The sequence below is a fragment of the Saccopteryx bilineata genome, chromosome 3 (assembly GCF_036850765.1).
Source record: "Saccopteryx bilineata isolate mSacBil1 chromosome 3, mSacBil1_pri_phased_curated, whole genome shotgun sequence".
NCBI lineage: Eukaryota > Metazoa > Chordata > Mammalia > Chiroptera > Emballonuridae > Saccopteryx > Saccopteryx bilineata.
In genome coordinates, this window is record NC_089492.1 from 43,497,937 (window position 1) to 43,642,115 (window position 144,179).

Sequence of the window (144,179 nt, forward strand, 5' to 3'; positions counted from 1 at the left end):
CGCTCTGCCCACCAGGGGGCGATGCTCTGCCCCTCCGGGACGTCGCTCTGCTGCAAACAGAGCCACTCTAGCGCCTGGAGCAGAGGCCAAGGAGCCATCCCCAGCACCCGAGTCATCTTTGCTCCAATGGAGCCTTGGCTGCGGGAGGGGAAGAGAGAAACAGAGAGGAAGGGGGGGGGGTGGAGAAGCAAATGGGCACTTCTCCTATGTGCCCTGGCCAGGAATTGAACCCGGGTCCCCCGCACGTCAGGCCGATGCTCTACCACTGAGCCAATCGGCCAAGGCCACCACTGCTTTTTAATCCACTCGTCCACTGACTGACACTTGGGCTGTTTCCAGATCTTTGGAATTATGAACAATGCTGCCATAAACATGGGGGTGCATTTCTTCTTTTGAAACAGTGCTATGCTGTTCTTGGGGTATATTCCTAAAAGTGAAATAGCTGGGTCAAAGGGCAGTTCTATTTTTAATTTTTTGAGGAATCTCCATACTGTTTTCCACAGTGGCTGCACCAGTCTGCATTCCCACCAACAGTGCAGGAGGGTTCCCTTTTCTCTACATCCTTGCCAGTACTTACTCTGTGTTGTTTTGTTGATGAGCACAATTCAGACTGGTGTGAGGTGATATCTCATTGTGGTTTTAATTTGCATTTCTCTAATGATTAGTGATGTTGAGCATTTTTTCATATGCCTGTTGGCCATCTGTATGTCTTCTTTGGAGAAGTGTCTATTCATTTCTTTTGTCCATTTTTTCATTTGATTGTTTATCATTCTGGTGTTGAGTTTTACAAGTTCTTTATAAATTTTGGTTATTAACCCCTATCAGACATATTGTCACATATGTTCTCCCATTGTGTGGTTTGTCTTTTTATTCTGTTCTTATTGTCTTTAGCTGTGTAAAAGCTTTTTAGTTTGATATAATCTCATTTGTTTATCCTGTCTTTTATTTCCCTTGTCCGTGGAGATAAATCAGCAAATATATTGCTGCGAGAGATGTCTGAGAGCTTACTGCCTATGTTTTCTTCTAAGATGCTTATGGTTTCGTGGTTTACATTTAAGTCTTTTATCCATTTTGAGTTTATTTTTGTGAATGGTGTAAGTTGGTGGTCTAGTTTCATTTTTTTGCAGGTAGCTGTCCAATTTTTTCAACACCGTTTGTTGAAGAGGCTGTCTTTACTCCATTGTATGCTCTTACCTCTTTTGTCAAATATCAGTTGTCCATAAAGGTGTGGGTTTATTTCTGGGTTCTCTGTTCTGTTCCTTTGATCTATATGGCTATTCTTATGCCAGTACCAAGCTGTTTTGAGTACTATGGCCCTGTAGTATAACTTGATATCAGGAAGTGTGATGCCTAGCACTTTATTCTTCTTTTTCAAGATTGCTGAGGCTATTCGTGTTCCTTTTTGGTTCCATATAAATTTTTGGAATATGTGTTCTATATCTTTGAAGTATGTCATTGGTATTTTAATTGGTATTGCATTGAATTTATAAATTGCTTTGGATAATATAGACATTTTAATGATGTTTATTCTTCTTAACCATAAGCACAGTATATGCTTCCACTTGTTTGTATCTTTCTTGATTTCTTTTATCAATGTTTTATAATTTTCCAAATACAAGTCTTTAACTCCTTGGTTAAGTTTACTCCTAGGTACTTTATTTCTTGGTTGCAATAGTGAAGGGGATTGTTTCCTTAATTTCTCTTTCTGATAGTTCATTGTCGATGTTTAAAAATGCCTCTGATTTCTGAGTTTTAATTTTACATCCTGCCACCTTGCTGAATTCATTTATCAGGCCCAGTAGTTTTTTGACTGAGACTTTAGGGTTTTCTTTTTTTAATTTTTTTAAAAATTATTTATTCATTTTAGAGAAGAGAGACAGAGACACACACACATATGGACAAGGCCTTCTGGGGGTGAGGACGATTGAGACCCAAAGACCTGACTCTGGAGTCCAGGTTCAGTGATGCAGATCTGATTTATTCAGGAAGTAAGCTAACTTATATACACAGGTTCAGCCTATAGGGTATTACAGCATGTCCTTCATAGTCAATGGCTGAAAAGATCAGGGAGCTGCTTGGTTGGTGCTGAGTTACTTCCTTAGAGTGGGTGAGCTCCCTATTGGATGTGCCTTATAGGGTTTCAGGTGCTGGAGTGTTCTAACAGCATTGCATCAGCCACAGCTGCTAGGAATGCACTCTGCACTACACACACACACACACACACACACACACACACACACACACAGAGAGAGAGAGAGAGAGAGAGAATAAAGGAGGAGCAGGAAGCATTAACTCCCATATGTGCCCTGACCGGTCAAGCCCAGGGTTTTGAACCGGTGACCTCAGTGTTCCATGTCGATGTAGGGTTTTCTATATACAATATCATTTCATCTGCAAATAATGATAGTTTTACTTCTTCTTTTCCAATTTGGATGACTTTTATTTCTTCTTGTCTGATTGATGTGGCTAGGACTTCCAGAACTATGTTGAATAAGAGTGATGAAAGAGGGCAACCCTGCCTTATTCCTGATCTTATGGGGATTGCTTTTAATTTTTGCCCATTGAGTATGATGTTGGCTGTGGGTTTGTCATAGATGGCCTTTATCGTGTTGAGGTATGTTCCCTGTATTCCCACTTTGCTGAGAGTTTTGACCATGAATGGGTGCTGGATTTTATCAAATGTTTTTCTGCATCTATTGAAATTATCATGTGGTTTTTCTCCTTCCTTTTATTTATGTGGTGAATCAAATTGATTGATTTGCGAATATTGTACCAGCCTTGCCGCCCTGAAATAAATTCTACTTGATCATGGTGTATGACTTTTTTCATATATTGCAGGATCCAGTTTGCTAATATTTTGTTGAGGATTTTTTTTTTTTTGGTATTTTTCTGAAGCTGGAAAAATCTCTGGTTATCTCTGGCCTCTGGTTATCTCTCCAAAACATAAGCCAACATGTTGCTTCCTCATGAAAACCTCTTTTTAACTTTATACTGCTTTTATCAAGGCAGTGTATAATCTGCTCTTTCCATTGTCACATCCTGAACGGGAACAAGATATGCACTTTGCTGCAATAGCCTTGTGCTATCTCTGGAGTACATGAGTGTGATGGGAATGACTGGGTGGGTAAAGAAGACCCTAACATTGGGCTTGCTTAGAATAACTGTAACATTTTTAGGATTGTTAGTTTTCTCCTTCCTTTCTACTTCTCACCCTTTAAACATTTTGTTGTTGCCAACTCTTCCATCAAAGTACATATAAGAGGAGCAAAAGCAAGCCCTTGAGAATTTGTAGAAATACTGGGGAAGGCTCTGGAAATAATCTCTGGGAGATAGCATGCATATAAGCTTTGGTTTCCAAATACACAATTGTAAGCCCGAGATCTTTTAGGCTATAATTTGATGCACTTAAAAGGAATATATTAATAGGTATCATTGTGACTTCTAAAATGTAGAGATCATAATCTTCATCGTTTTGTCTACCATCAAAAAAGTATATTTAAAGCTAATTTCTTTTCCTCTCATTTGTAGAATCAAATCTTGTCATTCCATTCTACCTTCTTCCCATTACTTAGACAAAAGACCAAAATTGTATTTATTTGTTAAATTTAACATTTCCATAATACTAATTGTATATTAGGCCCTGTTCCAAGAACTTTACAAGTCTTAGCTCATTATAGTCTTTGGATTAGTTACTATTATTATCATCCCATTTTGCAGATGACAAAACTGAAGCCCAGAAAGGTTAAATAACTTTACTATAACACTGCTAGTAAGCCTTCATGATGTGGCTCCTGCTTCACTCACACACTTCATCTTATTGCTCCCTTTTGCTTTGTCTTTCTGGTCATCTTTATGTCTTCGTATAAGCATATTAAGCCTAGAATACATTATTCTCTGTTCTTCACTCAGTTAGTTCTTGGTGGTTGTAATATTATATTATGAATGTACTTGAATGTGGGAAAATTCAAATAGCCATTCCCTTGATGGTAGAAAATGATGAAAATTAATCAAAAGTCCTAACATAGTTTTCATTGACCTCTCTCACATCTGTGCTTTTCCAAGTCTTTCTCATCTCTGTTGGGAGGAAGACCCATCATCTTTGTGCTCAGGCTTTTCTACTTGTATAGAGAGGACCATTATTTATCTATAGTTCACTCTTCCCAGCCTTTGTTGGGAGGACCACCATATATCCTCGTGTTCAGGTCTATCTCCATGGAGTTTTCCTCTGCTCCCTTTTTGTTCCCATCCCTCAGTGGATCCTGGATCCTGTCTGTTGTACCTATATAATCCATTGTGAATCAAAACACTCCTCCTCAACCATTATCACATTAATCCTGGACTTTATTTATTTATTTATTGTGTTTACATAGATTCTAGTGTCTCCCTGAATGCATCCCCCCTCCCTTGTATTCCTCTCAACATCTCCCTTACCCCCCTCCCAACAGCTCCCACCTCCTTTCCCTTCAGGTTTAATTCCATTCCTCAATTCACATTGTTCCTTGGATTCTTCAAATGAGTGAGGTCATATGATATATTTTTTTTCTCTGCTTGGCCTATTTCACTCAACATAATAGTTTTCAGGATCATCCATGTTGTTGCAAAAGGTAATATATCCTTTTTTTTCATGGCCCCGTAGTATTCCATTGTATATATGTACCAAAGCTTTTTAATCCACTCGTCCACTGACGGACACTTGGGATGTTTCCAGTTCTTCACTATTGTGAACAATACTGCCATAAACATGAGGGTGCATTTCTTTTTTTGAGACAGTGATATGGTATCTTTAGGATATATTCCTATAAGTGGAAGGGCTGGGTCAAAAGGCAGTTTCATTTTTAATTTTTTGAGGCATCTCCATACTGTTTTTTACAGTGACTGAACCAGTCTGCATTCCCACCAGCAATGCAGGAGAGTTCCCCTTTCTCCACATCCTTGTCAGCACTTATCATGTGTTGTTTTGTTAATAAGCACCATTCTGGCTGGTGTGAGGTGTTATCTCATTGTGGTTTTAATTTGCATATCTCTAATGATTAGTGATGTTAAACATTTTTTCATCTGTCTATTGGCCATCTGTATGTCCTCTTTGGAGAAGTGTCTATTCATTTTCTTTGCCCATTTTTTGAAAGCATTGTTTGTCTTCCTGGTGTTGAGTTTTACAAGTTCTTTATAAATTTTTTAAAAAAATTTTATTTATTCATTTTTAGAGAGGAGAGAGAGAGGGAGAGAGAGAGACAGAGAGAGAGAAGGGGGAAGAGCTGGAAGCATCAACTCCTATATCTGCCTTGACAGGCAAGCCCAGGGTTTTGAACCGGTGACCTCAGCATTTCCAGGTCGACGCTTTATCCACTGTGCCACCACAGGTCAGGCCTGTTTTTTTTTTACAAAATTTTTTTTATTAATATTAATAAGGTGACATCAATAAATCAGGATACATATAGTCAAAGAAAACATGTCCAAGTTATCTTGTCATTCAGTTATGTTGCATACCCATCACCCAAAGTCAGATTGTCCTCCGTCACCTTCTATCTAGTTTTTTTGTGCCCCTGTCCCTGCCCCTCCCCCTGTCCCTCCTTCCCTCCCCCCCCCCCCCCCGTTACCACCACACTCTTGTCCAAGTCTCTTAGTCTTGTTTTTATGTACGGAATCATGCAGTTCTTGTTTTTTTTCTGATTTACTTATTTCACTTCGTATAATGTTATCAAGATCCCACCATTTTGTTGTAACTGATCTGATGTCATCATTTCTTATGGCTGAGTAGTATACCATAGTGTGTATGTGCCACATCTTCTTTATCGAGTCTTCTATTTTTCTTTTTTATAGTGATTAAGGCCTTTAAGCAAACTCTTGGCCAATACAGCAAGAATCCATAAAAAATTAGTGTCCTTAACATGTTCACTAAGTCCAAGTTGGCACCAACACCATTCCAAATGCCTGCAAATGCAACCCAACCCCAGTTCAGTCCATTGGGAGCTGTCACAAGGAGCAGGAGTCAAGGAAAAGTCCACATCCAGGAAAAGTCTGCATGGCACTGGAATTGTTGTCACAATTCTATACTTTGCAGCTCATGTCCAAGTCCCAATGACCACTACTTCTAACTGGTAATGATTCAGGTAGACAGAAGAGCCATCTGCAGCATGTGTGGAGATGGAGCTTCTGTTCTCTTCTGCCAGGAGAGATGAGACCAGGTTGTTTTTCTCTGGAACTCTGCAACTGTGTCATGGTAAAGAGAACCTTGGGATACACTAAACTGGGTGGCAAAGGTAAATTTATAATAGAAGTTGGCAAAAGGGGGAAAAAGAGCTCTAAATTAGGAGTAGGTCCCAGCCTGAAATATGAGTGGGGCATTGAGGTAGGAGGAATAAAGGAAACACTATATATTAAACAAAGCAGCAGAAAAAAAGGACTATCAACATCCACAACAGAGATCTTTTTTTTGTCTGGAAGGCTTTTTATTTCTCCTTCAATTTTAAAGGATAGCCTTGCTGGATAAAGTAGTCTTGGTTGTAGGCTCTTGTTCTGCCTATGGAAATAAATAGGCCCTGGCGCTAGAGTGGCTCTGGTCGCGACAGAGCGATGCCCTCAAGGGGCAGAGCATCGCCCCCTGGTGGGCAGAGTGTTGCCCCCTGGTGGGCGTGCTGGGTGGATCCCGGTCAGGTGCATGCGGGAGTCTGTTTGACTGTCTCTCCCCATTTCCAGCTCCGGAAAAATACAAAAAAAAAAAATTTAATAAATAGTCTTAGTTGTAGGCTCTTGTTCTGCATCACTTTGAATATTTCTTGCCATTCCCTTCTGGCCTCAAGTGTTTCTGTTGAGAAGTCGGAAGTCAACCTCATGGGGGCTCCTTTGTAGGTGATAGCCTTTTTTTCTCTAGCAGCTTTTAATATTTTCTCTTTATCACTTAGCTTTGGTATTTTAATTATTATGTGTCTTGGTGTTGATTTCTTTGGGTTTCTCTTTACTGGAGTTCTCTGTGCTTCTTCAATATGTGAGTTGTTGGCCCTGGCTGGTTGGCTCAGCGGTAGAGCGTTGGCCTGACGTGCGGGGGACCTGGGTTCGATTCCCCGCCAGGGCACATAGGAGAGGCGCCCATTTGCTTCTCCACTCCCCCCTCCTTCCTCTCTGTTTCTCTCTTCCCCTCCCGCAGCCAAGACTCCATTGGAGCAAAGATGGCCCGGGCGCCAGGGATGGCTCCTTGGCCTCTGCTCCAGGTGCTAGAGTGGGTCTGGTTGTGGCAGAGCGATGCCCCAGAGGGGCAGAGCATCACCCCCTGGTGGGCAAAGCATCGCCCCCTGGTGGGCAGAGCGTCGCCCCTGGTGGGCGTGCCAGTTGGATCCCTGTTGGGCGCATGCGGAGGTCTGTCTGACTGTCTCTCCCCGTTTCCAGCTTCAGAAAAATACAAACAAACAAACAAACAAACAACCCCCCCCCAAAAAAAAACCAAAAATAACATGTGAGATATTTTCCTGCCTTAATTAAGGGAAGTTTTCAGCTATGATATGCTTGAACAAAGTCTCTATCCCTTGTTCTTTCTCTTCTTCTTCAGGAACCCCTATGATGTGGATGTTATTTTTCTTCATGTTGTCACAGAGCTCTCTCAGAGTTTCCTCAGACTTTTCTTTTTTCTGCTCTGCTTCTGTGCCTTTATTTATCGTGTCCTCTAACTCGCTGATTCGATTCTCAGTTTCATCCATCCTGCTTTTAATTCCTTCCATTGTGTTCTTCATTTTTGATATTGTATTTGTGATTTCTGACTGATTCTTTTTTATTATTTCAATATCCTTTTTTATATTTGCTATCTCTTTTTTTAAATTTATTTATTAAATTTAATGCAGTGACATTGATAAATCAGGGTACATATGTTGAGAGAAAACATCTCTAGATTATTTTGACATTTGATTGTGCTGTATACCCCTCCCCCAAAGTTAAATTGTCTTCTGTCACCGTCTATCTGGTTTTCTTTGTGCCCCTCCCCTCCCCCAACCCCTCTCTCCTTCACCCCATCCCCCCATCCCCCCACCCCCACCACTGTTGTATTTGCTATCTCTTTATTTATGTATTCGTAATGACCACCTATTGTTGTTCTAATATCTTTGAGCATCCTAACAATCGTTATTTTAAACTCTGCATCTGGTAATTTGGTTATATCTGATTCATTCAGGTCCTTTTCTAGGGATTTCTCTTGATTTATTTGTGTTGCATTTCTCTGCCTTCTCAGTTTCTCTGTGTAAAGGAAGGTTTTGGCCACTGAAGTCCACTGGGTGTGGCCTCTGTTCCCTAGGTATGGTCTGTCTGCAGGCCCGCCACCCCCTCTGCTATTGCTGCCTAGGGATTTGGGTATGGCTGTTGCCGGTGCCTGCCCACTGAGACTGTTGCTGTGGTTTCTGCCTCTCCTTCACTGGAGTGGCTGTGATCACGTGCTCGGGTGTACAAGCCTTGGTGGCCTTTGCCCCGCCCCTGTGGGTGGCGTTATGCTCAGACCTGAGGGCAGTGGTGAACACCTTTGCTCAGCTGCAGGTCTCCGCTTGTTTCCAGGCTTTCACCCCACCCTTGCAGGAGGAGCTTGTTTGTGGTATGGCTGCTGTTTTTGGCTCCACAGGCCAGGTGGTATGGCGTGTCCACACTCAGTAGCGGGACTCTGCCTGTTCTGGGTTTTTGGCTCCACCACCACAGAAGGAGCTGGCTCCTAAGTCAAGCCACAAGCCTTGGTTCCGTGGGCGGAGTAAAGCTGTGCTCCTGCGCCCTTGCTCAAGGGCTGATCTCCACCCCTTCCAGGGTTCCCGCCCATCTCCCACAGGCTGGATTACAGGCTGCCTGCAGCTGGGCTTGACAGCTTTTGCATGCCCCCTCCTCCTCAGCCGGGCAAGACTGAGCTCGCACCTGGGCCCAGTGGTGGCCAGCCAGCTTCCGCCCTTGCCGACTGAACTGCGCTTCTGCGTCCCACTGCCATCTGCCCACTGGCAAGCCCTCAGCCGTGTGGGGTGAGGGCGCTACAGCTCAGACCCTAACACTAACTACTGTAATTTTGAAAACTCCCTCCTTCTAAGCAACTCTGCTCTGAGTGCCGCAGGAGAGCTTGTTTGGCTGGTATCCTGCTTCCCTTTGCTGGTTTTGCTGTTTTCAGGGGAAATATTCACTTCAGATTTGGGGAGTGACTCGTCCCAGGGGTTAGGGTGGCTGTCTCCCAAAATGTTTCTCCCTGTGTCTCCTAGATTACACTCTCTTCCTGATACTTTGGTCCTCTCCTCTCTCCCTGACCCCTGGAGCCCCAGGTGAGTGGTTGTGAGAGAGGTGTTCTGTGTGGTCCCTTTAAGAAGAATCCTGGGTCTGAGAAATCAGTCTCTTTCTCACAAACAGTATCCTGACTTGTTGCCAGCTAAATACTGTCCATACACCTCTTCTAGGCTCTGAGGATGCAGGCTGGGGCTTTGTTCCTGGGGCTCAGGACCCTCTGCTCTCTGCTAAGCTCACTTCCCGCCTTCGAGTCTCTCCTGGCTGCCGTTCACTCGGGGGAGCTGGGCAGCCCTCTCTGTGTTTCTGCTTTTCCTACCAGTCTCGGTGTGGCTTCTTCAGTGTTCCTTGATTAGAGTCCTCTTAATTTAGTCCAAAGTTGGTTTTTCCAGATGATAGTTCTTAAAATTAGTTTGTAATCCACTTTGGTTCTGGGAGGTAGATGTTGGTACATCTGCCTACTCCAGCGCCATCTTGTCTTCCCTTAGTTTGAATTTCCAGACAAATCTTTAATAAAAATAATAATAACATTAAAAATATAAAATATTCTCATGTATTACAATCCATTCATCTAAATTTTGGTTATTAAACCCTTATCAGATGTATTGTTGAATATGTTCTCCCATCGTGTGGTTTGTCTTTTTATTCTGTTCTTATTGTTTTAGCTGTGCAAAAGCTTTTTATTTTGATATAGTCCCATTTGTTTACCCTGTCTTTTATTTCCCTTGCCTGTGGACATAAATCAGCAAATACAGTATGTTCGTAAAGTCATGGTGCACTTTTGCCCAGTCACAGGAAAGCAACAAAAGATGATAGAGATGTGAAATCTGCACCAAATTAAAGGAAAACTCTCCCAGTTTTATACCTATTCAGTGCAGTTTGATGTGGGCTCATGCACAGATTTTTTAGGGCTCTTTAGGTAGCTATCTTGCATAGCCTCTATAGACTCGTCACTGACTGATGGCCTACCAGAACGGGTTTCTCCACCAAACTGCAGGTTTCCTTCAACTGTTTATCCCACCGAGTAATGTTATTCCTATATGGTGGCGCTTTGTTATAAATGCACCAATATTCACGTTGCACTTTGGTCAGGATTAGAATTTAGGGAGCCACAGAACACACTGAACTTTCCTCTGTACTGTCCACATCTCGACTGGCATGGCCGTAGACTGCTCCACTGTATACATGGTATTACATCATCATCTGCGCATGTGCACATGCTGCCACATCATCCTACAGAAACTGGGAGGGTTTTCCTTTTATTTGGTGCAGATTTCACATTTCTATTGTCTTTTGTTGCTTTCCTGTGACTGGTCAAAAGTGCACCATGACTTCATGGACACACTGTATATTGCTGTGATAGATGTCGGCGAGCTTACTGCCTATATTTTCTTCTAAGATGCTTATGGTTTTACGACTTACATTTAAGTCCTTTATCCATTTTGAGTTCATTTTTGTGAATGGTGTAAATTGGTGGTCTAGTTTCATTTTTTTGCAAGTAGCTGTTCAGTTTTCCCAACACCATTTGTTAAAGAGACTGTCTTTACTCCATTGTATACTCTTACCTCCTTTGTCAAATATCAGTTGTCCATAAAGCTGTGAGTTTATTTCTGGGTTATCTGATCTATATGCTTTTTCTTATGCCAGTACCAAGCTGTTTTGAGTACAATGGCCTTGTAGTATAACTTGATATCAGGAAGTGTGATACCTCCCACTTTATTCTCTTTTTCAAGATTGCTGAGGCTATTCGTGTTCTTTTTTGGTTCCATATAAATTTTTGGAATATGTGTTCTATATCTTTGAAGGATGTCATTGGTATTTTAATTGGTATTGCATTGAATTTATAAATTGCTTTGGGTAATATAGACATTTTAATGATGTTTATTCTTCTTAACCATGAGCATGGTATGTGCTTCCATGTGTTTGTATCTTCCTTGATTTATCTTATCAATGTTTTATAATTTTTCGAGTACAAGTCTTTAACCTTTTTGGTTATATTTACTCCTAGGTACCTTGTTTGTTTCTGTTGCCATAGCAAAGGGAATTGTTTCCTTAATTTCTCTTTCTGACTGTTCATTACTGGTGTATAAAAATGCCTCTGATTTCTGTGTATTAATTTTATATCTTGCCACCTTCCTGAATTCATTTATCAGGTCCAGTAGTTTTTTGACTAAGACTTTAGGGCAGGGGTCTCAAACTCAACTCAGCATGTGGGCCGCAGAGCAAGATCACAGCCGTTCGGCGGGCCGCACTAGGTCTACAAAAGGCAACTGTTACGCAACACTTTTCAGTGTCACAAAACGACCAGAAACTGTAGTTCGTGGATTAGTCTGCGGGCCGCAAAAAATTGTTTGGCAGGCCGCATGCGGCCCGCAGGTCGAGAGTTTGAGACCTCTGCTTTAGGGTTTTCTATATACAGTATCATATCATCTGCAAATAATGATAGGTTTACATCTTCTTTTCCAATTTGGATGCCTTTTACTTCTTCTTTTTGTCTGATTGCTATAGCTGGGACTTTCAGTATTATGTTGAATAAGAGTGGTTAAAGGGGGCACCCCTGACTTGTTCCTGATATTAAGGGAATTACTTTTAATTTTTGCCCATTGAGTATGATGTTAGCTGTGGGTTTGTCATAGATGGTCTTTATCATGTTGAAGTATGGTTCCTGTATTCCCACTTTGCTGAGAATTTTTTTTTTTCTTTTCATTTTTCTGAAGCTGGAAACAGGGAGAGACAGTCTGACAGACTCCCGCATGTGCCCGACCGGGATCCAGCCGGCACGCCCACCATGGGGCGATGCTCTGCCCACCAGGGGGCGATGCTCTGCCCATCCTGGGTGTCACCATGTTGCGACCAGAGCCACTCTAGCGCCTGAGGCAGAGGCCACAGAGCCATCCCCAGTGCCCGGGCCATTTTTGCTCCAATGGAGCCTTGGCTGCGGGAGGGGAAGAGAGAGACAGAGAGGAAAGCGCGGTGGAGGGGTGGAGAAGCAAATGGGCGCTTCTCCTCTGTGCCCTGGCCGGGAATCGAACCCGGGTCCTCCGCACGCTAGGCTGACACTCTACCGCTGAGCCAACTGGCCAGGGCCTGCTGAGAGTTTTGATCATGAATGGGTGCTGGATTTTATCAAATGTTTTTTCTGCATCTATTAAAATTATCATGCAGTTTTTCTCCTTCCTTTTGTTTATGTGGTGAATCACATTGATTGATTTACAAATGTTGTACTATCCTTGCCTCCCCAGAATAAATCCCAGTTGATCATGATGTATGATTTTTTTCATGTATTGCTGGACCCGGTTTCCTAATATTTTGTTGAGGATTTTAGCATGTAAATTCATCAAAAATATTGGCCTATAATTTTCTTTCTTTGTGTTGTTTTTACCTGGTTTTGGAATCAGAATTATGCTCGTCTCATAAAAGGAACTTGGAAGTGTTCCTTTCTCTTGAATTTTTTTAAATAGCTTGAGTTATTTTAAATAGAAGTTAGTTCTTCTTTGAATATTTGGTAGAATTGACCAGTGAAGCGATCAGACCCCGGGCTTTTGTTTTTTTTTGGGGGGGGAGTTTTTTGATAACTGTTTCGGTCTCATTTGTTGTAATTGGTCTGTTTAGGATTTCTATTCCTCCAGATTGATTTTCGGAAGATTATATGTTTCAAGAAATTTGTCCATTTCACATAGGTTGTTTAGTTTTATGGCATACAGTTCTTCATAGTATTTTCTTACAATCCTTTGTATTTCTGTTGTGTCAGTTGTTATTTCTCCACTCTCATTTCTAATTTTATTTCTTTGAGTCTTCTGTCTTTTTTTTGGTGAGTCTCATTAAATATTCATCATTCTTGTTTACCCTTTCAAAGAACCAGCTCTTGGTTTATTGTTTCTCTGTATTGTTTCTTTACTCTCTGTGTCATTTATTTCTACTCTGATTTTTATTATTTCCTTTCTTCTACTCCCTCTGGGCTTTACTTGCTGTTCTTTTTCTAGTTCTTTTAGATGCAGGGTTAAGTTTTTTATTTGTGCTTTTTCTAGCTTCTTAAGGAATGCTTGTATAGCTATGAACTTCCCTCTCAGTACTACTTTTGCTGTGTCCCATAAATTTTGAGTTGTTATATGATCATTATCATTTGTTTCTAGGAATTTTTTTCTTCGTTGATTTCATTGTTAACCCTTTTGTTATTTAATAACATGCTATTTAGTTTTCATGTATTTGAGTATTTTTCAGTTTTTCTGTTGTGGTTGATTTCTAGTTTCATGCCATTGTGTTCAGAAAAAATGCTTGATATGATTTCAATCTTCTTAAATTTGCTGAGACCGCTTTTGTGCCCTAAAATGTGGTCTATCCTAGAGAATGTACCAGGAGCACTTGAAAAGAATGTATATCCTGCTGCTTTAGGGTGAAAAGTTCTGAAGGTATCTATTAAATTGAGTTGATCTAGTGTGTACTTTAAGTCTGCTGTTTCTTTGTTAATTTTCTTTCTTAAGGGTCTATCTAGTGATGTTAGTGGTGTACTGAAATCCCCTACTATTATAGCATTGCTATTGATCTCGCCCTTTAAATCCATCAAAGTCTGCTTTATATATTTAAATGCTCCTATATTAGGTGCGTAGATATTTATAATGGTTATATTTTCCTGTTGGATTGCTCCCTTTATTATTATTTAGTTACATTTCTTATCTCTTTGTTTTAAAGTCCATTTTGTCTGATATAAGTATTGCTACCCCAGCTTGTTTTTTCATTTCCATTTGCATGAAATATTTTTTTCTATCCTTTTACCTTTAGTCTATGTGTATCTTTTGTTTTGTGGTGTGTCTCTTGTAGACAGCATATGTATGGGTCCTGTTTTCTTATCTACACAGCTACTCTATGTCTTTTGGTTGGATTATATAATTCATGTACATTTAGGTTTATTATTGATATGTAGTTGTTTATTGCCATTTTATTCTTTAAAGCTATATTCTTTTTTTTTCTATATTCTTTTCCCCTTTTGTTCTGTTTATAACAGGCCCCTTTACATTTCTTGCAGCATTGGTTTGGTTGTAATGAATTCCTTGAGGTTTTTTTTTTTTTTTTTTTTGTCTAGGAAGCTTTTTATTTCTCCTTCAATTTTAAACGATAGTCTAACTGGACAAAGTAGTCTTGGTTGTAGGCTCTTATTCTGTATTACTTTAAATATTTCTTGCCATTTTCTTCTGGCCTCAAGTTTTTCTGTTGAGGAGTCAGATGTCATTCTTATTGGTCTCTTTTGTAGGTGATAACCTTTTTTTCTTTAGTAGTTTTAAATATTTTCTCTTTATCTCTTAGCTTGCTATTTTAATTATGATGTGTCTTTGTGTGGATTTCTTTGTGTTTCTCTTTACTGGAGTTCTCTGTGCTTCTTGAACTTGTGTGATTTTTTCCCTGCATCTATTTAGGGAATTTTTCAGCTATGATTTGATTGAACAAGGTCTCTATTTCTTGTTCTTTCTCTTCTTCAGGAACTTTTGAGATGTGGATATTGTTTCTCTGTAGGTTTTCACAGAACTCTCTTAGTGTTTCCTCAGATTTTTAAATTCTCTTTTCTTTTTGCTGCTCTGCTTTCTTGTTTTTGTTTATCTTGGCTTCTAAATCACTGATTCAATTCTCTGCTTCATCGAGCCTGCTTTTAATTGCTTCTAGTGTAGTATTCATTTCATATATTGTGTTTGTCATTTCTGACTGGTTCTTCTTTATTATTTCAATGTCCTTTTTAATACTTGTTCTTTCTTTATTTATGTCCTCACAGTGACCATCCACTGTTGTTCTAAGATCTTTCAGCATTCTAATAATCATTATTTTTAACTCTGCATCTGGTAGTTTGCTTAAATTCATCTAACTTATCTCATTTTCTTGGTGTTTCTCTTGTTGGTTCATTTGGATTGCACTTCTCTGTCTTCCCATTTTGTCTGTGTTGCCTTGGATTTCCCTGGCTGGGGCCTGGGGCAGATGAGTGTGTGGGGGGGTCACTGCCTGTGACTGGTTTTTATGCACCTTTTTGGGGCTACAGGTTATCCAGATCTTGTGGCTGCCTCTGCTGGGTCCAGGTGCCATTATAAATATCAGCTGCACTGCTAAGCTTGCTTTTATCTACTCTTGGCCTGGGAGAGGTTACTTTAAAAGTTCCAAGTTTTCCTAAAATTCACGTTCTATTGTCTTTTATTGTTGGCTACTTGTTGGGTTTAGTACTGTAATTCAGTGATTAGATACGGTATTAGATGTGGCCTACTCCTTAGCCTCAGGTGTAATTCTAACCAGACATTTTAGTTCCCATTGTGTGGTCTGTCTACCAGGCCACTGCTGGTGTTGCTGCCCAGGGTTTTTGGGCTCAGGTGCTGCTGGCTCCAGCCGACCTCCATACCTGCTGCTGCCCTGGTCGAGCTTGCATGTGCCCATGCGTCCATTTTGACTGCTTCCGGGGCTGCCTCAGTCCTCTCAGATCTCAGCGGCCACCTCGGGGGTCATGTGCGCCCTCTCAGATTACCGCCGAGGTCCCCTGTGCTCATTACCTCTGAGGGTGTGTCCGCAATCCAAGCAGGTTTGTGTGCTGCCTGGATTCCTTCAGTAGCTGGTGTATCTTCTGCCGTTGCTGGTGGGCTCCCCTAGGCACAATTGCTTCTTGCCTGGACCATTGCAAGAACCTTCTCCTGGCCTCATTTTCTCTCTTGTTCCTTCTAGTATACTCTCCACCGTCAGTCAAAATCATCATGCTGGTCCTCTGTACTCACTTCCAGCAGCTTTCTGTCACATTCAAAACACAATTCAATGTCTAACCATGCCCCTCACAGTGCCTTTTGTAGCTGTCTCTTTGTCTTTTGTTTCCATTATATTTTTCCATTGTTTGCTGCTCCCAGGTCCACTGGCATTCTTCATTCTGCTCTAAGAGCACTCCAAGTAGCCCCTATATTCACTTTGTGTTCTCTTTTGGGACATTCTTTTCCCAGTTCTGCCCATGGCTGTTTCTTATTCTCTATGTCTCTTTTCAAACTTTATTTCCTCAGAGATGTCTTTTCTCTATTGCTTGCTCTTTCCTAATCTTGTCTATTTTCCTTCATGGTACTTAACTTCGTGTTTCTTTTTATAAATTTATTGGAGTGACATTAGTGAATAAAATTATATAAGTTTCATGTGTACAATTCTATGACACCTGGTCTGTATACTGCATTTTTTTTTACCACCCAAAGTCAAATCTCTTTCTGTCACCATGTATTTAAAACCCTTTACCTTTTATTACCCCCACCTCCACTCCTTTCTCTTTGGTAATCTCCATACTGACTTTTTTATTATATATTTATTTGCTTTTCTGTTTTCTCTTTAGGATATATAGGGATTTAGCCCCTGGAAAAATATCTGGCACATATTAAAAATTTATTAAAAATTTGGAATTAATGAATAAGTGAGTTATTGAATAACTAAAAATAAATATGGGAGAAAAGATAGTTGGGTTTTCCAAAAGGATTTCTGCTTCACAAGGATCCAGAGGACAATCTACCTAAGGGTGAGTCTCCCCACTCACCCTTAGGTGAGTGACAAAGGAAATTTAACTACTGAGGGAGCAAAGTGAGCCTGAGCTGAGGGAGCCCTCCCTGTCACTCTCTGTTTTATATTCCTGTTGACTGTCCATGGGGCTACTCATCTTGCCTGTTGGAGGCCTAGGAAAAAGCACCTGCTTTTCCCTCACCGGCAGAGCAGCTGTGCTTTTCCCTTTTCCTCTGTGGTGGGGGTCGTGCTAGAACTGGGCCTACAGAATGTGATGCACAAGACACTAAACCCTTCCTGTATGGTTAGTGAGGTACCAAGAGCCTATTTGTCCACTGGGAGTAAGTTCCTTAGGAGAAGCTTAGTGCTTGGCTGAATAGCAGAGCCTTTCTCTCAGAAAATCTCTAAGGAATTTCTGCTCAGGCTTCCCAGGGTAAAGCAGTGATTTGTAGCCATTTTAAGCCTCTTTATATTCCATTTTCATCTCCGGTCATTGATTTTGCCATTTGCGGCTTATACTGAAAATGAAGATAGCTGGTACAGAGGCAGCAGTTACTAGACACTTTTCTCTGTCTTGTAGCTGGGGTACTCCTGAGGAATCTGCCAAATCGGTACTTGCTTCCTTAACTCTTACCAGCTCTATCATATTGGGGTCACTAGGAAGGTGATCATCAGTTCTGTGGATTGGTTCATATTGTACAGTGTGAAAACAGATGGAAGAAAAAGAAAACCTAAGTATATAAGTTGTGACAATTTATACTGATTCTAGGAATATACTTTGCTAAAATGGGATAAAAAGTACTTTTTGTTCAAGCAACTTTCCTCTAACTATTTCTTAGTAAGCATTAAAATGTTTCTTTTACTGTAGCTTGATTATGATGCTGGAATAAAAAAAAGACTGGTATTTATTTTGCTTTAAGAAAACTTAAGATATATTTGATGGTACATTATGTATATAGATGTCAGTCTGCAACACAGCTTTTATTTGAAAGAGTTAGTGGAAAAGGCCTGTGAAAATATGAAGCAGCAGAGTCATGTCCCTGCATGAAAGTCAGACTCCTTAGCACTTCTATTCTTGATTCCAATTTAGTATTCTAGTCTCAGCAGCTAAGAAGTAGTAACCTGGAAGATGGCAGAGGAGGTTGTAGGTAAAAGTCATACTAGTGAGAGTGAAATGACAGCTGACAGCAAGAAAGGTGACAGCAAAGCTTAACCAGCAATGCAGGACTGCTGTAGACTTGCACAGAATTGTCAGGTTTTGTCTGCAAGTCCAGGACAGACACAGAACTGCCCTTAGGCTGAACACACAGGAAAGGAACATTGAAGGAAATGGCTTCAACTAGGAGGATGTGAATAGCTAAAAGTTATTCATGAATTTGCCAAGTCAAAGAGCTCTGCCTGGGGAGGAAGCTGGGATAGGAAACTGGGCAAACATTGCTTAGCTGAAGCTCAATGCTGAAAGACCGAAAGTTGGTTTCCAAGGTAGGTGGGCATGAATGTTAACAAATGGAGATACTCTGAGGTCCGTGAGGGGGGTCAGGTTGCTTGAGAAACTAAATTGGAAGAATTTAGGTGTTTGGTGGCAGAGTTTTTTTTTTTTTTTTATAATTTTATTTTTTTAATGGGGTGACATCAATAAATCAGGATACATATATTCAAAGATAACAAGTCCAGGTTATCTTGTCGTTCAATTATGTTGCATACCCACCACCCAAAGTCAGATTGTCCTCCGTCACCCTCTATCTTGTTCTCTCTGTGCCCCTCCCCCTCCCCCTTTCCCTCCCCCATTCCCCCCTCCCCCCCGTAACCACCACACTCTTATCAATGTCTCTTAGTTTCACTATTATGTCCCACCTACGTATGGAATAATACAGTTCCTGTTTTTTTCTGATTTACTTATTTCGCTTCGTATCATGTTATCAAGATCCCACCATTTTGCTGTAAATGTTCCGATGTCATCATTTCTTATGGCTGAGTAGTATTCCATAGTGTATATGTGCCACATCTTCTTTATCCAGTCATCTATTGATGGGCTTTTTGGTTGTTTCCATGTCCTGGCCACTGTGAACAATGCTGCAATAAACATGGGGCTGCATGTGTCTTTACGTATCAATGTTTCTGAGTTTTGGGGATATATACCCAGTAGAGGAATTGCTGGGTCATAAGGTAGTTCTATTTGCAGTTTTTTGAGGAACCACCATACTTTCTTCCATAATGGTTGTACTACTTTACATTCCCACCAACAGTGGATGAGGGTTCCTTTTTCTCCACAGCTTCTCCAACATTTGCTATTACCTGACTTGCTAATAACAGCTAATCGAACAGGTGTGAGGTGGTATCTCATTGCCGTTTTGATTTGCATTTCTCTAATAGCTAAAGAAGATGAGCATCTTTTCATATATCTGTTGGCCATTTGTATTTCTTCCTGGGAGAAGTGTCTATTCATATCCTCTTCCATTTTTTTATTGGATTGTTTGTTTGTTTGTTGTTGAGTTTTATGAGTTCTTTGTATATTTTGGATATTAAGCCCTTATCTGAGCTGTTGTTTGAAAATATCATTTCCCATTTAGTTGGCTTTCTGTTTATTTTGTTATCAGTTTCTCTTGCTGAGCAAAAACTTCTTAGTCTGATGTAGTCCCATTCATTAATTTTTGCCTTCACTTCTCTTGCCATTGGAGTCAAATTCATAAAATGCTCTTTAAAACCCAGGTCCATGAGTTGAGTACCTATGTCTTCTTCTATGTACTTAATTGTTTCAGGTCTTATGTTTAGATCTTTGATCCATTTTGAGTTAACTTTTGTACAGGGAGAGAGACTGTAGTCCAGTTTCATTCTTTTGCATGTGGCTTTCCAGTTTTCCCAGAACCATTTATTGAAGAGGCTTTCTTTTCTCCATTGTGTGTTGTTGGCCCCTTTATCAAAAATTATTTGACTATATATATGTGGTTTTATTTCTGGACTTTCTATTCTGTTCCATTGGTCTGAGTGTCTATTTTTCTGCCAATACCATGCTGTTTTGATTGTCGTGGCCCTATAATAGAGTTTGAAGTCAGGTATTGTTATGCCCCCAGCTTCATTCTTTTTCTTTAGGATTGCTTTGGCTATTCGGGGTTTTTTATAGTTCCATATAAATCTGATGATTTTTTGCTCTATTTCTTTAAAAAATTTCATTGGAAGTTTGATGGGAATTGCATTAAATTTGTATATTGCTTTGGGTAATATAGCCATCTTGATTATATTTATTCTTCCTAGCCAAGAACAAGGTATATTCTTCCATCTCATTATATCTTTTTCAATTTCCCTTAACAATGGTTTATAGTTTTCATTATATAAGTCCTTTACATTCTTTGTTATGTTTATTCCTAAGTATTTTATTTTTTTTGTTGCAATCGTGAAGGGGATTATTCTTTTGAGTTCCTTCTCAGTTGTTTCATTGTTGGCATATAGAAAGGCTATTGACTTCTGTATGTTAATTTTGTATCCTGCGACCTTACTGTATTGGCTTATTGTTTCTAGTAGTCTTTTTGTGGATTCTTTGGGGTTTTCGATGTATAGGATCATATCATCTGCAAAAAGTGATACCTTTACTTCTTCTATTCCAATATGGATGCCTTTTATTTCTTTGTCTTGTCTGATTGCTCTGGCTAGAACCTCTAGTACCACATTAAATAAGAGTGGAGAGAGTGGACAACCCTGTCTTGTTCCTGACTTAAGGGGGAAAGCCTTCAGTTTAGTGCCATTTAATATGATGTTAGCTGATGGTTTATCATATATGGCCTTTATCATGTTGAGATATTTTCCTTCTATACCCATTTTGTTGAGAGTCTTAAACATAAAATTGTGTTGTATTTTATTGAAAGCCTTTTCTGCATCTATTGATAAGATCATGTGGTTTTTGTTCTTTGTTTTGTTGATATGGTGTATTACATTAACCGTTTTACGTATGTTGAACCATCCTTGAGATTCTGGGATGAATCCCACTTGATCATGATGTATTATTATTTTAATATGTTGTTGTATTCAATTTGCTAGTATTTTGTTTAGTATTTTAGCATCAGTATTCATTAGAGATATTGGTCTGTAGTTTTCTTTTTTTGTGCCATCCTTGCCTGGTTTTGGTATGAGGGTTATGTTGGCCTCATAAAATGTGTTTGGAAGTATTGCTTCTTCTTCAATTTTTTGGAAGACTTTGAGTAGAATAGGAACCAAGTCTTCTTTGAATGTTTGATAAAATTTGCTGGTATAGCCGTCAGGGCCTGGACTTTTATTTTGGGGGAGGTTTTTAATGGTTTTTTCTATTTCTTCTCTACTGATAGGTCTGTTTAGGCTTTCTGCTTCTTCTTGACTCAGTCTAGGAAGGTTGTATTTTTCTAGGAATTTAACCATTTCTTCTAGGTTGTTGAATTTAGTGGCATAAAGTTTTTCATAGTATTCTACAATAATTCTTTGTATATCTACGGTGTCCGTGGTGATTTCTCCTCTTTCATTTTGGATTTTGTTTATATGAGTTCTTTCTCTTTTTTCCTTGGTAAGTCTTGCCAAGGGTTTGTCAATTTTGTTGATCTTTTCAAAGAACCAGCTCCTTGTTCTATTAATTTTTTCTATAGTTTTTCTGTTCTCTAATTCATTTATTTCTACTCTGATTTTTATTATCTCCTTTCTTCGGCTGGTTTTGGGTTGTCTTTGTTCTTCTTTTTCTAGTTCCTTAAGGTGAGAAGTTAAGTGGTTCACTTGGGCTCTCTCTTGTTTGTTCATATATGCCTGAAGCGATATGAACTTCCCTCTTATCACTGCTTTTGCTGCATCCCATAGATTCTGATATGTCGTATTGTCATTTTCATTAGTCTGTATATATCTTTTGATCTCTACACTTATTTCTTCTTTGACCCATTCATTTTTTAGAAGTATGTTGTTTAGTTTCCACATTTTTGTGGGATTTTTTTCCTCTTTTTTGCAGTTGAATTCTAGTTTCAAGGCTTTATGATCAGAAAATATGCTTGGTACAACTTCAATTTTTCTGAATTTGCTGATGTTGTTTTTGTGGCCCAACATATGGTCAATTCTTGAGAATGATCCATGTACACTGGAGAAAAATGTATACTCAGTCACTTTGGGATGAAATGTCCTGTAGATGTCTATCATATCCAGGTGCTCTAGTGTTTTGTTTAAGGCCACTATGTCTTTGTTGATTCTCTGTTTGGATGACCGATCTAGAGCCGTCAGCAGTGTATTGAGGTCTCCAAGTATGATTGTATTTTTGTCAGTTTTTGTTTTAAGATCAATAAGTAGCTGTCTTATATATTTTGGTGCTCCTTGGTTTGGTGCATATATATTAAGAATTGTTATGTCTTCTTGATTCAGTGTCCCCTTAGCCATTATGAAATGGCCATTTTTGTCTCTGAGTACTTTTCCTGTCTTGTAGTCAGCATTATCCGATATGAGTATTGCTACACCTGCTTTTTTTTGGATGTTATTTGCTTGGAGTATTGTTTTCCAGCCTTTCACTTTGAATTTGTTTTTATCCTTGTTACTTAGATGAGTTTCCTGTAGGCAGCATACAGTTGGATTTTCTTTTTTAATCCATTCTGCTACTCTGTGCCTTTTTATTGGTGAGTTTAATCCATTTACATTTAGTGTAATTATTGATACTTGTGAGTTCCCTATTGCCATTTTATATCTTGCTTTCTGTTAGTTTTGTGTCTTGTTTGATCCTTCTCTTTTGTTTTTCTATCTTTTGTTTTTATTTTGTTGTATTCCATACATCTTTCCTCTGTTGCTATCTTTTTTATCTCATGTGCTTCTGTGGTGGTTTTTTCAATGGTGGTTACCTTTGAGTAATGAAAAGGGTCCCTACCCTGTTCATTGTAGCGAACTATTTTGTGAGTACTTTTGCACTCCATCGTCCTTTGCTACTGTTAATCTCCATCTTCTCCCCCTCTTTCTTTTTGTTGTTGTCACAGTTTAAATTTGGTTTTATTGTGTTCTTCTTGGAGCTTTTACTTGTGGCTCTGTTTTTTTTTGTTCTTTGTATCTGATTGGAGAACCCCCTTTAGTAATTCCTGGAGTGGGGGTTTTCTGATGATAAATTCCCTCATCTTTTCTGTATCTGTGAATGTTTTTATTTCTCCTTCGTATTTGAAGGATAGCTTTGATGGGTATAGTATTCGTGGCTGAAAGTTCCTGTCTTTCAGGACTTTAAATATTGGGGTCCACTCTCTTCTAGCTTGTAGAGTTTCTGCTGAGAAATCTGATGATAATCTAATGGGCCTTCCTTTATATGTTGTATTCTTCTTTTCCCTGGCTGCCTTGAGAATTTTTTCTTTGCTGTTTGTTTGTGTCAATTTCATTATGATATGCCTTGGAGTAGGTTTGTTGGGGTTAAGAAAACTCGGAGTTCTGTTTGCTTCTTGAACTTGAGGCTTTAGTTCTTTCCACAGGCTTGGGAAGTTCTCATCTATTATTTGTTTGAGTATGTTCTCCATTCCATTTTCTCTCTCTTCTCCCTCTGATATACCTATTATTCTTATGTTATTCTTTTTGATGGAGTCAGATAATTCTTGTAGGGCTATCTCATTTTTTTTAATTTTTGAGTCTCTTTCTTCTTCTCTCTGTTGTGCCTCAAGTTGCTTGTCTTCTATTTCACTAATCCTCTCTTCTATCTGACCTGTTCTATTAGCTAAGCTTGTTATTTCGTTTTTCAGCTCGTGATTTGAGTTTTTCATCTCTGTTTGATTTGTTTTTATAGTTTCAATTTCCTTGGACGTATATTCTTTGTGTTCATTGAGTTGTTTTCTGAGCTCCCTAAATTGCCTTTCTGTGTTTTCTTGTATATCTCGGAGGATTTTTAGGATTTCTATCTTGAATTCTCTGTCATTTAGCTCCAAGGTTTCCAATATATTAAATTTTTTCTCCATAGATTTTTCCTCATCTAGCTGTGTTACCTCTCTTTCTTTTGTATCCATGATATTCGATTTTCTCTTCCTTAATGGCATCTGAGGGTGGTTTTGTTGATAGTATTAATGAGATTTAATAAAGAATAAAAAGTTAAAAAAATAACAATAAAAAAAATAAAAAATCGAAAAGAGTTGTTTTTTTTTAAAAAAAATTAATAATGAAATAAAGAAAAATAAAATAAAAATTAAAAAAAAGGAAATTATTCCCCCCCTCCTTTTTTCCTCTCCTCTCCTCTCCCCTCTTTTTTGAGAAAATCTTGTGGTGGACTGTGAATTATAACAAACAATGCCTGTGATGGAGGGCCTGAATTGGGGAAAATAATAAAGGGGCAAGAAAAAAAAAAAAAAGATAAAAAAAAAAAAAGGAAAGAAAAAAGAAAAAAAAGAGCATATGGACCCCCATAAAGCAAATAAGGAAAAAATTTGGGTCAAGAATGAAATGATTTGCTTTTAGGTGTTGGTTGTCTAAGAATTATGATGAGAGGAATAAGAGGAAAACGGAAAAATGGGGGGACAAATTAAAAAATTGCTATTGTATTTAGTGGAACAAGAACTAGATAATATGGAGAGCCAGGGATGAGAGCACTGCTAGTGAGTTAAAAAGGTGAAGTAAAAACTCCCCCAAATGCCACAAACATAGGTTTGAGTCCCAGATAAGATAATTTGTTTGTTATTGAGGTTTGAATGAGAGATGTAAAGGAGAAAGGAAGAAACTAATATAGAGGGAGAAAAGAAAGAGAGAGAAAGAAAGAGGTAACCACTAAAGGAAGAAAAAAGAAAGGAGAGAGAGAAAGAGAGAGTTAAGGGTTTTGGAGTGCAACCCTCATAGAGAGAAAGGAAGAGAAGAGAAAAGATAATGGGAGATGTAACACTTATGGGTAGTGTAGTTCAAGGAGAAGAGAGAGTAAGACCGGTAGAGAGTTAATCGGCCAAATTGGAGGAGGAAAAAAAAGTATCAAGAATGAAGATAAGAGAAACAAACGAACAAATATAATAAAATGTGATAGGTTATAAAGTCTGCAGATTATTCTTGATTTTGAGAGGTTATCTTCTTGCTTTTTCTTTTCTCTCCCTCTTCCTGGTCGGTGACTCTGTACCCCGGGTTCTGCCCCTTTGGCACGCTCAGGTAGAGGTTTGCAGTTGATAAGTCTCTATGGCAATGTCATGTATTGTGCTTTAGTCTCGTTGGCAGTCGAAGCTCAATAGCATTTATAGGCTCCGACAGTGAGAGAGTCCGTGTTCCTGAATCCTTTCTCCTAGTCTTTCCTTCCTTAATTAGTAGCCTGATAATCCATTTATGGGGTTGCTGCTGCCTCTGCCTGGATAGTAAGAGGCTCAAAGAGCTGGCAACTCCCCACTCTATTTCCACTCAGCACAGGGCTCTGGGTAAGGCTCAGTCAGTCAGAGCTGCTAGCATAATCAGGCGGGCTTTCCGCCCACTCAAAGACCTCTGGCTCTGCCACTCTGTCCGGTAACACAAGCGGGCGCCCACTTCCGGTGCGCTTGGAGGAAACTCTCACTCACTGTCTGCGACCAGGATATCTGGCCAGCAGTATCACGCTCTGAGTGAAACCCCCAACCGCAGGGAAAAGTTGCAGCGTTGGAATTGAGTCTCACTCCATCCCCGTGCGCGGCTTTTGCAAGGCGCTGGGGCGGCTTGATATTCCGCCTTGGCCCACACAAAGGCCCCTGACTCTGCCCCTCTGTGCGATAACATGGGCGCGCACTGCCGAGGCACTCGGAGGAATCGCTCACTCCTTATCTGTGCGCGCAAACCAGGATATGAGGCCGGCCGCAGTTCCCTCTGAGTGAAACACCCTCCAGCACGGAAAATCTCCACCGTTGAAATTGAGTCTTGCTCCGTCCCCATGCGCGGCTTTTGCAAGGCGCTGGGGCGGCTCGAGATTCCGCTTTGGCCCACACAAAGGCCCCTGACTCTGCCCCTCTGTGCGATTACACGGGCACGCACTGCCGAGGCACTTGGAGGAATCGCTCACTCCTTATCTGCGTGCGCAAACCAGGATATGAGGCCGGCCGCGTTTCCCTCTGAGTGAAACACCCTCCAGCACGGAAAATCTCCACCGTTGGAATTCGTTCTCACTCCCTCCCGTGCGTGGCTTTCCCAGGAAGAAATTCTCGCCCACTAACTGCGCACCGACCAGGAGACCGGGTAAAATGGCTGCTCTGCTTTTCTTTCTTTGTTTGGGTTTGGCACGAGTGTTAGCTTGTATTGCCCGGGTTGCCACAGGATCAGATTTTCCTCAGCTTGGATCTCTGTGCCACAGCCTGGTTTAGCCGTTTGTGCTGCGGCGGCCTGGATCTATTCACCCCCTTTGCCCGCCTCAGTTTCTATATTCACAGTTACCAGAGAAAGCCGCCCTGTTTAGGTTAGTGAGGAAGGAGGAGCATTTCTTACTCCCTATTTCCTTCAGGGTTTAGTTATATATTTAGCCAATTTTTCACTCAATCATACCTTTGGGTGTATTGCGAAGCATCTGGAAGCTCCAAGTATAGGTTTTTCTGTTTCTGGTTGAAGATCTTGTTGAGTTTTGGGGGAGATTTATCGGTATCGCTTCCTACCCCGCCATTACTCTGACGTCATCCTAGAGTTCTTTTTTTATACAATTAGAAATATCTGCCACAGAACTAGACCTTAAAAACAAAAAATACTCTAAGGAGGGAGCATGACGATCTTAGAGTAGGTGATATATGTAGTATATAATGCCTTTTTATCTAAGTATAGAAAAAAAGATAAAGCTTTAGTTAAATAAAAGTTAACAGCAGCATTTGTGTGACACATAAATAAATACATATATATTTAGGCATGTGCTCCAATCAATTATGAAATAAGAAATGTTTGGAAATGACCAGTCTATAGAATAATACAGCTCCATCAAGCATTCTCTATGAATTCTTTCAATTTCTGTCTTCAATGTCATTTGCACACTTGTTTGTATCCATAGCTTCATTTCCCCTTTCACTTCTTTTGCCATGTAAGAGATATCTTTCAATGGAAGGAATGGCCTTCTTTTTGAAGGTGGTTCCTACTCCTTCATTCTGAGTCCCATTCTGCCAGTTTATTTTGAATCTTTACTTTATAAATCTGTTCTCTGCCCCTTATTCACATATTTAACCTTTTTCTGCTCAATTTAAGAATAGTTTCATATCTTTTCCATCTTAAGAAGTACTCTCGGGAGAGAGAAGATGGCTGCGGAGTAGGCGGATGCACAGACACCCAGCTCTCAACACCAAACTGGAACACAAATCAATTTAGAAAAAATCAGCATGAAAAACCAACACTGAACTGCAAGAACAGCTCTCAAAAACCAAGGAGCAAAGAGGAAGCCACAATAATCCTGGTAAGGAGTGCCTGAATCTCCTCTGCTTACAGGAAGGGAAGGAGGGGGGTGAGGCTGAGAGCCCAGAGAGGATTTCACAGAGGAAAAAGAGCAGAAACTACTGCTCACAGCCACTTACCTGGCGACCAGGGAGCAAGGTGGGTTGAAAAGACCAGCTTATCTCCCAAGTGGAAAAGACAGGGAGAGGGACAGACTGTGAGGGGCTAAGGTATGCAAGAAACAAAATAAAAAAGCTGACTCATTCGTGCTGGAGGCGGCCATAGCTGGGGGAGGGACTGAACCTTTCACAAAACAGAGCTGAAGTGCTTCCAGATCAGAGATCTCCGGACATCTATCCAGCTCCAATCAGCACAACAAGACACAGCTGAAAACAAGAAGTGGGGAGGAGGGGCAGTAACTCAGGTCTCCATGGAGATCTGAGATACACCTCCCCCTACTGAAGCTGAGAGAAAAAACCCTGCCCCCAGTGAGATTAGTTGGAGGAAGAGACCTTCAGCGTCTCAGGTTACACCCACAGCATTCCTGGATACAGTTTCAAGGAAGCCCCCTGCTGAGATCAGTTAACAAGACTATCACCTGTTAAGAAAACAAACAAATCAAGACTTCAAAGCTGCCCAAATCCAAAAGTGGATTACAAATAATAGCTGATACCAACCCACGAAGACCTAAAAATAACACAACTGAAAACTGGAGGCAGACAACACCAAGCCTAGACTCAATCAACTCTACAAATAAAAAAAAAAAAAGAAGAAGATGAGAAAACAAAGGAGTGCAATCCAAATGAAACCACAAGAGACACTTTCTAGAGATGAACTGAGTGATATGGAAATAATCAAACTTCCAGATGCGGAGTTCAAAATAATGATTGTAAGGATGCTTAGGGATCTTAGAACAACAATGGAGGGGGAGTTTGAAAACCTAAATAAAGAAATAGCAAGTATAAAAAAGAATCAGTTGGAGACGACAAATACAATATCAGAAATAAAGACCACAATGGAAGGAATTAAAAACAGGATAGATAGAGCAGAGGATCGAATCAGCGAGTTAGAAGACAACTGGAATGAAGGCATGAAAGCAGAGAAGAAAAGAGAAAAAAGACTCAAAAAGTCAGAGGAAACTCTTAGAGAGCTCTGTGACAACATGAAGAGAAATAACATCCGCATCATAGGGGTTCCTGAAGAAGAAGAAAAAGAACAAGGGATAGAGACTTTGTTCAATCATATCATAGCTGAAAACTTCCCTAAATTAATGCAAGAGAAACTCTCACAAATCCTAGAAGCACAGAGGACTCCATTAAAGAGAAACCCAAAGAAACTTACACCAAGACACATCATAATTAAAATACCAAAGCTAAGCGATAAAGAGAAAATATTAAAAGCTGCAAGAGAAAAAAAAGTTATCACCTACAAAGGAGTCCCCATAAGGATGACATCTGACTTCTCAACAGAAACACTTGAGGCCAGAAGGGAATGGCAAGAAATATTCAAAGTAATGCAGAACAAGAACCTACAACCAAGACTACTTTATCCAGCAAGGCTATCGTTTAAAATTGAAGGAGAAATAAAAAGCTTCCCAGACAAAAAACAACGCAAGGAATTCATTACAACCAAACCAATGCTGCAGGAAATATTAAGGGGCCTGGTGTAAACAGATAAAGTGGGAAAAGAATACAGAAAAAAAAAAAAGAAAAAGGAATACACCTTTAAAGAAGAAAATGGCAATAAACAACTACATATCAATAATAACCTTAAATGTAAATGGATTAAATGATCCAATCAAAAGACATAGGGTAGCTGCATGGATAAGAAAACAGGACCCATACATATGTTGTCTACAAGAGACACACCTTAGAACAAAAGACACACACAGATTGAAGGTAAAAGGGTGGAAAAAAATGTTTCATGCAAACGGAAATGAAAAAAAAGCTGGGGTAGCAATACTTATATCAGACAAATTGGACTTTAAAACAAAGGATATAGTAAGAGATAAAGAAGGCCACTACATAATGATAAAGGGAGTAATCCAACAGGAAGATATAACTATTATAAATATCTATGCACCTAATATAGGAGCACCCAAATATATAAAACAGATTTTGATGGATTTAAAGGGCGAGATCAACAGCAATACTATAATAGTAGGGGATTTCAATACCCCACTAACATCACTAGATAGATCCTCAAGAAAGAAAATTAACAAAGAAACAGCAGACTTATTGGAAACACTAGATCAATTCGATTTAATAGATATCTTCAGAACCTTTCACCCTAAAGCAGCAGAATATACATTCTTTTCAAGTGCTCATGGTACATTCTCTAGGATAGACCACATGTTAGGGCACAAAAGTGCTCTCAACAAATTTAAGAAGACTGAAATCATATCAAGCACTTTCTCCGATCACAATGGCATGAAACTAGAAATGAATCACAGCAGAAAAGCTCAAAAATTCTCAAACACATGGAAACTAAATAGCAGGGTGTTAAATAATGAATGGATTAAGAATGAGATCAAAGAAGAAATAAAGAAATTCCTAGAAACGAATGACAATGAGCATACAACAACTCAAAATTTATGGGACACAGCAAAAGCAGTGCTGAGAGGGAAGTTCATAGCACTACAGGCACACTTTCAGAAGCTAGAAAAAGCTCAAATAAACAACTTAACCCTGCATCTAAAAGAATTAGAAAAAGAACAGCAAGTAAAGCCCAAATGTAGTAGAAGGAAGGAAATAATAAAGATCAGAGCAGAAATAAATGACATAGAGGCTAAAGAAACAATACAGAGGATCAATGAAACTAGGAGCTGGTTCTTTGAAAAGGTAAACAAGATTGATGCACCTTTAAGTAGACTCACCAAGAAAAAGAGAGAGAGGACTCAAATAAATAAAATTAGAAATGAGAGAGGAGAAATAACAACTGACACAACAGAAATACAAAATATTGTAAGAAAATACTATGAAGAACTGTATGCCAAAAAACTAGACAACCTAGATGAAATGGACAAATTCCTTGAAACGTACAATCTTCCAAAAATCAATCTGGAAGAATCAGAAAACTTAAACAGACCAATTACACCAAAGGAGATCGAAACAGTTATCAAAAAACTCCCAACAAAGAAAAGTCCGGGGCCCGATGGCTTCACAAGTGAATTCTACCAAATATTCAAAGAAGAACTAACTCCTCTCCTTCTCAAACTATTTCAAAAAATTCAAGAGGAAGGAAGACTTCCAAACTCCTTTTATGAGGCGAGCATAATTCTAATTCCAAAACCAGGCAAAGACCACACAAAGAAAGAAAATTATAGGCCAATATCTCTGATGAATATAGATGCTAAAATCCTCAACAAAATATTAGCAAACCGGATCCAACAATATATGGAAAAAATCATACACCATGATCAAGTGGGATTTATTCTGGGGAGGCAAGGCTGGTACAATATTCGTAAATCAATCAATGTGATACATCACATAAACAAAAAGAAGGAGAAAAACCATATGATAATTTCAATAGATGCAGAAAAAGCATTTGATAAAATCCAGCACCCATTCATGATCAAAACTCTCAGCAAAGTGGGAATACAGGGAACATACGTCAACATGATAAAAGCCATCTATGAGAAACCCACAGCCAACATCATACTCAATGGGCAAAAATTAAAAGCAATACCCTTAAGATCAGGAACAAGGCAGGGGTGCCCCCTTTCACCACTCTTATTTAACATAGTCCTGGAAGTCCTAGCCACAGCAATCAGACAAGAAGAAGAAATAAAAGGCATTCAAGTTGGAAAAGAAGAAGTAAAACTATCATTATTTGCAGATGATATGATATTGTATATAGAAAACCCTAAAGTCTCAGTCAAAAAACTACTGGACCTGATAAATAAATTCAGCAAAGTGGCAGGATATAAAATCAATACTCAGAAATCAGAAGCATTTTTATACACCAACAATGAACAGTCAGAAAGAGAAATTAAGGAAACAATCCCCTTCACAATTACAACCAAAAAAATAAAGTACCTAGGAGTAAACTTAACCAAGGAGACTAAAGACTTGTACTCGGAAAATTACAAAGCATTGATAAAAGAAATCAAGGAAGATACAAACAAGTGGAAGCATATACCGTGCTCATGGTTAGGAAGAATAAACATCATTAAAATGTCTATATTACCCAAAGCAATCTATAAATTCAATGCAATACCAATTAAAATACCAATGACATACTTCAAAGATATAGAACACATATTCCAAAAATTTATATGGAACCAAAAGAGGACATGAATAGCCTCAGCAATCTTAAAAAAGAAGAATAAAGTGGGAGGTATCACACTTCCTGATATCAAGTTATACTACAAGGCCGTTGTACTCAAAACAGCCTGGTACTGGCATAAGAACAGGCATATGGATCAATGGAATAGAACAGAGAACCCAGAAATAAACCCACAGTTCTATGGACAACTGATATTTGACAAAGGAGGTAAGGAAATACAATGGAGTAAAGACAGCCTCTTTAATAAATGGTGTTGGGAAAATTGGACAGCTACCTGCAAAAAAATGAAACTAGATCACCAGCTTACACCACTCACAAAAATAAACTCAAAATGGATAAAAGACTTGAATGTAGGCCGTGAAACCATAAGCATCTTAGAAGAAAACATAGGCAGTAAGCTCTCCGACATCTCTCAGAGCAATATATTTGCTGATTTATATCCACGGGGAAGTGAAATAAAAGACAGGATAAACAAATGGGACTATATCAAACTAAAAAGCTTTTGCACAGCTAAAGACAACAAGAACAGAATAAAAAGACAAACTACACAATGGGAGAACATATTTGACAATACGTCTGATAAGGGGTTAATAACCAAAATTTATAAAGAACTTGTAAAACTCAACACCAGGAAGACAAACAACCCAATCCAAAAATGGGCAAAAGAAATGAATAGACACTTCTCCAAAGAGGACATACAGATGGCCAATAGGCATATGAAAAAATGCTCAACATCACTAATCATTAGAGAAATGCAAATTAAAACCACAATGAGATATCACCTTACACCAGTCAGAATGGCGCTTATCAACAAAACAACACAGAATAAGTGCTGGCGAGGATGTGGAGAAAAGGGGACCCTCCTGCACTGCTGGTGGGAATGCAGACTGGTGCAGCCACTGTGGAAAACAGTATGGAGATTCCTCAAAAAACTGAAAATCGAACCGCCTTTTGACCCAGCTATCCCACTTTTAGAAATATACCCCAAGGACACCATAGAACGGCTCGAAAAGGAGAAATGCACTCGCATGTTTGTGGCAGCATTGTTCACAATAGCGAAGATCTGGAAACAGCCCAAGTGTCCGTCAGAGGACGAGTGGATTAAAAAACTTTGGTACATATATACTATGGAATACTACTCAGCCATAAGAAATGATGACATCGGATCATTTACAATAACATGGATGGACCTTGATAACATTATACGGAGTGAAATAAGTAAATCAGAAAAAAAACTGAGATGAATCCATACATAGAAGGGACATAAAAATGAGACTCAGAGACATGAACAAGAATGTGATGGCAACAGGGGCGGGGGGTTTGGGGGAGGGGGGAGGGGGTGAAGAAGGAACGAGGGGTTAGGGGAGGGGAGGGGCACAAAGAAAACCAGATAGAAGGTGACAGAAGACAATTTAACTTTGCGGGAGGGGTATACAGCACAATCAAATGTCAAAATAATCTAGAGATATTTTCTCTCAACATATGTACTCTGATTTATCAATGTCACTGCATTAAATTTAATAAAAAAATATTAATATTAAAAAAAAAAAAAGGCAGTGCCAATAAAAAAAAAAAAAAAAAAAAGAAGTACTCTCTATCCTGAACCTGTTGAGGTGGGCTAATGTTTTATGATCTGTTTCAGTCTCAGTCATGGGCCTATAAGGAGCCTATGTCTCAAGGCTGTGGCCTTCACAAGGGTTTCTACTCCTCCTCCAGTGGGATAGCCCTTCCTCCATTTGCCCCATACAGGGGTCCTTGGCTCATTCCCAGAAAAATTTTAAAAAATTGAGACATGTTTTGGCTTACGCCTTTAGCATTGTACTTATGAACTATGTGGGCATACTAGTTTGGTTGTGCGTGGAGGAAGAATACACAGTAATGGGGCATGTTTGTGTCTTTATGTTCTAGATTATGATTTTACAACTGTGTTAGGATAGGGAAGTGACTTAGGCTAGGGAGTGTTTCAACTTACCCCAAAATTTGGGTTATGTCACTATAAGGAAGGGCGCCTTCGCTGTAGCCATGCAGGTTCTCATTGGATTCAGGCAGAAGGTAAAGTAACTGTGGAGCCAGAAAATGGTGGGCCATTCCATTTATTAAAGTCTCTTAACCATGGACGAACAAAGAAATAGGTAGGGAAAACTGCTTTCTTTCCTCAGGGCTCCCAAAGACTTGAACAGTTCTCTGGTTCTACAATCCGGACTCATAAGCTCCCACCAGTCTCATATGCTTCAGCAAAACAGGCTGGGGGAGAAAACCCCTTCTCCAGCAAACAATAGCAAATAATTACCCCTCCCTACAGCAGCAAGCCATCTGCAATTTGCAATCTGCTGCCTTGAGGGAAGCACCTGCAGCCTATCATAGACTATACAAACATACCTGGTGCTGTCCCAATACAAGTGAGAAACCTAAAAACCACTTGTTTACCCAATAGTCACTGTAGTAGGAATGGAACTGTGCTGGAACCTGAGGACCCCCTGCACCCCATTCCTATGCTGCAGTTTTCCAAATCTATTTTTTTGAATCCCAGTCCCTTGATGACTGTGAATTATTTTCCCTTTTAGGTGTGACAAGAAGGCAGGAGGAGGCTGGAAAGGGGAGGAATTCTTCTCCTCTAGTTGAGATAGGTTTCAAAATGGTGCTCAAGTGTCTTTTCCCCTGGAGAATAGGCCTTTGTTATGGAGACTGCTCTGGGTGTGTTTCACAATGGATACTCTTCCCTTCCCCCTGCCAGACTCGGAAGGGGAGTGGATCTTTCTTGGATCTTCAGTGTGAGAACCTAGTGGGGCCCCTGAAGGGAAAGCTCAGGAATGGACCCTCCTCTCCAGATTGTTGTCCCCAGGAATTTCTCAATTAAGCCTCCAGAAATATGTGAAAATTGCCAGTTAAGTTTTCCTACCAGTTTATGGCTCATGCAGCTTCTGCTCCAGGGAAATAGATCATGGTTGTTGTATTCCTTGGGATGTACCTGTCTCTAAATTTCAGGGAGATGGTTTTCCCTGAGACAACAGTTCTATGTTAGGTCCAAGCAAAAAAACTGATTTTCTGTTTTCAATCCAGCTTTTTGGTTTTTTTGTTATAAAGAAGGCAATGATGACTTAAGTCCTATTACTTCTATTTCCAAAATATCGCTTGAAACATCCTCAGCTTTAATCATAACATTATGATTTCTTGACTGGATCATTGTGGTAGTCACTTGACCATTCTCATCTCCAGTAATGTACTTCTTTAGTAAATCCTTTAGTGTCATCTTTGGGCTGTCCTTACTCATGTCTTTTAATGGTTCCTCCACTTCCTTGTAGAATACAATGTTCTCCTGTGGCCCCTGCCTTCTAGTCCTTTACAATCTAGTAGAATGGACCAAAGGGTCAGGCTCTGGAGACAGAAGATGGATGTATTTTATAAGGACTTTGAAAATATTAATTTAATTTCTCCTATTTTAAATTAATTATCTCTTTAAATTGGGATATGTTCACAGAAGAAAACAGATCAAAGAGAAATAAAATTTGAATAGAAAAAAATTCAATATATAGTTTATTTATTGATGCAAAATACATTTTTCTTTGTGATCATGCTAACACATACATATTTAGTGCTTATGTAGAGAAAAGGGCTGGATCAGAAGTCATTTATTTTGGCCACAACTGAATAAAGTTCTAATGGCGATGATGTGACATAAAGTTTGTCAGAACATACATGAGACTGGACATGGCTAAGATGAGGCCCCAGGCATAAGCATTTGACTCATTTTCAACTTTAGGCACTCTTAATTCACTTACAAAGACCAAATGAAGTGATAACTATAATGTGTCAACAGTATAAAATTTAGCTGGCTCTGGAGACCGCATTACTCTCCTATGGGTAAGGTCTAAATTGGATGGCAGTCAGGTATGTACACAGGAGTGGTCATTACTGTGGACAGATGTGCACAGCTAATGGCTGGCAGTGGAGATTGCTACAAGGGGAATTCCTTGATTAAAGTGAGTTAAGATGAGACAATGGATTATCCAGAGGGTGCTTTTCTACAGACTACACTTTTATTAGTTAAGGCAATCTAAGGAAAAATATCAAGCCCTTAAAAATGAAAGCTGCTGTAATGTATTTATTTAATATCATCCATGTAGTATATAACTATGCATATATATGAACTTTTTTCTTTTAGGTTGAATAATCTAAAGGAAACACTGCTTTTATTTGTTTCCCAAATAAATGTAGATGAGAGGCTGGTACATTAAGGCAATATAGGAACCTAATGTTCAGGGGCAGAGGGACTACTTGCAAAAGAGTAAAATCTTTATTCACGTAAGCCAAACTGCCCATGATCTCATTACATTGCACAGAGCTTGCGAGCATTGCTCCCCAATCACAAAGAAAAATCAGCACACAAGTGACCTCTGTATTAGCATCTCTGCAAATCTTAGGCAGAAGCTGAAATTTATATACACTTTACATACCCCTGAGGAAATACCCATTTCATGCCATTGATAAGCCAGATGTATTTTCCTCTGTAAAATGTGATCAGAATATAATTAGAAGAAAATACATTGTGTATTCAAAAACAACAGACAATATTCTTTAAAATTCAATAGTAATTTAGAACAGGCGGCAATATCAAATTAGAGGAGTTGTATGGAATGATTATTATTGTGTGATTGGGCCTATGTGGTTATGATTGCAACAGTGCACTGATTTAGTTCTATAGCTACTGAGCTGAATTGAAATTTCACATGTCCAAAAGAACTTTGTCTCTGAATATGATCACTAACGTGATAAGATAGCTCACATTAGTGTGATTTCTTGAAAATGCCAATATGGATTTGAATCTTTTTTTCTCTCTCCAGAATCAATTTTACATGGAAGGAAAAAGAATAAAGGTAGCTTTGGGGAAAAAATGCACTCATTGCTAGAGTAATCACAGACTGCTGTTATTCTCCTGCATCTGTGCATTTTACTATAACAAAGTGATTAATATGCTTACATTTTGAAATTATGGACTCAACTATCTTAGTGTTATATCATCAAAATACACAAAAACCCAATACATCTAATATGTATGTAATTCCAAGTAGTATAAAATTTTATGTGTATTTATAATGTTTAGGTATTTAAGTGAATTGTGTGACATGTGGACAATTATATATAAGAACATTAATAAAACATGTTCAAATACATAAATAAGGCAGGTACCAGCCAAAAGGACTGTATATGTGACTCATGAATTAGAATGAAAATTTGTCTTTAATCTCTTCTAACTTTGTATCACAATATTTTATATAAGACTGAATACTTTATAGGAAATACCTAGAGAAAAAAAGCATAATTATAATTTGTGTACTACAAGGATTTTAATCCTTAGTTTTATGTGAACCAAAAAATGAGTAAAACATCATAAGAGTTTTTTAAACCTCTTTGAAAAGAGGATGGATTAGTGGTGATAAATTTAATGACAGGATTAATTAGGATTTCTTCTGAATTGAAGATTTTAGGAACAAATTTTACAAAGCAGAATATTCTCTAAGCAGTTGCAGGCATCATTGAGGACTGTTGATGAGTTTCAAGGCATAAGTAAACTATAGCCTTTCGTGCTCTGGTATTTGTCAAAACCTTACAAATGTGAGGAATGTCTAGAGAAAAAGAAAGTTTGTGGGTACACATAAAGGATTGAAACAAGACATAGGCCAGTTGACCATATGTTCACTTCTTTGATACTCTTTCCATTGAGAGGCAGGCTCATGTCCGTTCCTTTTGAATCTAGATGGGCTGTGATTTCTTCAAATCATAGAATGCAGTGAGTGATACCATGTGATTTTGACACTCATCCAGAAAAGGCCATGCAGTGTTCACTCTATTCTCCTGGATGCTTACTCTGGGAGAAGCCAGCCAACATGTAAAGAAATCCTACTACCCGAGAGTGCCGTGCTGGAGAAGCTACATGTGGGTACTCTGGTTGACAGGAATATTGAGCCTTTAGATGGCAGCACCTCAAGTCCTCACAGGCACTGAGGAGCAGGGAGAAGCTGTGCTTCTTTTTCCTTCTCCAAATCTTTGACTTACATCATCCATGGGATTAATAAATTTGTATTTTACAACACTTAGTTTTGGGGTGTTCAGTTACTGAGACAAGCTAGTATTTCCCAAGCTTATCTTTCATAATAGGTGTCACTTGGGCAGCATGTTTAAACTGGATTCCCATGTTTCACCTATGGACATTCTGACTTAATAGGTCTGGCCAGGGTAGGGATGGAAAAATCTGTTTGTAACAAATAGTAGCATAAGTTAACTATCGTTAAATGACTCCAAGACACCACATGATTTGTTGGCCAATTTTGATATATGAATTTTTCATGATAAGCATACTTTTTTGAGTACTTGGACTGGGATCACAGGCCCATTATTCTTCCTTATTTTAATATTGTAGAGGCCCTGGCTGGTTAGCTCAGTTGGTTTAGAGTCTTCCCAAAACAATAAGTTTGCAGTTTGATTCCCTGGTCAGGACACACATCGGAAGCAACCAATGAATGATTGACCCAAGTGAAGCAACAAATGAATGCTTTTCACCCCCCTCTCCTCTTTCTCCCTTCTTTTCTCTGTCTCTAAAATAAATAAATAAATAAATAAATAAATAAATAAATAAATAAATAACTGAAGCCCTGGCTGGGTAGCTTGATTTGTTGGAACATCATCCAGGAGTAGAGAGGTTGCTAGTTTGATTCCCTGGTCAGGGCACATACAGGAGCAGATTGATATTCCTGTCTCTCTTTCCTGCCTCTCTCAAAAAAAGAAAAAAAAAAGATTGCAGAACACACCATTTAAGGACCTATCTATTTTTCTAGTCCCACTTTTTTTTTTTTTTTTCTGAAGCTGGAAACGAGGAGAGACAGTCAGACAGACTCCTGCATGTGCTCGACCGGGATCCACCCGGCACGCCCACCAGAGGTGATGCTCTGCCCACCAGGGGGGCGATGCTCTGCCCCTCAGGGGCGTTGCTCTGCCACGACCAGAGCCACTCTAACGCCTGGGGCAGAGGCCAAGGAGCCATCCCCAGCGCCCGGGCCATCTTTGCTCCAATGGAGCCTTGGCTGCGGGAGGGGAAGAGAGAGAGAGACAGAGAGGAAGGGGGGGGGTGGAGAAGCAAATGGGCGCTTCTCCTGTGTACCCTGGCCGGGAATCGAACCTGGATCCCCCGCACGCCAGGCTGACGCTCTACTGCTGAGCCAACTGGCCAGGGCTCTAGTCCCACTTTTGAAAAAGCAGTAAACAAGACAAGATATTTTCATTAAGTAATAAATCAGAGCAGGAGAAGAAAGACAGTAAATTTGGCATTTATTGACAAATGAATTTGTTGAATAATAATAACAAAAAATAATGAGGTAACATTTACAGAGCACTTACTATGTGCCAGACTATGTACTAGGCACATTAAATAGATGATCTTATTTAGTCCTAATAGCAAATATATTATAAGTAAGATTATTATCCCCATTTTACAGAAGTGAGAATGAGGCAAATTTGTGACTTGCCCCAAATCATGGGGATTTGCAATGGTGGCATCTGCATGCTGACCTAGGTAGCTGTACTTCAGAACTTGAGTCTGAATGCTTTACTACAGCTATAAAAGAAAATGAACAGAGGCTGTACTCTTGACTCCTTTACATGGTATCTTTACTTGGGGAATTCTTCTTGCCCTTCCTTGCCCAGCTAATATCTACTCATCCCTAACTGTGACTTCCTCATGGGGGCCCAGTCATGGCAGAACCCCTAGCTGTTCTCTCCCATAGCCCTTCTTCTGTACCTCTTTTTCTTTTTTTTTAGAAAGAGAGAGAGAGATAGAGAGAGACAGAGAGGACAGGAAGGGAGAGAGATGAAAAGCGTCAACTCATAGTTGTGTCATTTTAGTTGTTCATTGATTGCTTTTTAATACATGCCTTTACCAGGAGGGGAAGGGCTCAAGCTGAGCCAGTGATTCTGTGCTTAAGCCAGTGTGACCTTAGACTCAAGCCAGCGACCTTTGGGCTCACGTCAACAACCATAGGATCATTTTGATGATCTCACACTCAAGCTGGTAAGCCTATGGGATGAGCCCATGCTCAAGCTGGTGACCTCAATGTCAAGATCAGGCACTGTACCTTTTTTTTCTAATTCACTCACACCATAGTTGAAATTACTTGTTTAATGTCTGTCCTTTTCTCTAGACATGAGGGAAGAGCCTATATCTATTTTATTCCCTCACCATGGCATCCCCAGAGCTCAGCACAGTGGCAGCACATGGCAGGCTCCCAGCACATTGTTCTTGATTGATAGCCTTTATGTGGCACCATGTATACTATATACTCTAGTGCATATAATCTTAGGTACTGAGAAATCAGAAATTAAGAGGCCAAATTTTCTATTTTCAGAAAGCCCAATGGTTAATGGAAAGAGATTAACAACAAAACAAACAAATGTAAAATCTCTGAGTAGTGGCTGTGGCAGAGAAATTATCAAGATATGGAACCAAGACAAGGAATTCCTTGAGCTGTCCTTGCAGGATTAGTGCTGGTCAGGTGGATGTGGAAGGCAGGGGTTGGAAGGACATTCTAGGCATGGAAGAACAAGGTACATTTATGCAATGCAGGTAGATTGGTGATGCTGACGGCAAGGGTATGTGGGGCTATCACAGGTAATAAAACTGCCAATGGCAACATGATAAATCATGTAGGACTTAATCAGGTTTGATTTCAAGTTTGAACTTTGTCCTTAGGAAAATGAGGAAGTCTTAAATATAATTCACATCCAATAAAAATTTAGAGTAGGTTCTTTCTTATAAAAGGAATCGAGTAGTATATGGGGATGTTTTGGGAGGTCACACTGACTGCACAGCACCTGTAAACTTTAGTGGGAGATAGGAGTGATGCTAAAGCGTCCTGCAATGCATTCAACTATATCATACAGAATGCCATTAACACCTCTACTGAGAAACTTCATAATAACACTAACTGAAAGCTCGAAAGAAAGCTCCTAAATATTTACAGGGTTCAGGTGGTGAATAATTTTATTTTATTCGTAAGGGAAGGAAATGTTTTCTCTTGATCTTTTTGAAATGCCAAATGTACAAGAAATGATTTTTTTAAAGGGCTAATTGCACAGAAAACTAAAATGGCAACAAATAAAATTTTGGATCTGAATCCAAGGATATTTTAATCTTCTAGCTCTTAATAAAGTTTATTCACTAATTCACATGATCATTTGTTTAGTCTCTCTCTCATAAATATACATATTTATTTTAAGTGAGAAGGAGGGAGATAGAGAGACAGACTCCTGCATGTACCCTGACCAGGATCCACCTGGCAATCCCCGTCTGGGGCTGATGATCAAATCAATCAAATTATTTTTAGCACCTGAGGCCACGCTCGGACCAACCAAGCTATTCTCAGCTCCCAGAGACAACACTTGAACCAAATGAGCCACTGGCTGTGAGAGGGGGAGATAAAAAAGGGGAAGAAGGAGGTGAAGAGAAGCAAATGGTTGTTTCTCATTTGTGCCCTGATTGGGGATCGAACCTGGGACTTCTGCATGCCAGGCCAATGATCTATCCACTGAGAGAACTTGCCCAGGCCTAGTCAATAAATATTTACTGAACATTATTTTTATAGGCTGTTCTAGGTTTAGGAAATACAGCATGAACAAAATAGGCAAAGGTGGAGTTTACAACTCCAAAATCCCAAGGGTGGATAAAACATGAGAGGGGATTCAACTGTTTCGTCTGCAGCCAAGAATTATTTATGTGGGATCTCGGAAAATGTAGCCAGGGCAACTTTTCTTCATAACTAGACAAACTTGTAACTCCAAGGGTGTATGTACTGACCATGCCTGGCAAGTGAGATAGATGTAGATTGTGTCATTAAAGTCAAGTGCTAACACATACCCAAGGCTGTTTGCAGACTAAGAGAGTAGAGAATTTTTTTTTTTAAATTGGGAGAACAGATGAGGTGGCACCTATAGGAGATCTTGCCAATGCAGTTATGTTAACTAGTAAATAATTCAGTAAAATCAGCGGGTAAAGGATATCAATGTTGATCTAATTGCATGTAAATAAGGCAAAACCCAAAAGCTGCCAAGAAATTTTAAAATTGCATTTCAAAAATGCAATTGGTTTTTCTTTCAGCTCATTTTCCCACACCTCTTTGCTAGGGTCAACCAGGCAAGAGGACATATGGGTAGGCTAAGAAGGAAGGTGTTAATTAACATTATCATCATGTGTGTGTGTGTGTGTGTGTGTATATATATATTGTGTGTGTGTGTGTGTGTGTCTGTGGTGATAATTCAGATAATATTCTTTTTAATTTGATGGGCTGGAAGAAAGAAAGCTAAGATAGTTTCCTTTCTATTAGCTCAATGTAATTGAAGGAGAGACCAATAAAAATATTTTCTACCTATGTCTAAAGCCAAAGATGAAAAAGAGATAAAGAGATGCTACTGATAGAAAAATTAGCAAAAGCACAATTAACCACATTGAGTGGTTACTGTTGCATAAGATCATCTATTTTTTTATTACTTAAAAATTTTTATTTTTAATTTATTGTGTTGACATGGTTTCAAGTGTTCCATTCAATACAACACCCTCTACACAAGGTGCCACCACATGCCCCATGAAAATTCTTTTCCCACCCTTGTTTTATCCCCTTACCTCCCCTCCTCCTGCCTCCATTTCCTCTTTCCCTCTAGGGATTGCTACCCTGGTGTCTGTGCCTATGTGTTATGTATATATAATATGTATATATAATTTGGCTAATCCCTTTACCTTCTTTGATCCGGTGTTCTCTTCCCCCTTCCCTCTGACAGCTGTTCATCTGTTCCCTGTGTCCCTGCCTCTGTTTCTGTTTTGTTCCTCAGTCTATTGTGTTCATTAGATTGCACATATAAGTGAGGCCATATGATATTTGTCTTTCTCTGCCTGGTTTATTTCACCTAGCATAATAATCTCCAGGTGAATCCATGTTGTCACAAAAGGTAAGATTTTCTTCTTTTTCACAGCCATGTAGTATTACATTGTGTATATATGTACCACAGCTTTTTATCCACTCTTCCACTGATGGATACTTGGCTATTTCCAGATCTTGGCTATTGTAAACAATGTTGCAATAAATATGAGGGTACATACTTTCTTTAGAATTATGGCCAAGGCTGCTTATTTCTCAGCAGGACCTGATCTGCATAGGGTAGGGCAAGAGAGATTTCTGAGGGTGGGGAGTTGCTTTTTTCTAGGCTGATGCCACATGGAGAGGACTGTTCCCCCCAGGAAGATGGTGACCACAGTATTGGAGAATGATTCAACATAAGGTTTCTGGTGGCTGTCCCTCACCATGTTTTTCTCTGGTTCCTCCAATTTCATACCTTCCTCATGTGATGATAGTCCTCTCAAACTTTTCTCCACTGGAGCCCATGGTAAGTGGCTGTGAATGAGATTTTCTGTGTTGGATCTTTAAGAGGGTGACTGAGTTTCTGAAATGTCCTATCCCTTTCTTGCAGACAAAAACCTCACCTCTTTTCACTGCCAAATGCTATGTGGGAACTTCTAACCTCTGGTGCTCTAGGCTAAGGTGGTGAGCCTGGGGCTTAGGACCCACACCTCCCAGGGAAAATCTCTTAAAATAAGAACCTCCTCACAGTTGAGAGTCCCTTCAAACCCTCAGCTGCTGCTTTCTGCTTGGAGCAGAGCAGAATTTTTTGCTTCTCTGCCCTTCCTACCAGTCTTGCTGTGGCTTCTTCCCAGATTGCTTGGTTATAGACTCCTCTTCATTTAGTTCTAAGTTGTTTTTCAGGATGATTGTTCTTAAATTTAGTTATAACTTAGCCCTGACTGGTTGGCTCAGTGGTAGAGTGGTGGCCTGATGTGTGCATGTTCCAGGTTTGATTCCCAGTCAGGGCACACAGGAGAAGCAATCATTTTAGCATTTTTATTTTAATAGAGTGGGTTAAGTAATAAGTTCATATAATCATGCTCAGCCTTTGTAGTAACATTTCAGTCATTTATTAATGCAGGAACATTAATCTGCTCTATTATAAATACAAGATAATTACCCAGATGATGTGTGAAGCTCTTTGTAAATTTATTTTCTTTATTTAGTCCAACATTAGAACTAACATATAGTGCCTTTACTATGGGTACATGGGTCAGTTATAAAGGAAGGCTGTTATAGGAGTTAATTAGGGTGACTGAGAGCATGCAGTCTTTGGGAGTGGGATCCTCCAATATGGAGTTGCTTAGACATGTCAACCACACACTGGAGGAAGGCACATATAAAGGTAATAATTCATATCTCTGATTTGCACCTTCATTTTAGGGTTGAAGTTTTTTTTTATTATTATTAAAGGGTTTCATCCAATGTAAGGTAGGTGGTTGTAGAGGCAATCTTTTGGAAAAACAACAACAAAAGCAGTAATTAGAAGAAAGCAAATCTTTGAGCTTTTTTTTTTAAGAGTGTGTCCGTGCATGAGAGAGAGAGCAAGGAAGAGAGATGAGAAGCATCAATTTGTAGTTGAAGCACTTTAGTTGTTCATTGATTGCTTCTCATATGTGCCTTGATGGGGGGAAGGTTCTAACTGAGCCCTTGACCTTTGCTCAAGCCAGCAAACTTAGGCTCAAGTCAGAGAATTTGGGCTTCTAACCAGTGACCACACACAAGCTGTCAACCCCACACTCAAGCTGGGGAACTGACAATTAAGTTGGCAACCTGAGGTTCTGAACCCAGACCTCAAAGTTCTTGGTCAATGCTCTATCACTTTTTATAAAAACTGCCCACTTTTGTAGTGCTGGTCAACCTGGTCCCTACCGCCCACTAGTGGGCATTCCAGCTTTCATGGTGGGCCAATCACGGCACTGTTTGGTTGCTCTGCTACTGCCCACCATGAAAGCTGAAACGCCCACTAGTGGGTGGTAGGGACTAGGTTGACCAGCACTGCAAAAGTGGGCGGTTTTTTATAAAAAGTTTGACAACCCCTTCCCCTGCTCTATCCACTCTGCCACTACCAATCAGGCTGATTAACTAAGCTTTTAGCCAATTGAGAAAAAGAGTAGAATGATAGGTCTAAGCCCTGGCCAAGTAGATCTGTTGGTTAGAATATTGTCCTGATATGCCAATGTTGTGGGTTCGATTTCTAATCAGCGCACATACAAGAATCAACCAATGAATGCACAGATAAGTAGAACAACAAATCCATCTTTCTCTCACTCTCTTTTTTTCTCTCTCTGCCTTCTTCTCTCTTTCTCAAATCAATAAATAAAATTTTAAAAAGAGCTTTAAAAAAGAATGGTAAGTCTAAGATTCATGCTAAGAAATTTGGAATGTTTCTTACCCTTTAAACTTGACTGTGTTCTATTTTCTTTTTAATGCTTTTTCCTCCATGCTGATTATCTGGTGTTTTGAGGAGGGAAAACTCATTTTTAGGAGATTGGAGCTGGTGGACTGTGAGTAAAAGGAATTGCAATGATAAGTGTTCAGCTGTTTACTGTGTTGGTTGTAGTGAAATTCCTGTTATTCTCAAAGCTCTGCCTTATACCTTTTTACTGTGGTAATCATTTGTGAGAGAGTGAAAAAGAAAAAGCAGAAACATCTGACCTTGGTCTGGATGTGGGCTGGAGGGAAGAAAGAGACTGAAAGAGGAAAGACACAAAACGGAATTAGAACTCACTGAAAGCAGACAACCAAAGCAAGGGGAGACTTGGGAAATAGAATTCTTTTGAGAGGCTTGAGATACTGGGGTGATGACAATTCATGCTTTAGGATTTTGTAAATTGATTTTTCCCAACATCTTTGTTCCCTCAGTGACAGAAAATTTTATGGATACATCTGAACAACTAACATTTGAGTTATAAAGGCCTCTGTGTTTTCCTTTGTGGCAACAAGAAAGGGGTAAGTACTGTAGAGAACATGTTGACTCCACAACCAACCTTGATGGGGAGAAAAAGCTCAAGAAGATACACAAGAGCAGGAAGATGAGCAGAACTTTCATCTTTGTGACCTGCAGTAAAGAAGAAAAGGAGGCCTGCCCATGCAGCTTAAGAAATTGTCTTGGATACTCTTGTAGTTTTCAGAGAGCAATAGCCCTCATCTGACATTTTCCTCAAGAAAGGTATCAATTAATAATGCAGGTAATATAATTTTAATGATGAGGGTAAATGGAGCCTTGAAACTTCTTGGGAGAGATCTGGTTTCAATTTGATTCTAAAGAGAGAGAGAGAGAGAGAGAGAGAGAGAGAGAGAGAGAGAGATATTTGGCTAGGCAGAGGAGAGAAATACTTTAATGATAGTTCCCATCTCTATTTCCTATGTGCCAGGTCTGTGCTATTTTACATATGTTGTTTCATCTTTGGATGCCTGTTTAACAAATGAGCAAGGTAAGATTTAGACACATAAAGTTTGTTATCTGATATGTGGTGAGGCTGTTTCATATCTAAAAACCTTTGATACCAAAGAGTGATTTTACTCACTACAGTCTGTGACCTCCAGACTGTGTGGTTTAAAATTGGGGGCAATATTGTCTTCCTGGAGGTTATTTTGAAAAGTGTGTATATTGGGGGAAGTTTGAGTCTGCCACATGTACTTGAGGCTCTCCAAAAATTTAGTGGGAGGCGTCAGGGGTAAAAAACATTCTGCAGTATGTGAGCAGTCCTGTATTACAAAGTACAGGCTCTAATGCTGACAATTCCTCTATTGAGAAACATTAGTGGGAAAGAGAATGAATATAGTAGAGGAAGCAATGGGAAATAGAAATTATCAGCAGTAGGATATGAGAAACAGAATGGAGATTTGTTAATCAATACACAGACTCAGGCTGGGGTGAAAAGTTTGTTTGCTTTTCAAACTTTTCAAGACCTTTTTACATCGGCTGGTTAGTTCCCTTAACCTGACTTTCTTTGCTCATTCTGTCCTTCAGGTCTGAGAGCAAATGTAATCTCCTCAAGTAAGTCTTTTTAAACCATTGTCCAGTTTATTTTACTCCCTTGTATTAGTTATCTATGACTGCATAACAAATTACCCCCAAACTCAGCAGCTTAAAACAACAAGACTGTTGTTTGTCTCACTTTTTTTCTCTGTGTCAGAAATTTAGGAGTTAGTGGTCTGGTTCAAGATCAATCATGAGGTTGTAATTGAGCTGTAGGCTAGGGCTATGGTCATCTGAAGAGCTAGAGGATCCACTTCTAAGGCAATTTATACCATTGTTGACAGACCTCACCACTTTGCTGGCTGATTGCCACATGGGACTCTGCATAGACTCTCTGAATGTTCTCAATATGTGACAGTTGGTTTCTCCTCCAGAAAGAGACAGAACATGAGGTGGTAATCAAAAGAGAAGCCACAAACATTCACCTCCTCCCAGGACCAAACTAATTACACCTAATATGTAGAAAAATCATCCTGAATAACCAGCTGGGGACTAGCTGAAGATAAATCATAACCAAGGATATATAGAAAAAACACATCAAGACTGGTAGGAAGAGCAGAGATGTGGGAAGATCTGGTCCCACTCCTATAGGCAGTGGCTGAGCTTCTTGGTGGATATCTCAGCTGCAGGGGAGTTCTCCCTGAGAAGTGTGGGGCCTAAACCCCAAGTGGGCTCCAGGCCTTGTGCGCCAGAGCTAGAGAAGCCACCCACATAACATCTGGCTGTGAAAAGCAGTGAGGTTTATGTCCCCCAGGGAGAGATGGAGAGAGACACAGAAACTCTCTTAAAGGTCCAAACACAAAATATTGTTCCAAGCCACTCAGCTTAGGTTCTGGTGGAGAGAGGGCAGAGTAGACTGGAGTCACGTGAGAAGAGTCTGAGGTTTGTGGCTCAGGGGAAAGACATGGGGTAAGAGCTACCAGGATCCCTGTGCTGAGTCATTCTCCAATGCTGCAAATGTCATTTTTCCTAGGTGCAGCATTCTACTCCATATGGCATCAGCCTGGTGGAAAACAATTGCCCCACTCTCTGGACCTCCTTTTGACCCACCCTGCAGAGCTTAGGCCTTGCTGGTGAGTCAGATACCTGGCAAGGGTATAAAAGTCTGGGTAGACTCATGTGGTGCCAGTGACTTCCCATGATACCCTATGTCTGACTTTGGGACAGGGGCCATATCCCTTACTTTCCTGTGAACCTGACTGGTTCTTCTCCCTTATGGGATATCTCATAGAACCACCCTTTCAGCTTCCATCAGACCCACCTTCTGTGCTCTCAGACTCACCCAATTCTTAGTGGCTTTGCCCTGCAGAGGTTGGGGCAATATCTGAGTCAGTCAGAGTCATGTGACTCTGAGTTGTGGGCTATACCCACCACCTTCCCTGAAACCTGACTGGCAACTTCCCCTTCAGGAACATACATTAGCCCTATTCTCCCAACTTCACCAGAGGTTGTTGCAGTGACTGAGCCTAATAGGCAGTCAGCAGGTGGAGGCAGGCAGAAGATCTTGGGGGCTTTGGGTCTTTTGCTGACCTGCCCCAGGGCTCAGTGCTGGTAAATGCCAGACTTGGTGTGCAGCTTGGTTCTTCCTGCTTGCACCCAGGCCCAGAAGAGGCAGACACGAACTGTGGAACATTTGTAGCTTCAAATATGTTGCTCAGGGCCAGTTACAGTCAACGTCTTACATTGGCCTGCACTGGAGTCCCTCCCAAGAGGCCCAGAACCAAGCACCCAGTGGCCAACTTCAGACAACATCAGAGCAGGATCCAATTAGTTTAACAAGCAGCATATCCAAAGGGAGATATCATCAGGTACTAAACCCAGCTGAGCTGAATTCTTCTTCCTGTGGTTAGCACCTGCACAGTAGCTTTCATGCTTTGGTAGGGTAGAGCCTTATTGTCAGCCAGCCTGAGGGTCAAACCCATGCACAATGGGCCAATAGCAATCAGGACACAACTATAACAGGAGGACCCACATAACTCACACAAGGAACATTACTGGAGCACACAATTCATATGTGTGAGTTATGTGGACCACATAACACCTACTACATAAGGCCACACTATGAAGACTGGAGTCATAGCTGATCTATCTAATACATAGAAACAAATGCAAAGAGGCAACCAACATGGGAAGAAAGAAAAACAGGCCCCAAATGACAGAACAGGAGACATTTCCAGAAAAGGAGCTAAATAAAATAAATTTCAGCAATTTGTAAGATAGAGTTCAAAAATAATAGTGACAAGGACGCTCAAGGAAAAAAGCGAGAACTTCAACAAAGAAATAACAAGCATATAAAAGGACATAAAAACCATGAAAAAGAACCAGTCAAAATGCACTGAAAAGAATAAACAGGTTGGGCCTGACCTGTGGTGGTGCAGTGGATAATAAAGCATCAACCTGGAATGCTGAAGTCGCTGATTTGAAAACCTATACTTGTCTGGTCAAGGCACATATAGGAGTTGATGCTTCCTGCTCCTCCCCCCCCCCCTTTTATTCTCTCTCCTCTTTTTTATTTTTTTTATTTTTACTTTATTTATTCATTTTTTTTTAGAGAGGAGAGAGACAGAGGAGAGAGAGACAGAGAGAGAGAAGGGGGGAGGAGCTGGAAGCATCAACTCCTATATGTGCCTTGACCAGGCAAGCCCAGGGTTTCGAACCGGCGACCTCAGCATTTCCAGGTCGACTCTTTATCCACTGCGCCACCACAGGTCAGGCTCTCTCTCCTCTTTAAAGTGAATAAATAAAAAAAAATTTTAAAAGTATAAAAAAGAATAAAAAAAATCAAATTCTTGATTTAGAACACAAGGTAGAACAAAATACCAAATCAGAACAGAAAAAAAAAAGAATTACAAAGAATAACGATAATTTAAGGGATCTTGGGACAACATGAAGCATGACAACATACCGATTATATGGATACCAGAAGGAGAAGAGAAAGCATAGGATCAAGAACCTATTTGAAGAAATAATGACCAGAAATTTTCTTAACCTGGTGAACGAAAAAGACATACAAATCCAGGAAGCACAGAATCCCACATAAGATGGACCCAAAGAGGCTGACACCAAAACACATCGTAATCAAAATGTCAAAGGTTAAAGACAAAGAGAGAATCTTAAAAACAGCAAAAGAAAGGCAGTTAGTTACCTAAAAAAGAGCTCCCATAAAACTGTCAGCTGATTTCTCAACAGAAACATTACAGGCTAGAGAAATTGGCATGAAATATTCAAAGTGATGAGTAGCAAGAAACTATAATCAAGATTAATTTACCCAGCAAGGCTATTATTTAAAATTGAAAGAGTAATAAAGAGCTTCACAGGCAAGAAAAAACTAAAGGAGTTTGTTACCACCAAACCAGTACACAAAAAGTGTAAAAAAGCCTGCTAGAATAAGGAGGAGGAGAAGAAAGATAAAAACAGAGAACATAGTTAAAATAATTAAATGACAATAAATACATACCTGTCAATAATCTCTTCAAACATAAATGGTTTAAATGCTCCAATCAAAAGACATAGGTTAGCTGAATGAATAAAAAAAGCAGGATCCATGAATATGTTGTTGACAAGAGACCCACCTGAAATGAAGGATGCATACAGACTAAAAGGATGAAAGTATATATTTTATGCAAATGGAAATGAAAAAAATCTAGGGTAAACAAAATAGACTTAAAAACAAAGGCTGTAGTAAGAGCCAAAAAAACCCCCCTACATAATGATAAAGGGAGCAATCCAACAAGAAGATGTAACCCTTGTAAACATTTATAGACCCAATGTAGGAGCACCTAAATATGTGAAATAAATCTTGATAAACTTAAAGGGTGAGATAGACAGCAATATAGTCATAGTAGTAGATTTTGCACCCCATTGACATCAATGGATAAATCTCCTAGACATAAAATCAATGAGGAAATGGTGGTCTTAAATAATGAACTAGCCTGACCTGTGGTGGCGCAGTGGATGAAGCGTCGACCTGGAAATGCTGAGGTCGCCGGTTCGAAACCCTAGGCTTGCTTGGTCGAGGCACATATGGGAGTTGGTGCTTCCGGCTCCTCCCCCTTCTCTCTCTCCCTCTCTCTCTCCCTCTCTCTCTCCCCTCTAAAAATGAATAAATAAAATTAAAAAAAAAACTTTAAAAAAAAAATAATGAACTAGGTCAGCTAGATTTAATAGATATCTACAGAGCATTTCACCCCAAAGCAGCAGAATATGCATTATTTTCAAGTGCATATGGAACATTATCTGGAATAGACCACATGTTATGACACAAAATGAATCTCAATAAATTTAAGAAAATTAAAATTGTATCAAATATCTTTTTTGTCCACAGTGGTATAAAATAGAAATCAATAACAACAACAACAACAACACACAAAGACATGGAAGCTAAAGAACATGTTACTAAACAATGAATGGGTTTACAATGAAGTCAAAGAACAAATTTTAAAAATACTTTAAAAGAAATGAAAATGAGAACATAACTCAAAATCTATGAGACACAGTGAAAGAACTCCTAAGAGAAAAATTTTTAGAATTATAGGCATGTCAAGAAACAAGAAAAATTTCAAATGAACAATCTAAGTTTACACTTATAAGGAACAACAAAGCCCAGCATGAGTAGAAGAAAAGAAATAATAAATATTGGAGAAGAAATAAAATAGATTCTGAAAAAGCAAGGCAGAAATAAATGAATCCAAGAGCTGTTTTATTGAAAAGATAAACAAGAACAACAAACCTTTAATCAAACTCATGAAGAAAAAAAAGAGGACCCAAATAAAATAAAAAATGAAAGAGGAGAAACAACAAATAAAACCAAGAAAATACAAGGAGTCTATAAATATACTAAACAACTAAATACCAACAAGTGGGATAATCTTTATAAAATGGATAAATTCCTAGAAATATAAAATGTGCAAAAACTTAATTAAGAAGAATTAGAGAATCTGAATAGTGAAGCTGAAGCACTAATAAAAAAAAACTCCCAACAAACAAAAGTCTTGAACCAGATGGTTTCATGGATGAATTTCACCAAACACTCAAAGAACTAACACCTAACATTCTGAACCAATCCAAAATTTTCAAGAGGAAGGAAGAGTCTCTGGCTCATTTGGTCAGGCCAGATTTATCTTAATTCCTAAACCAGTATAAACATTACAAGGAAAGAAAATTATAGGTCAATATTCACAATAAACATAGATGCTAACATTCTCAACAAAATACTAACAAACCAAATCCTGCAATACTTTAAAAAAGTCATAAACTATGATCAAGTGAAATTTATTCTGGGACTGCAAGATTTTTTACAACAATTACAGATCAATAAATGTGATATACCACATAAAAATAAAGAATAAAAATAACACAGTTATACCTAGAGATGAAGAAAAAACATTTGATAAAATTCAGCACTCATCATGATAAAAACTCTCATTAAAGTGAAACTCCCTTATTGTAATAAAGGCTATATATGGCAAACCCACAGTCAACATCATATTCAAAGGGCAAAACTATAAGTGCTTTCCTTAAAATCAGGAAAAGACAGGGATGTCTGCTATCACCACTCTTATTCAATGTACTACTGGAAGTTCTAACCATAGCAATCAGATAAGAAGAATAAATAAAAAAGATCAAAATTGGAAAGAATGAAGTAATGCTGTCATTATTTACATATGACAAGATACTGTATATAAAAAAAAACTCTAAAGATTTCACCAAGAAACTAGTAGTACTACCTGACCAGGCAGTGGTGAAGTGGATAGAGCATCAGCCTGAAATGCTGAGGACCTAGGTTGGAAACCCTGAGGTTGCCAGCTTGAGCATGGGTTTATCAGCTTGAGTGTGGGGTTACCAGCTTGAGTGTGGGATCATAGACATGACCCCATGGTGACTGCATTAAGCTCAAAGATTTCTGGCTTGAAGCCCACGTTTGCTGGCTTGAGCAAAGGGTTGGGCTGGAGCCCACATCCCTCCCCCCAAAATAGTAGAACTGATACATAAATTCGGTAAAGTAGCGGTGCAAAATATCCAGAAATCAGTTGCATTTTTATATACCAATAATAAACTATCAGAAAAAGAAACTAAGAAAACAATTCCATTCACAATTGCTTTAAAGAGAATAAAATATCTAGGAATAAATTTATCCAAAGATATAAAAAACCTGTACTCAGAAAATAAGACATTGAAGAAAGAAACTGAAGAAGATACAAATAAGTGGAAACAAACCATGTTCATGGATGGGAAGGAAGAATTAACTCATAAAAATGTCCACATTACCCAAAGTAATCTATAGATTCAATACAATTTCTATGAAGATACCAATGGTGTATTTCAGAGAATTACACAAATATTCAAAAGATTTATATGGAAGTACAAAAGACCCTGAATAGCCATAGAAATATGGAGAAAGAAAAAACAAATTTGGAGAACTCATGCTATCTGATATCAAACTATACTACAATGCTATAATAATTAAAACAGCATGGTGCTGGCATAAAAATGAAGTTATAGAAAACAAAAAAATAAACTTATAGAAAACAACAACAACAACAAAAACCAGACATGTAGATCAATGGAACAGAATAGAGAGTCTAGAAATCAATCCATGCCCATATGGTCAATTAATATAAATATTTCACAAACAGGCAAGGACCTACAATGGGTAAAGTCAGTCTTTTTAATAAATGGGGTTAGGAAAATTGGACAGATACATGCAAAAAATAAATAAATTAGACCACCTTCTTATGCTATTTACAAGAATAAACTAAAAATGACTTAAAGACTTAAAAACCATAAAAATCCTAGAGGAAAACATAGACAATAAAATCTATGACATTTCTTGTAGCAAGGATTTTTTCTGATGTATCTTCTTGGGCAACAGAAACAAACAAAAAAGCAAATGGGATTACATCAAACTAAACAACTTTTGCTTAGCAAAGGAAACCATTAACAAAATAAAAAACCAAATTGAATGGGAGAACATATTAGCCAAACATATTAACCAGTGATACATCTGATAAGGGGTTAATGTCCAAAATCTATAAAGAACTTATAAAACTCAACACCAATCCCCCTCCCCCCAATTTAATAAAAAATGGGCAAGGGACCTGAATAGAGACTTCTCCAAAGAGGACACACAGATGGCCAGTAGATAAATAAAAAGAGGTCAACATCACTAATAATCAGAGAAATATAAATTAAAATGATAACACGATCACCTCACAACTGCCAGAATGGCTATCATTAATAAATCAATGAACAAGTGTTGGCAAGGATGTGGAGAAAAGGGAACTCTGTGTACTGTTACTAGGAGTGCAGATTGGTACAGCAACTTTGGAAAGAAGTATGGAGTTACCTCAAAAATTAAAAATGGAACTGCCTTATGACTCAGTAATTTCACTTCTGGAAATTTATCTGAAGAAAGCTGAAACTCTAATTAGGAAGAAAATATGCACCCTTGTGTTCATTGCAGGGTTATTTAAATAACCTTGATGTGGAAGTAGCCCAAGTTCCCATCAGTAGATGAGTGAATAGAAAAAGCTATGGTACAGTTACATAATGGAAAACTATATGGCTATAAAAAAGAAGGTAATTCTACTCATTACAACAGCATGGATGAACCTGGAGAGCATTATGCTAAGTGAAATAAGTCAGTCAGAGAAAGAAAAGTACTATATGATTTCACTCATATGTAGAATCTAATAAACAAAGTGAAGTAACAAGCAAAATAGAAACAGATCCATAGAGAGTAGACTGACAGCTTTTGGGGGTGGGGTATGAGGAGGGTGGATGAACTAAGCATAAAAGGAAAAAAATGGAGCACAAAAATTTATGGTGATGGGTAATAGTGTGGTGTTTGCAGGTTGAAGGTGAAGGTGGATAAGAAAACAGTGGCGATAAATGGTGAAATTTATACAATATTACATATTAATTATATCTCAATAAAACTGGAAGAGAAAAAAGAAAGAAAAGCCACAGTATCTTTCATAACATAATCTTAAAGGTGACATACTATCACTTCTTTCATATTCTATTGGTCAGTGAGGCCAACCTATACAATGTAGGAGGCAACTACACAGAAATGTGAATATCAGGAGGCGGGATCATTGGGGACCATCTTGAAGGCTTAGGTAACTGTGGTTCTGCTTACTTTCTTTATAGCACTTATTTCAACCTTGGGTTATCTTGTCTATTGATTTACTTGTTAATGGTTTATCTCTTTCTCGCTAGAATGAAATGTATTAGAGCAGAGATACTCATCTGGCTCCCTCCTGATGGTACAGTCCCTAGAAGATTACCTGAGACAATAAATATTGTTGAAAAAAATAAATATGTGAGTGAACCACATGGTAAAGTATAGGAAATTATTAACCAACCTCCATTTATTCTAAATTTATTTTTATTGCATTAGTTTGTAATTACATTAAGAATTGACTTATTAAGCTTCATATTTTAAGGGTAGGTGTATCAAAGAATTTATGACAGATTTGAAAACCACTAAACTTGATTGCAAACAATTTTTAAAGTAATTTTTAAAGGCCTGAAACAAGTTGACAGACTTTTTCAGTAACAAACCAGTTAGACCTGGAGAGCATTATGCTTAGTGAAATAAGCCATTCAGAGAAAGACAAGTACCATATGATTTCACTGTTATGTGGAATCTAATAAACAAGACAAACAATCCAACGAAGAAGCAGAGCCTGTTAGTAAATATTTTTGGCTTTGTGGGCCAAATGGTCTCTCTTGCAACTGTTCAGCTCTGTATCAGGAGGATAGTGTTAGACAGTGGGTGAATAAATGAACATGGCTTTGTTGAATAAAAATTTTTAATTAAATTTATTAGGGGTAACACTATTTAACATAATTATATAGGATTCAGGTGCCCAATTCTACAACACATCTCTCTGTACACTGAATTGTGTACCAAATAAAATTTTATTAAAAAAAAGAATTGACTTATTAGATAACTGTCTGGACAAAAAGGCATAGAGTAGATGTCTAGTTCAATTTAGTCTTTTTACCTGATAAATGAATTATAAAGATTACAAATAGTAGTTTGTTTTTCCCATTCTGTCAAAATCATCCTTAAATCAAAATAGTCTGGAATAGTACATTATAGTCTCAAAATAGCTTTCATATTCTACACTTCATTTGATCTTAACAATGCCATGTTGACAGAATTTAGGTTCACAGATGAGATATCGGAGTTTTGGAAAGGTCAGTAAAAACTAAAGGAATACAACTAGTGGACAACATGGGGACCTAAAAATCCTTTGCCTCTAATTCAAGGACACTGTCCCTGAGCCTAGACTGCCTTTGTTTAATGCTTATATAATACTTCCTTCACAATAATTTTTAATAGTTTTATTTAAAATATTCTCTGAATAGCTATTCCCAGAATAACATTTGCTTTTATATGTGCAAAGACTACTTTTTGCATACCAGAGTGATTGTATTAATTTATTATTATGACATGGACTTTAAATGGTTTAATTTAATTTAGTTATTATATTTTTGAGTGCTTGCTATATATACCAGAACTGTGGTAGTGCTGTGTTTAAAAAATGTGCTTTATTTTATTTTATTTTTATTTATTCATTCTCCAAGGAGACATACAAATGGCCAACAGAGATATGAAAAGATGCTCATCTTCTCTAGCTATTAGAGAAAAGCAAATCAAAACTACCATACTTGATTTTAAGGAATTACATTTCTTGTATTTTCTGTCCTTAATTTTAAAAGCAACTTAGGTGTTTTTTCAGAAGTTTTAAAAAATATAGAAATGTATAAATAAAAATAAATCACCTATAAACCAATCTCAAATATTAACTACCATTAGTGTTTTGGAGTTTTTCCTCCCAGTTTCATGTATGTGTGTATGTGTATTGTCCTATATTACTTTAATAAAAAAAAAAATTCCGTTAAAAAAGTTTTTTTCCCACATACCATTTAATCTGATTTTGCCCCTAACCTAACAGGTCTAGGGTTCCCAAATATCTCCCCTGAGGTAATAAAAAACCCCAATGGCTTGCATACACTGGGAAAATTGGAAAGGTTTCTGATCTTTGGCCCACAGTGTTCCCAACCCTCATGGACTATTCAGTGGTGGAAACTCCCTGCAGTTAAGACTCACAAGGGACTGCTGTTCAGGGTCAGATATCCAAGAGTCATGCCCATCTGTGGGTCATATAGAATAGAGTCAGGGAGCAGAAGCGTATCACTTGACTCCTATATCTCCAGGTCTTAAGAAATCTAATTCTGTTCCTGTGTCTGGGCTTTGAACCTCTGTTGCTCATAAATTATCCTTACATCATAAAGGTTTAGCTTAGTTCCCTGTTATGACTGAAATACTAAAGACATTAGCTTCTTTTTGGAGCAAAAATGTCTCCAACCTCACCGGCCTTGTTCTACAGTGAAAGAAGGGAGGAAAAATTATATTTCCATTCTCTTGCTAATGTTCAGTGAGAAGAAGAAAAGACAAGATGATAATTAATTGGTTAATTACACATTCTACTTTATGTACTTCTTTTTATTTCTGTGTGACAGAGACAGAGAAAGATAGAGGGACAGATAGAGACAGACAGACAGAAAGGGAGAGATGAGAAGCATCAATTCTTTGTTGCAGCACCTTAATTTTTCACTGATTGCTTTCTTATATGTGCCTTGACTGAGGGGCTACAGCAGACCAAGTGACCCCTTGCTCAATCCAGTGACCTTGGGCTCAAGCTGGTGAGCCTTGGTCAAACCAGATGAGCCTGTGCTCAAGCCGGTGACCTCGGGGTTTCTAACCTGGGTCCTCCACGTCCCAGTTTCAATGCTCTATCCACTGTGCCACTGCCTTGCCAGGCTACTTTGTGTATTTCTCTCTACGTCTATTTAAATTTAACTTGTATTAAACAGTAGTGTGGATTCTGCTTTTTAACCTAATGCCATATCATAAACATATCACTTACTTTTAAATATTTTATAAAAAACAGGATTTTTGGATTCCAAGATGGCAACTGAGTAGGCAGACATCCCAACTGCCACCTCCCAGGACCAAATTGGATTAGAATTTAAGAATGATCATCTTGAAAAACCAACTTTGGACTCAACAAAGAGGAGTCTATAACCAAGGATCACAGAAGAAGCCATGAGACTGGTAGGAAGGGCAGAGATGCAGAAAAGGCTGCCTTGCTCCCAGGAGTAAGCTGTGGTGGAGGGTCTGGAGGGACTCTCACTGTGAGGGAGTTTGCCCTGGGAGGGGAAGGTCCTCAGTCCCAGATTGGGTGCCCCAGCCTATAACCCCAGAGACTAGAAGAGGTGACCACATAGCATTTGGTAGAGCTGAGGTTTCTGTCTGCAAGAAAAAGATGAAGCTCTAGCAGATACAGGCTCCATCTTAAAGGGCCAGCACAGAAAATCTTATTCACAGCTACTTACTTAGGGCTCTGGTAGAGGGAGGGCAAAGAAAACTAAAGTTGCATGAGGAAAGTGTGAGATTGGAAGCCCAGGGAAAGACACTGTGGGAGACAGCCTCTGAAACCACTGTCCTGAGTCAATCTCCAATGTTGCAGTTGCTATTTTTCTTGAGTGGATCAGCCCCTCTGTGCTGCATCAGCCTGAGAGAAACAATTGCCCCACCCTTGGGAATCTCTTCTGCCCCACCACATGGAGACTAGGCCATTCTAATATTGCAGAAATCAAAAGAGGACAAAAACGGCCAGACAACTTGATGAAGGAAGTAGGATTTATTAAAGCCAGTGGAGCATATGAAGTTTGTAGCTTCAAAACATGGGCTCCCTGAAGTTGATTTTCTTACAGGCTAGATACCTTTACAGTATCTAAGTAATGGACATGTGATTTCTTTATTTAAGTTTTCTCAGGACTCAAGGAGAGGGGAGGGCAAGTTTTGGTGGGGCCAGCAAGGGGGAAGGAGTTTCTAGATCACTGGCCATAGTTACATACAGATCTTGCTATTCTTGCTTTGTATTATAACTATAGGATATAGTTAATTTATTACTGGCTGACTTGGTTAACCTTGCTGGCTCCTTTCCCTTGTATTCTTTTCGTTTCTTCCTTCTAGGGAAGAGGGAATCTGCCCCTCCTTCCTCACTTTCCTCTTTGAGACTTAAGAATTTCTTTTACACTGGAGTCTCATATTCTTTATCTGATCCTAAGGGGAAGGCCTGATAGTGGTGAGTAAAGTATATATGTGTTGTTGTTTGTTGCTGTACTATGGCCTCTATCATGTTCTTTATGCTGTTTATTAATAATGGCAACAAATATGGAACTATTAAACAAATTCCTAGAAATGGTAAGACTTCTCCTATTAGGATTTTAAACCTACTAAAGGCTGATAACTATCCCCCCAAAAAGGCTACTGAGGTTTTCTTTAACTTTGGTCTGGGCTATTGTTGGTCCTTCTATCTATTTCCCCCATACTCCTGCTGCTATTTTATTTCAAATATTGTTGTAGTAGGAGGATCTGTAGGATCATAACAGACATAGGGCTGGTTATCCGCTGGGTCACACACTGAATATTGAGTTTGATTATAAGTACAGGCCCCTTTCTGAGTTCCCTCACACTCATAGAAGCTATAGAAAAGCAAGGTGGTGGAGACATTTTGGTCTTCTTTGGTGACATGGATACACAGTTCACAGTCCTCTGCCCTAATTCTCCTCCCTCCCCAAAGTCCAATTATAAGGAGTCCCATGGCAAGGTTCCTTAGGCTTCAGTCATACATGGACAGCCAGCTCCCAGTTTGTGGCTGGAGTAGGGCATGTTGTCCTTCTCAGGGTCAACTTACAAGGGTTGGTAAAGTCAGCCTCTGCTGTCAATGAATGTGTGTCTCCACTGGGGCTGCTGGCTTCAGCCAGCTGTGGTGAATCCAAGCAGGTATGCCTTTTACCTTGGCAGCAGTGGGAGTGGTCAGGATTGTGGTATAGGGTCCCTTCCACCTGGGTCAGAGGTGAGCTGAATTCTAATCCTTGATCCATACCTGGTCTCCTTGGGCAGATCTGGATCTTCATCTTTGAAACATTGTCTCCATTCTTCTCTAGATGGTGAAGAAGCTCATCTGTTCCCCCAAGCACATCCTTGGAAAGTCTCATGATCTAGCAACAGGTCATCTACATACTGAAGGAGGACATACCTGATGTCCTGTGCAGGAAACTTCTGGAGGTCGTGAGCAAGGGCCTCCCTAAACATGGTAGGGGAGTTATTGAACCCTTATGGGAGCCTAGTCCATGTGTACTGCTCCTTTGCCCTGTAGCCAGTTCCTCCCATTGGAAGGCAAGCAGTTTCTAGCTTTCAGGAGCCAGTCTTATATTAAAGAAGGCATCTTTTAAGTCTAAGCTAGTGAACCATGAGACTTGAGCAGGGAAGAGGCTTAGGAGCATATAAGGATTTGGTACTGTCAGGTGCAGAGTCACTGCTGCCTCATTTATGACCCTCAAGTTCTATACTGGCCAGTAATCATTGGTCCCTGGTTTTCTGACAGGGAACAAAAGAGTATTCCAGGGTGACTGCATAGGATAATAATGCCATATTCTTTGAGCCTTTGTAAATGCACTTGGATTCCTTCCAAGGCCTCCCTAGGAATCAGGTATTGTATCTGCCTGATGGGCAGTGCCCCCGGTTTAACTTTATCCACACTGGCACTTGGTTTATTGCTGGCCTGGAGGGGGGTGGTTCTTCAGCCTAGACTTCAGGGTATTTTTGAATCAGTTTTTGGCTTGGAGGCTTCATAGACACAGAAACAAAAATCCTTTACTCCTTTGCTCTGTGGATGGTCAGAGTTAGAACAAGCCTGGGTTTAGGCACCTGTTGTAACCTCCCAGCTAGGGGAGGAGAGCTGGACCAGATTCTGGTGATGCAGTGCGAGTCACCTCCAGCTCAGGCTCAGGTGAACTTATGCTGGGATCTGATAAATCTGGCGATGATGGGCCTGAGTCAGTGGCAGACTCTGGGGCGAATAGAGAGGCAGGTATGAATGGGTAGAGCCTCACCAGCACGTAAGGTGGAGGAACCAGAGTTTTTGCTTCTTCTGGTTCACTAGGGGTTAAAATTTCTGGCTTTGGCTGTTGTAGTGGCTCTCTGGGTCTGGTGGAATGCTTCTCTGCCTTAACTATTAATACTGTAGAAGCCTGACCTCTAAGTCAAGTGGGTGGGTGCAAAACTAGTGTAAGCCAAGTGTCTATGTAGGGAAACTGGTCGGGGTGGCCTGGATCTCTAGTGACTACCTGCCACACCTTCTGTACGACAGACTTATCTAAGCTTCCTTCTGTTGGCCATTCTACCCTAAAAACGGGCTATTCCTCAATTTTTCTGGGGACATAGTAACCCTGTAATCCCCTGAGAACTTTTTCTTAAAATTCTTGACTATCATGGCTAAAGGAGTGGGTTTCCCCTGTGCACCTCCCATACCTCCCACGACAGATAACTGTCATGCCACAAGAAGGAATAGGGGAAGGGGAGGGGAAAGTTGAAGGGGATGCCACTTGCTTTAGCCTGTCACCGCCTGCTCTCCTTATGGAGATGGTGGACTCGCTTGGCTTATGGCAGGCTGATATACTCAATCAGTACTCAATTGTGCCTCTTAGTAGTATGGGGTGCCCTGAGGAACCGCGGTTTGGGACCTAACACTCACTTCATCCCTGTGGGAGAGAGTTGGAACCCTCTCCTGGTGTCCATCTTGTTCACTCCACACTCACTTTTTTACACAACCTTCTTCACACCAGTGGAGAGTGACGAGTCACCACTCCTAACCCTGTGGGGCCCATTCCCCACAACCTGTGGAGGATGACGAGTCACCACTTCTCTGGGGACTACTCCCCACACCTGTGAAGAGTGCACTGTCACCGCTCCTAACCTATGGAGGGCAAATAGTGATTCTCTGGAGGGTGATCAAGCCTCCCTTCTGCCCAGTGGGGCAGACCCTAGCTAGCTTTCTTTGCCTGGTTTTCTTTACTGTGGCTCTGATGCACCCTTGTTTCCTCATTCTTTCATTGTCTGGTCCTTCCTGGGACTGGTGAAGGGGATCCCCACCTTTGTTCTACAGAGATGGCCACACAGGGAAATCCCCAGTGTACCCTCAGCAGACGCTTCTGCAGGGCAGATGGGGGCTCCCCAATGGGGTGCCTGACGTCTGCCAATTGTGGGCATCTTTCCTCCTTGGTTCCCAGCCAATGCACCATATATTGCAGGAATCAAAGGAGGACAAAAACGGCCAGACAACTTGATGGAGAAAGTAGGATTTATTAAAGCCAGTGGAGCATGTGGGCCTTGTAGCTCCAAAACACAGGCTCCCCAAAGTTGATTTTCTTACAGGTTATATACCTTTATAGTATCTATGCAATGGGCATGTGATTTCTTTGTTTAAGATTTCCCAGGATTTAAGGAGAGGGGAGGAAAGTTTTGGTGGAGCCAGCAAGGGGGAAGGAGTTTCCAGATCACTGGCCATAGTTACATACAGATCTCACAATTCTTGCTTTGTATTGTAACTATGAGATATAGTTAATTTATTACTGGCTGACTTGGTTACCCTTGCTGGCTTCTTTCCCTTGTATTTTTTGTTTGTTTGTTTCTTTCTTCTCAAGGAAGAGGGGACCTGTCCCTCCTTCCTCACTAAGAAGTTAGCCAGGAAGCAAAGGGTGCATCAGTGACTCAGTTTTCTGGTTTTGAGGCCCAAGCTTCCTCCCTTTAGCCCCACGCTCTCGAGGTCATGACTGGTTCTTCCACCTCATGGGAAATTCAGTAGAAACTGTCCAGACCGTGGGAAGACCACACCTCTGGATCTCAGATTTCTGGAGCCATACCTACTGAGGTCTGTGAAAAAAGTCTGGACAGACTAACACCTGGGGCCAAGGGGCAGAGATACAGCCAACCACCCTTCCTAATCCCTGAATTGCCCCAGGCTCTAGTCTCTACCCGATATTTATTCAGTGGTGGAGCCCAACAAGCAGTTAGCAGACAGTGGCTGCAGGAGATGGGGCTCAGAGAACCTTGGCTTTTTGTGGACCTTCCCCCAGGCCCAGTGCAGGTAAAAGCCAGTCTATGTATACAGCGTGGTATTTCCATATGCACTTGTTCTCAGCAGAGGCAGCCACATACTCTGGATTGCTTGTAGCTCCAAGAAGTTTGCTGAGGGTCAGTCACAGGCAGTGTCCCCCAGTGGTCTGCACCAAGTTCCCTCCAGGGAGGCCCAGGGCCAGCTATAGAAAGCATTGGTTTAGGACCTATCAACCCTTGCTGGTGGTATGTCTTACAACAGGGCTCCTCATACCTGGCCCAGCTGAAGTGAGTTTCAGTTTCTGTGATCAGCACTGGCTCAGTGGCTCATGTGCACTGGACAGGGTGAAACTTCAAAATCAGCTGGCCTGTGTGCTGGATATTCTTCCTGACTGAGCTAGGTTCCTCAGGAGGCAGGGAAAGAGACTTAGAGCATAGACATTCAAAGCGTGGGTCTCTGTGAGCCTATTGTTGGGTCTGGCCAAGAGACTTAGTCACTTTCTGGAGGGGCACAGTAAGCTCCATGGCAGGACTCTCTCAGTATTCCTTCCTGACACCAGGGTCTCACCAGCTGAAAGAATTTCTGCAGAGGGGACTGTTGGCTCCACCCAGTCTGAACCTGAAGCTCACCTTGCTAAGGAGTAATAAAATATCAGTATCTAGCAGTGGTTAAGTGATTAGTCTCTGAAGTAGGGTACACTTTCTCTAACCCAGCAAGCTTTCAACATGTAGAGAAGTTGGTTGGGTATGAGGCTAGACTGAGTCCACACTATAGTCTTTCTACAGAGGACTCTGTGGAAAAACCAAACAGATTCAAGAGGAGGTGGTACAGCTTAAAAGTGGAAGCAAGTCTTGGAGCCTTTGCAGAGCTGCTGTCATCTCTAAGCAGGAGGAAGCTGATCCTTATACACAGGTTGGCCCCTCCCATACTACCAAGGCACAGAAAACAGACACAAACAGCAAACAGAGCAGTAGCTCCAGACAGGTAGCCCACAGCAGGTTAAAAAAATGGTTGAGGCCAACACAAGAGGATACAGAACTAACACAACTGGTAGTGAGTGGCAGACAGCACCAATACTAGACTCAGCTAGCTATATAAGCAGCGTGCCCAAAGGAGAATTCCAGCAGGCACAAGACACTATGAAGAATAAATAAACCCAACAAGACAAACACTGCCAAGTGTCTAATACACATGATCAACATTGACCCTTACAACCAGCCACTCTGAAGGGATAACTGCATCCACAAAAAGATCAATTGGATTTAATACTCACATACAACAGGAGTGTAAATACTACCCTCAAGAAGCATCCCTAAAGCAAATAAATCAAGTGGGCTGGAGGGTCAGTACCACAGAGCTCATCTTCCTCATAAAGATACCACAACAAATTTCAAAGTCCAACAGCACTACCTAATACACAGACAAAATAAGAAGACAAAGAAATATGACCCAAATAAATCAACAAGAGAGATCCCTAGAAAATGCACTAAATGAAATGAATGTAACCAATTATCCAATGCCGAGTTTAAAATAATGATTTTTAGGATGCTCAAGGATCATAGAGCAACCATGGATGGTCACAATGGGAACTTAAACAAAAAGCAAGCATCAAAAAGGACATTGATGTCATAAAAAAGAACTAGTCAGAAATGAGGAATACAGTATCAGAAATGAAGCCTGCACTAGAAGGAATCAACAGCAGGCTGGATGAAGGAGAGGATTGAATTAGCGATTTAGCAGACAAGATAAACAAAAGCACAGAAGCAGAGCAGCAAAAAGAAAACAGGCTCAGAAAGATTGAAAAAACTCTAAGTGACCTCTGTGACAGCATGAAAAACAACATCCACATCATAGGATTTCCTGAAGGAGAAGAGAATGAACAAGGGATAGAGAACCTGTTTGAAGAAATCATGGCTGAAAAGTCCTCTATATCAATGAAGGAACAAGTCACACAAGTTCAAGAAACACAGAGGATCTCACTAAAGAGGAAGCCAATGAAGCCTACACCAAGACATAGCATAATTAAAATGCCAAAGTTAAGAGACAAATAAATAATACTAAAAGCTGCAAGAGAAAAGCAGTTAATTACCTATAGAGGAGCCCCCATATGAAGGACATCTGAGTTCTCAACACAAACACTTGAGGCCAGAAGAGATTGGCAAGAAATATTCAAAGAGATGCAAAACAAGAACTACAACCAAGAGTATTTTATTCAGCATGGATATCATTTAAAATTGAAGGAGAAATAAAAAGTTCCTGGACAAAAAAAGGACTCAAGAAATTCATTGCAACCCAACTGGTACTGCAAGAAATGTTAAGGGCCTGCTGTAAAAAGAGCAAAGGAAAAAAGAGAGAGAAAGAGGAATGTAGATTTAAAAAATAAATGGCATTAATAAGTACATATCAATAATAAACTTAAATGTAAATGGATTAAATGTTCCAATCAAAAGACATAGGGTAGCTGAAGGATATAAAAAAAGGACTTGTATGTACACTGTCTACAAGAGACCCATCTCAGAACAAAAGATATACATAGATGAAAAGTGAAGGGATGGAAAAAAGAATTTCATACAAATGAAAAGAAAAAAAATCTGAGATAGCAATACTCATATCTGATAAAAAAGCCTTAAAAACAAAGGCTATTATAAGGGATAAAGAAGGTCACTACATAAGTGTAAAGGGAGTAATCCAACAGGAGGATATAACCATTGTAAATAGCTATATGCCTAATATAGGAACACATCATGATACACAGCAGATTTTGATGGATATGAAGGGTGAGATGATTAGCAATAGTATAAGTGTAAGAAATTTTAATATTCCACTAACATCAATGGACACATCCTCCAGAGAGAAAATTAACAAAGAAATAGAGACCTTAAATGACACACTGGAGCAACTAAATTTAACTAATATTTTCAGAACCTTTCACCCCAAAGCAGCAGAATATACATTCTTTTCAAGTGCTTACAGTACATTTTCTAGGATAGACCACATGTTTGGACACAAAACAAGTCTCAATAAATTTAAGATAATTAAAATCATATCAAGCATCTTTTCTGATCAAAATATGAAATTAGAAATCAACTACAACAGAAAAATAAAAAAAAATCAGACACTTGGAGGATAAATAGCATGTAATTAAATAACAAATGGGTTAACAATGAGATCAAGGAGAGAATCAAAAATTTTCTTGAAACAAGTGAAAATGAAATATAACAACCCCAAATCTATGGGACACAGCAAAAGCAATCTTGAGAGGGAAGTTTATAGCATTACAGGCATACTTTAAGAATCAAGAAAAAGCTCAAATAACCAACCTAACTCTGCACCTAAAAGAACTAGAAAGAGAAAAATAAATAAGGCCTAAAGAAAGTAGGAGGGAAATAATTAAAATCAGAGTGGAAATACATCATAGAGGCATAGAGGCTAAAAAATAAATACAATAGATCAATGAAAACAAGAGCTGGTCCTTTGAAAAGATAAACAAGATTGATGAACCTTCAAACAGATTCATAAAAAGAAAAAGAAATGGAGATGTAACAACTGATACCACAGAAATAAAAAGGATTGTTAGAAAATACTATGAAGATGTCCCCAAATTGGACAACCTAGGAAAAATGAATAAATTCCTAGAAACACCCAATCTTTTAAAACTCAATCTAGAAGAATCAGAAAAACCTAAACATACTGATTATAACAAATGCAATTGAAACAGATAAAAAAACTTCCAGCAATCAAAAGTTCCAGACTGGATGGCTTCACAGGTAAATTTTACCAAACATTCAAAGAAGAATTAACACCTACCCTTCTCAAACTATTTTTAAAAATTCAAGAGGAGGGAAGACTTCCAAGATCATTTTATGAGGGAAGCATTATCCTCATAACAAAACCAGATAAAAACACTACAAAGAAAAAAAACTTTGTAGTGGCCGATATCTCTGATGAACATAGATGCTAAAATTCTCAATAAAATATTAGCAAACCAAAATCAGCAACACATTAAAAAAATCATACATTATGATCAAGTAGGATTTATTCCAGAAGGCAAGGCTGATACAACATTTGTAAATCAATTAATGTGATTCATCACATAAACAAAAAGAAGGATAAAAATTACATAATTATATCAATAGATGCAAAAAAGCATTTGATAAGATTCAGCACCCATTTATGATTAATACATTCAGCAAAGTGGGAATACAGGGAACATACCTCAACATAATAAAGGCCATCTATGACAAACTGATAGCCAACATCATACTCAATGGGCAAATTTAAGAGCAATCCCCTTAACATCAGGAACAAGGCAGGGGTGTTCCTTTCACCACTCTTATTCAATGTAGTTCTGGAAGTCCTAGCCATAGCAGTCAGACAACAAGAAGAAATAAAAGGCAACCAAATGGGAAAAGATATAGAAGAAATATTCCAAACATTTATATGGAATCAAAAAAGAGCCCAAATAGCATCAGCAATCTTGGAAGTAAAGAATAAAGTGGGATGTATCACACTTCCTGATATCAAGTTATACTACAAAACCATTGTATTCAATACAGCTTGGTACTGTCACAAGAACAGGCATACAGATCAATGGAACAGAACAGAGAACCCAGAAATAAACCCACGCCTTTATGAACAATAGATATTTGACAAAGGAGGTAAGAGTATATACAATGGAGTAAAGACAGTCTTTTTAATAAATAGTTTTGGGGAAATTGGACAGGTACATGAAAACAATGAAACTGCACCACCAATGTACACCATTCACGAAAATAAACTCAAAATGGATGAAAGATTTAAGTGTATGTTATGAAACCCTAAACATCTTAGAAGAAAACATAGGCATTAAACTCTCTGATATCTCTTTGATATATCTCCAATATGTGCCAATATGTCTGATAAGGGTTTAATAACCAAAATTTATAAAAAAAAAAGTCTAAATCTCAACACCAGGAAGCTCAACAATCCAATTAAAAATGAGCAAGGGAACTAACTGAATAGACACTTCTCCAAAGAAGACATACAGATGGCCAATAGGCATATTAAAAAATGCTCAAGTCACTAATCATCAGAGAAATGCAAATTAACACTACAATGAGATACCACCTCACACCTGTCAGAATGGTGCTCATTAACAAATCAACACACAATAAGTGCTGACCAGGGTGTGGAGAAAAGGGAATCCTCCTACACTGCTGGTAGGAATATAGACTTGTGCAGCCACTGTGAAAAACAGTAAGGCATTTCCTCAAAAAATTAAAAATGGAACTGTCTTTTGACCCAGCTATTCCACTTTTAGAAATATATCCATGAATACCAAAAGAGTGATTCAAAAGAAGATATTTACCCTCATGTTTATTGCAGCATTGTTTACAATAGCCAAGATCGGGAAACAGCCCAAGTGTTCATCAGTGGGCGAGAGAATTAAAAAGCTGTGGTACATATACACAATGGAATAGTAAGTGGCTGTGAAAAAGAAGGAAATCTTACTTTTTGCGATGGCATAGATGAGCCTGAATATTATTATGCTAAGTGAAATAAGCCAGGCAGAGAAAGAAAAATGTTATATGATCTCACTTATATGTGCAATCTAATGAACAAGATGAACTGAGGAATGAAATAGTGGCAGAGGAAGGGTCAGGAGGAGCAGAGGAACAGCTTTCAGAGGGAAGAGGGATAGGGGATAAGATCAGAGAAGGTGAAGGGATTAGTGAAATTATATATACATAGCAACACATAGATACAGATAACAGAAGAGCAAATCCCAGAGTGAAGGGGGGAGGGAGTTTGCAGGAAGGGGACCAAAGGGGTGTAATGGGTGGATGAGGGTGTGATATTGAGGGAGACACTTGAATCCATATTAACACAGTAAAGTAAAAAATTTTAATCAATAAAATAAAATTTTAATTAATTTACTTTATTAAAAATTTTTGATTAATTTATTTTATTGATTAAAACAACAATATAGGATTTTCTTACTTTCAGAGTTCTGAAATAAACATTTTAGGAGTAAATTTTTGTTCAAGACTGCAATCAATTTTTAGAATAATTTTAGGATCCAGTAGTCCAAGAAGCCATAGGAAGCCCTTCTGGAAAAGGCAGGGAAATCACTTAATCTGACAAGGTGTTCATTAGGCAGGCTATTTGATCACACTTCTTTCTTTAGTGTACGATATTTTCAGGATCTCCTTACCATGATATGATTACTTTCCTTTTCATTAGTTTTTCTTCTTTTTCAAGTGAGAGGAGGAGAGATAGAGAGACAGACTCCCACATGCCCCCTGACTGGTATCCACCAGACAACCCCCATCTGGGGCTGATGCTTTGCCCTTCTGGGGTCATGGTCACAACTTGAGTTATTTTTAGCACCTCAGATGGAGGCTTCATGGAGCCATTCTTACCACCTGGGGTCATGCACTTGAACTAATTGAGTCATGGCTGTGGAAGTGGAAGAGAGAGAGAGAGATAATGGGAAAGGGGAGAGGTGCAAAAAGGAGATGGTCATTTCTTCTGTGTACTCTGACCAGGAATTAAACGCAGGACATCCACACGCTGGGTCAACACTCTACCACTGAGCCCACAGGCCAGGGCCATGATTGCTTTTCAATTTAATACTTCTTTTTGGGTTCTGTTTGCCAGGTAATTAACTACATTTTTCTCCTATTCTAAAAGTTAACATTTCAATGCAATATTCACTAACAGATCACCAAATTTACAAACAAGGTGTTAGCACTGAGATCTTGATATTTCACTTGTGTACAATTGAACGGACAGAGATCATTATATAAATGCTATTAATATACTTTCTCTGAAATCTTTTAATTGTTTATGGTTAAAATTCATATGTACTTGATGTTTGTAAGGGCTTTCTTCAGAAACAGACACTTTGCAGAGACCTTGTCTTCTTCTGTGAAACTTTTCAAAAACAACTGGAGTGTATTTTAAACAACACAGAGAATTATTTTAAAAGACTGGAACTCACATAGGAAGCAGAGAGGTCAAATCCAACTAAACAAATCTATAGTTCCTTCTTGTTTTTGATTGGGGGTGTTCACATTGCATTTTCATGGCCTTTATAAAAATGCCAGCATATAAGAATATTAAAGGGTTAATTCTTTTCATTTACTTAAATATTCCAAGCCACGATGAGAACATTTTTGCACCTAAAAAGAAAGATTGTGGGGGGAAAACTGAAGATACATGATTTATCACTCCCCTCACAAATAAAATTTATTCATTGCATCCACCAGCCATCACACAGATGGTCAGAAAATTGGCTTTGTGTAGGGATGTGGATTCAGGCATGAATATTAATATGAGACAGATGTAAACGCATATTAATATGCATTTGCTTTGCATGGCCTGACATTACAATATTTTCATTAAAGAAACTGCATTTGAAAAGAAAGTATAGGTCACCTTTTACAAAGCATAAAATTGTATGGTAGAATATATGTGTTGATTCTAGGAAGCTGCTGTTGATAAGAAATGGAAACATTAATGTTGACTTTGTGGTCAGATGTCAACAACAGGGCAACACAGGCATCAGAATGACTTTGCTCCTCTGGATTACAATTAAACTATGTCTTCCAACTTTAGCCATACAGGTTATTGGCTGCTACTCGAGTAATCTACGAAGTAAAGCCCTGCTTGAGTATGATACATGGACAAGTATAAATTATGAGTCTGATGTAAATTCAACTACTTAGAAAGATCCATTCACATCCTAAGACACAAATTTCCACCACGTTGTTGCCATAATGGCAATGATTCATAAAAATGTAAGATTTATGCAGGCATGGTACTTGGAGTTTTTTGTTTTTGGTGCGGGACAGCATTTATGCTCAAATCAGCGCCAGCATCTGTGCTGTTAGTATCTGCTTATGGTAGCATTGTGCTCCCTTCCCAAGTGGAAGAAGAGAACGTGACATTGCAAAAAGCTATTTACATGCTTGCTGCTTTGTACTCACAAACCATTCACAGGGTGTTTTGCCACTAAAATATTGCTTACTGGAGAGAACAGCAGCTTTCTTCTGTTTGCGAATCCTTTTAAAACTGCTGTGTGGGCTCTTCAGACAAACATGATTACATCCAAGCATTTAAAAGTACAAGTTAATAATTCTAAATAATCTGTTATCAATTAACAGTGAATTCACTAGTCATTACAGAACTGAGATGAAACTTCTAAATTCTAATCTTTAACCCTGATTTTCCCCCTTAGACTTCCTCACGTCTTTCCAGGTGCCTGTTAAAATCTTTATTGGAAGTCACACAATGTGGTAAAAAATGAAGTTGACATCTTCCCCCTGACAGTAGCATGTAATAGTGGAGTATGCAGGAACTTTTGGGTTTAGGAACTTTTGGGTTTGAATTTGAGCTCTGCTCAAACTGGCCACGTGACCTAAACAATTTTACTTTTCTGACCCCTAGTTTCTTATAGGGGCAAAGAAAGGAATAGTTTTGCCAGTTTCCACAGTTGTTTCCATATGATTGTTTGGTTTATTAAGTATGAAAACTTATGGGAAAATGCCTAGTATGTTGGGCATGTAGTAATTACTCATATCTATTTTTTTTTCTTTTCTTCTTTTCTGAATCTGGAAACGGGGAGAGACAGTCAGACAGACTCCCGCATGCACCCGACCGGGATCCACCCGGCATGCCCACCAGGGGTGATGCTCTGCCCACCAGGGGGCGATGCTCTGCCCCTCTGGAGTGTCGCTCTGCAGCGACCAGAGCCACTCTAGCTCCTGGGGCAGAGGCCCAGGAGCCATCCCCAGAGCCTGGGCCATCTTTGCTCCAATGGAGCCTTGGCTGCGGGGGGGAAGAGAGAGACAGAGAGGAAGGAGGGGTGGGGGTGGAGAAGCAAATGGGCGCTTCTCCTATGTGCCCTGGCCGGGAATCGAACCTGGGTCCCCCGCACGCCAGGCTGACGCTCTACCGCTGAGCCAACCGGCCAGGGCCTCATATCTATTTTTATAATTTCTATTCCTTTTGCTGGCTTGGCAATTTTTCTAATCTCTTCATCTTGTTACTCAGTTACGTTCATTTCTGTCTCTTAGTTATATTCATTGTCACTATTCTGCTCTGGCTTTGATTATACTTCTCCTGGTCTTTTGTCATACAGTGGTTTCCTAATTGGTTTTCCTATTTCCTCATCTAAAACCATGGCACAGGTTGATTTTCCTCAAGTGTGAAACCCAAAGCATTAGTTGGCAGGCAGCAGTAGCAGGATTCAACCGATTTGCACCAGTTTGGCAGAACCGATACCTAATTTTTTTTTTTTTTTTTTTTTTAGTTCAGTGAACTGGTTGTTAAAATGGCACTTGTAATCAAGCTTTCCTCTAAAGTGGGCAGCTGAAAAGCTGCCCAATCACAAACTTACATTCTTTACTCTTTTTTAACATTCATCTCTGCCACAGTGCATTCTAAGTGCCCATAGTAATGTTCATTCTGTCCATAGGTGAAAAAAAATTGCAAGTAAGGATGCCAATTAAGAAGCAATATAGAAATATCTTAAATAACAGTTTTATTTTTTTTCAGGTATTATTTAATATTTTAAAACTCTTTCTTATAACAATCTAGTTTTGTGTACCTCTTTTACTGTTCTTTTTTTGTGTGTGTGACAGAGACAGAGAGAGCATTAGGGACAGATAGGAAGGGAGAGAGATGAGAATCATCAATTCTTTATTGTGGCACCTTAGTGTTCATTGATTGCTTTTTCATATGTGCCTTGACGGGGGGGGGCGGGTTCCAGCAGAGCGAGTGACCCCTTGCTCAAGCCAGCGACCTTGGGCTCAAGCCAGGGACCATAGGGTCATGTTTCTGATCCCACGCTCAAGCCAGCAACTCTGTGCTCAAGCTGGTGAGCCCCTGCTCAAGCAGGATGAGCCTGTGCTTGAGCCAGCAACCTTAGGGTTTGGAACCTGGTTTCTCTGCGTCCCAGTCTGATCACTGCGCCACCGCATATTGTTCTTATTAATTATCAAATGCATGAAATAACAAAGGATCTTTTTTCATTTAAAAAATTTTATTTAGAAAATTAAATTTAACAGGGTGACATTGATCAATAAGAATACACAAGTTTCAGGTAAACATTTCTATAGCATTTGAACTGTTGATTATGTTGTATACCCATCACCCAAAGTCAAATCATTTTCCATCACCTTATTTTTTTCCTTCTTTATACCCTTTCCTTCCTCCTCCCAACTCCTTTCCCCTAAGTCCCCCTCCCCTTGGTAACAACTTCACTTGGTATATATTTTTTTAATATATACTTAAAACTGTCATCATGTCAGAGAACTGGTTAAATCATTTGAATTCCAGCACTGGCAGGTAGTATCTTTTTTTTGCTGAGTCTCTGATCTTCCTCTTCTTATGATACATCTTTGGGATTTATTTTCTTCAAATCCGCTCTCACCTTCCTGCCTCAGCCTTGCAAGATTCCATCTGGAAGGGTACCTTTTCACATCACCACCTGGTATGTTCCTACCTGTTTAAATAATTCCTCTCCCAGGAATTGTTTCCCTTTAAATACTCATAGCATTTGATTTTAGTCCAATAAATGTTTGCTGAAAAGTTTATTTGACAATTACATGTATAGCACTGTAATCCATTCAGTCTTTTTTTTTTTTTTTAAATTTTTTAAAATAAATTTTTATTAATGGTAATGGGATGACATTAATAAATCAGGGTACATATATTCAAAGAAAACATGTCTAGGTTATTTTGTCATTAAATTATGTTGCATACCCCTCGCCCAAAGTCAGATTGTCCTCCGCCACCCTCTATCTAGTTCTCTGTGCCCCTCCACCTCCCCCTAACTCTCTCCCTCCCTCCCTCCCATGTCCTCCCTCCCCCCACCCCTGGTCACCACCACACTCTTGTCCATGTCTCTTAGTCTCATTTTTATGTTCCACCAATGTATGGAATCATGTAGATCTTGTTTTTTTCTGATTTACTTATTTCACTTCTTATAATGTTATCAAGATCCCACCATTTTGCTGTAAATGATCTGATGTCATCATTTCTTATGGCTGAGTAGTATTCCATAGTGTATATGTGCCACATCTTCTTTATCCAGTCTTCTATTGAAGGGCTTTTTGGTTGTTTCCATGTCTTGGCCACTGTGAACAGTGCTGCAATGAACATGGGGCTACATGTGTCTTCACGTATCAATGTTTCTGAGGTTTTGGGGTATATACCCAGTAGAGGGATTGCTGGGTCATAAGGTAGTTCTATTTTCAGTTTTTTGAGGAACGACCATACTTTCCTCCATAATGGTTGTACTACTTTACAGTCCCACCAACAGTGAATGAGGGTTCCTTTTTCTCCACAGCCTCTCCAACATTTGCTATTACCCGTCTTGTTGATAATAGCTAATCTAACAGGGGTGAGGTGGTATCTCATTGTAGTTTTGATTTTCATTTCTCTAATAACTAATGAAGCTGAGCATCTTTTCATATATCTGTTGGCCATTTGTATCTCTTCCTGGGAGAAGTGTCTGTTCATGTCCTCTTCCCATTTTTTTATTGGATTGTTTGTTTGTTTGTTGTTGAGTTTTATAAGTTCTTTGTAAATTTTGGATATTAGGCCCTTATCTGAGCTGTTGTTTGAAAATATCATTTCCCATTTAGTTGGCTGTCTGTTTATTTTGATATCAGTTTCTCTTGCTGAGCAAAAACTTTTTATTCTGATGTAGTCCCATTCATTTATCTTTGCCTTCACTTCTCTTGCCATTGGAGCCAAGTTCATAAAATGTTCTTTAAAACCCAGGTCCATGATTTTAGTACCTATGTCTTCTTCTATGTACTTTATTGTTTCAGGTCTTATATTTAGGTCTTTGATCCATTTTGAATTAATTTTAGTACACGGGGACAGGCTATAGTCGAGTTTCATTCTTTTGCATGTGGCTTTCCAGTTTTCCCAACACCGTTTGTTGAAGAGGCTTTCTTTTCTCCATTGTGTGTTGTTGGCCCCTTTATCAAAGATTATTTGACCATATATATGTGGTTTTATTTCTGGGCTTTCTATTCTGTTCCATTGGTCTGAGTGTCTATTTTTCTGCCAATACCATGCTGTTTTGATTATCGTGGCCCTATAATATAGTTTAAAGTCAGGTATTGTAATGCCCCCAGCTTCATTCTTTTTCCTTAGGATTGTTTTGGCTATTCGGGGTTTTTTATAGTTCCATATAAATCTGATGATTTTTTGTTCCATTTCTTTAAAAAATCTCATAGGAATTTTGATGGGAATTGCATTAAATTTGTATATTGCTTTGGGTAATATGGCCATTTTGATTATATTTATTCTTCCTATCCAAGAACAAGGAATATTTTTCCATCTCATTGTATCTTTTTCGATTTCCCTTAACAATGCTTTGTAATTTTCATTATATAGGTCCTTTACGTTCTTTGTTATGTTTATTCCTAGGTATTTTATTTTTTTTGTTGCAATCGTGAAGGGGATTATTTTTTTGAGTTCGTTTTCTAATATTTCATTGTTGGCATATAGAAAGGCTATGGACTTTTGTATGTTAATTTTGTATCCTGCGACCTTACTGTATTGGTTTATTGTTTCTAATAATCTTTTTGTAGAGTCCTTCGGGTTTTCGATGTATAGGATCATATCATCAGCAAAAAGTGATAGCTTTACTTCTTCTTTTCCGATATGGATGCCTTTTATTTCTTTGTCTTGTCTGATTGCTCTGGTCAGAACTTCTAGCACCACGTTAAATAAGAGTGGAGAGAGTGGACAACCCTGTCTTGTTCCTGATTTAAGGTAGAAAGTCCTCAGTTTTATGCCGTTTAATATGATGTTGGCTGATGGTTTATCATATATGGCCTTTATCATGTTGAGATATTTCCCTTCTATACCCATTTTGTTGAGAGTCTTAAACATAAAATTGTGCTGTATTTTATCAAAAGCCTTTTCTGCATCTATTGATAAGATCATGTGGTTTTTGTTCTTTGTTTTGTTGATATGGTGTATTACGTTAACCGTTTTGCGTATGTTGAACCATCCTTGAGATTCTGGGATGAATCCCACTTGATCATGATGTATTATTTTTTTAATATGTTGTTGTATTCGGTTTGCCAGTATTTTGTTTAGTATTTTAGCATCTGTATTCATTGGAGATATTGGTCTGTAGTTTTCTTTCTTTGTGCCATCCTTGCCAGGTTTTGGTATGAGGGTTATGTTGGCCTCATAAAATGTGTTTGGAAGTATTGCTTCTTCTTCAATTTTTTGGAAGACTTTGAGTAGAATAGGAACCAAGTCTTTGAATGTTTGATAGAATTCACTAGTATAACCGTCTGGGCCTGGACTTTTATTTTTGGGGAGGTTTTTAATAGTTTTTTCTATTTCCTCCCTGCTGATTGGTCTGTTTAGGCTTTCTGCTTCTTCATGACTCAGTCTAGGAAGGTTGTATTGTTCTAGGAATTTATCCATTTCTTCTAGATTGTTGTATTTGGTGGCATATAATTTTTCATAGTATTCTACAATAATTCTTTGTATATCTATGATGTCTGTGGTGATCTCTCCTCTTTCATTTTGGATTTTATTTATTTGAGTCCTGTGCCTTTTTTCCTTGGTGAGTCTTGCCAAGGGTTTGTCAATTTTGTTGATCTTTTCAAAGAACCAGCTCCTTGTTTTATTGATTTTTTCTATAGTTTTTCTGTTCTCTATTTCATTTATTTCTGCTCTGATTTTTATTATCTCCTTTCTTCGGCTGGTTTTGGGTTGTCTTTGTTCTTCTTTTTCTAGTTCCTTAAGGTGTGAAGTTAAGTGGTTTACCTGGGCTTTCTCTTGTTTGTTCATATAGGCCTGAAGTGATATGAACTTTCCTCTTATCACTGCTTTTGCTGCATCCCAGAGATTCTGATATGTCGTATTTTCATTTTCATTTGTCTGTATATATCTTTTGATCTCTGCGCTTATTTCTTCTTTGACCCATTCATTTTTTAGAAGTATGTTGTTTAGTTTCCACATTTTTGTGGGTTTTTCCCCCTCTTTTTTGCAGTTGAATTCTAGTTTCAAGGCTTTATGATCAGAAAATATGCTTGGTACAATTTCAATTTTTCTAAATTTGCTGATATTGTCTTTGTGGCCCAACATATGGTCAATTCTTGAGAATGTTCCATGTACACTAGAGAAAAATGTATACTCTGTCGCTTTGGGATGAAGTGTCCTGTAGATGTCTATCATATCCAGGTGTTCTAGTATTTCGTTTAAGGCCACTATATCTTTATTGATTCTCTGTTTGGATGACCGATCTAGAGCCGTCAGCGGTGTATTGAGGTCTCCAAGTATGATTGTATTTTTGTTAGTTTTTGTTTTAAGGTCAATAAGTAGCTGTCTTATATATTTTGGTGCTCCTTGGTTTGGTGCATATATATTAAGGATTGTTATGTCTTCTTGATTCAACTTCCCCTTAATCATTATGAAATGACCATTTTTGTCTCTGAGTACTTTTTCGATCTTGTAGTCAGCATTATTAGATATGAGTATTGCTACACCTGCTTTTTTTTGGGTGTTGTTTGCTTGGAGTATTGTTTTCCAGCCTTTCACTTTGAATTTGTTTTTATCCTTGTTGCTTAGATGTGTTTCTTGTAGGCAGCATATAGTTGGATTTTCTTTTTTAATCCATTCTGCTACTCTGTGTCTTTTTATTGGTAAGTTTAATCCATTTACATTTAGTGTAATTATTGACACTTGTGGGTTCCCTACTGCCATTTTATAAATTGCTTTCTTTTAGTTTTGTATCTAGTTTGATTCTTCTCTTTTGTTTTTCTATCATTTGTTTTTGTTTGTTTGTGTTCCATACTTCTTTCCTCTGTTGCTACCTTTTTTAAGTCAAGTGTTTTTGTGGTGGTTTTTTCAAGGGTGGTTACCATTAAGTAATGAAAAGGGTACCTACCATATTCATTGTAGTACCCTATCTTATAAGTATTTCTGCACTTCATCGTCCTTTGCTACTGTTAATCTCCATCATCTCCACCCTTTTTTTCCTTTGTTGTCACAGTTTAAGTTTGGTTTTATTGTGTTCTTGGTGGAGCTGTTACTTGTGGTGTTGTTTTCTTTTGTTCTTTGAATCTGGTTGGAAAACCCCCTTTAGTATTTCCTGGAGTGGGGGCTTTCTGTTGATAAATTCTCTCATCTTTTCTGTATTTGTGAATGTTTTTATATCTCCTTCATACTTGAAGGATAGCTTTGATGGGTACAGTATTAATGGCTGAAAGTTCCTCTCTTTCAGGGCTTTAAATATTGGGGTCCACTCTCTTCTAGCTTGTAGAGTTTCTGCTGAGAAATCTGATGATAATCTAATAGGCCTTCCTTTATATGTTGTACTCTTCTTTTCCCTGGCTGCCTTGAGAATTTTTTCTTTGTCATTGGTTTGTGTCATCTTTATCATGATGTGCCTTGGAGTGGGTTTGTTGGGGTTAAGAAAACTCGGTGTTCTGTTTGCTTCTTGAATTTGAGGCTTTAGTTCTTTCCACAGGCTTGGGAAGTTCTCGTCTATTATTTGTTTGAGTATATTCTCCATTCCATTTTCTTTCTCTTCTCCCTCTGATATACCTATTATTCTTATGTTATTCTTTCTGATGGAGTCAGACAATTCCTGTAGGGCTTTCTCGTTTTTTATTATTTTTGAGTCTCTTTCTTTTTCTCTCTGTTGTGCCTCAAGTTGTTTGTCTTCTATTTCACTAATCCTATCCTCAATCTGGGCTGTTCTGTTAGCTAAGCTTGTTACCTCGTTTTTCAGCTCGTGAATTGAGTTTTTCATTTCTGTTTGATTTGTTTTAATAGTTTCAATTTCCTTGGTAATATATTCTTTGTGTTCATTGAGTTGTTTTCTGATCTCCCTATATTGCCTTTCTGTGTTTTCTTGTATATCTCTGAGTATTTTTAAGATTTCTATTTTAAATTCTCTGTCATTTAGCTCCAAGGCTTCCAATATGTTAAGTCTTTTCTCCATAGATTTTTCCACATCTATTTGTGTTACCTCTCTTTCTTTTGTATCCATAATATTCGATTTCCTCTTTCATATTGGCATCTGAGGGTGGTCTTGTTGATAGCACTAATTAGAATTAATAAAGAGTAAAAAGTAAAAAAAAAAAAAAGGTAAAACACCCCACAAAAAAAACAGTAATAATTTATTATTTCCCCCTTTTTTCTTTCTTCTCTTTCCCTCCTCTCCCCTCCTCAGGGAAATATTGTGCCTATAATGGAGGGCCTGATTTGGGGTAAAGAGTTCAAGGGGCAAAAAAAGGGAGTAGGGACCTACTAAATGCAAAAAAAAAAAAAAGGAAGAAAATTTTAGACAAGCATAAGATGATTTGCTTGTAAGTGATGGTCAACTAAGAGATATAATGAGAGGGATAAGAGGGAACCAGAAAAAAGGACCAAAAAAAGAATAATAAAGAAGAAAAAAATAAAAATAATAAGTAAAACTCTGTTGTATTAAGTGGAGCGAAGACTAAATACAATGGAGACCTTGGGCTGGGAGGACCCAAATGTCACAAAAATAAACAAACAAGAAAAAAACAAAAACAAAAGCAAAAAAGAAAAATAAAGCCAAAAAAAGCCTTGAGTCCCAAATTAAAATTTGTTCGTGATTGAGGATTAAATGTGAGGAAAGTAAAATGAGAAAAGAAAAAATGAATAGAAAGGAAAAAATAAGAAAAAGAGAAAAACGAAGGAAGAAATAAAAAAGGAAGAGAAAAAAACAAAATAAAGCAAACCAAAAAAAAAAAACAAAAGAGGAGAGAGTGAGAGTTAAGTGTTTTGGAGTATAACCTTAAAGGAGGGTGAGGATGAAGAAGAGATATAAAATGTAACACTCATGGGTAGTGTAGTTCAAGAAAAGGGAAGCATAAGATGGGCAGAGAATAGAAGGACCGAGGTGGAGGAAATAAAGGCAATAAGATAGAAGAAACAAACAACAACAACAAAAAAATTAGTGGAACAAGTTGTAAAGTCTGTGGATTTTTCTTGATTTGAGAGGTTAACTTCTTCCTTTTTCTTTTCTCTCCCTCTTCCTGGTCGGTGACTCTGTACCCCAGGCTCTGCCCCTGTGTCACACTTAGGTAGGGATTTGCAGTTGATGGGATTCTATGGCAATGTCATATAATTGGCTTTAGTCTTGCTGGTAGTCAAGGCTTGTTGGCGTTTGCAGGGTCCAACGATGAGAGAGTTTGCTTTCCTGGATTCTCTCTCCTAGTCCCCCCTTCCTGAATTAGCAGCCTGGTGATCCAGCTATAAGGCTGCAACTGCTTCTGCCTGGGGAGTAAGAGGCTCAAAGAGCTGGGAAATCCCTACTCTATCCCCACTCAGTGCAAGGCTTTGGGAAAGGCTCTGGCAGTCAGGGCCTTCAATGTAATCAGGCGGGGGTGGGAGTCAATTGTTGTCAAGGTGACTGTTCAGCGCCTAGCATTCAGTTGGACCTCTCAACCCAGGCTTTCCACACTTTGTAGCCTGTTTTGTCTGGGAAGAAGAGGCACTAGTCTCTGCTTGCGACTAATGTAGTATAGATCTTATTATCTGCCAAGTCCTTCTTGTTAGCGTTTATCCCTGAATATGGAGGCTCTATTAATCAGAAGTTGCCCCCGCCCCTTTAGCGAGAGGCACTAAAAAATATCACGCCTCTTGTCTTGGGTCGCTGAACTGAGAGAGATCTTATCAATTAGAACCGAGGGTGAGCAGATTTCATGGGTTAAGCTAATTTCAGTGATTGGGTCGCAGCTGTGCTCCCGAAGGTATTTTAGGCTGCCTGCACGCGCCCCTCCCCCAACGCTTGATTGTTAGCTTGAATGGCTGGGTGAGGTGCCCCGCCCACGGAGAGAATCTCCCAAGTAGGAAATACCGCCCTGGCGCCTCTCCCGCTCGCCCCGCTGCTGGCAGCTGGATCGCACCAGGCGCAGGATAATGGGGCACCCTGGGTGTGCGGGCCAGTAGGGCGCTCTGGGCGCATGGAATGCCCAGGGCACGCGCGCGAATGGGGTGCTCCGGGCACCGGTGGCTGGCGACTCTCACTCGCAGTGCGCGGGCCGCTGGGAACTTTAGCGGTGCTCGCTCTGCAATCGGACCGGGCGCGCGCCGGCGGCTGCTCGCTGCTCCCGAGTGTGGGCAGTGCTCGCTCTGCAACCGTACCGGGTGCGCGCCAGCGGCTGCTCGCCGCTCCGGAGTGTGGGCGGTGCTCGCTCTGCAACCCGACCGGGCACACCGGTGGCTGCTCGCGGCTCCCGAGTGTGGGCTGACTCACCACAGGCGCACTCCCTCGCGGCTTGAATGAATGTCCCTGCGGTAGCTTCCTCCACACCCTCGTCTCTCAGATTCAAGTGATAACAGTCCTTTTGCTTTCAGTTTGTGTGGAACTCCGAATGCTCTGAGGATAAATTTTTCTGTTTCTAGTTGATAAATTTGTTGTGATTTAGGGGAGATCTGTCGGACGCGCTGCTCACGGCGCCATTTCCGTGACGTCACTCCCCATTCAGTCTTTATTACAGATCTATCATGCATCCATTCTATAGATGGGGAAGTTGAGGCATAGAGTGTAAGGTATTTCCCTTTGTCACAGAGCTGTTAAATGGTAGATGTGGGATTTCAACCCAGAAGTTCTGGTTATAGGATATGTGTTATTAATCACATTTGTTGTATCTCATGATGCTTCTAAACCTCAGAGATTTTATTATTTCATGTGTTTTCTTATTGGATTTATTCTTGTTAATGGCCTGTTGCAGTTCTCTACCAAGCCTTCCATTTTGTAAAAAAAACTCCCCCCAAACCAAGACATCATTAGTCTGGATTATTGAATTATTTAGCTTTTTATTTTTTTATTTATTTTTTGCTGTTTAAGTCAAAAGGTTGAAACGATTGTTTGTCTGGGAGTATTCTGGATTAGCATAGCTATTTGATAGCAAAATCTTGGTGTATGTGTGTTTCTCAATCTGTATGCTTATATCAGATATATTTTCATATATTTGCTTATTATATTTCTTTTAGAGACTGATATAAATATTTACACTTTGGTCTCATAACTCTTAAATGTCCTCTATACATGTTGTTTATGTATTGAAGATTTTCAACAAGATGAGAAATTTTGCGTTAAGTAGGCCAACAACATTACCATGCCTGTAGGTATCCAGTAGTTTCTAGGCAGAAAACAAGCTTGTCTTTCTTACTGCCTTATTGCCAGTGCTTAGCATATTGCCTAGAATATGGCTAGTAAACAAATGCTAAAAGGACCATTCTATTTCCTCATGTTGTTCTAAGTACTTCTAGTAATAAGTTATTTATATGTTAATTTATTCCTTCATGCTTGTTATGATCATCCTTGGTGTGGTTCTTAAAGTTGCAGTTCAGAGTTCCGCATCTAATAATTTTCCAAGAAACAAAGAAATGAATCTTATTTTCTCATTTGAGGATGGCTCGGGGTCACAGCAAATAGAACCCAGAGTGATCACAGAATATATTTAAAAGGTCCCTTAACCCTACTTCTCTCCACTCATGCAGGCATTCATTTTTAAGATCCATGGATGGGGTTTGGAATCCATAAGATTGCTAAAATTGTGTACATAATAGTATATATATACATTTTTGGAGAAAGAGGTTCCATAGGGTATTTTTAGAAAAGTAAGTTATATTTATATTATTCTTATTTGTGTTTTAAATAATAAAAGAATATGTTCACATTGTAAAAAATCAAACTGTACAGAAGAATAGCAAGTAAAAATATCCAAGCAACATAAAAGTATATTAATTGAAAAGTTGGAATTTCTTTTTTCTTCAGTTTTAACTTTTTATATTCTCAATCTTTTTTCTTATAAGGTAATCATCCCATAATTCTATTTGGCAACAGACTTTAATAAAGTAATATTTCAATGTCAGTGCATACACATCTACCATTTTTAATGGTTTGTTTTGAAATAATTATAAGTTCACAAGAAGTTGTAAAAAATATATATATAGAGCATAGAGAGGTCTTGTGTTTCCCTGAAGGGAAACATATTGCATAACTTTAGTACAATATTGAAACAAAGCAACTGACATTGGTACAACCTGCAGAGTTATGATATTTTACATGTAGCCATGTATGTGTGTAATTCTATGCAATTTATCATGTGTAGATCCATGTAATCATTACTAAAATTAAAGTACAGAAGTATCTATAACTGTAAGGATCCTTCCAGCACTCTATTTATAGACACATACAACTCTCTCCTTGTTTTCCTTAAGTCCTGGCAACTGCTATTCAGTTCTTCAGCTCTATAATATTTCAAGAATGTTATGTAAATGGAATCATATAGTTTGTAGTCTTTTGAGATTTTTTTTCCCCACTCAGTGTAAGTCCCCAGAGTTATCCAAGTTGTTGAGTAAATCAATAGTTCACTGCTTTTTATTGCTGAGCAATATTCCAAACTACTGTACCGCAGGTTGTTTAGCCACTGCTTACTGAAGGTCTTCTAAGTTGTTTCTATTTTTGGCTATTATAAATAAAACTGCTATGAACATTAGTGTACAGGTGTTTGTGTGAATGAAAGTTTTTTTATTTGTTTGGGATAAGTGTGCCATAGTGCAATTGCTGGATCATATGATAAGTACATTGTATGGCCAGTTGTGGGTCAAATAAGTTTGTAAATATGATATATATGTTTGCTTGTTTATAGTTTGAATTGGGTGTGGAGGATAGGCTGTAAGCAGGCAGGGTCATTATAGCCTAAGGCTTAGTTTTAAAACTAAGCCTTTCCCACCCTTTTAATACTAAGATCTTTTCAAAACTAAGCTTTACCCCACACCTTTGACTGTTGCATGATATGGGGTGGTGCACTCATGAGGAATCCCATTATGCCTCAGATAAGTGACTTTGTATCAGAGACTTCCTTATTTGTATATTGGATTAAAGGTTTTGATTTCTACTCTGTAAAATGGGGCAGAGGAGCCCATGCTGGAGAAGAGCAGAGAAAGGCCATGTAGAAGAGAGGAGAAGCAGCCAAGACGGTAGAGTGCTGAAGGAGAAGCCAGTTTGTGCAGAGTTTGTGCAGAGAGAAGGAGATGGGGAACAGAGGTGAATAAGGCTGGTGAGGTAGAAACCTTTGATTCTAGGAAACTCAGATGAGTCAGTGGCTTTGGGAGCCCTGAATGGAAAGGGAAGTGTTTTCCACTGTGTGTATTTCTTGCCCGCCAGAGGCAAGCTAGGATTAAAGGTAATGGCCTACCAGTTTTGGGTCTGTTGTTTCATTACTGTCTTTCCAAATCAAACACGAACCTTCATGGGCCAGGTGGCTGTGATGGTGGCCGTGGCTACTGGCTTTACAGCAGTAGTTGTTGTCATTGTGGCCATGCGCATGTAGGTTTCCACTGAATTTGGACAGACAGTAAAGAAAAAGTGGATCCAAAAAATGGTGGGCCATTCCTTTATTAAAGTTTCATATCGGCCGAGGAGCAAACACACAGGGAAAACACTTCCCTCTTCATTCATTCAGAGCTCACAAAGCCCTGACACATTATCCAGTTCCACTACCAGGAGAATCTTCTCCGGTTTCTCCAAAATCAAAGGCCTCACCAGTCTCAGTGGAGCTCACAAAAGCCCCTCACCTCTGGTTCCCCATTTGCACACCTTCTCCCTTCTCTCCTAACATGGCTTCTTCTTCAGCAGTCTGCATTTTCTCTGCTCTCCCTGCAAAACATGGTTTCTCTCTGTCTCTTCTTTTTCTCTTCTTTTCAAAACTTTCTGACAAAAACCTCTGCTCCAGCAAACATTAGCAAAAAAATGGCCCTTCTCCAAGCAGGAAGGTAATTAGCAATTTCACAGACCCACATATACCTGGCGCTGCCCAGCCCCCAATGCAAACTACAAGTGAGCAAACATAAAAATCTTATTTTACAAATTTAATTGACCAACATGCATATAATTTTACAAGACACTGCAAAGCTATTTTGAGACCCATAGCTTTTACAGAGATGGGAGCTCTGACCCAAAGTAGGTTGAACCAAAGTGACATGACTCAAATTTGGCCAGTATTCCAGATATTTGCTCCAAATTGCCTTGCAAAGAAACTTCTCTTTTCTCATTCTTCCTTCTGCTACTCATAGGTACTATACACCAAAACTTCAGCAATAACTTTTTGCTGACATTTTCTTAGTCACAATTTTAGTGCTAAGATTCCCCTAACTCCTATTCATCTAAAACAGCGGTTCTCAACCTGTAGGTCGCAATCCCATCCCGGCGGGGGTCGAATGACTAAAACACAGGAGTCGCCTAAAGCCATCGGAAATTTAGGCTTTAGGCGACCCTTGTGTTTTGGTCGTTCGACCCCCGCCGGGGTCACGACCCACAGGTTGAGAACCGCTGATCTAAAATATTTTTTTAAAAATTAAAAAAATTTTAATTACAGCTGATATTTAATATTGTAGTAGTTTCAGGTGTACAGCATAGTGGTTAGACATTTATATAACTTTCAAAGTGATCCCCTCCTAATTCTTACATCCACTTGACACAATGTATAGTTATTACAATATTATTCACTATATTCCCTAAGCTGACTTATTTTGACTGCATTTGTATTATTGTTCTTTTTTTTTTTTTACATCATTGACACTCATTCACTAATTGTTAGTGCCTGTTCTGTTACTTCTGTTTCATAGAAAGTTAAGTTTTTTCTACTTATTCTTGACTGCATTCCCTGTGTCTTCAAAGTGCCGCTCTTTAACTATCATTTTTTTTTTTTTTTTTTTTTTTTTTTTTACTGCAGGAGAAATTTAAAAGAAACAATTAGCTTAAGCTGGTGGTAAGAGCTGAATTTTTTAAGATGAGAAAGATAACGATAAAAATTAATTAAAGCCAGGATGATACCAGTTTAGCATATTTTAAAGTTAAGTCTTCACTGGTGCTTCATTCACTAGTACTTGGCTTGAAGTGAAAAATAAACCCTAAATAGCTATTCATAAATATAATCATTAGGAATTCAAGAGATATTGAAACAGATAGTTGGGGCCTATAAAGGTGACCCAATGTTCAATGATCTTAGTCAGTTTCTTTTTCCTGATCATCAGCCTCTTTGATCCAACATTCTTCCAGCTTGTAAATCTATATTGTTTCGTCTGACTCTGGGATGTATCCAATGGTATATAATGACGACTTGTCACCAGGGCCAGACAGACTAGGTTTTGGAAAGTACTTTCAGTTTGTTGCATTTGATTTACACTAGATTCTCACTGTTAAGCTCTGATTTCAGCCTGACATCAAGCAAGTCCTCAGCAACTAGGCTCTCTGCTTGCTTGGTCTTGGTTAAACTTTAACTAAATGTCAATGATTGTAAACAAAGGGTTTATTCCATTTTCTTCTCTCTCTTTTCAGCTAATGTTTATCAAGAGCTAAGTAAGTGGCAAGCATTGTGTTGAGAATTTTGCATTCATTGCTTCATTTCATGTTTATAGCAACCTTAGGCCCATAGCTGTCTTATCAGAAGCTTTCCTTTCCTGTAACTTATATTGACTGGTTTTCATGCACACTGGGTGCTCAAGGCCTGTGGGTTATTCTCTACTGTGCTAAGATGTTCAGAAGGGTCAGTTTAATTTGTTCCCAAACCTGTGTTTAGATGTGCTTGTTGTTGAACTTATATAAATTGATTAAATAGTATGTAAAATGATGATCTGTAGATGGAAAGAAAGACTATTGTTTTTTGTTTTTTTTGTGAAAACTAAATTTGTTTAGAAAGGCAGTAAAAAAATTCACTAAATAAGTTGCTGTTACAAAAAATGTAAAAAAATATCTAGAAAAAATTTGCACTTAGACTATTTTATAAGTATCTGTATGCTGTGCTACTCTTCAAAGAAAGTAAAACTGGAAAATTGGGATACATTATGGGTATAGTTTATGAAATCAGGACAAAATGGCCTTGTTACTATTTCATAACCTTGATAAGTATTCATTTATATGTTTTAAGTTACTGTAAAACATTTAAGGTGTGTTTGTATCATTTTAGGACTTCCCTTGTAACTGATAGTTTTGCTTATATAACTAATTAAAGGATTAGATTAATGCAGGATAAGAAACCTGCAACAATACTATTGTATTTTATTGGTGAGGAAACTGAAGCTTAAAGAGGTTATGCAACTTGTGTTTTTTCTCCAGTTAATTCATGAAACTCTGTGGGATATTGAAAAATTAGGATTAGGTATACATGTCTTATATGTCAGGAAATTGTTTAATCTTATATCAAAGGTTTTTAAAAAACTTTACATACTATGTATATTGGTTTCTAAAACCATTTTGGATGGTGATGCAAAATTTGAAACATCGTAACATTATAATCCAAATATTCAAGAATGTTCAATGAAAAAAAGCAGATTCCAAATACTACATATAAGTTCAATTTTGAGCAGAATTATATATATATTTTATATATATAATATGTATGTTTTAGATCAGTGGTAATCAACCTGGTCCCTACCACCCACTAGTGAGCATTCCAGCTTTCATAGTGGGCAGTAGTAGAGCAACCAAAGTATAAATAAAAAGATAGATTTAACTATAGTAAGTTATTTTATAAAGATTTATTCTGCCAAACTTAGTAGAAATCTGACATAAAGTACTTGGTAAGTAATTATTATTATATGCTTTAACTTGCTGTAACTCTGCTTTATAAACTTTATAAAGTAAAGTTACTTCCCTACTTTATAAATCACCATTACTGTGGAACCAGTGGGCAGTTAGAAAATTTTACTACTAACAGAGATACAAAAGTGGGCAGTGTTAGATTCAGGGAGTACTGACATGCTGGGGCTGCCAAGAGTGTACAAGGTCCCTGTGACGCTGAGAACAAAGAGTTCAGCAACATCCTGCATTGAGTCAGAGACCCTTATCAGAAGTTTATGTTTGAAATTCTCCACTGAGTAATACCTCCCCCCCGTAACTGCGCACGACCTCCCTAGCCAATGACTAACAGCCACATCAGCTTCTGTATGATGCTTGCTCATCCTAGATAGCCACCCTATAAAAAGGAGCCATTTTAGAAGCTCGTGGCTGCAGTGCTCCAGTCTCTTTGGAGGCGTGGGTTGCCTGCAGTCCCTGTGCAGGTTTGGGGGGGCTGCAGTGCTCCCTTGCATGGGTTGCCTGCAGTCCCTGTGCAGGTCTGCAATAAAACGTATAAAATTCACTTTGTGTCTGCTGTGGCCTATCTCGCTGGGATGTAACAGGCAGTAGGTATAAAAAGGTTGACTACCCCTGTTTTAGATGATCATAACCATAAAATATATATATCTCTACATAAAATTGACCAAAAGAATTTATACCAAGTGTTGATTATTTTTATTTCTGAGTAGTAAGAGGAGAGATCATTTCTTTATTTGACTTCTCTATACTTTTCAATATTATCTCTATGTATATATAATATTTCTATAATCATTTAAAATATTTTAAAAATCCAGTCATAGACTTGGTTTTTTTCTTCTTCATTCTAAAAAATGCTGTTTTGCTTGTTATTATAGTCATGTGGTGGCATGGAGACAGAATCTTCTATAATATTTTCCCTTTTTCTGGCTTTTTGGACAAACTGCTTTAAAAAAAACAGGCCTTTTTTCTAATATAGTTTTCTCTGATATAATTCATTTCAGATGTTTGTTGGGTATTCCAACGCCTTGTCAGTGCTGTGTTCTGAAGAATTGAATGCAGTATGAGTTGATTTAACAGACCTTCTGTCATCCCAGATCTCTATTATATATAAGATTACATGAAGTCTCCTGTCTTGTGACTTGGAATGGCCCAGTTAGACTGAATAATTTACTCCATCTCCAGCCACCTATTTATGCCTTAATTTTTTTTAATGGAAATTTTCTAACAAATGAATAAAAACCATGGATAAACAAGTGTTCAGATTTCTTTTCTTATATACCTTTAGTAGTTTCCTGAGTTATATAAATGTGCAAATGAAAGTCATCTCTTTTGTCCAACTGGTTTTCTGTATGCAATTTACGTAGTTACGTTTCTGTCTTTTCTTTTTGTTGCAACAATTGCTGATACAAGGCCAAATTGTAATGTTACTCGTCTGGAATCTAACTGAGTGACGTATGCTGAAGAATACAATGATTAGGGTTATATATATAGAGAAAGATGCATATACTTATCTATACGCATTGGTAGAAAAATTGCCAGCCAGTACACAGAGCTTTTATTTAAAAACAAAGAATAAAGTTCTAAGTTATAATATTCTACAGGAATATGATAATGATTTATTACACCTTAACAGTTTTATCCAGGAGTTAGTGTTGGTGACGGGCCTCTGTGTAAAGCATAGAAAAAAAATCTCTCTGAGTTGCAATTTTCTTGCTTTTAATGGGGAGCTCAGGGTGCTTCAATAATCCTTGCTTCACAGGTGGGAGTTTTTCCTTGGTGCTCTCATAGTTTCTAGAGGGAATAATAAAACTGTTAGGCAATGTGAGAATCTATCTCTTACCACGCTACAACAAGGGAGTGAAGTACACACATAGTTTGAATAAAGAACTTAAGAGTATGGTCAGCCTGTCCAGCTCGGAGCAACACCAGGCTGAAACTGCTCAAGTGTGAGACACATATTGTACCCCAGAGCGGATTCTCTTTGACTTCTCTGGCTTTTCTGACTGAGCTGTCCAAGAAGTGAGAATAATGAAGTTCATGGATTTATATTGTATATAGGTTAACAAGGAGGGGGCCAGGTAACAGATTTTAGGGTCAAAAGGTGATTTATTATCTTTCTCTTTCTCTTCCAAATTTAAGATGCTTATCCCATTAGACTAGCCCTAAGAGTTCAGTCTTTGATGTTTCTTGTCCAGTTCAATACTTGCCACTAATCTACATGATAATCAACAGCAGAAACCAAATGGAAAATAAGTGAGGATGAATTCATTATAGAGTTTTCCTGAGCAGAGAACAAGATAGAGTTCACTCAAATGACCCCTCTGGACAGTGTCCATAAACTTCTGCTCAGAAGTGTGATTCTAGGGAGATCAGAAGATGGCAGCGGAGTAGGCGGATGCACAGACGCCCAGCTCTCAACACCAAACTGGAATACAAATCAATTTAGAAAAAATCAGCATGAAAAATCAACACTGAACTGCAAGAACAGCTCTCAAAAACCAAGGAGCAAAGAGGAAGCCACAATAATCCTGGTAAGGAGTGCCTGAATCTCCTCTGCTTACAGGAAGGGAAGGAGGGGGGTGAGGCTGAGAGCCCAGAGAGGATTTCACAGAGGAAAAAGAGCAGAAACTACTGCTCACAGCCACTTACCTGGCGACCAGGGAGCAAGGTGGGTTGAAAAGACCAGCTTACCTCCCAAGTGGAAAAGACAGGGAGAGGGACAGACTGTGAGGGGCTAAGTATGCAAGAAACGAAATAAAAAAGCTGACTCATTCGTGCTGGAGGCGGCCATAGCTGGGGGAGGGACTGAACCTTTCACAAAACAGAGCTGAAGTGCTTCCGGATCAGAGATCTCCGGACATCTATCCAGCTCCAATCAGCACAACAAGACACAGCTGAAAACAAGAAGTGGGGAGGAGGGGCAGTAACTCAGGTCTCCATGGAGATCTGAGATACACCTCCCCCTACTGAAGCTGAGAAAAAACCCTGCCCCCAGTGAGATTAGTTGGTGGAAGAGACCTTCAGCATCTCAGGTTACACCCACAGCATTCCTGGATACAGTTTCAAGGAAGCCCCCTGCTGAGATCAGTTAACAAGACTATCACCTGTTAAGAAAACAAACAAATCAAGACTTCAAAGCTGCCCAAATCCGAAAGTGGATTACAAATAATAGCTGATACAAACCCACGAAGACCTAAAAATAACACAACGGAAAACTGGAGGCAGACAACACCAAGCCTAGACTCAATCAACTCTACAAATAAAAAAAAAAGAAGAAGAAGATGAGAAAACAAAGGAGTGCAATCCAAATGAAACCACAAGAGACACTTTCGAGAGATGAACTGAGTGATATGGAAATAATCAAACTTCCAGATGCGGAGTTCAAAATAATGATTGTAAGGATGCTTAGGGATCTTAGAACAACAATGGAGGGGGAGTTTGAGAACCTAAATAAAGAAATAGCAAGTATAAAAAAGAATCAGTTGGAGACGACAAATACAATATCAGAAATAAAGACCACAATGGAAGGAATTAAAAACAGGATAAATACAGCAGAGGATCGAATCAGCGAGTTAGAAGACAACTGGAATGAAGGCATGAAAGCAGAAAAGAAAAGAGAAAAAAGACTCAAAAAGTCAGAGGAAACTCTTAGAGAGCTCTGTGACAACATGAAGAGAAATAACATCCGCATCATAGGGGTTCCTGAAGAAGAAGAAAAAGAACAAGGGATAGAGACTTTGTTCAATCATATCATAGCTGAAAACTTCCCTAAATTAATGCAAGAGAAACTCTCACAAATCCAAGAAGCACAGAGGACTCCATTAAAGAGAAACCCAAAGAAACCTACACCAAGACACATCATAATTAAAATACCAAAGCTAAGCGATAAAGAGAAAATATTAAAAGCTGCAAGAGAAAAAAAAGTTATCACCTACAAAGGAGCCCCCATAAGGATGACATCTGACTTCTCAACAGAAACACTTGAGGCCAGAAGGGAATGGCAAGAAATATTCAAAGTAATGCAGAACAAGAACCTACAACCAAGACTACTTTATCCAGCAAGGCTATCATTTAAAATTGAAGGAGAAATAAAAAGCTTCCCAGACAAAGAACAACTCAAGGAATTCATTACAACCAAACCAATGCTGCAGGAAATATTAAGGGGCCTGGTGTAAACAGATAAAGTGGGAAAAGAATACAGGAAAAAAAAAAAAAAAGGAATACACCTTTAAAGAAGAAAATGGCAATAAACAACTACATATCAATAATAACCTTAAATGTAAATGGATTAAATGATCCAATCAAAAGACATAGGGTAGCTGCGTGGATAAGAAAACAGGACCCGTACATATGTTGTCTACAAGAGACACACCTTAGAACAAAAGACACACACAGATTGAAGGTAAAAGGATGGAAAAAAATGTTTCATGCAAATGGAAATGAAAAAAAAGCTGGGGTAGCAATACTTATATCAGACAAATTGGACTTTAAAACAAAGGATATAGTAAGAGATAAAGAAGGCCACTACATAATGATAAAGGGAGTAATCCAACAGGAAGATATAACTATTATAAATATCTATGCACCTAATATAGGAGCACCCAAATATATAAAACAGACTTTGATGGATTTAAAGGGCGAGATCAACAGCAATACTATAATAGTAGGGGATTTCAATACCCCACTAACATCACTAGATAGATCCTCAAGAAAGAAAATTAACAAAGAAACAACAGACTTATTGGAAACACTAGATCAACTCGATTTAATAGATATCTTCAGAACCTTTCACCCTAAAGCAGCAGAATATACATTCTTTTCAAGTGCTCATGGTACATTCTCTAGGATAGACCACATGTTAGGGCACAAAAGTGCTCTCAACAAATTTAAGAAGACTGAAATCATATCAAGCACTTTCTCCGATCACAACGGCATGAAACTAGAAATGAATCACAGCAGAAAAGCTCAAAAATTCTCAAACACATGGAAACTAAATAGCAGGTTGTTAAATAATGAATGGATTAAGAATGAGATCAAAGAAGAAATAAAGAAATTCCTAGAAACGAATGACAATGAGCATACAACAACTCAAAATTTATGGGACACAGCGAAAGCAGTGCTGAGAGGGAAGTTCATAGCACTACAGGCACACTTTCAGAAGCTAGAAAAAGCTCAAATAAACAACTTAACCCTGCATCTAAAAGAATTAGAAAAAGAACAGCAAGTAAAGCCCAAATGTAGTAGAAGGAAGGAAATAATAAAGATCAGAGCAGAAATAAATGACATAGAGGCTAAAGAAACAATACAGAGGATCAATGAAACTAGAAGCTGGTTCTTTGAAAAGGTAAACAAGATTGATGAACCTTTAAGTAGACTCACCAAGAAAAAGAGAGAGAGGACTCAAATAAATAAAATTAGAAATGAGAGAGGAGAAATAACAACTGACACAACAGAAATACAAAATATTGTAAGAAAATACTATGAAGAACTGTATGCCAAAAAACTAGACAACCTAGATGAAATGGACAAATTCCTTGAAACATACAATCTTCCAAAAATCAATCTGGAAGAATCAGAAAACTTAAACAGACCGATTACACCAAAGGAGATCGAAACAGTTATCAAAAAACTCCCAACAAAGAAAAGTCCGGGGCCCGATGGCTTCACAACGGAATTCTACCAAATATTCAAAGAAGAACTAACTCCTATCCTTCTCAAACTATTTCAAAAAATTCAAGAGGAAGGAAGACTTCCAAACTCCTTTTATGAGGCGAGCATAATTCTGATTCCAAAACCAGGCAAAGACAACACAAAGAAAGAAAATTATAGGCCAATATCTCTGATGAATATAGATGCTAAAATCCTCAACAAAATATTAGCAAACCGGATCCAGCAATATATGGAAAAAATCATACACCATGATCAAGTGGGATTTATTCTGGGGAGGCAAGGCTGGTACAATATTCGTAAATCAATCAATGTGATTCATCACATAAACAAAAAGAAGGAGAAAAACCATATGATAATTTCAATAGATGCAGAAAAAGCATTTGATAAAATCCAGCACCCATTCATGATCAAAACTCTCAGCAAAGTGGGAATACAGGGAACATACCTCAACATGATAAAAGCCATCTATGAGAAACCCACAGCCAACATCATACTCAATGGGAAAAAATTAAAAGCAATACCCTTAAGATCAGGAACAAGGCAGGGGTGCCCCCTTTCACCACTCTTATTTAACATAGTCCTGGAAGTCCTAGCCACAGCAATCAGACAAGAAGAAGAAATAAAAGGCATTCAAGTTGGAAAAGAAGAAGTAAAACTATCATTATTTGCAGATGATATGATATTGTATATAGAAAACCCTAAAGTCTCAGTCAAAAAACTACTGGACCTGATAAATAAATTCAGCAAAGTGGCAGGATATAAAATCAATACTCAGAAATCAGAAGCATTTTTATACACCAACAATGAACAGTCAGAAAGAGAAATTAAGGAAACAATCCCCTTCACAATTACAACCAAAAAAATAAAGTACCTAGGAGTAAACTTAACCAAGGAGACTAAAGACTTGTACTCGGCAAATTACAAAACATTGATAAAAGAAATCAAGGAAGATACAAACAAGTGGAAGCATATACCGTGCTCATGGTTAGGAAGAATAAACATCATTAAAATGTCTATATTACCCAAAGCAATTTATAAATTCAATGCAATACCAATGAAAATACCAATGACATACTTCAAAGATATAGAAAACATATTCCAAAAATTTATATGGAACCAAAAAAGGACACGAATAGCCTCAGCAATCTTAAAAAAGAAGAATAAAGTGGGAGGTATCACACTTCCTGATATCAAGTTATACTACAAGGCCATTGTGCTCAAAACAGCCTGGTACTGGCATAAGAACAGGCATATAGATCAATGGAATAGAACAGAGAACCCAGAAATAAACCCACAGTTTTATGGACAACTGATATTTGACAAAGGAGGTAAGGAAATACAATGGAGTAAAGACAGCCTCTTTAACAAATGGTGTTGGGAAAATTGGACAGCTACCTGCAAAAAAATGAAACTAGATCACCAGCTTACACCACTCACAAAAATAAACTCAAAATGGATAAAAGACTTGAATGTAGGCCGTGAAACCATAAGCATCTTAGAAGAAAACATAGGCAGTAAGCTCTCGGACATCTCTCGGAGCAATATATTTGCTGATTTATCTCCACGGGGAAGTGAAATAAAAGACAGGATAAACAAATGGGACTATATCAAACTAAAAAGCTTTTGCACAGCTAAAGACAACAAGAACAGAATAAAAAGACAAACTACACAATGGGAGAACATATTTGACAATACGTCTGATAAGGGGTTAATAACCAAAATTTATAAAGAACTTGCAAAACTCAACACCAGGAAGACAAACAACCCAATCCAGAAATGGGCAAAAGAGATGAATAGACACTTCTCCAAAGAGGACATACAGATGGCCAATAGGCATATGAAAAAATGCTCAACATCACTAATCATTAGAGAAATGCAAATTAAAACCACAATGAGATATCACCTTACACCAGTCAGAATGGCGCTTATCAACAAAACAACACAGAATAAGTGCTGGCGAGGATGTGGAGAAAAGGGAACCCTTCTGCACTGCTGGTGGGAATGCAGACTGGTGCAGCCACTGTGGAAAACAGTATGGAGATTCCTCAAAAAACTGAAAATCGAACTGCCTTTTGACCCAGCTATCCCACTTTTAGGAATATACCCCAAGGACACCATAGAAGGGCTCGAAAAGGAGAAATGCACCCGCATGTTTGTTGCAGCATTGTTCACAATAGCGAAGATCTGGAAACAGCCCAAGTGTCCATCAGAGGACGAGTGGATTAAAAAACTTTGGTACATATATACTATGGAATACTACTCAGCCATAAGAAATGATGACATCGGATCATTTACAATAACATGGATGGACCTTGATAACATTATACGGAGTGAAATAAGTAAATCAGAAAAAAAAAACTGAGATGAATCCATACATAGAAGGGACATAAAAATGAGACTCAGAGACATGAACAAGAATGTGATGGCAACAGGGGCGGGGGGGTTGGGGGAGGGGGGATGGGGTGAAGAAGGAGAGAGGGGTTAGGGGAGGGGAGGGGCATAAAGAAAACCAGATAGAAGGTGACAGAAGACAATCTAACTTTGCGGGAGGGGTATACAGCACAATCAAATGTCAAAATAATCTAGAGATATTTTCTCTCAACAAATGTACCCTGATTTATCAATGTCACTGCATTAAATTTAATAAAATAAAAAAAAAAAAAAAAAAAAAAAAAAAAAAAAAAAAAGAAGTGTGATTCTACTCTTTGTCTAGCTCAGGCATCTCCAAACTATGGCCTGCAGCCGCATGGGGCCCCCTGAGGCCATTTATCTGGCCCCCGCTGCACATCCAGAAGGAGCACCTCTTTCATTGGTGATCAGTGAGATGAGCACTGAATGTAGCGGCCCTCCAACGGTCTGAGAGACAGTGAACTGGCCCCCTGTGTAAAAAGTTTGGGGACCCCTGGTGATGGCAGAGGCTCCCAGCCATGCAAGGGTAAGTATTGATCCTTTCCAATGACACTTGTTGCACATTGGTGGGTAAACAAATCACAGATTAGTGTAATAAGAACTCTTATTGAAAGATCCTTAGAGGATAAAAAAGTTTTGTTTTTGTAAAATACTGTCACTTTTTTGTCTTTTTAATGATAAAAGTAAGATAAGCTCATTAACAAAGAATGGCTCAATGGTAGAGCATTGACTCAGCATGTGGAAATCCCAGGATTGATTCTTGGTCAGGGCACACAGGAGAAGTGACCATCTGCTTCTCTATCCCTTACCCTCCCTCTTCCCTTTCTCTCTCTTCTCCTATTCACAAAATAAAGAATAGAAGAACCTGTGATTTGATTCCCATGTGTCTCCTACACTGTTTACTTTTAAAGGTTAGATGTAGTTTTTTTCTTTATATGGTATGGCCCTAAATGAAATCCAGTACAACTAGGACCAATCATTGGTAACTTGATGATTGAGATGCCATTAAAGCAAGAAATTTTTCAAGTGAAGCATATATACACCTTAATTCTTTGTTTTCATTTAAAAATATACATATAAATTTATTATTCTGTGTTTTGATAAAGAGCCAGGACAAAAAATAATAATTTTTTTGTTTTCTTAATATAGATCCACTGACTGGAGTTCCACACCATACTTCTAGAATAAACTTTAATATTTTTAGTTTACAATAACAATACAACTTCGTGAGTCAAAACTAAGAAGGTTGAGACCAAAGAAATAAATGAGGTGATATCATATCTCAGATATGTGAGTTTAAAAGACATTGTTCTTGGCCCTGGCCAGTTGGCTCAGTGGTAGAATGTCGACCTGGCATACAGGAATCCCAGGTTCGATTCCCAGCCAGGGCATACAGGAGAAGTGCCCATCTGCTTCTCCACCCCTCCCCCTCTCCTTCCTCTCTGTCTCTCTCTTCCCCTCCTGCAGCCAAGGCTTCATTGGAGCAAAGTTGGCCCAGGCGCTGAGGATGGCTCTGTGGCCTCTGCCTCAGGCACTAGAATGGTCCTAGTTGCAACAGAGCAACGCCCCAGATAGGTGGAGCATCACCCCCTGTGGGCATGCTGGGTGGATCCCGGTCAGGCGCATGCAGGAGTCTGTCTGACTGCCTCCCTGTTTCCAGCTTCAGAAAAATACAAAAAAAAAAAAAAAAAAAAGACACTATTCTTATTAGTTACAGTCTATGATCTGCCTTTTTAGAATGACATCTCATATTTCTTAAAGTATGTTTTGTGCCTGCACACCTCTTTTGCAAGCTTCAGTCCCAACTGGCAGAGCCTTTCCCTCAGTTCAAACATGCTATTTTAGATTAACTGTTGGATCAATGACATTTTACCATATATGTCTCCTTCTATTTTGTCTCCTCTAGATTTTAATCACAATTCAATATTGAAATAAGCAACTAAATCACCTAAATTGCCTTCCCAAAAGAAGTGGTTTCAAGTTATCAGCTAAACAGAATACTCAGGAAGCATCATTAAGGACACCAAATAGAGTATCTTCTTATCTCTGCAAAGAGTCAGAACAACTTCTTGCTGCCAGCCGAAAGGAAAGCCAGACACTAAGAGAGACCAATGTAGGTATGGAATCAAAGACCTCTGGGTTGACATGTTCTGAGTTGACAAGAGTAACCATTGGACCTCAGGCAGCAAATGAAGCCATTTAGCCAAGGCCTAGTGAGCCCTCTGGCCCATCTATTGAGCTGTACATTAGTAGTTAATATTTATGCCTTTCCTTTTCCACTAACCATTCTCCACAGTGTCCATTCTCTCCCTTTTTCTCTCATTCTTACTGAGTTAACACTGTTTCCTATTCTGGGGTTCAGTATGAAAGGGGACATTATCAATTATCTAAACTCTCTAGTACAAGTTACCCTCAGAGTGTAGTTGCTGTCCTGGTTTACATGTTGCTTGACTGCATCTTCTTATAAACTCTCACCTTGGTGTTCATTGCCAAGCCAACAGCACTCCTAAGTTTTCTCTTATGTATTTCCATAGCCACTTCCTTCAGCCAAGTCACATTATCTTAAGCAACAGTTTCTTAAATGGGTTTCCAGCTTTTTATTTTTTCCCACATTATCACTCAAGTCGAAGTTCTATTTCATTATATCAAGTTCCTTTCTCCAAAATCTTCAGTGGTTCTATTGCTTGGGATAAAGTCCCAATTTTCCAACAAGTCATACCAATCTGTCCCAGAATACATGTCCCACCTCATCTGCAGCCACTCTCCCTCCCCAATACTCCACACATGATCCTCAATCACATGTCAATTCATCCCAAACAACCCTTTATTCAGTGTGTTCATCTTATGGCTTTCTTTCTGGAATGACCTTTTCATTTATTGAATCATTCACTCATTCAATGACCCCTAGCCATGTGCCAATCACTGCCCTAAGCCTGGTGATGCAGTCATAATTAGAACTAGTATGCAGAATTCACAACACAGTGAGAGTCACATATTGCAAATAATAATCATACAGACAAGTATAAGATTGAAACTGTGACTAGTCTAAAAAAGAAGTGCTTCAGGCAGAGCAAACACTACTTACAAAAGCTTTGGTTAGGGATGGGCAGAGAGAGTCCAATAAACAGGAGAGAGCAAGAAAAACCCAAGGTGGGGAGAAGAGAGTGCTATAGTGAGTGAGTATAAGTGAAGCTGATAGAAGCCAGATCACATGAGGCCTTGATATCTGTGGGAAAATTTTTTTTATTTATTTTGAAAACAGTAGAAAGATACCAGTTTTCAATGGAAGGATGACTGGATCAGTTCTGTTTTCTGAAAAGATTCCTTTGGCTGCCATCTAGAGAATAGATGGAGAGGGAGCAAGTTGAAGAGTCACTAAAGAGAGAATTAAATGTAATTCTTCTACCAAAACACCAACTGATACTATACTGCTCAGAAAAATTAAGAAGTATCACTTCACATTTATTTTGAAATATCACCTAATTTTTGTGAGCAGCATATTAAAAAGAGGCCTAATCTATGTTATACAGTATCAAAAGTCATCTTAGAATTTTATATTTGCCATGGATAATCCACAAGTTACATAAACTAGGTAAAATAAAGATGAAATCCTTCCTGCTTGTCATCTGCTCCTGACCCTCAAACCTCCACCCCAGCATTGTTGTGCACATTCACCCCAGCTCCAGTATCATCTGGCCTAGGGTTAGAGAAAGATGTCTGTCTTGCTTCCAGGTTCTCTAAACCAAGAAATACATTTAAAATTTTATATACACTTAATCATTATATATTTCTGTTTGGATATAGCCATGAATACTTTCTTCAGGGAACAAAAATGTTATGTTGATCCTTTCTTATATATGGTTCTTGAGATGACATCATATTTAATATTTCTAAATATTTGTCTGTTTGGCATCATTAATGTTACAAAACAATTATTACTTGAGAATTTTATTTTTTGTATAAATACTTTGGTTATGTTAGCTGGAAAAATACACAAATAGATACACAAACACATAACAGGAAGAAATATAAAGTATTTGTGACAAAATAATAATTTGAAACATTAAGCAGCATGCAGTATTCTTATACCCTGCAACATCTGCATTCAGAATAGGAGACGCTGAGTTACCATTTGCCATGAGGAAGTAGTGCACCCATCATCAACCCAACATCAACCCAAGGAAGGAAATGAAAAGTTGAATTTTTAAATTCTAAATCTGGAAATACATAGTTAATATATTATACACAAGAAACAGAAAAAAGAAAAGCCCAAGTATTGAGTTTGGGATAGAAGATACCTCATATAAGGAAAAGAATACTACATATTTTCTGTTTTATTTAGATTTTTTCATTTTGAGAGAGAGAGAGAGAAGGGGGAAGGAGCAAGAAGCATCAACTCCCATATGTGCCTTAACCAGGGTATCAGAATGGCACCCTCAGCGTTCTAGGTCAACACTTTATCCACTGTGTAACCACAGGCCAGGCTCTACTATATATTTTCAAAGCAGGGGAGCTGCTCTCCATCCTACCTTCTCACCTTCAACTCCCTTAGTCTTGAGCATTTAAGAAGAAGATAGATAACAGAATCCAACTAAAATTGAAAGAGATAAAGAATGAGCAGTGGGGAATTTTTTACACTATTTTACCTCTGGCCAAACTTGGGGCTTGAGGGTATCAAGGCATTATCCTGTGATATCTGAATCAACTGAAAAAAAATAAAAATAAAAATGTGCTAATACATTTCTAAGGTACGTTGGAGAGTAACCAGTCTTTGTAAACCTATCCAGTCCCATAAGACTTTAAAACAAGAGTGAGATGTCATTGAGCACATAGATAGGAAAGGTGGCTCACCACCATTATCGACTACAAGGGGAGCATGGAGATCTGCAGGAATCTCATGGACCCAAAGTGAAGAAAAGCCAATGAGCAATTCTAAGAGCCTACCTGGGGAGGAAGACCTAATGGGAGGAGGAGTAAAATGTAACCATCTGTGTGATTCCTCCATGTGTCAGCCAAAGCAGGATGATAAACTATAGGAACATCAGCAGATAGAAAATGGATGTGACTTCTTTCTTCCTTCAGCATCATAAGGCTAACTTCCCCCCACCCCTTAGTGTAATTTAGATGGTAGAGAAGGAAAAGGTGAGAGACAGAAAATTAGCAAGAGAAAACAGTCTTGATGCAGTTGAACATTGAACTTAAACTATGAATTGCACTCTGGTCATTTTATAGATTTTGACCAAAAACTTAGTGTATTGCACAGGTTTAATTTGAAAACAAGCTGAAGACTCAGAGGCAGAAATTAAAGTTAGTCTATAAATAAGGTGCTTTTTGAAACAACAATGTATGACCATACAATTAATACCAATTACATGCACATATCACACACTACAGAATAATATAGTAGTTTCCTAGGCAACAACTTTTGGCCTGACTCATTTAAAGGTGAGAGAATGAAATATGAGCATGATAAAAAAAAAAAAAAAAAGGAATGTTCAAAGGGACCATTTGCTAAAAAACATAAGCACAGTGTAATGGCAGCAATTGATTTGCCAAGAGAAGCCAAAAGCCAGGTGATTCAAGAGTTTTAAGTGTCACTATGTTGAAAAGCAACGCCTCCTTATGCAAAGCAGTCCATTGAGGAGATTTAAAAGTTGAATTTTACTCTAAATCTGAGAACAAATATAGTTGATTTATTGGTGTAAGACATCTTCTTCTCAACTGAATCCTGACTCCTCCATAAAATCCACTTTAGTTGTTAGCAAAAGTGCCACTTGAGAAAATTACAGTAATCTAATCTGGCTGAACACAAAGCAGACAACTGCACCCAACCCATTGAAGCCAACCAGGATTTTTTTCCTTCTACATTTTGAAGATGATAACATGTAAGTTAATTATATTTAAACTATTCATTTTAAAGCTACCAAGAAAAAAAAAAGCTGCAACTCTCCCATTTTATCCCCTCATGAGAAAGACAAAGAAAGAAACCTAAATCAAAGATCCTTTTACTAAAATCTTCAAAAAGTCCGAGTTTGTTCAGTTGTTTTTACAGCCAAAAATCAAGTAGCTGTCCTATTCTACCTGTTTATCTCCATCAATGTTGGCTTTCAAGCCCTGGAAATGCTGCGGGATTCAGCACTAACAGGGTGGGAATGAAAGGGTTTTGCAATGAGGAGGGAAGAGAGGAAGAATGCACCTGGTCGGGGTCAAATCAAAACATTCATAAAGGTGAGCATCATCTGCAAACCGAAGTGTTACTTCTCAGGTAAGGCTCCTAAGGGCATGGTAGAAATAGCAAATAATAAAGAAGTGGATACCAGACAGGCAGCAGGTGGAACAGGTGCAGGGAGATGAGCATCTTCAAGTCAAGGTGAAATCAGCCACTCAGATAGTCTTTAAAGAAATCTAACGCACTGCTTGAAAGAGCCCATGCAGCTCTGGAAGTGAGAAATACTCCTGTATTGTTATTATTTATCTGGATCCCCCAGGTGTACACCAAACTCTATAATTGGTAGCATGCACCAAGACAAAGAGCAGAGAACTTGACCCAAAGTTTGCCATCTAAAGCCACATTTGGGTACAGTTACACTGCACAAATCAGAAAATCAGAAAATTAATTCTATATAGCGTAGATAGACACTGAGAGACCGATCTTTGCTGAATGTATTCAATCTTTCAGAAGCAAGGGGGATTTTAGGAAAGTTGAGGGGTTTTTTTGAGGTTATATTGGATTAAAAAATGAAGAAGTAGAAAAGAAGAATCTTCTGTTAATAAGGACTTAAGACATCTTAACAGGCCAAAGCCATAGGCTAAACATAAAAAGATTACTTTAAATAAGATACCTAATGTAATGATCTACATTTGGGTACAAGATAAAAAGACAGTTTATAAACAATATAGGTTAATACATTAACACTGTGTTGTATTTGAACTCCCAAAAACAAAAAGTTGATCTCAAAATGAGTCAATAAAAGAACTGTCTAGAATAAGCAAGGTAATGGTTTGATGGTTTGGCTCAGGACAGCCTCAGAGCAGGGCTGATCCAGATGTGATATCTAGATCTGTGTGACATTAGATGCAGTGTGACATGGTAGTTAAGTGATCAGGCTCTGGATTCAAATTAACAGATTAAAGATTGGCTCTCTTCACACCACTAACTTGGATAAGTTAATTTACTTCTCTGTGTTACTTAGTTTTCTCACTTATTATTTAAAAATAAAAGTAAAAAAGATGTGGGAAGGAAGGGATGGAGTAAAGAAAGGAAGGAGAGAGAAAATAGAATAGAAAATATGCTAATAGCATTAATTTTATGGTGAAATCCTTATAGTATTAGTATGTGTCTGGCATAGAGTGAATAATTATTACAGCTGAGCCTCCCCTTCAACATCTATTGAAAACCTGCCTTTGTAATGGGTCTCTGACAACCCATGCTGGTTGCCTTCAGAGTGGAAAGCAAGCTTAGTGTAGTTGTAGCAAAGCATTCCATGAAAAGCCCCTTCCCGGTTCTTTTTTGTTCTGAATTTTTAGGTTGGTAAAAATTCTCCCATATTTACAATTCCTCCAGAAGAAACAGAACCAAGACTTATGTTTCATAATCTATATCACTGATTCCATGTGCTATCATGGTTCGTGACTAATAAGCTCTCAACAGTTTCAAAAATGTTTTTCTCTGAAACTTTGAGACACTGAGAGTAGGTATTCTGCAGTAGAAATGGGAACTTATGATATGACATGACTTGTCCTACCATTCTGGCCTTTGCCTACAAATGGGTGTCCTATCTTGTTCTAGCCACTCTTCCTTTCTGGGTCAAAGCCACTTCCATTTTTTGGCACATTTCTTTACTATTCTGGAATCCCTTCTGACATATTTTCAGCTTAAACTGAAGCCTGCAATCTCTGCTCTCTCTTAGGCATGGTGTCTCTGCAAACTGAGCCATGACCTGCCATTGGTAGACTGCTCCACCATTTCTCAAGTTACCTAAGGTCAGCTCATCAATATCCCAAAGTTCCTCCTTCCCTCAGTGGACACTTGTCTGGTTGAAGGAGAGAGTGTGCCCCAGCAAGACAGCCCACTCTCCTTTTCAATCCTGGATCACACATTACCTACGACATTCTTTTGCTGCCTATTGGCTACCAAAAGGAAGAGAATACTGTTATCAACAAAAACAAAATTCAACTCCATTTTCTTATTGATTGCTACATGTTGATTCCAATGTTATTAAAAGACATTGGCGTTGGCAAGGAGTACTGTACATTTGATTGGTATTTTCTATTTTTCCCAGTAACCGTGTCATTCCAGCCTGCTCAAAGTCCTAACATCACAACTTGTTCAAGCATTCCACATGCCATCTTCCACCTTTCTCATAATTGGATGACTTTTCACTTGGCCTGTTCTGCAGATCAGCCCCTCAGAATATGCCATCTGGAAAAATGGAGAATGGAAACACTGCTTTAATTTAAAAAGAAAAAATAAGAGAGAGAGAAAGAGACTTTTCATCACCTGAATTAGACCCAATTTCCCCACTCTGTCACCCCTCTCAGAGGAACTGGCACACTCTTCAGAAGCTATCCCTATTTCTTCTATGACAGAAATGGGAGCAGAAAGACCAGGGCGGGGGGATCCAATGCATTAGATAGATTTGGCTGGATTGATGTCATTGCTCATTAAGAAAACAAGCAATCTACTTCTTGTTCTCATTGGAGAAAATAAATCAGCACAGAGCCCAGCCAAATAATGTGTAGTAAATGATCAATGTTAGCTGAGGGAGATGATTGATCCTTTATTTCTTACACCCTCTCATGCATAATACATAAAATCCAGGATGTTCTCAGCTGCCTCAGGACCTAGTGGTAATGTACCACATTACTATGCAGAACACTCATTCTGAATTTCTAGTGACAGTCTTTATATCCCTGAGCAAGAGGGAGCCAGGAATCCTTCAGAATTCAAGAGTCCCTGATAGTGGCATGATGGATTTTTGAATCCCTTCCAGGCCTTTTACAGACAGATGCATGACTCAGGGAAAGTCTCAAAGAGACGTAAAACTTCAACATCCCCTAATGCAAAACAGAATTGGCAATATTGGCTTCTTTAAGAATATCAGATAAAATATGGGAATCATTTGAAGAACCAAAAATGAGACTGATGGCTAAAGAAGAAAATGAACTGAATTTACTTTTCGCAACAAGGATTAAGTTTCTCCAATACCAGGTTAACAATTCTTTTTTCTATTAAATGTTTTAATTTATTGTGTTAACACTAACAATTCAATTGTCACACTAACAATTCTTAATATTAAATTTTCTTTATTACAACTGATATAATTGCTGTCTCCTAACTGGAAACCAAAGAATACAACCTTCGATTTGGAGATGAAAATAAGTTGCTCACATTCACTACTAAGTTGACGAGAATAATTGAGGTAGAATCCAATGCTAGGTCTGTCTGGGTCTCTAATTCCCCCATGATGTTTCCTCAAACAAGGCACTGGTATCTACTTTGCTTATGTTGAATAAAAGGACACGTATGAACAATATACAACATCTTGCAAACTAAAGCCTAGTAAATACCTAGGTATTGTGTAAAATGATGAGATTGCATGAGTTGTAATTCCTTGTCCATATTTTAATAACAATAATAATGATGACTATCACGTGTACAAATTTTAGTTCTATTGCACTGAAATACTTTGTGCAATGAGTCAGCCTTCTGTGTTTAATACTTCTTAGTGTCCAAGAAAATGTCATTCAACCCTCTACCTTTTATGTCCAGTGTTTACAACACCAAGACAGGTTCTAGCTTGGCCCTGGCCGGTTGGCTCAGTGGTAGAGCATCGGCCTGGCGTGTGGAAGTCCCGGGTTCGATTCCTGGCCAGGGCACACGCCCTCTCCTTCCTCTCTGTCTCTCTCTTCCCCTCCCGCAGCCAAGGCTCCATTGGAGCAAAGATGGCCCGGGCACCGGGGATGGCTCTTTGGCCTCTGCCCCAGGCGCTAGAGTGGCTCTGGTCGTAACAGAGCGATGCCCTGGAGGGGCAGAGCATCGCCCCCTGGTGGGCAGAGCGTCGCCCCCTGGTGGGCGTGCCGGGTGGATCCCGGTTGGGTACATGCGGGAGTCTGTCTGACTGTCTCTCCCTGTTTCCAGCTTCAGAAAAATACAAAAAATAAAAAAATAAATAAAAAAAAGAAAAAAAAGACAGCTTCTAGCTCTGCTAAGAAACTTTGGGCAGAGGAAAAAAATGAGTTATACAGTTGTCTCTTGCCATAGTGAGATCATTTTTCATGGTCTCACTATATCACAAATTTTTTAATTGTATATATCTAATTTTGTATGGCAGATTTTTTGCTATATCACAGGATTTTGCAGTATGTAGATATTTTTATATATTTATTATTTTAATTATTTTTGCAGTAAAATAAGCAAAATACATTTGGGAAAGGTTAATAACAGTGTGGGAAAGGTTTATAAGAGTGTAGGGAGAGTTTATAAAGCCTTAAAATATATATAAATAATAAAATAAATATAAGGTTGCTACTTCACAGATTTTGCCCATTGTGGGGGGTTCTGGAACCTAATCCCTGCACTAGACAAGGGACCACTGTAAATCAAGCCATCATCATTCTTATAATAAAAGAGGCACCCAAAACTTGAAAAAGATCTTGGTAGAGTTATCACTTGTAAGGACCTAGCAAGATTATATAATATAAAGACAGAACCCCCAAGAACCAAGACAGTAGGACCAAAAGACATACCATGTATGCCAAAACGAACAGATAATACCCAAACTATTATTATTATAGCTACATCTACACTGTAAGACATAAGATGTTGATAAATCCAAAGACTAAGGAAATTGAAAGTTTTCCTGAAGAAGCCAAGAAGTCAGAAACTACTCTCAAAAGAGATTATTAAGGTATCACCAGAAATCTCAGGACATAATGTGTTATAAGGTAAGCTAGGTTTATTTGGGAAGATAGCCCTACATATATTTACAATTTTTATATTAAATTAACCCAATTCCAAAGAATACATATTAAAATAAAAGTTCTTAGGACATGAGATTGAGATATACACATATACACACACGTAATTCTTTTTTCTCCTTTCTCAGAAACTTTGCTCTTTTCCAAATCACTGGTGTATAGTACTAATATTTCTTCTTTTTTATTGTGTGTTAAAGTGTAAATATAATGGGAAAGACTATTTACTCTGTTATTTTTGCAAATTTACCCAAAGGCTATATAGCATTGAGCCCATCTAAAACACATGACAAATACACTCATACATCTAGGAAATCCTAAAAGAGTCCTTGGGACATAATGAGTAATTTGACCAATCTGGTGACCTAATTCACAGTGAAAGGTAGAATAGTAAAAAGCAAAGAAAAATGTCACCCTCCTTCCTTGTAATGTTTCATTCTAAATAAGTGCCCTTGGCAGCACCTAGCACAATTTTACACATCCAGCAGATACCCAATAAATACTGGTTGCCTCTGATAACACTGACATAATACAAAGGCATTATAATGAATAGTTCATGATATATATATATATATATATACACACACACACACACACACATATATATATATATGTAATGGTTTAGCAGTGGTTGTGTCTTTCAACCGTAGTTTAGAACAATAAAGCCTGCTATTACCTTGTAGAGAGATAACATTAGAAGTAAAAACTATAACTCCTTTGTCTTGTGTCACCCAAGGAAAATGGAACTAGAATAAGAATACAAGTATTCTTTTCATAGCATAAAAGAAAACATTGTTCATTTGAGGACTATACATAAGAATACAGGAGAAACTAAGCCAAGGGAAGGAAGACTTGATTTCGTGGTCCCCCTCATTGAATTGACTGTAAGAAACTGAGTTGCCTGACCTAGAGCGGCTGAGGATTGTTTGCTTTTGTCTAAGTTGGGAGAAACTGGAATCCTTTGAAAACAGAGTTTACGGAGAGAAGAAAAATGGCGATGGAGTAGGCAAATGTTCCAACTACCACCTCCCAGGACCAAATTAAATTACAACTTAATTTAAAAACAACCATCTTGAAAAACCAACTTTGGACCAAACTAAGAGAAATCTATAACCAAGAGTCACCAAAGAAGCCACACTGAGACTGGTAGGAAAGGCGGAGACATGGAAAGGGTTGTCCCACTCCCAGGAGCGAGTGACAGCCCAGAAGGACTCTCACAGAGGGGTGGGTTGCCCTGAGAGGTGTGGGTCCTTAGCCCCAGGCCCAGAGCCCCAGCCTAAAAGAGGTGCCCAAAGAGCATTTAGCTGTGAAAAGAGCTGGGTTTCTGTCCACAAGAAAGAGACACACCTCTCAGATGCAGGCTCTGTTTTAAAGGGCCCTCACAGAAAACCTTGTTCACAGCCACTTACCTAGGTCTCTGGCAGGGGAGAGCTGAGAGGACTGGAGTTGCATTAGGAAAGTGTAAATTTGGAGGCCCTGGGAGAGAAACTGTGGGGGACAGCCACCAGAACCCCTCTGCTGGATAATTCTCCAGTACTGAAGTCACCATCTTTCTTGGGCAGAGCATCCCCTTTGTGCAGCATCAGCCTGGGGAAAAGCAGCTGCTCCACCTTAGGGAGTCTCTCCTTCCCCAGGGATAGTGACAGGTTGTTCTGAGAGGCCATGAAGCAGGAAGTCTGAGATGCCAGAAAGTCAGTGACTCCGTTTTCTGGTGTTGAGACTAGAGCTCCCACACACACACTCTCCCAAGTCTATAACTGGTGCTTTTACCTCACAAGGGACTCAGCTGAAACTGTCCAGAGAGGGGGCAAACAACACCTCTGAATCTCAGAGGCCACACCCACCAGACTTCTGGGACCACACCCTACTGAAGTCTGCGAAAAAAATTCTAGACAGACTGATACCTGGTGCCAAGAGGCAGAGCCAGACCCACCATTCTTTCTCATTGCTGAATTGCCACAGGTTCTAGACTCTAGCAGAGGTTTATTCAGCAGCTGAGCCCAATAAGCAGCCAACAGACAGGCTGCAGGAGGTGAGACTCAGGGAAACTTGGCCATTTGAGTTGATTGTCCTCCAGGACCAAAGTGGATAAAAACCAGCCTAGGAGTGCAGCTTGGTATTTCCATGTACACCTGGGCCCAGCAGAAGCAGCCACAAACTCTGAATTGCTTGTAGCTCCAAGAAGGTTCCTGAGGGCCAGTCACAGGCAATGTCTCCCACTGGTCTGTACTGAGTTCCTGCTTGGGAGGCCTAGGGCTAGCACATCCAGGGGCCAGCTGTGGAAAGCATTGGTTCAGGACCTAACAACCCTTACTACAGTGGTATCCTAAGGAAAAACTCCTCACATCAGGCCCAGCTGAGCCAAATTCCACTCTGATCAGCACCAGTACAGTGGCTCATGTGCATTGGGTCGTGTGGAGCTTCACAGTCAGCTGGCCTGGGCACTGGATATTCTATCCTACTGGGCTAGATTCCACAAGGGGAAGGGAGAGAGGCTTAGAGCATGGGTATTTAAAGTGAGATTATTGTTGAATCTGGTCAAGGGGCTTAGTCACCTTCAGGAAGGGCACAGTCAGCCCCAGAAAAGGACTCTCTCAGTCTTCTTTCCTGAGACTGGGGTCTCAACAACAGAAAGAATTTCTGCAGAGGGAACTGTCAGCCACACTCAGTCTAAATCTGTGGCTCACCTTGTTGGGGAAAAATAAAATTTGAGTATCCAGCAGTGACTGAGGAATCAAGCTCTGGAGTAGAGGCCACATTCCCTGTACTGAGCTCCTGACCAAGAGACTCCTGATGTAGGGGTTCCCACAAATGTTGTATTCACAACCTCAGCTGCCCTGACCCACCAAGCGTGCAACCTGTAGAAAGGTAGGTTGGGTGAGGTCAATCTGAGCCGAGACTACAGTCTTACTACAGAAGACACTGTGGGAAGAGCAGGCAGCTGCAAGAGGAGGAGAAGAAGCTGAAAAGTGGAGACAAATCTTACAGAACTTGGGGCTTTTATGGAGTTCTTGTCATCTCTAACCAGAAGGAAGCTGATCCTTATACAAAGATTGGCCTCTGCTAAAGTACCCAGACTCAGAAAATGCAGACACAAACAGCAAAAAGTGCAGTAGCTACAGACTGGCAGCCCACAACAGGTTACAAACAATAGCTGATGCCAACCCAAAAAGAACTAGAGCCAAAACTACTGGCAGTGGATGGCAGACAGCACCAACCCTACAATCAACTACCTACACAAGCAGCACACCAAAAAGTGGAGTCTAACAGACACTAGACATTGTGGAAAGTAAATATGCCCAACAGGACAGACATTACACAGTGTGTAATACACATAATCAAGGTTGACCCTTAGGGCCAACCAGCCTGAAGTGATAAACATACCCATGAAAAGACCAACTGCATCTAATATATACAACAAGAAGGAAAATAGTACCCTCAAGAAGCATTCCTAGAACAAGAAAAACAAGTGGCCTGGAGGACAGTACCTCCAAGCCCATCTTCTGCATAAAGACCACACAAAAGTTTCAAAGTCAGACAATGCTACCTAATACAAAGACAAAATGGAGAGACAGAGATTTGCGATACAAATGAATCAAAAAGAGAAATTCCCAGAAAAAGAACTGAAAGAGATGGAAGTAATGAAAATACCAGATGCAGAGTTTAAAATAATGATTTTTAGGATGCTCAAAGATCTTAGAGCAACAATGGATGGACATAATGAGCACCTAAATAAAAAGAAAGCAAGCATCAAAAAGGACATTGAAATCATAAAAAAGAACCAGTCAGAAATGACTAATATCAGAAATGAAGACTGCATTAGAAGAAATTAACAGCAGGCTGGATGAAGCAGAGGATCAAATCAGTGATTTAGAGGACAGAAGCAGAGCAGCAAACCAAAGCACAGAAGCAGAGCAGAAAAAAAAAAAAAGAGGCTCAAAAAGTCTGAGGAAATTCTAAGAGTTCTGTGATAACATGAAAAGAAACAACATCCACATCATAGGGGTTTCTGAAGGAGAAGAGAGTGAACAAGAGATAGAGAATCTGTTTGAAAAAATCATAGCTGATGAAGGAAAAAGTCATACAAGTTCAAGAACCATAGAGAGTTCTATTAAAGAGGAACGCAAGGAGGCCTACAGCAAGACACATCATAATTAAAGTGTCAAAGTTAAGAGACAAAGAAAGAATGTTAAAAGCTGCAAGATAAAAACCATTAATTACCTACAGAGGAGCCCTCATAAGGATGACATCCGACTTCTCAACAGAAATACTTAAGGCTAGAAAGGATTGGGAAAAAATATTCAAAGTGATGCAAAGCAAGAACCTACTACCAAGACTTCTTTATCCAGCAAGGATATTGTTTAAAATTGAAGGAAAAATAAAAAGCTTTTCAGAGAAAAAAAAATTAAGGAATTTATTACAAACAAACCAATACTGCAAGAAATGTTAAGAGGCCTGATATAAAAAAGAGAAAAGAAAAAAAAAACAAGAAAAAGAGGATTGTAGATTTAAAGAATAAAATGGAAATAAACAACTACATATCAATAATAACCTTAAATGTAAATGGGTTAAATGTTTCAATCAAAAGACATAGGGTAGCTGCAAAAATAAGAAAACATGACCTGTACATTTGCTGCCTACAAGAAATCTACCTCACAATAAAAGATACACACAGACTAAAAGTGAAGGGATTGAAAAAGGATTTCACACAAATGGAAATGAAAAAAAAGCAGGGGTAGCAATACTTATATCTGACAAAATAGACTTTAAAACAAAGGCTATACTAAGGAATAAAGAAGGTCATTACATAATGATAAAGGGAGCAATCCAACAGAAAGATATAACCATTATAAATATCAGTGGACCTAATATAGGAGCACCTAAATATATAAAGCAAATTTTGATGAACATAAAGGACAAGATCAACAACAATACTATATAGTAGGGGATTTTAATACCCCACTAACGTCAATAGATAGATCCTCCAGACAAAAAATTAAAAAGAAACAGCAGCCTTAAATGACACACTAGATCAAATGGATTTAATAGATATCTTCCGAACCGTTCACCCAAAAGCAGCAGAATATACATTTTTTCCAAGTGCTTATGGTACATTCTCTAGGAAAGACCACATGTTAGGACACAAAATGAGTCTCCAAACATTTCAAGTGTCTTTTCTGATCATAATGGCATGAAACTAGAAATTAACTACAATAGAAAAACTAGAAAACATTCAAACACTTGGAGGATAAATAGCATGTTATTAAATAACAAATGGGTTAACAACAAGACCAAGTAAGAAATAAAAAAAATTCCTTGAAACAAATGAAAATGAACATACAACAAATCAAAATTTATGGAACACAGCAAAACCAGTCCTGAGAAAAAAGTTTATAGAATTACAGGTATACCTTAAGAATCAAGAAAAAGCTAAAATAAACAACTTAACCCTGCATCTAAAAGAACTAGAAAAAAGAACAACAAATAAAGCCTAGAGGAAGTAAAAGAAAGGAAATAATAAAGATCAGAGTAGAAATAAATGACATAGAGGCTAAATAAACAATACAGAAGATCAATGAACCCAAGAGCTGGTTCTTTGAAAAAGTAAACAAGATTGATGAACCTTTAACCAGATTCATCAAAAATAAAAAGAAAGAGAATTCAAATAAATAAAATTAGAAATGAAAGTGGAGAAGTAACAACTGACATCACAGAAATAAAAAGAATTGTAAAACAATACTATAAAAATTTGTATGCCAAAAAATTGAACAGACCGATTACAACAAATGAAATTGAAACAGTTATCAAAAAACTCCCAGCAAACAAAAGTCTTGGACCAGATGGCTTCACAGGTGAATTTTACCTAATATTCAAAAAAGAACTAACATCTGTCCTTCTCAAACTATTTCAAAAAATTCAAGAGGAGGGAAGACTTCCAAGCTCCTTTTATGAGGCGAACATAGTCCTCATTCCAAAACCAGGTAAAGACACTACAAAGAAAGAAAACTACAGGCCAATATCCCTGATGTATTTAGATGTTAAAATTCTCAACAAAATATTAGCAAACTGGATCCAGCAATACATGAAAAATATCATGATCAAGTGGGATTTATTCTGGGGAAGTAAGGCTGGTACAATATTCACAAATCAATAAATATGATTCATCACATATACAAAAGGAAGAATACAAATGACATGATAATATCAATAGGTGCAGAAAAAGCATTTGAGAAAATCCAGCACCCATTTTTGATCCAAACTCTCAGCAAAGTGGGAATACAGGGAACATACCTCAACATGATAAAGGCCATCTATGACAAACCCACAGTCAACATCATACTCAATAGGCAAAAATTAAAAGCAATCCCCCTAAGATCAGGAACAAGGCCAGGGTGCCCCCTTTTCACCACTCTTATTCAACATAGTTCTGGAAGTCCTAGCCACAGCAATCAGACAAGAAGAAGAAATAAAAGGCATTCAAATTGGAAAAGAAGTAAAACTATCATTATTTGCTGATAACATGATACTGTACAGAGAAAACCCTAAAGTCTCAGTCAAAAAACTGAAACCTGATAAATGAATTCAGCAAGGTGGCAGGATATAAAATTAATATTCAGAAATCAGTGGCATTTTCATATACCAACAATAAGCTGTCTAAAAGAGAAATTAAGGAAACAATCCCCTTCACTATTGCAACAAAAAAAATAAAGTACCAAGGAGTAAATTTAACCAAGGAGGTAAAGAACTTGTACTTGGAAAATTATAAAACATTGATAAAAGAAATCAAAGAAGATACAAACAAATGAAAGCATATACCGTGTTCATGGATAAAAAGAATAAACATCATTAAAATGTTTATATTACAAAAAGAAATCTATAAATTTAATGCAATTCCTATTAAAATGCCAATGGCAGACTTCAAAGATATAGAACAAATATTCCAAAAATTTATATGGAACCAAAAAAGAACACAAATAGCCTCAGCAATCTTAAAAATGAAGAATAAAGTGGGAGATATCTATCACACTTCCTGATATCAAGTTATACTACAAGGCCATTGTACTCAAAACAGCTTGGTACTGGCATAAGAAAAGGCATATAGATCAATGGAACACAGCAGAGAACCCAAAAATAAAACCACAACTTTATCGTCAATTGAAATTTGACAAAGGACGTAAGAGCATACAATGGAGTAAAGACAGTCTCTTTAATAAATGATGTTGGGGAAATGAGACAGGTACACGCAAAAAAATAAAACTAGACTACCAACTTACACCATTCACAAAAATAAACTCAAAATGGATAAAAGACTTAAATGTGAGGCGTGAAACCATAAACATCTTGGAAGAAAACATAGACAATAAACTCTCCGACATCTCCTGCACCAATATATTCACTGATTTATCTCCATGGGCAAGTGAAATAAAGGACAGGATGAACAAATGGGACTTTATAAAACTGAAAAGCTTTTGCACAGCAAAAGACACAATTAACAAAATAATTAGACAAATAACAAAATAAAAAGACAAACCCACACAATGGAGGAATGTACTCGCCAATACATCTGATAAGGGGTTAATAACCAAAATTTATAAGGAACTTTCAAAACTGAAACAATCCAATTAAAAATGGGCCAAAGAACTGAATAGACATTTCTCCAAAGAGGACATACAGATGGCTAATAGGGATTTGAAAAAAAGTTCAACATCACTAATCATAGAGAAATGCAAGTTAAAACCACAAGGAGATACCACCTCACACCTGTCAGAATGACACACATTAACAAAACAACACATAATAAGTGCTGACGAGGGTGTGGAGAAAAGGAAACTCTCCTGCATTGCTGATGAGAATGCAGACTTTTGCAGCCACTGTGGAGAATTATATAAGGTTTCCTTAAAAAATTAAAAATGGAACTGCCTCTTGACCCAGCTATCCCTCTTTTAAGAATATGTCCTAAGAATACAAAATCACTGATTCAAAAGAAGATATGCACCCTCATGTTTATTGCAGCATTGTTTACAATAGCCAAGATCTGGAAACAGCTCAAGTGTCCGTCAGTGGACGAGTGGATTAAAAAGCAGTGGTACATATATACAATGGAATACTATGTGGCTGTGAAAAAGAAGGAAATCTTACCTATTATGACAGCATGGATGGACCTGGAGATTATTATGTTATGTGAAATAAACCAGGCAGAGAAAGAAAAATAAAATATGATCTCACATGTATGTGGAATCTAATGAACAAAGTGAACTGAGGAATGAAATAGAGGCAGAGGTGGGGTCACAGGGACTAGAGGGACAGCAGTCAGAGGGAAGGAGGATGAGGGAATGGGATCAGAGAGGTTAAAGGGATTAGTGAAACTATACGTAACACAGAGATATAGATAACAGGAGAGCAAATCCTAGAGGGAATTGGGGAGGGAGTTATGGGGAGGGGGCAAAGGGAGTATAAAAAGGGACACAGGGGTGTGGGTGAGGAAATTATATTCAGTGGGACACTTGAATCCATGTAAACACAATAAATTAAAAATTAATAAAAATTTAAAAAATTAAAGAAATAAAATTTAAATATAGAGTACATGGTCACTGTAAAGCCAGAAGCCAAGGCCACTATCAAAGCAGCCTGGCCCATGCAGGTTTGCATTGGATTTGGACAGTCGGTAAAGAAACAAGGGAGCCAAAAACTGATGGGCCTTCATCTTTAATCCTAGCTTGCACCCAGCGGGCAAGAAAAAACACACACTGGGCTCCAAAACCCACTCATATTCAGTGCTCACAAAGCTACTGACTTATCCGAGTTTCCTAGAATCAAAGGTTTCTAGCTCACCAGACTTATTCACCTCTGTTCCCCATCTCCTTCCTTCTCCCTGCACAAACTGCACTAACTGGCTTCTCACTCAACTCTCCGCCATCTTGGCTGCTTCTCCTGGCCTCTTCCACGTGGCCTTTCTCTGCTCTCTGCTCTCTGCTCTCTGCTCTCTAATGATAATCTCAGGAACCAAGAGAGCAAGCTCTCGTTCTGCCCCCATTTTATAGTGTAGATTCAAAACCTTTAATTCAATATACAAAATAGGGAAGTCTCTAATACAGTCACTTCTCTGAGGCATGATTGGATTGTACCACCCCACATCAAAAAGGGTAGGAAAGACTTAATCCCAAAACCAAGCCCCAGGCTACAACGATCCTGCCTGCCCACAGCCTGCCCCCAACACACATTAATATCACCTGGGCAACAGCCTCCACGTGGGCAGTGCCATCTTTAACAAAGTGAGCATAATACATTTTATCTGCCCAACACTCACTGAATTTGGTAACAAGGTCAGGAAATAACTACCCACTGAAACTAAAAGTGGTAAGTGTCAGCATACATGGGATTACCATATTTAGTGATTTTAAGAGTCAGTATATAAATATGTTGCTTTGTGGACTTAAGAATCCAGCAGGTCCAATAGCCAAAGGCTACAATGTAAGTAATCAAAGTTATAATTCAATCAAGTGTATTTAAGAATAAGTATAAAGAAGAGGTGTATCAACAGAAAAAAGGCATGTGTAATCAAGGGAAAGATAGGCCAAAGAATGTGAATGTGTCTGTGTTTAACCAATAGTGAACAAGAGATAGACATTGTATTAAGAAAAGATTATTCTAATTACTGAAAGAGTGACTCTATTTGGGGTGCATGGATATTTAATGCAACTATAGGAGACAGAACTATGTCAGAAACTATTCCTAGCATATACCTAATATAAGGAATGACTGGTTAAAAAAGGGACCTAAGAAGTTAATATATTGCAATAAGCTATTTTAGTGTCACATGGGGTATTGAAGGCAGGCCTTAAAATTTGGAGAAATCCATATCCATAAACAATTTAGGGGACTTAGGTAAGTCATAACAGCATCTGAGCACATAAAAATGGGGGGAGGGATTTTGCTGTGCTTATAAAAATGGCCAGCAGAAGATAGAACTCTGTGCTTTGTGGAAAAGGCACATTATCTGAGAGTGAGTCTTATTTAATTAGGGTTGTGAATGTTCTCGTAACAGATAACATTCAAACCATATTTTGTGAGTGTGACTTCAAAATGATTTGAAATGACATCAGATCAACTGGATAGAGGAGCTCAGAAGTGAGAAATTTGGCTTCAATAATAAGTAGCCTTTCAGTTGTTATGAATAGGAGATGGGTAAGGATTAGGAAATAGTTAATCTGTTTGCTAGTCTCCATTAATGGCTCCTTGGCTTTTTCTCTGAAATGCAGCAAAAAGTTTACCTTTGCAGGAAAGCTTACATTGGTGATACACCTGACAATTAGGGGAGTTTAAATCACAATAGTTGTTTGTAGATGTCTAGCCACAGGATTCACTGTGAAAAGTTAAGGCTTTTAAATTAATTAAAACCTAGTTCACCAATCTTAAATCTTTACTTTGTATCCTAAGAAAATAAGGAGTCTGTGAAAGAAATTTCACAGATAATTCCTAAAGGTTCCAGATCCCAGCTGTTCTTGGGAAACACCTGATCCCAGCTGTCTTAAAGATTTACCAAAGACACCAGAAAGGATTATGCTAATTAGGCCTGTGCTACATCAGAAGAGGTGTCTCTGCAATGGAACCCCCTCCTCCTGAACATTGATTGTTACATGACTAACTACATGAACTTTTACATTTTTTTTTCTTTTCCCCTGAACCCTATAAAAGCTGCCTGCACAAGGAGAGTGTGAAGGCAGCTTTGTGGACAGAACTCCCAGCGTTCCAGGGCATCACTGTTTCTGAACTAAAGACCTTCTTATATACTCAATCCAGTTTGTCTCATTTGATTGGCTGCATGCGACAAGCCTCCCCGAATGCAGCTTGTTCTTAGTAACACTACAAAGCTGAGAACTGATTCCTGGACATTGATGACCAAACCAACTCACTGCGATCCTGAAATAATCTGACTTGATCCTTATTCAAACTTCTACTTGCCATAGTGGCCCTGAGTCTGCTTCCTGCTGGAAAAAAATATATATCCAGAATGTGCATATTTATCTTAAACTGTGTCATCAAGTAATCTCTCTTTTTATGTTTATATTTAACTTCTCCAATGAAGTCATAAGCAAGCTCATGAGAAAAACCATGTACTAAATATCTTTCTATTATAAACTAACACTTATTGTGGAGCACACTATGTTCCATGCCCTGTATATAGAGCTTTATATAGATTACTCCATTTACCACAACAACTGTGTGAATCTTCTTTAACTTACAAAAAAAGAAAACAATGCATGAGTTATTTAAGAGAGAATTGGATAATTATCAATACATACTTAGCATGTGACAAGGTTGGATTTGAGTCTTGGTATATATTAAGAATAACAAGGTTGGATTCGAGTCTTGGTATATATTAAGAATAACTAGTATGAAAAGGTGATGCACAGGCTCATCTGGTTTAAGCATAGCTCACCAGCTTGAATCCAAGGTCGCTGGCTTGAGCAGGGAGGGGTCACTCCATCTGCTGTAGCCCTCTGGTCAAGGCACATATGAGAAAGCAATCAATGAACAACTAAGGTACTACAACAAAGAATTGATGCTTCTCATCTCTCTCCCTCTCTGTCTGTCCCTATCTGTCCCTCTCTCTATCTCTGTCACACACACAAAAAAAGATGGTATATACTATAATGGTTAAATAAGCAAAAGGATATGCTCTCCAGTTACTCACTACATTCTTGAAAGTTTTGAAAGGGTATGGTGCTGGTATAAGAGTAAATGTAAGGATCAAGAAAAGATCAAATTGTTAGATTCAGAAAAGTGTGCTGGGATTGCTAGAGTGTAGATGCAGAGACAGGGAGATAAGGATAGGGACCCTGTAAGGCTAAGAACAAAGGAAGACAAACGTTTGCATTCCATTGGTTAGAGACCCTAATCAGAAGTTTATGTTTGAAGTTCGCCAATGAGCTAGACCCAGCCCCTGTTGCTATGCTATGTGCAACTCCCTTAGCAAATAAGTGACCGCTATTTTTGCTACTGTATTTATGCTTGCTTACTTAGGATATATAAGGAACTAGCTGTAAGCACCCGGGGCGGTTCCCATTTGCAGCTCCTACTGAGTACAGGGTCTCCGGACATCAGGGAACTCGCTCCTGCGCAGGTGAAACTGGCCAATAAAGTTACATCTATACCTACCTCTGAAAGTCTCCGACATTTTTTTTTATTATTATACCTGGTGGATGCTTCAGTAAATAGATTAACATAATAGTAAATTCAGAAATAGACCCAGCATATATCAAAATTTATTATCTGATAATGTATCTCAAAACAAAAATAAAATGATAGAAAATTTAGTAAGTGATAATGGAGAACCTGCCTAGCCATTTAAGGAAAAAAGGTTGTCAATTTTCTAACCCATGTTAGATTTAAGATTCAGATAGAAATAAATAAATAATAAAAGTGCTAAAAGAAAATATAAATGAAATTGATATAAGCTAGGACTAAAAGTTGCACCAAAGATAAACATCATGAAGGCAAGAGATGGATAAGTATGATTGCATTTCATTTCTAAAGTTTCTGTTTGACTCATAACACCATTAACAAAGTTTTTAAAAGTCATGTCAAAATAACCTGGAGATGTTTTCTCTGAACATATGTACCCTGATTTATCAATGCCACACCATTAAAATTAATTTTAAAAAGGATAAAAAAATCAGTTAACAAATAGGAGTTAAGTGGGAATCTATGGCAAAATAATAAATATGATAAATACATAACAAACTTAAAAATCAATAAGAAAAATACTACCAGCTTAATAGAAAAAATGAGCAAAAGTTATGAAGAATATCATAAAAGAAAGAATACAAATGGCTTACAAACAGATAAAAGATACTCTATCTTAGAGAGTAAGAGAATAAGAAAGAAAAAGAGAACTACAAAAACAATTAGAAAATAATAAATGGCAATAACTACATATCTATAAATAATTACTTTAAGTGTAAATAAATTAAATGCTTCAATCAAAAATTTTTTTTTAAAGTAGAAAAAGGGTGTGGTACATTTATACGATGGAATAGTCTTCAGTCATACAAAAGAATGAAGTCTTAGCATTTGTGACAACATGATGGACCTAGGGGGTATTACGCTAAGTAAAATATGTCAAACAAAGAAAGACAAATACTATATGATTTCACTTACATGTGGAATCTAAAAAACAAAATAAATAAGTAAGCAAGACAGAAGCAAAATCATAGGTACAGAGAACAAACAAATGGTTGCTATATGAGAGGGTAGATTTGGGATAGTTGGAAGAAAATGTGAAAAGATTAAAAAGTACCAATTGATAGTTACAAAATAGTCACAGAGATGTCAAGTACAAGATAGGGAATACAGTCAATAACATTGTAATAACTATAATGGTGTCAGGTAGGTGCAAGACTTATCCAGAACACTTTGTAATATATGTAATTGTCTAACCACTATGCTATATACCTAAAACTAGTACACTGTTAAATGTCAACTATAATTTTAATTTTTTTAAAAGATGCTCTATATTATTAGCATAAAATAAATACAAATCAGGACAACACACTGATAATATTTTTAATTTGACAAATTAATATAGGTTTTTTTTTTTAAAAAAACAATATTTGTAAGGATTTGAAGGAACACTGGCATTCTCTATTAGCAAAACATAAATTGGTTTAACATCTTTAGGTAATAGTTTGGCTATAGCTATCACTTTCCAGAAATTTTATTTCTTAACATAACATTAAATGTGGGTGTAAAAAGGACTGCAAAAGTATTTATTATAGTTTGTAATAATAGTAGAATAGTGGAAAGAAATGAAATGTTTATCTGTAAGGATAGCTTAATAATTAACAACAAAGCCATATAATTAATTACTGTTACTATGTGGCTATTAAAAAATGTTCCATAAGCTTGATATATTGACACACAGTAATGACCATGGTATTATCAATTGAAAAATACATGTTATTAAAGAATATTAATGCAATGATTCTATTATTATGTAAAAAAATTAAGTGTATGTAAAAGGAGTGGTTTACACATGCATAAGAAACAGTATAAAAAAAATACACCAAGATGTTAGAAATAGTTACCATTGGTGATGGGATTACAATTCAAAGGTACTTTATTTCTCTTTCATTTTTTTCATTTTTTTATTTTTTAAGTGAGAGGAGGGAAGATAAACAGACTACCACATGCCTCCTCACTGGGATTCACCCAGCAACCCCAGTCTGGAGCCAAGGTTCAATTTATTTTTTAGTGCCTGAGGCAGAGGCTCCACAGGGCCAATACGCTGGAATCAATCAAGGAAAATAAGTATGAAATACCACTGAACAAAAACAACAACAAATACCACTGAACAGAAACAGAAAAGAAAAGGACCAAATAAGAAAGAGCTACCAGAAAACAAAACAAAATGGCTATAGAAAATCCTCAAGTGTCAATAATTATGCTAAAAGTAAGTGGACTAAACTCACCAATAAAATGGCACAGAGTAGCAGATTGGATCCAAAGCAAAACCTGAACATTTGCTGCCTTCAAAAGACACATCTAAGTTGCAAGACAAAAGTATATTCAAACTGAAGGTTGAAAAACGATTCTCCAAGCAAATCATGTCCAAAGAAAAGTAGGTGTAGCTATACTCATATCTGACAATGCTGAATTCAAGCCAACAAAGGTAACCAGAGACAAAGATGGACATCATAATGATTAAGGGGACATTGTATCAAGAAGACATAATACTTCTTAATATATATGCAGCGAACCATTGAGCAGCAAAATCTATAACACATCAATTAACTGATTTAAAAATATAAACAAAAACACAATCATACTTGAAGATTTCAATACACCATTGACAACTTTAGATAGATCATTCAAACATAAAATCAATAAAGAAATAACAGTCTTAAATGACTCACTGGACCAAATGGACATAATAAATATTTATAGGGCATTTTATCCCAAAACATCAGATTACACATTCTTCCACAGTGTGCATGGAACACTCTCAAGGATAGGCCATATGTTGGGCCACAAAACTAACATAATCAAATTCAGGATGATTGTAATTATAGCAAGCATATTTTCTGATCATAAGGCTTTGAAATAAGAATTCAACAGTAAGAAAGAAGTAAAGAAACCCACAAAAGTGTGGAAATTAAACAACATACTACTAAAAAATGACTGGGTCAAAGAAGTAATAAAAGCAGAGATTAAAAAATATATACAGATAAATGAAAATGACAACATGGCATATCAAAATTTCTGGGATGCAGCAAAAGCTCTAATGAGAGAGAAGTTTTTTTTATCATTACAGGCTTATATCAAGAAACAGGAAAGCTCCCAAGTAAACAAACTAACATCACACCTTAAGGAGATAGAAATAGAAGAACAAAGGCAACCCAATGTCAGCAGAAGATAGGAAATAGTAAAAATTAGAGCAGAACTAAATAAATTAGAGAACAAAAAGCTATTGAGAAAGTTAATATAACAAAAAGCTGGTTCTTTAAAAAGACCAATAAAATCGACAAACCACTGGCTAGACTCACTAAGGAAAAAAAGGACTCATATAAACAAAATTGAAACTGAAACAGGAGACATTACCTCAGACATCATAGATATATAAAAGATCATAGTAAAATGTTATGAAAGATTATATGCCACCAAATTAAAAAACCTAGAGGAAATGGAAAAATTCTTAGAACTATACAATTTTCCTAGACTAAGTCACAAAGAAGTAAAAAACCTAAATAAACCTATAAGCAAGGAGGAAATAGAACTAATTGTCAAAAACCTCCTTAAAAATAAAAATCCAGGACCTGATGGTTACACTAGTGAATACTACCAAACATTCAAAGGAGATTCGGTACATATCCTTCTCAAAGTCTTCCAGAAAATAGAAGAAGAAGAAATACTTCCCAACACATTTTGTGAGGCCAAGATAATCCTCATGCCAAAACCTGGCAAAAGAAACACAAAGTAGAAAACTACAGACCAATATCTCTAATAAATACAGATGCAAAAATCTGAAACAAAATACTAGCAAATCAAATACAATAACATATTAAAAAAATAATACATCATGATCAATTGGGATTTATTCTAGGAGCACAAGGGTGGTTGAACATACAGAAATTGTTCAACCTAATATACCACATCAACAAAAACCATATGATCCTATTAATAGATGCAGAAAAGGCCTTTGATAAGATACAACATCCCTTTATCTTTAAAACACTCAATAAAATTGGAAGAGAAAGAAAGTACCTAAACATAATGAAGGCCATATATGACAAACCATCAACTAATAGCATACGAAATGGTGTAAAATGAAGGCTTTTCCTCTAAAGTCAGGAATGGGACAAGGCTGCCCGCTTTCTCCACTCTTATTCAACATAGTTATGAAAGTTTTAGCCAGAGCAATCCAGCAAGAAAAAGAAATAAAAGGCATTCATATCAGGAAAGAAGTAAAGTATCACTTTTTGAAGTTGATATGATCCTATATATAGAAAACCCCAACAACCACCAAAAAACTATTAGAACAATAAGCCAATTCAGTAAAGTCACAGGATGAAAAATCAATACACAAAAGTCTACTGCTTTTTAATATGCCAACAATGAAACTTTGGAAAATGAACTAAAAACACCACCAACAACAATTTCTTTTATAATTGCAATGAAAAGAACATAAAGTATCTAGAAATAAACTTAACAAAATATGTGAAAGACCTAAATATTGAAAACTACAAAACATTATTGAAGAAAACTGAAAAAGACACAATAAAATAGAAAAAATATTTCATGTTCATAAATTGGAAGAATCAACATAGTTAAAATTGCTATTTTACCTAAAGCAATATACAAATTTAATGCAATCCCCATCAAAATCCCAATGTCATTTTTCAAAGAAATAGAACAAAACCTCACAAGGTTTGTATGGAACCATAAAAAACCCCAAATAGCCAAAGCGATTCTGAGGAAAAAGAATAAAGCCAGAGATATCACACAACCTGACTTCAAATTATACTCTAGAGCAGGGGTAGTCAACTTTTTATACCTACCGCCCACTTTTGTATCTCTGTTAGTAGTAAAATTTTCTAACCACCCACTGGTTCCACAGTATGGTGATTTATAAAGTAGGGAGTAACTTTATTTTATAAAATTTATAAAGCAGAGTTACAGCAAGTTAAAGCATATAATAATAATTACTTACCAAGTACTTTATGTCAGATTTTCGCTAAGTTTGGCAGAATAAAACTTTATAAAACAACTTACTATAGTTAAGTCTATCTTTTTATTTATACTTTGGTTGCTCTGCTACTGCCCGCCATGAAAGCTGGAATGCCGACTAGTGGGTGGTAGGGACCACTGCTCTAGAGATATGAGAATAAAAACAGCATGGTATTGACAGAAAAACACCCATACAGACCAATGGAACAGAATTGAGAGCCCAGAAATAAAGCCACATATATATGGACAAATCATTATCATCAAAGGAACAAAAACACCAATGGATAAAAGAAAGCCTCTTCAATAACTAGTGCTGGGAAAATTGGAAAACCACATGCAGAAGAATGAAACTTGATTACAGTTTGTCCCCTGCACAAAAATTAATTCAAAATGAAACAAAGACCTAAATATAAGACTGAAAGTATAAATTACATAGAAGAGAACAATTTATAAATTTGACCCCAAAGGCAAGGGAAATAAAGGCAAAAATCAATTAATGGGGCTATATCAGACTAAAAGGCTTCTGCACAACAAAATAAACTGACAACAAAACAGGTAGGCAGCCAACTAAATGGGAGATGATATTTGCAAAGAGCAACTCTAGTAAGGGTTAATATCCAAAATATATTTATATAAAAAACTTACAAAGGTCAGCAGTAAACAAGCAAATAATCCAATTAAAAAATGGGGAGAGGACCTGAACAGACATGTCTCCCAAGAGGACATATAAATGGCCAACAAGTATATGAAAAAATGCTCATCTTCTCTAGCTATTCGAGAAATGCAAATCAAAACTACAATGAGATACCACCTCACACTTGTTAGATTGGCTATTATCAACAAGACAGGAAATGACAAGTGTTGGAGAGGCTGTGGAGAGAAAAAAACCCTCATTCACTGCTGGTAGGAATGCAAATTAGTACAACCATTATGGAAGAAAGTATGGTGGTTCCTCAAAAAGTTAAGAATAATACTACCATATGACCCAGTAATCCCTCTACCGAGTATCTACCCCCAAAACTTGAAAACATTGGTATGTAAAGACACATGCACTGCCAGGTTCATTGCAGTATTATTCACAGTGGCCAAGACATAGAAACAACCAAAGTGTCCTTCGATAGAGGATTGGATAAAGAAGATGTGGTACATATATACAATGGAATACTACTCAGGCATAGGAAATAATGACATAGTAACATTTATGACAATACAGATGGATCTTGAGAACCTTATACTGAATGAAAGAAGTAAATCAGAAAAAGCTAAGAACAGTATGATTTCACACACAGGTGGGATATAAAACTGAGACTTATGGACATAGATGAAAGTGAAGTGTTTACCAGAGGGAAGTGAACATGGGGGAGGAGGAAGGGGACTTGAGTGAATGAAGAGAGGGGAGGAGTTGGAGGAAGAGTGTAAAGAGGAACAAATATAAGGTGAAGGAAAATGATTTGACTTTGGGGGATGGGTATACAACATAATCAACTGTTCAAATGCTATAGAAATGTTCACCTGAAACCTATGTACTCTTTTTTTAAATAGTTTTTAATTTATTATGTTTACATAGATTCTAGTGTTGCCCTGAATGCATCCCCCCTCCCCCATATTCCCCTCAACATCTCCCTTGCCCCCTTCCCAATAGCGCCCTCCCCCCTTCCCTTCAGTTCACCTGAAACCTATGATCTCTTATCGATCAATATCACCCTGTTAAAGTTAATTTTCTAAATACAATTTTAAAAAGTTAAAAAAATATTTAATTTCCTAGTTTTCTTTCTGTGAGGTTACTCTGGGCTGGTTGCTTCTCACAACAAAAATTATACCTAGTAATGTACTAGTTAACAGGGTTTGTGGAAGCCCTAATTTGTAGTGTTTGCCCTTTTCTTTAGTATAAATACTTCTATTATGGCCAATTTCAAGCTATCAATGTGATGTCATTCAATGTGGACTTGGAAAGAGATGTACACTCTCTGTTCTCTCAAGCTGGCATGAGCCAGCTCCAGCTCCCTACAGTTCCATTCTTTCTTTCCAGGTAATTATATCTGCCTTTTTCCTAGCCCTTGAGGGGGGTGGGTTGAGCCACATTTGTTTTTACTCCTGGAATGCTGCACTATCTCATGTTGTTTTTTTCACCACACCCATACCTTTGAAAATGAGACCCTCCTCAAATTATCCAATTTGTGGTACCATCTGTTTCCTGATGAGATCTTAATTGATTCACAGAGCTACACTGTGTGAAAATTAGTCATTTAGAAAGCTTTTATTCTGTTGTATTACAAATGCTTAGAATGCAGGATTATGGTTTATTAATTTTGGTAACTTCCAAACCTAGTCAGTGGAGAGAAAGAAGAATTAATTTTTGTTGAATATCCATATAATACCAGATACTGTATCAAATACTGTAGAAATGTTATTTCTTCAATCTTCACAAATAAAAATCATTCTAAGCATTATCATTCTAGGCATTTACTAATAAGGAAATTGAGGCTCAGAGTAGTTTAGTAACTTTTTGAAGGTTGCACAGTTAGGAAGCAGCTGAATTGTATTTGAACCTGAATATCTGGATCTAAACCTAAAATCTGTTCCTGCACGATATTCTCAACTTCTTTTTAGTGAATGACTGGATGTTTTAGCTTACTGAGAAGATAGAAAGAGTGTCATCAGAGATGATTGTTAAGAGAGGTTTACAACTGGAAGGGAGATGGAAAATTAGCTTTCTTCTGTTTCTAGGAATGAAGTTTCTAGCAATCTAACTGCTTAAGAAGTGTAAACTGTACATGCATAAGCATTCTCTTTATGTTAACCATAAATCTGGCAGATTTTTTTATTAGTACCTTAACAATTTCATATCTTACAATAGTACTGACAGATTCTTATTTCCTAAAAGTTTAAAATTAGTTTAATATTTGGAGATGAAAAAAACCATATCTGCTTTTTTGCATTAAATTGTAAAGAAAATGACAAATTATTAAGAGAAATTTTATAAAAGAAAATACTTAAATCATCCTAATATATAAAATTTTGTGATTTAATCTTCCTTTATAGAAGATAGTGGTGACTTTAGTCAAGACTTGGAAGAATCTGTGAGTGGTCTGTTTAAAGAAACATCTGTAGTATATTTCTGCTTGCTTTCTTAAGTAGTATTTTGTTTTAGCAATGAAAAGCATTTTCTGGAAAAGTTAATTCTTGTTTTGGCACTTTTAGTCTGTTAAGATATCACAATATGGAACACAACAGGTCTAATGGGCCCATTAAAAACTTGAGTGAGAAAACTTGAGTCTCATTCTGGCTTAGTCACTTGCCTAGTTTTATAATTATGGCCAAGCCACTTAAATGGTCTGTGCTTCAGTCTCCTTATCAGTGAAATGTGTGATTAGGTAGATGTAGACTAAATTATCTTCTTAGTTTTAAAAAGTTTATAAAATGCTTTAGAATGTTTCTTTCTTTTTTTATTATTAAAACCATTACATTTTTGTACATTTATTAACCACTATGTCATTTAATTTAAATTTTGTTCTTTTTTTATTATAGTAATAATTTTATTATTTAGTCATTCACACCTTATTATCTGTCATCTATTGACCATCTATCTATATATCTATTGTTACTAAACAGAAAAGCTGTCCAATGTCCAGTGTGAGGGCACAAAAATAAAACAAAACAATCTTTACATTATATTTTATGGTCTAGCCTTCTATACACACACACACACACACACACGTTGTGTTTTGGTAAATATTTACCAATCAATCATTTAAGGGAAAAGAAGCTCAGATGTACAGAATTTGCCAATTTTTGTGGTATAACTGCTTCCACCATAGCCAATTTCAAGTTATACATGGTAAGCTGCTGAATGTGAAGTTGGGAAAAGATGCACAAAATTGGCCTATGCAAGCTGGTATAAGCTGGCTCCAGCACACCTGTGAATATAAGCAGCCTGTGGAGTGACTGGTCTCTTTCATGTTAAAATATCTATTATATCATGGACCTTGAGAACTAAAAATCAAACCTAAAACTAAGCAATACAACACCTGTGTTTTCTATTTGATATCTGTTAATTACGGTATTTAACTTGAATTAGTTTTACTAGCCCACTCTCTCACCTTCATGCCAAATAAGAACATATATATGCATATATACCCAAATTATGCTAAAATATTTTGATGTCTCTAAACATTATTTAATAATGTATAACTAGACAATACTAAAATATGCTGTAATTTTTTTTCCTCTGAAGCCATCTATGCTTTCGAATTTAAATTTCAGAGAGGTACCTTAAAAATCTGTATTTCCAAAGGCTTCTAAACTTTAAGTTCTTCTTCATGAGTGTGTCTGTATTTGGACCCAAGATTTTTATTGATTAGTGTTTATCAAAGGAGTTAAGAGTTGGAAAAACCTCTAAGCTATTAGATCATTAAATCTGGAAATGATATAAATTAGATATACTTTGAAACCCCAAAAGCTGCATACAGAATTTGGTATTTAGTCAATCACAGAAATGCTACAATGCGTTGACTGTTGACTGAGTGATGAACATCAAATATAGAGAGTAATTAACACAGACAGAAGCTTACTGCCAACAACAGTTTGTGAAACAATTTTAGTCCTCTATTTCCTGCCAACTTTGATATAAAAAGAACCCTTCAGAGCATGATTGAGAAAATTTGCTTTTGCATGGGGAATTTAGTTTGTGCCCCCAGAGCCTCCAGAGTAGTAGCTTTCACAAGGGTAGAAACTTAATGGGTATTTGTTGGATTGTACAAGATCTACATTTTAAAAACAATTGGTCCTTGGGTGCCACAATTCTTGTTAGTAAATTCTGATTTAAATTCATGAGCCCATGGTAACATGTTCTCTATTCACTTACATAGGAAGACTTTGATAGGCTTGTGCACATTTTCCATGGGAGAAAAAGACAATGATGAAAACCTATCTTTCTCAGTCCAAGAAAAATTTTTACAGAAATTAGTTTTGGGAATTTGAAGTGAGGATGATACCAAAATTTATTTGTGCTAATCAGATGTGCAAGAATGAATATCAGCTCCAAGTCATTCATTAACAGTTTATTTGCTACAACTAGAACCATGTTTGCCTTGGCACCTTGCTGAGTCCTGGGCAACCAGCTTGAATTTTGAACTGAGAGCCAGTTAGGACTGAACTTGTAAAAGAGCATGTAGCTGAGTAATTTGCAGGTACAAGGATGTGTGTGTGTGTGTGTGTGTGTGTGTGTGTGTGTGTAACACTTAAAAATATGTATCATTTATATATATTGATAGAAATAATTGTCAGAACATAATAGTTTTCTGTAGCCCTCCCTTGTCCATAAGCTACAATTCAAACTCATGATCTGCCTCTGTGTATATCTCTTGTTTCACCTCTACCACTTCCTTCCTTGTATCCACAGATCCACCTTGCTGAACTACTTGCAGTTCCCCAAACCTGTGCAACATATGGACTGCTCTTACTGCTTGATATCTGCCTGTTTCCATCCTGACACTGTCCCCCAACCCATGACTTAGTTTGGTTTACTCTTCTAACTCTTTCTTCTAAACCTAGTTCAGTTGTCTTCCTCAGGATGCCATCAGTCTGTATTGAGTGCCCATCTTTTAAGGCACACTGTGTGCGTAATAGGTTTTGTCAGTGTTAATCATATTGTGTTGTTTGGCCATTGGCCTCTCCTATATACTGTACATTCTTGAGGAAAAGATTAATTCTTATATCCTTGTACTTCCAAGATCTAGTACAGCCCTTGGCAAGTAGTAAGTACTCCATAAATGTCGAATGTTCCAATATACAAACTAAAATGGATAAACAAATGATGTATCAATTAAGTATTCACTATGCAATCTTGAACTGCTTTTGTGAATCAGGATATTTTATTTTGTTATTGTAACAGAATTGCAACTCAAAATCATTTAAGGGAAAACAAAAAAAATTACCTGTCCACCCAAATAACTGAGATTCTAAGGCAGTGATGGGCAATCTTTTGAGCTTGGTGTGTCAAAATTTGTCAAAAAACCGAGCATAACTCGGGTGGTGTGTCACTTCGAGAAAAAAAGCCATAATTTTGTGATATTTATAGTTTAAATAACAAAAATATATAATTGTAATATATAAATGTATTTAATAAACCAAAAACTAATTATTTAACTTACCTGCTTAGTGACTTCTTTGTTCATCTGTCAGTCGGTTTCTTTTGTTGGTCTTGATATTATTTAACTTGTGTGGGGTGCCATGAACTAAGGTAAGTGAGGGGGAGGGGGAATTCTTTAACTAACCTGCCTATTAGTGACTTTTTTGTTGCTGAATTTCATTGGCTAAATCTTCAATTGAAGGTTGGTATTTTGTACACTTCAAGCCCAAGCAAGTGCTACTAACTTTATCTGTCAATCTGTTTCTTTTGTTGGTTTTGATATTATTTAATGCTGAGAATAAGGTCTCACAAAGTACGTAGAGGGAAAAATTGTGAGTAGAGCCATTGCTATATTTTTCAGGGTGCTAAAAGTGTCTGGTAATCAGTTCCCGGAACTCCAAATTTTCTGTTTGTAGTGGCACTCCTCTTGATTCTCCAAGTGGCACCTTTCCAGATCTCAAGCTTTGACCTCAAGTCGACAAACACCTGGACCCAGATGCTGTCTTGAAATTCTGCAAGTTGTATCTTATGTAAATGAAGATGGCTGCTGCTATTTCTAATGGCAAGAAACAGCACCCACAGCACAGGCCCTCACTTCTCCCAGCCTGCCCCTCCCTTATCTCAGTAATGATGGTCAATTAGAAATTCACGACACCCCAGAACAGTAGATTGGATGATGGTTCCTGTTGTTATGTGGTTGCTGGTAATGGTGATCACAGGGCCCCCAGAGATGCGTCCCCTGCAGCATTCCACTGCTCCCTGCTCCACAGGCTAGAAGTGAGGTCAAAGATCCCCTAATGGAGGCCCTAGCCGGTTGGCTCAGTGGTAGAGCGTCAGCCTGGCGTGCAGGAGTCCCAGGTTCGATTCCCGGCCAGGGCACACAGGAGAGGCACTCATCTGCTTCTCCACCCCTCCCCCTCTCCTTCCTCTCTGTCTCTTTCTTCCCCTCCTGCAGCCAAGGCTCCATTGGAACAAAGTTGGCCCAGGTGCTGAGGATGGGTCTGTGGCTTTTGCCTCAGGCACTAGAATGGCTCTGGTTGCAACAGAGCAGTGCCCCAGATGGGCGGAGCATCACTCCTGGTGGGCATGCCGGGTGGATCCTGGTCGGACGCATGCAGGAGTCTGTCTGACTGTCACCCTGTTTCCAACTTCAGAAAAATACAAAAAAGAAAAAAAAAAAAGATCCCTTAATGGGCTAACCAGAAGTCCCAGAACTAGATGCTCTGTGCCAGAGTTCTGTTGTTTTGGCCTACAGACCTCTGGCACAGAGTGTTTACACTACAGCAAATGTTTTATCCTCAGCTACTGCACTTGGCCATGCAGGAGCCAAGGATAAAATGTCTTTCTCAGCATGTGGCCCCATACTTCTCTGGTATGTGGCCGCATGCGGCCTTGTGTCATTGAAAATGGCTATGTGTGTCATAGGTTTGCCATCACGGTTCTAAGGAGTGGTGCTAAATATGGGCATACTGGATCCAGGTTGCAGATGATGCCATAAGAAATCTTCCATATCTATTTCTTTTTTCCTCTGGAGTGTTTTATTCAGCAAGCTCCCTCTATGTGAATGGAAAAGATTGTTCTTACAGCTCTAAGCTTACATAGTCCAAAACAGAACAGAATTTCAGAAGGATACTCGGTACCTACACCAATTTACTTAAAATGAGTATGCTTGGCTCTAGTTGGATTCCACACTCATCCTTGAACCAATCATTGTGCACAAGGCTTTGGGGTATTCTGGCCAGTTTAGGTCATATGCAAAAATCTGTGGAAGGTAGGGCTTCTTCTTCTATTTTTTTTTTGCACATGGATCGTTATTATATTAAAATAATAGTAAACAATACTGTAGAAACCTTGATGCATAAGTTCCTAAAACGCTGTATTTTAAATTTAACTGACAAACACAAGCTTTAGCTGTAAGCATGTGCTTAGTCTTCCATGTAGAAACCAAACCATAAAAAAGATCCTCTGATTGTTTGAAAACACCAGTTTTAAGAAGATTGCAAAAATGCATAGATCTATAATAAAAGAATTGGCTGTACAAAAGTACTTTTCTTTCACACTTTTTTTTTTTTTTCCTGTACTTCTCTGAAGCCGGAAACGGGGAGAGACAGTCGAACAGACTCCCGCATGCGCCCGACCGGGATCCACCCGGCACGCCCACCAGGTGCGACGTTCTGCCCACCAGGGGGCGATGCTCTGCCCCTCCGGGGCATCGCTCTGTTGCGACCAGAGCCACTCTAGCACCTGGGGCAGAGACCGAGGAGACATCCCCAGCACCCGGGCCATCTTTGCTCCAGTGGAGCCTTGGCTGCGGGAGGGGAAGAGAGAGACAGAGAGGAAGGGAGGGGGGTGGAGAAGCAGATGGGCGCTTCTCCTATGTGCCCTGGCCGAATTGAACCTGGGACTTCTGCATGCCAGGCCGACGCTCTACCACTGAGCCAACCGGCCAGGGCCCACACTATCATTTTTTTTTTTTTTTAAGTTAATTTGTGAGTTGTTGGTTATGCTATAGGATTTAACTGTTACGGCACTAAAAAAGCAACTATTTAGGGAAGAGGAAGAAAAAGGAATGAATGTAAGGCAATATTTATTTTAGGTACAATAGTGTTTTAGGATAACAAAAAACAAGTTACTCAAGTCTAATTTGCCTCTCACTGAATAAAAACAATGAGCTAATACTAAGCACCTCTCTGTGAATTTAATAATCAATGCTTTGTTTTTCTGTATACTTCACTCCAATGTCAATGCTTGTATGGAATCTTTTTGTTTTAGTCAGACCTGATATCTGTGTCATGTTTCCATTCTCAAAAAGATAATTTGTTTCAAATATATCATGTGGCTTCATGCCCTTAGCCTGAGTATTTTTTTTAAAAGTTGCCAATATTCTCCAACTGAAGACATTTTAACAGGGACTCATTGAGCTCTTTACTGAGTGGGCTGTGGCTTGTTTACAAGTTGCAGAGAATTATGCAATCTTTTAAGACCCGTTTAAAGTTGGTGTTATTGTGCATGCCTATCATCTCTTCTATCTAATTGTGGAGATCTTCATCTGCCTGATGATCATACGTGGAAACAATCTTCTTTTTGACCTTGGCAGAGAGCGCATAATAACGTCGCTTGTTGAAGTGGGTCATGGTGTCTGTGGCAGAAAGAGACTGGGCTTGGGTAGGGTTTCTCACACTGACCTTTCTGGCTCCTGGCTCAGAGGAGTGGTCGCAATGCCAGACACTGAAGCTTTTTACCTTTGGGTAGCAGGGTTGTGGCATGGCGGTGCAGGCAGTGCCTCCATGGAGCCTCAGGTCTGCTCAGGTGTCCTGTGTGCTTAGGGCTTCTTAATTTAAAACATTCTGGGGGCAGTTCTTGGGGAGTTCTTTGCAAGTGGAAGTGCCTATGGAAAGTCAAAATATAACAGATATCTAATGCTATTGTTGATTCTGCAATATGTATTTTTGAAAATGAGTAAGTATTTTTAAAAGCCTGCCATGTATCCAGGCCAATGTAACCACTTCATCCATTTTTCTTAAGTGCACCAAGATTCACCAAGACTGATTTAAAAAAAAAATGTCATTGGAGGTTGCTCGATTTTTAGGTATTATACACTGGACATAGGTGTCTAATTCTGTGCATGCACCTGCACATTACTTTTAGTAATCATGCTTTCTTGGTTTCCCCATTTGATAGTTTATCAGACTTTCTTTATTTTGGGGGACCTTAGAAGTTTTGTGGAGTGCTGGTCAGGTGTTTTGTAAAATTTTTCTGAATTTTGGGTTGTCTCAGATTTTTCTCATGATTATTTAGGGCAGTGGTAGTCAACCTGGTCGCTACTGCCCACTAGTGGGCATTCCAGCTTTTATGGTGGGCAGTAGTGGAGCAACCAGATTATAAATAAAAAGATTTAACTATAGTAAGTTGTTTTATAAAGATTTATTTTGCCAAACAGCAAAAATCTGACATAAAGTACTTGGTAAGTAATGATTATTATATGCTTTAACTTGCTGTAACTCTGCTTTATAAATTTTATATAGTAAATTTACTTCCCTACTTTATAAATCACCATTACTATGGAACCAGTGGGCGGTTAAAAAATTTTACTACTAACAGAGATACAAAAGTGGGCGGTAGGTATAAAAAGTTGACTACCCCTGATTTAGGGTAATGGGTGTTTGTGTGTTTGGGAGACTTGATCAAAAGTAAACTGCCATTCTCATTACATAATATCAAGGGTGCATCCTATCAATATGGCTTGATTACCTGGCTGAGGTGTTTGCCAGGTTTCTCCATTGTAAAGTGAGTGTTTCCTCCTTCTTCCTGTGCTCTACTCTTTGGAAACAAGTCACTAAGCACAGTTTACACAAAAGATTGGAGTTAAGCCTCACCACCTTGTGGGAGGAGTGCTAACATAAATTACTTGGAGTTTTACTGTATGAGAGATTTTCTCTTCTTTTGTTGTAAAGTAAGTGTTGTGCCTGGTTTTCGTAGAGACACCAAGTCCAAATGAATTTTTAAGGAGTTTTATTAAAAGGAAGAGATTTATTAATATGCCGGCTGCATATTAATAACACAGGGCATAGCTGACCCAAATTGTGCCATCTCGAATACAGCCTTGAGGTAGGTTATATACCCTTGATTACACACAGGTTGGTGGGAAAAGGAAGAGGAGGGGAAGATGACATAATCATTAGCAAGCTTATAACATTCATCTGTAGGATTTATAAAAATATTCTTACATATTAAAACTTATAAGGTAACACAGTAGCAAAAAATGTTTTACATATTAAAAGACATTCCCAAATCATTTAATGTTCATTTGCCATCCCTTAGTCTAGAGGTATATACATTAACTATACGCCTTCAGGATGGGAGGGGGAGCCCACATGGTGCCAGAGGATAAGCGTTTGTGAATGATCCATTAAAGAAGGAAAGAAAGGAGAGGAAAAGGGCTTGCTTAATCTTTCTTCCTTCCCCCTGCACCTGGCTAGGTGTTTATCCTCTTCCTCACAGGTGTAGGGAAGGGAGGGAATCCAAATTTCCTCTCCACTTCCACTCAAAACCCAGCACAAAATCTCTCTATTTACAACATAATGTTGTCGTTCATCCTGAGTTGGTGCAGATCACATACAAGCATAAAAATCATATTTACAAAATCTTTCTGTATGTTTAGCCCAAATTATAAAATGCCCTTTAAGCTTCCTAGTAAAAGGGGGTTTCCTGCACCGCATGTCTCCACAAGTCAGGAAACTTGCACATTTCTCTCCCCTCACTCTCTACAGAAAAGAGAGGACAAGAAATCTGATTCCTCCTCCTAAAATATTAATATTAATTTTTCCATTCTTTGGTACCTTGCCACATTCCTCACTGGTTTTATATCCTGAGTCAAATCTTTTAATTTAATGAGGTGCATGAGGCTGTTGAGTAGGAATATTAGCCTATAACATGTAACAGATATTTAACAGACAGACAATGCTTTCATTAATAGTAATACAGTCCATTGAAGAAACAAATGTCATTGATTAATTTTGTATAAACTGTACAAATTTTCTGCAACTTATATAAAATTAACTGGCTTTAATAACAATTTACTTTTAGTCAGAACTCTTAATTTTTAAAAGTTTAACCTTTAGTGACAACCAAGGTGGCTGCTGGAGAACAGCAAGCTGCCAAGGCATGCCGGGAGTGGGGGTAGCACTGCCAGAAGTCTTAGGTGCCCACGGGCCCACTGGTGCTTCTGCTGTGGGGTGTGAACGACTGGATGTCAAAGTACTGGGCCAGCAGCTGTATATCCAGAAGGGAATGAAGCATGTCCAGAAGAGTAGCACAAAGTCCAGGATGAGGTGCAGCACTCTGGGTTTGGGCTGCCGCTGTGTCTGTGGGAAGGAGGCTTGCTGGGACAGTCAGTAAGTCCAGGTGAGGTGCACGTAGAGCAGTTTGATGACTATGTCAGGTTCCACATGCTGGTCCCAAAGAGCAGTGTCAGGTAGGCATGGTAGGTGCTTTGGTTCCTGGCCGGCAGGCAGAGGCTCTTGTGTTCCCGGTGGACCAGCCATATAGCCAGCATCATGGGCAGTACTAGTAGCAGTGCCAGTAGCCACATGTCAAACACCAGGTTGACTGCATAGATGTACACGGAGGCCGAGCCTTGCAGGAAAGCTTGGGCTAGTTTGTAGCCACAGGGGAGAAGGGACTTTCACTCCTCAGTGTAAATGCTGAGGGAGGCTTGCTGCCTCATGCTGGACTGAGGCTGGGGTGTGTTGTGACAGGGGCATCCGTGGTTGACAAGCTTGTCCTCAGTCACCATGCAGCAGGTCGAGTGCCCGTAACTGTACTTCTGCAAAAGCCTCACCTTGCCCTGTACTGAGGAAAAAAAAAGAGGGCCAAGCTCTGTACAACCGGGTCCTGGTCATCGCTGCTGCTGTGACTAGCTGTCAATCAGGAATATGCTGAGGCTCTGCTTCCGTGCCAGATCGAAGGGAAGACAGTGCTGTCAGCGCTGGAGGGGCGAGAGGGAGACTACCTTGCCTTAAGGAGGGCTACTTCTCACCTGTTTCAAAAACAAATTTGGTTAAAGTTTCCTTTATGATTTGATTCATGTGTTCTACCTGCTCTGAACCTTTGGGGCCTATAGACACAATGCAATTTTGAATTAGTTTCTTTTTTGTTTGTTTGTTTGTTTTTGTTTTTTTTTTTAATAAATTTTTATTAATGGTAATGGGATGACATTAATAAATCAGGGTACATATATTCAAAGAAAACATGTCTAAGTTATTTTGTCATCAAATTATGTTGCAAACCCCTCACCCAAAGTCAGATTGTCCTCCGTCACCCTCTATCTAGTTCTCTGTGCCCCTCCCCCTCCCCCTAACTCTCTCCCTCCCTCCCTCCCATGTCCTCCCCCCCCCCCACCCTTGGTAACCACCACACTCTTGTCCATGTCTCTTAGTCTCATTTTTATGTTCCACCAATGTATGGAATCATGTAGTTCTTGTTTTTTTTCTGATTTACTTATTTCACTCCTTATAATGTTATCAAGATCCCACCATTTTGCTGTAAATGATCTGATGTCATCATTTCTTATGGCTGAGTAGTATTCCATAGTGTATATGTGCCACATCTTCTTTATCCAGTCTTCTATTGAAGGGCTTTTTGGTTGTTTCCATGTCTTGGCCACTGTGAACAGTGCTGCAATGAACATGGGGCTACATGTGTCTTCACATATCAATGTTTCTGAGGTTTTGGGGTATATACCCAGTAGAGGGATTGCTGGGTCATAAGGTAGTTCTATTTGCAGTTTTTTGAGGAACCACCATACTTTCCTCCATAATGGTTGTACTAATTTACAGTCCCACCAACAGTGAATGAGGGTTCCTTTTTCTCCACAGCCTCTCCAACATTTGCTATTACCCGTCTTGTTGATAATAGCTAATCTAACAGGAGTGAGGTGGTATCTCATTGTAGTTTTGAGTTGCATTTCTCTAATAACTAATGAAGCTGAGCATCTTTTCATATATCTGTTGGCCATTTGTATCTCTTCCTGGGAGAAGTGTCTGTTCATGTCCTCTTCCCATTTTTTTATTGGATTGTTTGTTTGTTTGTCGTTGAGTTTTATGAGTTCTTTGTAAATTTTGGATATTAGGCCCTTATCTGAGCTGTCGTTTGAAAATATCAGTTCCCATATAGTTGGCTGTCTGTTTATTTTGATATCAGTTTCTCTTGCTGAGCAAAAACTTTTAATTCTGATGTAGTCCCATTCATTTATCTTTGCCTTCACTTCTCTTGCCATTGGAGTCAAGTTCATAAAATGTTCTTTAAAACCCAGGTCCATGATTTTAGTACCTATGTCTTCTTCTATGTACTTTATTGTTTCAGGTCTTATATTTAGGTCTTTGATCCATTTTGAATTAATTTTAGTACACGGGGACAGGTTGTAGTCGAGTTTCATTCTTTTGCATGTGGCTTTCCAGTTTTCCCAACACCATTTGTTGAAGAGGCTTTCTTTTCTCCATTGTGTGTTGTTGGCCCCTTTATCAAAGATTATTTGACCGTATGTATGTGGTTTTATTTCTGGGCTTTCTATTCTGTTCCATTGGTCTGAGTGTCTATTTTTCTGCCAATACCATGCTGTTTTGATTATCGTGGCCCTATAATATAGTTTAAAGTCAGGTATTGTAATGCCCCCAGCTTCATTCTTTTTCCTTAGGATTGTTTTGGCTATTCGGGGTTTTTTATAGTTCCATATAAATCTGATGATTTTTTGTTCCATTTCTTTAAAAAATCTCATAGGGATTTTGATGGGAATTGCATTAAATTTGTATATTGCTTTGGGTAATATGGCCATTTTGATTATATTTATTCTTCCTATCCAAGAACAAGGAATATTTTTCCATCTCATTGTATCTTTTTCAATTTCCCTTAACAATGCTTTGTAATTTTCATTATATAGGTCCTTTACGTTCTTTGTTATGTTTATTCCTAGGTATTTTATTTTTTTTGTTGCAATCGTGAAGGGGATTATTTTTTTGAGTTCGTTTTCTAATATTTCATTGTTGGCATATAGAAAGGCTATGGACTTTTGTATGTTAATTTTGTATCCTGCGACCTTACTGTATTGGTTTATTGTTTCTAATAATTTTTTTGTAGAGTCCTTCGGGTTTTCGATGTATAGGATCATATCATCAGCAAAAAGTGATACCTTTACTTCTTCTTTTCCGATATGGATGCCTTTTATTTCTGTCTTGTCTGATTGCTCTGGCCAGAACTTCTAGCACCACGTTGAATAAGAGTGGAGAGAGTGGACAACCCTGTCTTGTTCCTGATTTAAGGTAGAAAGTCCTCAGTTTTATGCCGTTTAATAGGATGTTGGCTGATGGTTTATCATATATGGCCTTTATCATGTTGAGATATTTTCCTTCTATACCCATTTTGTTGAGAGTCTTAAACATAAAATTGTGTTGTATTTTATCAAAAGCCTTTTCTGCATCTATTGATAAGATCATGTGGTTTTTGTTCTTTGTTTTGTTGATATGGTGTATTACATTAACCGTTTTGCGTATGTTGAACCATCCTTGAGATTCTGGGATGAATCCCACTTGATCATGATGTATTATTTTTTTAATATGTTGTTGTATTCGGTTTGCCAGTATTTTGTTTAGTATTTTAGCATCTGTATTCATTGGAGATATTGGTCTGTAGTTTTCTTTCTTTGTGCCATCCTTGCCAGGTTTTGGTATGAGGGTTATGTTGGCCTCATAAAATGTGTTTGGAAGTATTGCTTCTTCTTCAATTTTTTGGAAGACTTTGAGTAGAATAGGAACCAAGTCTTCTTTGAATGTTTGATAGAATTCACTAGTATAACCGTCTGGGCCTGGACTTTTATTTTTGGGGAGATTTTTAATACTTTTTTCTATTTCCTCCCTGCTGATTGGTCTGTTTAGGCTTTCTGCTTCTTCATGACTCAGTCTAGGAAGGTTGTATTGTTCTAGGATTTTATCCATTTCTTCTAGATTGTTTTATTTGGTGGCATATAATTTTTCATAGTATTCTACAATAATTCTTTGTATATCTATGATGTCTGTGGTGATCTCTCCTCTTTCATTTTGGATTTTATTTATTTGAGTCCTGTGTCTTTTTTCCTTGGTGAGTCTTGCCAAGGGTTTGTCAATTTTGTTGATCTTTTCAAAGAACCAGCTCCTTGTTTTATTGATTTTTTCTATAGTTTTTCTGTTCTCTATTTCATTTATTTCTGCTCTGATTTTTATTATCTCCTTTCTTCGGCTGGTTTTGGGTTGTCTTTGTTCTTCTTTTTCTAGTTCCTTAAGGTGTGAAGTTAAGTGGTTTACTTCGGCTCTCTCTTGTTTGTTCATATAGGCCTGAAGTGATATGAACTTTCCTCTTATTACTGCTTTTGCTGCATCCCAGAGATTCTGATATGTCGTATTTTCATTTTCATTTGTCTGTATATATCTTTTGATTTCTGCGCTTATTTCTTCTTTGACCCATTCATTTTTTAGAAGTATGTTGTTTATTTTCCACATTTTTGTGGGTTTTTCCTCCTCTTTTTTGCAGTCGAATTCTAGTTTCAAGGCTTTATGATCAGAAAATATGCTTGGTACAATTTCAATTTTTCTAAATTTGCTGATATTGTCTTTGTGGCCCAACATATGGTCAATTCTTGAGAATGTTCCATGTACACTAGAGAAAAATGTATACTCTGTCGCTTTGGGATGAAGTGTCCTGTAGATGTCTATCATGTCCAGGTGTTCTAGTATTTCGTTTAAGGCCACTATATCTTTATTGATTCTCTGTTTGGATGACCGATCTAGAGCCGTCAGCAGTGTATTGAGGTCTCCAAGTATGATTGTATTTTTGTTAGTTTTTGTTTTAAGGTCAATAAGTAGCTGTCTTATATATTTTGGTGCTCCTTGGTTTGGTGCATATGTATTAAGGATTGTTATGTCTTCTTGATTCAACTTCCCCTTAATCATTATGAAATGACCATTTTTGTCTCTGAGTACTTTTTCTGTCTTGTAGTCAGCATTATTAGATATGAGTATTGCTACGCCTTCTTTTTTTTGGGTGTTGTTTGCTTGGAGTATTGTTTTCCAGCCTTTCACTTTGAATTTGTTTTTATCCTTGTTGCTTAGATGTGTTTCTTATAGGCAGCATATAGTTGGATTTTCTTTTTTAATCCATTCTGCTACTCTGTGTCTTTTTATTGGTAAGTTTAATCCATTTACATTTAGTGTAATTATTGACACTTGTGGGTTCCCTACTGCCATTTTATAAATTGCTTTCTGTTAGTTTTGTATCTAGTTTGATTCTTCTCTTTTGTTTTTCTATCATTTGTTTTTGTTTGTTTGTGTTCCATACTTCTTTCCTCTGTTGCTACCTTTTTTAAGTCAAGTGTTTTTGTGGTGGTTTTTTTAAGGGTGGTTACCATTAAGTAATGAAAAGGGTACCTACCATATTCATTGTAGTACCCTATCTTATAAGTATTTCTGCACTTCATCATCCTTTGCTACTGTTAATCTCCATCCTCTCCCCCCTTTTTTTCCTTTGTTGTCACAGTTTAAGTTTGGTTTTATTGTGTTCTTGGTGGAGCTGTTACTTGTGGTGTTGTTTTCTTTTGTTCTTTGAATCTGGTTGGAAAACCCCCTTTAGTATTTCCTGGAGTGGGGGCTTTCTGTTGATAAATTCTCTCATCTTTTCTGTATTTGTGAATGTTTTTATATCTCCTTCATACTTGAAGGATAGCTTTGATGGGTATAGTATTCTTGGCTGAAAGTTCCTCTCTTTCAGGGCTTTAAATATTGGGGTCCACTGTCTTCTAGCTTGTAGAGTTTCTGCTGAGAAATCTGATGATAATCTAATAGGCCTTCCTTTATATGTTGTACTCTTCTTTTCCCTGGCTGCCTTGAGAATTTTTTCTTTGTCATTGGTTTGTGTCATCTTTATTATGATGTGCCTTGGAGTGGGTTTGTTGGGGTTAAGAAAACTCAGTGTTCTGTTTGCTTCTTGAATTTGAGGCTTTAGTTCCTTCCACAGGCTTGGGAAGTTCTCGTCTATTATTTGTTTGAGTATATTCTCCATTCCATTTTCTTTCTCTTCTCCCTCTGATATACCTATTATTCTTATGTTATTCTTTCTGATGGAGTCAGACAATTCCTGTAGGGCTTTCTCGTTTTTTATTATTTTTGAGTCTCTTTCTTCTTCTCTCTGTTGTGCCTCAAGTTGTTTGTCTTCTATTTCACTAATCCTATCTTCAATCTGGGCTGTTCTGTTAGCTAAGCTTGTTACCTCGTTTTTCAGCTCGTGAATTGAGTTTTTCATTTCTGTTTGATTTGTTTTTATAGTTTCAATTTCCTTGGTAATATATTCTTTGTGTTCATTGAGTTGTTTTCTGATCTCCCTATATTGCCTTTCTGTGTTTTCTTGTATCTCTCTGAGTATTTTTTAAGATTTCTATTTTAAATTCTCTGTCATTTAGCTCCAAGGCTTCCAATATGTTAAGTCTTTTCTCCATAGATTTTTCCACATCTATTTGTGTTACCTCTCTTTCTTTTGTATCCATAATATTCGATTTCCTCTTTCTTATCGGCATCTGAGGGTGGTCTTATTGATAGCACTAATTAGAATTAATAAAGAGTAAAAAGTAAAAAAAAAAAAAAAAAAAAAAAGGTAAAACACCCCACAAAAAAAAAACCAGTAATAATTTATTATTTTCCCCTTTTTTTCTCTCTTCTCTTTCCCTCCTCTCCCCTCCTCAGGGAAATATCATGCCTATAGTGGAGGGTCTGATTTGGGGTGAAGAGTTCAAGGGGCAAAAAAAAAGGAAGTAGGGGCCTACTAAATGCAAAAAAAAAAAAAAAAAGGAAGAAAATCTTAGACAAGCATAAGATGATTTGCTTGTAAGTGATAGTCAACTAAGAGATATAATGAGAGGGATAAGAGGGAACCAGAAAAAAGGACCAAAAAAGAATAATAAAGAAGAAAAAATAAAAATAATATGTAAAAATCTGTTGTATTAAGTGGAGCGAAGACAAAATACAATGGAGACCTTGGGTTGGGAGGACCCAAAATGCCACAAAAATAAACAAACAAGAAAAAATAAAAAAAAATAAAAACAAAAGCAAAAAAGAGAAATAAAGCCAAAAAAAAGCCTTGAGTCCCAAATTAACTTATTTGTTCATGATTGAGGATTATATGGGATGAAAGTAAAATGAGAAAAGAAAAAACAAATAGGAAAAAATAAGAAAAAGAGAACAACGAAGGAAGAAATAAAATAGGAAGAGAAAAAAACAAAATAAAGCAAGACAAAAAAAAAAAACAAAAGAGGAGAGAGTGAGAGTTAAGTGTTTTGGAGTATAACCTTAAAAGAGGGTGAGGATGAAGAAGAAAAATAAAATGCAACACTCATGGGTAGTGTAGTTCAAGAAAGGGGAAGCATGAGATGGGCAGAGAATAGAAGGACCGAGGTGGAGGATATAAAGGCAAAAAGATAGAAGAAACAAACAACAACAACAACAACAAAAAATTAGTGGATCAAGTTGTAAAGTCTGTGGGTTTTTCTTGATTTTGAGAGGTTAACTTCTTCCTTTTTCTTTTCTCTCCCTCTTCCTGGTCGGTGACTCTGTACCCCAGGCTCTGCCCCTGTGTCACTCTTAGGTAGGGATTTGCAGTTGATGGGATTCTATGGCAATGTCATATAATTGGCTTTTAGTCTTGCTGGAAGTAAAGGCTTGTTGGCGTTTGCAGGGTCCAACGATGAGAGAGTTTGCTTTCCTGGATTCTCTCTCCTAGTCCCCCCTTTCTGAATTAGCAGCCTGGTGATCCAGCTATAAGGCTGCAACTGCTTCTGCCTGGGGAGTAAGAGGCTCAAAGAGCTGGGAAATCCCCACTCTATCCCCACTCAGTGCAAGGCTTTGGGAAAGGCTCTGAGAGTCAGGGCCTCCAGTGTAATCAGGCGGGGGTGGGAGTCAATTGTTGTCAAGGTGACTGTTCAGCGCCTATCATTTAGTTGGACCTCTCAACCCAGGCTTTCCACACTTTGTTGCCTGTTTTTGCAGGGAAGAAGAGGCACTAGTCTCTGCTTATGACTAGTGTAGTATAGACCTTATTATCTGCCAAGTCCTTCTTGTTAGCGTTTATCCCTGAATATGGAGGCTCTATTAATCAGAAGTTGCCCCCGCCCCTTTAGCGAGAGGCACTAAAAAATATCACGCCTCTTGTCTTGGGTCGCTGAACTGAGAGAGATCTTATCAAATAGATCTGAGGGTGTGCAGATTTCATGGGTTAAGCTAATTTCAGTGATTGGGACGCAGCTGTGCTTCCGAAGGTATTTTAGGCTGCCTGCGCGCACCCCTCCCCCAATGCTTGATTGTTAGCTTGAATGGCTGGGTGAGGTGCCCCGCCCACGGAGAGAATCTCCCAAGCCTCTCCCGCTCCCCCCGCTGCTGGTGGCTGGACCGCACCAGGCGCAGGATAATGGAGCCCCCTGGGTGTGCGGGCCAGCAGGGCGCCCTGGGCGCGTGGAATGCCCAAGGCACGCGCACAAATGGGGCGCTCAGGGCACCGGTGGCCGGCGACCCCCACTCGCAGTGTGCGGGCCGCTGGGAACGTCAGCGGTGCTCAACCGGACCGGGCGCGCGCAGCTTCTCACGTTGGCTCGCGGCAGCGGCTCGTGGAGGCCGCTCGCGGTGGCGGTTCGCGGAGGCCGCTCGCGGCGGAGGCTCGCGGGGGCTCGCGGTTCCCAAGTATATGGGCTGACTCACCACAGGCGCACTTCCTTGCGGTTTGAAAGAACGTCCCTGTGGTAGATTCCTCCACACCCTCATCTCTCAGATTTAAGTGATAACAGTCCTTTCGCTATCAGTTTGTGTGGAACTCCGGAATGCTCCGAGGATAAATTTTTCTGTTTCTAGTTGATAAATTTGTTGTGATTTAGGGGAGAGCTGTCGGACGCGCTGCTCACGGCGCCATTTCCGTGACGTCACCGATGAATTAGTTTCTAATTAATATTGAGTTCCTTTCCTACTAGCTGTGAGATTTTGGATACAAATGCAGGCCCATCCTAAGAACGGGCAAGCTAAATCTGGAAAGATTTTTATATAGCAATTTTTTTTAACAACTGTTATTGTAGTCTCATTTTTAGTAGGAAAAAACTTCTACCTACTTGTCAATTACTTTAGTAAAATTTATTTCTAATTGTTTATATGGGAAAGTTCCTCTTTCCCTGTGTCTTTTTTTTTAATTTTTATAATTTCTCTACTTTGCTTAGTATTTATTTGGGCACAGACTAAATACTCGGACATTATGCTTTCTATAATAGATTCTAAGTCTGGTTTTTCTAATTATCCCTTTCCTGCTGGCAAAATCTTTTTTTTCTAATTGGTTGTAAATAAACCTTTAGCAACAAGGGTTTTGGTAAAGTTATTAAAATTTCCTAAAAACCCCACTGATT